Genomic DNA, 144,179 nt, shown 5'->3' with positions numbered 1-144,179 from the left:
TTCTTTTGATCAGGGAAATCAGAGTTGGTGGACGGTGACTAGGTTAAGAAAACAAATTCTCTTGTTGAGTGTCAAATGTGCGTGCATGTGTGTGAACTAAATTAATGTACATTCCCTCACTCAGCATGCTCACTCTTAACCTTAAGCTTGAAACCGACATATAGCCGAAGCCAATTAAAAGCCTGAAGAAAAGTACTCGTCTTTCAGCTCCATCATTTGCATGATTTGTTTTGACTGTTTTTATTGCAGACGTCCTTCCTGGCTCAGTTTTACTATTTATTTGGGTTTGAGACTAACACACGAGAGCTCCAGCGCGTGGGTTTTTAGGTACTGGCCCTGAATCAAATAAAACACACCATGCCTCACCCTGCGCTTGATGAAAAAGATGAATCCAAATAGTGGGACTCAGGTGGCAACCTCCGGACAAAGTCAACATAGCGATGCCCAGGCTCATATAGTTTGGCATTTTCACACAGACTCTGGTGGTTGACTGGAAGTGATACAACCTGGGCCTGCTGGAGCTGGAACCAATTCACTGTGACCTTGAACAAACAATGTCATTCTGCCATCAGGTGCTGATCATATCGTATTCGACGGACTACAATTATGTTGAAAACATAACTGACACATCAAGATAAACATAATTTAATAAAGAAACATTTGGACATACAGCTTTAAGGGTGAGGTCACATTGGAAGACCATCTTTCGGAGCTGAGTGATGATGTCACTCTTTGTCTTGGCCAGATCGACTCTTTTCTCCACAACATCAATTTGACAAGCTTCACAGTGTGCCCTCGCCTCCTCAGCCTGCAACAAATGACAGAATTTGGATTCTCAATTCAGAAGAAAAAAAATGATGATAATAGTGTTTTTCATATGTTAGTGACAGAATCAGCTTATGAACCAAACTGGGAGCCTGATCGTGCTACAAGTGTTGCAGTACCTTCTGAAAGGCCTCCTCTTCCAACCTGCGCCGCTTTTCTAGCTGTTTTGCTGCTGTTGCTCCTGCGACACCTCCGATCTGCTCCCCCTCCAGCCGGCTGGTGGATACCTTGGCCTTTTCATACTCCTCTTGACGCTGATCCTGCAGCATCCGGGCCTTTTTCAGAGCGCTGTCCGCCTCATGCTTGTAATGCAAAGAACATTTAGTTTAACAAGAAATGAACAATACAAAATTTAAATTGCACCTAAATATGTGTGTTTAATGGCAGCATATAGTTTCAGCAATTTCAAAAGGGATTTATTGAACAAACCTCCATTGTAAATTACTAGACATTGTAGAGGAATTACCATTTTCTTTTGCTCTCTCTGCCACTGCTCCTTCATCTCTTTTCGTAGTTTGTCCAGCTCATTTTTTCGAGTCATCAGAGGCTAAATCAAAACGGCAACATACACTATGTTAGTACTGTTGTGTCCATTATTGACCTAAATCCGAGATGCAACAGATTTTGTGGAATTACCTGCATGAATTTGTTGCTCTGGAGCACTGCTGTGGTGTTAAGTACAAGCTTGCTGTAGTCAATGTCATTTTTGAAAGCAGCCATATAGATGTCACGAAAAGGCATGAATTCCTTGATCAGGAAGAACAGACAAGTTGGGTTAGGTAAAACAAAAGTGTCTCTATATAAGCTGCAAATTTCTTCTCAAAACTTAAATCACCTGTTGACTTGCAAGGATCTTTGCAGATTCAGCCATTTTGTTGTAGGTCTTTGCCAACTCAATATCTGTAAATACATCCAATGCACTATATAGTTACATTATGTGATAATATATAGATTACTATGCCCGTTCTTTTGGCTTAATTGTAAAATTAAACAGGTCTGTAAAATTTGCAGTGAGTAAGAGGAATTTTACTTTCAATAAAGTCAAGCAAGCAATGTCCTTGAGTCATTCATCATCAAATAAACCATTAGCCACAGAGGATGTGTTAAATCAAGTTTGTGTGTTCGCTTGATAACACATGCATGTAACTTTACAGAGGGCCCTGTGTCACCATGCTGACTGGAAGAATGACTAAGTATGACAGTGAAACCATTCATTAACCACAAAGCCGAACATAAGTTCACACGCTGCATTCTCAGCCTTGAACATGGGCATTTGGGTGCAGCTCAAGTGAGGTATCAGGGGTTAAAAAATGTTTTTTAAAAATCCCAAGAAATTTACCTCAAATTGCTCTTACCTCAAATTGCTCCAGATAAAAAAAAAAGTCTAACCGGCATATGCTGTCTGGATATGATTTACTCCCAGTAGAAAACAAAGGTTATTTCCTTTCTTTTCGAGGAAAAAAAAATTGTGCATTGTGCCATGGTTGAACAATGCCAATGTAGATCATACCAATTTGTATACCTTCATAGTGAACCATCTGCATATGTCTAAATTGTGTTATTAAGATTATGTCCATTATGTATGGGGAATTTGAGGAAAATGTACCTAGAGTATATTGAAAGTTTCTTGTTTCGGTCACACCCCAGCGTCAAATGATAAACCATAACCTCCTTGGCGAAGCTTTCTAAAAATATATTTTTTGAACTTTAACTCTAAACGAATGTTGCATTTTAAGACCTACAATTTGCATAATAAGCACAAAGAAATAAAGATAAAGACATCATAAAGATAGGTACCCTAACATGACGACCTTCAAATGTTTATGAGGCAGCTATGTATAGTGCCCATCATGCTACTCAACTACCACACAACAGAGGATTTGGGGTTCTCTAGAGCTGTGGTAACATAAACCACTCATAATAACTCGTCCAAACCACATACTTCCTTGACTCACCCATATTAAGACGTTTCTCCACCCACCCAAGCACTTCTTTGGTGTATTTCGACCAGGCCTTGGCGTAGCGCAGTGCTGACTCCACCCCGTTCTCCTGCTGCAGCAGCGTCCTATCCACCTCTTCGACCCGAAATGGTGGTCCTGTGACAATCACAGGAACTGCACGAGGGAGGTTGTAAAAGATGGACTTATGCATGACTGACAAGGCTCCTCTCAACACTTCTGGGCATTCCATGTGTTTGGCAATATATGTGACTATGAGCCTACTGGCCTCGTGGACGCTGACCTTGAATGAGAGGCATACAGGCTAATACCATTTGGAGATAATTACAGCTAACTGAGTGATGCATGGATTAATAAGTAGTCATCCATAACTCCAAAGCTGCTACAATTAGTATCCACAGAGACACATATCAAGAGCAAACTACAATAAGCAAGAATTATTCTGCCCAATAAGTATGCTTTTTCCCCATGCCAATAAACCTGCAAAAAATACTTTCTCCCCCCCACTTGTTATAGTGCAAAAACCAAAATACATACTCTTAAAAGAGAGCCGTCTTACCTGGCAGATCATCTTTCTCAGAGCCCGATCCTCCAGATTCCACCGGCAGGTTGTCAGAAGACTGAAACCATAATGAAACAATGTTTTACACCAAACAACTTGCAATAAGTCAGCACAGTGGCCAACAGTAGAAAGAAAGGAGAATTGGAAATGAATTACCTTGATTTTTACATTAATTGCTCATAAAATGTGATATGATCTTCTTCAAAAAGTCAAAAGAAACTGCTATTACTAGAACCACACAAACAATTAAATGAGGTGATGTTTTTACTGCGGCACGGTGGAGGACTGGTTAAAGCGTCTGCCTCACAGTTCTGAGGACTGGGGTTCAATCCTCGGCCCAGCCTGTGTGGAGTTTGCATGTTCTCCCCGTGCCTGCGTGGGTTTTCTCCAGGTACTCCGGTTTCCTCCCACATCCCAAAAACATGCATGGTAGGTTAATTGACAACTCTAAATTGCCCGTAGGTGTGAATGTGAGTGCGAATGGTTGTTTGTTTGTATGTGCCCTGCGATTGGCTGGCAACCAGTTCAGGGTGTAACCCGCCTCCTGCCAGATGATAGCTGGGATAGGCTCCAGCATGCCCCTAGTGAGCAGAAGCGGCTCAGAAAATGGAAGGATGGATGGAACTTGCAATAAGAAAATATGCACAACAGGGTTGCAAGAATATATTATATGTTTTATACCAAACAACTAGTTTTTTTTTTGTCCCATTTGGCTAATAGGTGAAGCAGAAAGGAGGATCTGTATCCCTTTTATGCCGGAACAGTTTTACTGTGTCACAGTGGACTTTTTCAGCTGCCACTGTGGTTTCTTCGTATTCTGATGGATATTTATTGAGAATGTTTTTAATGTTTTTAAAGGGGAGAGACAGAAAAAAAGGAGAGAGCGTGAAAAGGTAACTAAATAATATGGGAAAAGAAGTCAACAAAAGACAAAAGCACTAGCTGTAAACAAGATCAGGAAATTAATTACCATATTTGCACGACCATAAGGCGCACTAAAAAGTCTTACATTTTCTCCAAAATGGACGCGGTGCCTTATAATGTGGCGCGCCTTGTGTGTGCACCGAGTTCCAAAATCTGTAAATGTTGTTGGGTGACTTTGATGAGCGCTTCGCTTGACTGACTGGGAGCATTTCCTGCCGACACGCTGCTTATATAGAGGAAAGGCGGACGTGACTGAGGACAGCATGCGGACGTTAAAGGGGGAAGGGTGCACGTGAAAGAGGACGCTAAAGGCATGCCCGCAGTAGGTATATAGTGCCGGTATGTGCATTGTGCATAACAACATTGGTTTGGCTAAGGATCCCCGAAAACGGCACCTACGAAGAGACACGCTTACGAAGCACAGTTTAAACTGCAAGCTTTCAGTTACACGGCGGAACATAGGAATCGAGCAGCCGCAAGAGAATGCGAGCGCCGTGGAAGCGATGGAAGACAGATGGCGAACACAGCTTCACTAAGACTAGGAGGCAGCCCCGGGCGAGATACGCCACCATATGTGAATGGATTGTGGATGCCTGGGCTAAGGTATCTGCTTTGACTGTTGTCCGAGCTTTCGTGAAAGCCGGCATCATTGCTGAACAGCCCCCCGGCAACGAGACTGACTCAGAGAATGACGAGAGGGAACCTGGCATGTTTGATAGAGACTGTGGCCAGCTGTTCATTTGGGATACAGAAGATGAGGACATTGATGGATTTGTGGATGAGGATTGATCAAAAAAATAACGTGAGTACATTGTTAAATACTTCAATAAAGTACAACCGAACTCACTGTTTACATTGTTAAATACTTCAATAAAGTACAACCGAACTCAGTTTTGCTCCCGCTGCCTTTTTAAAAACATTGTTTTAGTGTGCATGCATGCTACCGTATGTTTTAAGCTAGCGTATGTTTTACCATGCCTGCGCCCAATAATACGGTGCGCCTTATGTATGTGTTAAATACAGAAATAGACCCCGTAACTGAGACTGTGCCTTTTAATACAGTGCGTGCCTTATAGTCGTGAAAATACGGTACATCATTATATAGGACCACTTACCCTGCTTCTCTTAGTTAGGGGGAGCCCTAACACCGATCCATTGTCTACATCTCCCATAAGGAAATCAGACACTCTGAGAAAAAAAATGTTAAGTCATAAAATGAGAATGCTTTTTGATGCAGAAAAGCCCAAAAGAGTTTATAATGTGGAATCATGATCATGATACCTACACATAGCCAACGGTGAATGCCAATTTGTCAATTGCAGAGTAGCTGTCGCTGAAAAGACTCTGCTTGTTCTCTTCGTTCACCTCCTCAAAATTCACTCCTGTCAAATTGAGATAAGGTGAGACTAAATCAAGTTTACTATCACAAACGTTATTTCAGAATACTGGAGACTTTCTGCACAGGTTCTGCTGATATGGTTCAATCTCCTGGCATGAGTCATCACCATTGTATGCATAATATACTGGACATTATGTTGTATGAGAATGCCTCAAATCACAGAACTCTGGTAACATAAATCTAATTGTCAAGTCCATCAGAAGCATCCAAAACAACTTTGTATGTTAACTTTAAAAGGATAAGCAAAGACTTCAACTGTATACAAATGGGCTGTAATCTGGAAATCCAGTAGTTTCCTGCTGCAAGTCAAAACATGGTGATGACTGAAGACAGAATAGGGGAAAAACACCAATGTAAAAATGGTTGTAATCAGTCTTCACAATAACCTTCCTGTCCTGACTCTGCAGAGAGAAAATAAACTAGATGCTCAGAAAGCAAGCCCAATAAATCAGTGATGTAACTGACTGTTCTATCGCCTGCTGGAGGAAACTCCGTCTTTCCTTCTGTTGGAACAATAGAGATTTCTCGAGTTCAAAACTCAAACTTACCGATTTCTGAAATAAAGACTACATTTATTTTCTGGTTTATCCAATTACCTATTTTGAAAGCAGAATGATGGTAGTAGCGTGACCCAAAAAAAGCAATCACTTAACTTACTAATGGAATAGTTTCTGAAACCTGTAAAGAAGAAAGCTTCAGACACCATGACATCCACACTTCGCTCCCAAATTCTAAGACACTTCCTCAGTACGGTATTTCACACAACGGTTTTGTATCAGAGAGAGTTGTGAAAGACAACTGTGCTCCAAAAAGCTGTAAATACTCACATGTATTTTTCCCCTCAACCTTGGTCCTCTCCTATTCAATAGGCTGGCCTATCTTGATAAATCACGATTACTGAATTCGATGGCTTATACATTCTTCCAATGTTGGTCTGGTTATATTATCCTCAGTCAAGCAAAATTGAGTGTTTAAAAAAAAAATCCAAAAGGAAAGAAGGTTTGGTCTGACTTGATGAGGCCTACCATTCTCTTGGAATGAACAATGATCTCTGGGGTCCTGGGAACGACGAGCCGTCACCATTGAAAACACGCAACACAGTTATGCTCTTACATCTCCTCTGCTTCTGTCCAACCCCTAACCCCTCAACAGGACATCCTGAGCCTTGCTGGAATACAATGCCACTGCTTGCACAGGCCCCAACCGGTCGTCCAAATGCGGAAGTTACATCACTGAAAAAAAATTGTATTGTTTCACTGGAAAAGCACAACACTCTCACACAGCTCAGGCAAATCCAGGTATCTGGGTAATATTTTATCATAAACACGAATGAGAAGCAACAAAAGGATGCCTAGTTGTTGCTGTACCAGGTACCACAAAACAACTCTGAACAAATAACCTGCCAAAGGGTTGGACTGTACCCGAAGTTTTTTTTTTTATTTTTTTTAAATGTAATGTAAATCGAAATTACAAAATAATGAGGATTGGTGTCCATACTTTGTTATTTTTAGGTAACATTTAATTTCATCTCAGAGCGAAGTAAACTATTCTGGCCTCCTAGTGGCAGATTATGTAACAGGCACATAAAATCCAGGATCACATCAAATATGCCCTCTAATGGTTATTCAAAATAGGCAGGTGAAATATACATAAATGTAGCTAAACATTTTGTCTCATTATTTTGTAGGCAGTATATAATGTATTCTTCAGTTAATTAAGTACATAATTATACTGTATATGAAAATATAAAAACAAAAAAATATAGCACACCGTAAAAAAATATGTACACGAGCTCCCTGTTAAACTGAAGGCAAAACCAGCCATCCCCTCCTGATTTCTGTTACAGCTTCAGTAGAATGCCCTTAAATACCCAAATTGATTGAAGGGCAGTTGAAGAATGTTTTCCTTGTTTCAATTAGAGCATTGGTAAAATGCTTCTCTAATAACATTCATTAACAGCTGCCACTGTAACATATCTTTACAGTTGTCCTATAACAGGTTTAATTCAACGCTAATTCAAATGCATTCATACTTAGACCCCCTTCAAGCTCTGTTCAGTGTGCCGTGTTACCATTTTTGGTGGATATTTTCCAAAAGCAATGTTATTGCATGCAGGTCCTTTGTGCATCTCTTTACAATGCAAATTTAATGTTGTATTTTCGGGGTATTCCAGTGTGTTGGCCAAGTTAAAAATTAAGATCAGCTTGCCAGATCATATCTGAGAGAATAAAGGAGGGAATAAACTGATGCATTTAAAGCACAAGGTTCTTGTGCTTGTAAGATGATGCAATCAAAGCACAAGTTTAACTTTTTAAGAGCTTTAATGATGCAATAACTGAAACTGGTGGAGGAATGATGAGGTTGGCGCTACCAGGTAAAAGAGCTAGAGAAGGCTGACAGATAAAGTAAAGGAAGACCTGACATCTGTTGGTGTGAGGTGTAGATGGATGATGACGTGCTGTGGTGATCCCCAACGCAATAAGCCAAAAGGAAAAGAAAAAGATGAAGTCATAACTGATTGGACTATATGTTGACTTCCGGTTGGCGTGACAACTTTGCAAACGTGTTTAAACTCAAAGCAGAGTTGACGCTCAACATAGTGGCACCAAATTGTTGGCTGGAGTAGCTACAGAATCTCCTTATCTTTGAAAAGTAAAAACATTTGATGCCATTTCGAACTTGAAAAGTACCAGCTTTGTACTATTGTATATACACCTGTTATACAAAACTTAACGATAGGTTACTTCTCAGTTAGACGGCATCCTAGTAGCTCGTAACATACAGCGGAAACCCTTATTCCTTCTGACCTTTCCACCGGAAATACTTAAAGCGTTGCAGTGTATGAGGTCCATTTAGACTATTAAAACCCCTAAAAAAAAGGGAAGGCCATTGTACACGTAAACTGTAAAGGAAGAATGGGTAGATAAGATAAAGCAAGACAAAAACAGAAAAGGAGTGAACCCATTGCTGGCTTGTGTCATGTGGATTTGGGGATATAAAAAGATACCTCACCTTTCACTGTGGTGATGACAGTTCCAGCTGAACTCAGGATATCAACTGAGTTGAGGCTCTGGTGTTTGCTGATGACAGTCGTCAGGACTGCCAGCATCTCCCCGAGACGTTCGTGGACTGCCTTGTGGAGGCAGGCTTGGTTCTCTGTAAAGTCACAAAGTTTGAGATTTCAAGAAGCTTTATGGTGTTTATGCAGAATGCTAAAAGCAATTGAAAGACAACCTGTTTTGACCCCTGAGTAAAACCTTCAACCGGGATTTTTTATAGGGTTGACAGTAATATTGACCGTATACTACCAAAGAAGGGGGTCACTCGCTCCAAGTCCACATGTGCCCTATGGCACCAAAATGACAGCAAATTGTTGTGTTGCTTGGCTAAAGCCTTGATAAAAACATTTCTAAACCAGGAAGCATTACAAGACAGTAATGATTGGGATTGCCCCTCAAAGGTTGATCAAGAGCCCAGAGAAACAAATCTCACAACTTAAAATCGAATGGTACCCCTGTACTGGCAACAGGATCACTACATAAAATTCCGGCTTTGCTGGTCAAAAGGGTGGTCATGGCAGCAATGTCAGACGACTACCATCCATTCACAGCAGTTGCAGTCAACACTAAAGCAGTCAATGGTCTGTCTAGGCAACAAGACCATAAAGCAAGGATGGCAGTGGGATTGCACTGCGCTCAGTAACCTACATAGAGAACTCGCACCTGAAAGCCAAGTGCATAAACAACCATGGCCTATTGTGACCTTACTACAATTAGAAGTTTGCAAGTCTGTTAATCAGAAGCCCCTTCTTAAACAGAAGTGATGAGGTAAGAAACCTAAAAACACAGCTTGTGATAAGGGTGGGAATTGATGTTCTGCCATGAAGTCTGTGTAAAAGAGACAGCTTACAACTCTATACTGTACTGTTGCATAGTCTACAAACCTGATTTCCCAATGCCAGCACACTCTCTACAATATATTAAAAAAAATTGTTTGCGTTTACTACAGACTAAAGAAATATGCTTGTCTTGATATTTCTTTGAAACCACAGAACCCTACAACAGCGGTATTACACAACTAAGGCTGAGTTGCTTACAGTCCATTTTTCTGCACCCCGCTACCCTCCAACAAAACCACATCCCACTGACAGCCAAAGCCACATTTGCACTGATGATCACCCCAGGATTAGCTACTCATGGAGAAGGGGATCAGAAAGACTTTAGCTGTCACCCATTTTTCCTTTTATTCATTAGCTCTCTTTTGGAGTTGGACAAATAGTGCAACCAGCGGGGCTAATACAGATGGGTCTGCGTGGACATATTGACAATGCTTGTTGTGGTGATCCAGAATATCCAGCTAACTAAACAGTATGTGACAAGTTCCCATCGGATGGAAAACCAGGTTTACAGGGGGAAAAACATCAGTTGAAACAAAAAAAAAACATAAAGACATGGTGCTCCAGCACCAAACAAGTAAGCATTAAATACAAAACTCAAAGAACCTGTAAAGTGAATTCAGAGAATTTTTTTTCTAAATGCATTATACATGTTTGAAGATAATTGCTGTGTGAGAGGGTTAGGGTTAGGCATCAGCATCAGTCACACCTTCCCTATTACATGCGAACTGAGTGCCTTCGTTTGCACTAGTGGTTATTCAGCACCATTGCGAGCTAGCTATAATACTTGGCCTATTCCTACCGCGGCAGTGTGCAGTTAGCTAGCTAGCTATGATCACATCCCGAAAACGCATCTTCCCGGACGCACAGAACACATTCCGTGTCATTATTTAAATTCCCTTGTTGAGCAAGGCGTGGTTTCAGCACATTCAGTGGACACGCTCACATCATTCAAGTGTGGAAACAACACTCAAATTTTCACCATTTTGAAGGCTCTTTTTATCTACTTTGCAATTTTTGTAATCATTCAAATTTGGCAGGGCTGTTAATATTCTTCTCTGTGGCATGTCAAATCATTTACAAGAGAGTTTTATTTCAATTTTATAGAGACTTGAACTGTTGTTGACAAACTCCAATGTTATATGTGCCACTTATTGTCTTACTACAGCAAAATATGAAAAGAGACAACATAATGCTGCTGATGTTACTTATTATTTATTAGGTCAAAGTGTACCACACTACAATTACTATAGTTAGCTCTTACTATCTTGAGACAGTTAATGCCATGAAGGGCACGCTCTTGTAAAGTAATTGATCAAGAGCTTATTCTTTCACACACTACCTAAAGTAATGGTTTCATGAAAAAAATGAAAAAAAAACAGTACAACATAAATCAGAAATGAATGTGACAGTTAAATAAGGTATACATTCCAAGAACCACTGTTAACATACACAGAAACGATAACAACAATTAACCTCACAATAAGGATGTTAATTATTGTAAAAAAATAAAATAAAAAATCCACATTGCATTGTGGGAATCACGTCAGGGATGCTTGTTTTTGGCTAGCATTAGCAGCTAGCTTGTAAACGATCATGCAAATAGTTATGGCAGGGCGGCCGTGCGCTTTCTGGGCTTCCTGTTCATTGCAGTCTGGTTTAGTCAATGTAGCGTTCTCAAGAATCAGTCTTATTTCTTTTTTTATTCACTTAATTAACTGAGCAATCAGCACACAGCTAACATCGATTTGACATGAGAACTACATTCTTGATTCTTCTTTGTGTCCTTTTCTTCACCTCTTTTTGATGTAATATTTTTATTTTGTTGTTAAAATGACTCGAAAGCACTCGAAACTCAAGGTGTATGACTTCCAACTTGACTCGGGACTTGTCTGTCTCAACTTGAGACTTGACTCGGGACTTGTCTGTCTCGACTTGAGACTTGACTCGGGACTTGTCTGTCTCGACTTGTGACTTGACTCGGGACTTGTCTGTCTCGACTTGAGACTTGATTCGGGACTTGTCTGTCTCGACTTGAGACTTGATTCGGGACTTGCCTGTCTCGACTTGGGACTTGACTCGGGACTTGCCTGTCTCGACTTGGGACTTTACTCGAGACATGAGGGCAAAGACTTGAGACCTACTTGTGACTTGCAAAGCAATGACTTAGTCCCACCTCTGTTACAAAACATGAGAAAAATGACAAGTACTGCTTGCCACCAATGATTTGAGCTGGCCAAAAGCTTCGCCACAGGACATTCAGACTCCATAGGAATCATCTTCATCACATGTCATGCACAGCTCCTTCAACTGGTAGATTTTAATGATAAAAGCTTCTTTCCTTTTTGTTTTAACTGCCGAACTACCATAAGAAACAAAAAGTTATCTGGTGTGTACTCCTGGCTATTGCGTGTCAGTCTTCTATTAGTGGTGTTTTTTTGTTTGTTTGTTTGTTTTTAAATGGGTAACAGACCAATTTGGAATTTTGTAGGAACACACTATAGTGTCTCCAGGTCAGAGCGCTTTATTAGACCACCTGTGCTAAAGAGACAATCCTGCTACATGAAGTGCTTTAAAATTGACTGTTTCATTTCAGTGACATCAAATTTTACCATTTTGAAAGGAAAAGAGGAATTTCAAATTGATTTCCCGTTTTAAAACCCAAATTGGAACAGGCTCATTAGGCTTCTTTGAGATGCCAGAAATTAATCAAGCATGACAAATCCACTACAAGAACTACTTGTATTTTTCCCAAGGAATGCAAGTAAATAAGAGTCATGTAACATGTTAATCGTGAAATTGTTATGTGCTTTACTATTTGTATACCGTTTTTTTTTGGAAAACAGTCATGTTTTAAAAATTCATTTTGGATCAAATCACAGAAACTTGGAAAAAAAATACTTGGACAAAAAAACTATATTAATTTAGGGCAGCTGTAGCATAAACATTACATTTGGTGGTGGTCTAATAATTGTATTTGTGTTTGCGTGTGTGTGCATACATGTGTGGACGCACGTGTGCAGGGTCAAAGTTTCCAACAAGCTGCTTCAATCCCGCAGAAGTTATCCTTTTAATGGTTAAAAAAAAAAAATTGAATAAATAAAAATAGCTCAAATCATCCTGGCACAACCTTTATAGCCCATTCATTGTCTGAGAAACTGAATGCCCAATACAGGTGGCATAAAGAGGTTTATTATGGACTTCCCTAAACCATAAATGTCCAAAAGATAGAGGAGAGTTTCCTTTAAAAAGGTCCCGTAGGCTGCACTCTTCAATGGTAGATGTATGGCCTATTGGACCATCCTAAATTGAGACTAATTAGCAAGACATCATGGGTGCACAGCAAGGCATCCGATCAAGTAAATATTATTTAACCTCATAACTGCTTTTCAGCAAGAAACACAAAGCAAAGATAAAAAAAAAATTCCTACCAGCAAGGGTCTTTTGAAGGCATATCTGACAAATACAAATTTCAATTCAGCAGCTTTACTCTTGTTTTAAAGAGAGGATGTTAAGTTTAAAGAGAGGTTCTGGGAAGAGTTTTCTGTCCACAGTCCACAGGGAAAACCAGAGTTTGAAGTACAGACTTGTTCGAGAGCAGAAAAATTCACTATTGTCCCTGGGGCCACTAACAAACAGTGGGACAGGTCACCTCATGGGCTTGACCACATAAAACATTTATGGAACAATAAATTGCAACAGCAGCCTTTCACTTTTCACAGGAAAGGAGGATTGGAGTGTGTGTGTGCCTGCGTGCGTGCCTGCCTTTGTCCATGTATGATGATTTTTGGTGGGAGGATGGCAAGGCATGATAGGGGAGGAGCGATTACGGGAGGGGGAAAACGAACGGAAAAGGGGGTTGTGTGTTATTTGGGGTCGGTCTCTTCCTATGGGATTTGTCCCAACTTTACCCCTGCACAGAACATCCCCGCTTCAGCAGGGGTTATAAGAGAAGGAGTGAGACACATTCCAGGGCATAATAAGGCCTGGTGAATGAAAGCTATGGAGGGATCAGACCTTGATCCTGATGAGAAGGAGGCCGCGGATCAGGAGCTCGTCGCAGGCTGCCAGAAATGCATTGCCAGTCTTTTACTTCATTAGCGTCATGGAAACCCAACATTCCAGCCTCTTGTTTGGTAGTGGGGATGGGAGTTGCAGCGAGGGGCAGGGTGGGAGCCATAATGAAAACATTGTCCGATAATTCACCATCAAAATGACACCATAATAATAAAACATTCCAAAATATCTCTGGAGCCAGCTTTCTTCAAAATGTTGAAGTCAGGAATTATATACAATGGTTGTATATTCAGTTACTGATTTCTGTTGAAATGTTTACTCTGTAATACTGGTGAGCATAAAACATGGAATGATAACAGTTGACAAGCATCCCCCAAACCCTCATAATTTACACCCCTAATCCCAAGAATCCAGCAGTATCTTTATGTCACTGGTATCACTAGAAATTGTTTGCAGTTGATCTGACTGTATACCTCTAGGTATTCTCTGTATTTTCTCATGCATTCCATGCAACTGCATGTAAGTGTATAAGTGTAATTAGAATGTAGTTCCTCACCACATTGTTACTAATTACCATTAATTACTTCTTTGTATCAATGACATGACCCAATAGTGCCTGACACAATATGACTTGGCAAAATTCCACTCATTGCGACCCTCGCTATGCTCAATTATCCATTGCAAATCACAAGAGCAATGTATTCTTTATGCTACAAAACATCTGAGAGAGGGCAGGGGTGCTCATTGCCACAGAGTGTGAAATCACTCAACATGTCACAACTAGGCCTTCAAAGGTCCGACGGAGGCGGGCCATGGTCAGGGGGGCTCATAACAACTAATTACAGCGCTCAGCATGATTATACCGAACCGATTTGTTAGAAAATATTGAGTTTTCATTCAATATTTGTACATACAACACACCTTGTTCAAGCCAATGAAAGACAAGCAAATCTACATTTGAAAAATGATTTGCTTCAGGAAGACATTATTTTGCGATTTGGCTGCATCAAAACTAAATTCTAAATTATCCATGCAAATAATGAAGACTGTCCTTGCTAAATATGTAATATTTGCACAAGAATGTATTTCAAAGTGGCTCCACTTAACCTTTAACGCATGGATAGGGTCACTGCAATGGTTGCCAATGTATCGGTCACTGTAACCAGACTGCTCAATCTCTGTCTGCAAGTACACTACGGCAAATTACATGCACTCAGTAAAAGGCACAGGGACTCGGAGTTCTGTGCTCATGCTGATGCATACCATCTTGTTTCACCTTTTTTTCCCTCATGACCGCAAGTACAAAGAGTTATGTTTTGAAAAAAATACAAAAAGGCACTCCAGGCTAGATACACAGCACTTTCTAACTACATGGGCGCTTTTATGTTCATATTTAGCTATTCCCGTGTTCAAACTTGTTAGCTTTTAGCGCAGGAAACATGAATAAAGTTAATAGCAAAAAGCAACAAACAAAAAAAAACAAGCGCTAAAAGTATTTTTTTTTGGGACAAAGACAAAGCAAGATGTAACACATTGAATGCATAATGCTTACTCCACTAAAAAAAGACCTGGAGAGCCATTGATAAATATCACATAACCAAAGAGAGACCAGATACATAGTGTTCATGTCCCAAGATCTTATTCATGTTTATCCTTCTTTCTTTGCATCTTCAGTATTAACATATCAATGAGATACTTGGTGTGGAGTGAATAATTTGTTTTCCTCCCATTTGTCTCAGTGAGGAAAGACAGATATCTCTTAGATATCACCCATATCCCCACCTCCACCACCAACTGTTGATGCAAAGCTCTGAAAGCTGGCATTCCAACTATGCTCTCGGCTTTCTTTAAGAAAAACACAGATCCCCCCACCGTGCAACCTCGATCTGGCAGCCTAACTGGTCAAGCGGTAGCGCTAAAAGCCGATGCTTGTTCCCCACAATGTGCATTGTACGCTAAGGGACATCAAGCGGGCCAGGAAGTGAAGACGGCCCCCTTTTAGTGCACCTGTCAATGGGCAGAACAAGGAGGTGAGGGGCCAAGTCTGAGAACAAGCGGAGGCTATTTGGCTTTACTGTCATCCTGATCTTGAGTGAATGGGCTTTGTGAACTTAAAAGTCTACCTTCAAACCGGAGTTACTCTCATGACTATGGTACTGAGGAATTTAATTGAGTAAAATCTGACTTGACAAAGAGAGAAAGTATGAAGGAAGACTATGTTGGTATTAGTTTTTACACGATGAGGATTTTTGGGGCCGATCACAGAGTTTAAAAAAACGATAACAGATCAGATCACACGATGGAGCAATGTGTCTATTTAAATGACTCATTTACTGTATATACTTGTGTACTTAATTGTGTAATTAATACTTAATTTACAATAAATGATGTATCTTTGTTCATCTATTTATGCCAGTGAGGCATAGTGACAAACCGAACAAATTAATGGTCTTCTATTAGATGGCAGGAATTAAATACAGTAATTAAAGCATCCACTTTTTGTGACATTGTATCCACGTTTTGTGCCATTTTTGTTTGCGAGTGTGCCGTGAGATTTTTCAATTGTAAAATATGTGCCTTGGCTCCATAAAGGTTGGAAATCACTGCTCTAGTCAGATCATGTATTCTAATCAGTCAGGTCAAACCAACATTACAACATGACAGAAATAATGGGTGCTAACTTACTGTAATTAAATTACTTTATCGTAATTAAATTACTTCACACACACCAAAGAGCATGGTTCGACAGAACGCCTGCATATTCGCTTACAACCGTTAGTGCTCGCACCAGCTTGCTAAGCTACATAATGTTTTGTTGCCTGCTTGCGAGCGGTACCGTATTAAAAGTATGTGAACACACCTCAAGCAAGCCTTAAACAAACGTCCTCTCCCGAGCACCGGTAACCACAAACACGTTTTTCCCCATTTTGTTCTTATAAACAAATGGCGCGATCCATTATTGTTGCCGTGGCCATGGTAACGAGTGTATCCGGTCACGTTTGAGTTGACAAGATGAAGAAGCACAGTGATTGTAAAAAACTGGATGCGGTGGTATGGGAATACAAGATTTTATTGCAGTAGTCTGATATAGCGCAATCGTGAAAGACCAAATTTGTCTTGTAGTCTGATCCGGGCATTATGTGTTGTCTGTCTCACACCGCCGACATGTTTTAAAAAAAAATAATTTTATTGGTGGTCAGATATTTACAGTACTATGTCAAAAGACATGCGACAACGCTAAAAATAAACTAGCTTTTGGATTCGAATATACTGTACACGACGGCGACGTGGAGTAAATGTCTTTTGCGGAGTCGTTCATCGGCGAATTATGACATTAAAGCCAATCAGCTGATAAGCATAAAATGCTAATTATCGTCCGATACCGATCAGACCCATCAGATCGGTGTAAAGTCTAGTTGGTATATGATATGTAGGCTGTAATTACATTATTTTAAGAATGTTATACAGTCCTAGGTCACGTTGAAAAATACAGAATGGCAAAGGTTATATGGCAAGTTGTTAATGTATATGTATGTAAAGTATTCAGCTATTTAAAGGCAACACCATAAATATATTGCACACTTTAAGGCCGCAAACGAGAAATTTCTGTCCATTACAAGCTAGTAATCACCATTTTGTTTGAGAAAGTTTGGTGAACAAGAATCAAGAATGATTTTGCAGGTATTGTTGCTTGTAGGCCGCATTGCTTGGCAAGTTTATTCACGCTTCAATAGACCCAATTTCCTCTGTTGCCTTTTTACAGTCCAGTGAGACCTAATTTGATTCTCACAAGACATTAGTTCCAGTTGGACCTGGCAATGCTTCTGTTTACCTGCACATCACACACAGGCTCTCTTCTTCCCACTAGGAACACCAACAAAGTTCCTGAATGAAAAGTACGGTAGCACATGACCGGCGGTTGTCCTTCCCTCCCCACTCTCAAGTTAACTGGCTTTTAACCTCATGTAAGCAGTGTGGAGCTGTCCTTGCAACATACAAACATGCCCGTGAACATGCAGTGGATACGGAAAGTATTCCGACCCCCTTAAATTTTTCACTCTTTATTATATTGCAGCCATTTATTAAAATAATTTAAGTTCATTTTGTTCTCATTAATGTACACACAGCACCCCATATTGACAGATAACGGAATTGTTGAATTTTTCGCAGATTTATTAAAAAAGAAAACCTGAAATATCACACAGCCATAAGTATTCAGACCCTTTGCTCAGTATTTAGTAGAAGCACCCTTTTGAGCTAATACAGCCATGGGTCTTGGGAATGATGCAACATTTTTTTCAGACCTGGATTTGGGGATCCTTTCCCATACTTCCTTGTAGATCAGCTCGAGTTCTCTCAGGTTGGATGGTGAACGTTGGTAGACAGCAATTTTCATGTCTTTCCAGAGATGCTCAATTGGGTTTAAGTCAGGGCTCTGGCTGGGCCATTCAAGAACAGTCACAGAGTTGTTCTGAAGCCACTCCTTTGTTATTTTAGCTGTGTGCTTAGGGTCATTGTCTTGTTGGAAGGTGACCCTTCGGCCCAGTCTGAGGTCCTGAGCACTCTGGAGAAGGTTTTCGTCCAGGATATCCCTGTATTTGGCCGCATTCATCTTTCCTTCGATTACAACCAGTCGTCCTGTCCCTGCAGCTGAAAAACACACCCACAGCATGATGTTGCCACCACCATGCTTCACTGTTGGGACTGTATTGGAAAGGTGATGAGCAGTGCCTGGTTTTCTCCCCACATACCGCTTAGAATTAAAACCAAAATGTTCTATCTTGGTCTTATATAGACAGGTGTGTGGCTTTCCTAATCAAGTCCAATCAGTATAATCAAACACAGCTGGACTCCAATGAAGGTGTAGAACCATCTCAAGGATGATCAGAAGAAATGGACAGCACCAGAGTTAAATATATGAGTGTCACAGCAAAGGGTCTTAATAGTTATGGCTGTGTGATATTTCAGTTTTTCTTTTTTAGTAAATCTGCAAAAATTTCACCAATTCCATTTTTTTCCTGTCAATATGGGGTGCTGTGTGTGCATTAATGAGGAAAAAAAATAACTTAAATTATTTTAGCAAATGGCGGCAATATAACAAAGTGAAAGATTTAAGGGGGTCTGAATACTTCCCGTACCCATTGTACATCTGGCAGGAAAAAAGGTAAATTATTTAGTTACTTATTTATATACAGTCGCAAGAAAGGATATGTGATTTGGAAATGAATTACCTTGATTTTACATTAATTGCTCATAAAATGTGATATGATCTTCTTCAAAATGTCAAAAGAAAAAGACAAACAGTCTATTAGTAGAACCATACAAACAATTATATGAGGTGATGTTTTTACTGGACACATTTACAGTGCAGTCTACCATTTCAACAAAGGATGGATGATAAAAAAAAAAAAAAGGACTTTGACCCAAAGTACAGAAGTAAATCAACAACTGATTGAGTTCATCCATTCGACTTCAATACAAGAAGGTACGCCTTCTCGAGTGGCCTAGTCAAAAGTCCTGACCTCAGCCCAATTAAGATGCTGTGGCATGATCTCAGGAGAGGGATTTACAAATCCCAAGAATATTGCTGAACTAAAACAGTTTTGTAAAGAGAAATGGCCCACAATTCCTCCTGACCATTGTGCAGGTCTGATTGGCAACTACAAGAAACATCTGGTTGAGGTCATGCCTGCCAAAGGAGGATCAACAGTTATTAAAATCTAATGGTTCAAAGTTTTTCCACCCTTCACTATGTTTACATGTTGTGTTCTATAAAAACATGGTAACATTGTGTTGTTATTATTAGTTTCAGAAAACGGTCTATTGTTGTGATTTAGACGAAGAGCAGATCACCTTTATGATCAATTTATCCAGAAATCCAGCTAAGTCCAAATGGTTCAAATCTTTTTTCTTGCACCTTTATTTATAATGACAGTGGGTATTCATGTACTTAACTGCAGATATCACCAGGTATCTAATAGGAAGTAGTCATTAATTCAACATATTATTCTATATCGTACTACAGCGTTTGTCGCACTCGTCTTCGCTTTGTCATCATAATTGTGGACCCTACTCGGTTGTGTCCGTCCCTTGGTTTTGTTTCTGTCAAACTCCTCGCTAACTTTTTTTTTTTGTCAGCAAGCACCAGATCACTTTTGTTTATTCTAATCTCTAATACCTTTCAGGTGAGTGTTGAAATGTTAAGCAGCTTTTGCTCCAGAATTGCAGCATAAAGCAACACCCTGTTTGAGCTTCACCATAACCTTTCGATTTACAGATCCCATGTCTCAATTAAAAGCTGTGTGTTGTGGTATTAGTCATACTAAATGTATTGATAGCCACCTAGCAGTACAACCATTTATTTCATGAGGTTAACAAACAACCATTCACACTGATGCACATATTTATTTTAAGTCTTCAATAAACCCATCGTGCGTGGCTTTGGAATGTGGGCGCAAGCCAGAGACAATTTTGAAGATTTTGTTACGCTTGAGTGGAGATAACAGTCTGTTGCACGGTATTTTTGGAAAGTCAGAGAAGGATATGAATTGTATTTTGTCTTGTCATGTCAGCTGTGTGTCCAGCAAAGTCGACTACTGATTCAGCGTCTCTGGCTCTGAATACACATTGCATTTTATTGCTCTCTGTTACACATGAAAGGCTGTTGATTGGTAACAATGAAAATAAAGACAGCAAACTGAGTCAGAGTGCGACACTTTACATAGCATTTCAATATTTATCCATCAATTTCCTACACCGCTTTTATTCATCAGGGTCGCGTTTGAGCTGGACCCTATACCAGTTGATTTTGGGCGACAGGTAGGATACACCTTGGGCTGGTCACCAGTCAGTTGCAGACACTCACATTGACACTCATGGGCAATTTAGAGTCTTCAATTTACCTATAATGAATGCTTTTGTTAATATGGGCGCAAGCCAGATTACCCGGTGAAAAAAAACAAGCGTAAGTGAATTTGCCAACTCACCAAAACCTTGATCAATGATTAATCTATTTAGAGAATTAAATACTTCAGTTGGATGTTTGTGCCATGTCAGAGGTCAAAGTCACAGATACTGGTGTTTTATTTAAGGCTAAATGGTCTGAGCTATTTCTTATCCAAAATACAACTTAAACTAATGAGACTTAACTCATTCACTGCCAGCCTTCCTAGTTAACATGGATATTTAACTTCTAAAGCCGTCAATGGCAGTGAATGTTAATAGCACAAGTTAGCTGTAACATTACCTGCAGTCTAACCAGACCACTGAACGAGGATGTAGATTCTCACATAACAGTAAAACTAAACAGTCAATATAATTTTGTCAACGGCAACTAATTACATAAAACTCGAAGACTTGTATTGATAAAATTATTTTGAAAATATAAATTAAATGTAAATTAGGCTGCATTAAAAAAAAATCCATAACCGTCAAAGTTGTTTAGATCAAAATTGCTGCACTGTCACTCATTGTTGAAAATGCTCATTGCTGAATAAATGCGACTGTGGCTAATTCCAGTTGACTTTAATCCAAAGCAGGGACAGAAGCCACAAATTTAAGGGCTACTTAAGATTATTCCAAAGGATAAAACTGCCGCCTGTGTTTAAAAATGTCAATACCAGCAGGACAACGGGTATTCTGTTCACACTTCCACATGGTTAAATATGCCATTCCTATAACAGTATAAGAGCCTAAAATACTCTTTTGGAGTAACTTTGTGAGTCAAGTGATGGCTCTTTTACATAAATGTGGTGTAAAATAAATTACAATCTTATAAATACAAACTACAGCATACTCCAAAGTCCAAGCCACTGTATGTACACATTAAAACAGTGCATAAAGATAAAGCATATTGAGATGTAAAGGATTCAACTTTAAATATGAAGTTTAAAAACCTGTACAGCCCTTTAGCAGAGCTCTTTATTCGTCAAGTCTCAAGTGCGGGAATCCTGGATTGTATTGAAATGTGTGGCAAACTAACTGCTTGAGGGAAGAAAAAAAGAAAAAAAAGAAAAAAAAGTGTCCATAACTATAAATCTTTCTCAGGGGGGAAGGAAAGAGACACACAGAGAGGATGTTCCCTCGGGTTCCAAACTGAAAACGGCTTACAAATCAGTGCCAGTTAAAAAGTTAGCATGTTTTTGCCACCTGTGTACAACGTGCCATCATTGTGCACATTGTGCATTGCCTGATGATTGAGTTTAAGCCTGTGGTACTTCGTACATTGTGACAGGTTTCCTTTTAAAAAGACAAAAGGGATAAGAGGACTGCCAGACGTCACAAAACATTGATCCCTAACTTTAATCCCTAAAAAGATCAAATTCTAGCGTAGCATTAGATAAAGTTAAAACAAGAGCAGTGCATTTAAACAAGGAGCAAATCAATTAAGGTAATGTAATAAATCCTTTTAGGCAGCTTAGTTAGCAAGATAAGTACACACTATGATTAAATCGAGAAGATATTCCTCGAGTGTCCAAGAGCATCTAAGTATCTTGATTGTTAAGAGATCATTTTTTTCCACATTGGAAAGAACATTTTGGATGATTTACACTGGCTTTAAATACAAGCGTGGTAGAAGAACCATAAAAGGATTTTTTTTTTTTTTTTTTTTAAGGAATGAAGCAGCTTGCAATACTTTACGGCCAATCCCAGAAAACCCAGTGGGATAGACTGTCTAAACAGAGGAGAGTTAGAGCCTTTAAAGAAAGACTGAAATGGTGAGTGAAAAGTCCAAGTAGGGCTAATTTTACATCCAAATCACTGGAATCGTTTTTAGGCTTTCGCTGAGCACCCACACCAGAGTTTACCAGAAACCTGAACTGTCATTGCAGAACACTTTCAAAAATAACAACAAGTTACAAACTAAATAAGACTAAGCACAAAAAGTAAAACTACTGGTAAGTTATTATTCACTGTGTAGCTGTGCTGTGTGTCCGTGTTCATTACGTGGCACCGGCAGTAAGATATTCACACAGATAATTATTAACGAAAGATTCCTCATGACTCAGACCAAATGGTTCAGCTGACATAGTGAATGGGGGCATATGAGTCATACACATACACTGACAAATGAAGCTTTGAAAAATGATGACGGTATGTGACGAAAGGTTCATTTTATTCATTTTTAAAGGAACACTCATCTGTCCTGTATAGAGTGTCAAGTTTATCACAGTATTCGAAAGTTGCTGTGTCATTGACAGGATTCCTCTGGAGCGGAACAATTAACCTCACCCAGTCTTGCTCAAAATGAATGTACTGCATTGAAATGTCTTACAATACAAATAAAGGTTAGAGTACAACGCATTAAAAGAGGATTTTCGTGACAATTAAGGTTCAGCTTTGGGACTATAACTGGTGACAGGATTGGGTGACTGTAAAGATGAAACAAGTACAGCCCAGTTTTACGTCAGATCAACAAGGGTAGAAATAAACCTACAGGAATCATTTCTCGAGAGCACAATTATCTATAATCCCAATACAGATAGTCTGAGATTTTTTTAGTTGGTAAAAAGGAGAGAAAACTGTATTTGAGAACGCCCTGAAACGCTCCTCAACCTTCCATTGACAAAGCTGGCTGGTTCAGTTTTTATGCTTATGCGCATGACACGCAAAATTGGCCATTATTCTGGTTGGCAGGGCCCGGAGGTGCAAACACAGAAGGCACACCTGTCTTACTAAAAAGCAGCAGCCTTGTAGACACACACCCTGACTCCCACAACAAATCCCTCAATCTGCACCGGATTAAAATAATAATAATAAAATAATAAAATAAAAAGCATCTCCTTTTGGTTGAGTGACATCCTCCTAGGACCAAATGTTTGCTACTCTTATATGATTGAGTGCTTCAGAGTGCCTACTCACCATCAAATACAAAATGGCCAGATAGACCACCCCCACAGCTCATATGGTCTCATGATGTCCTCTGTGACCTGTGAGGACCAACCTCGAAATAATAATCCACTCCAATTACTAACATGTCCTGCACAAGTGTCCAGTGGACTAGGTCACAACCTTACAAAAGAATGTAAATATCTGCAACACAGGGACAACATGGTGTGCAGACAGTGGACAAGTCTGCGACACTGACCTGACACCAATTAATAAACAACTTTTCAAAACAGAATTCAGTCATGTGCGTCATTGGCTGTGGCCACATGCTCCCCCATGCAATAATAACCATCTAAGGATGCACTACTAGTCTAAATAAACTTAAAATGTCTTATTTGGAGGACTTGGCTGAGGAAACCCCATGGGGATCATTCTCACAGGCCACAGCTATTCTGGACTTGGGAAAGTATCAATTTGCGCAAAACACTGCCGATTTACAGGAGTGTGCGAGTGTGGGGATGCCACCAGGGACAATGGGTGTCACGCTCACATCATTGACTGTGAATTCAGCTGCAAAGGGGACCCAGACTAAAAGCTGAATATTGCTTTGCACTGTGTGGTAAACAGAGGAGGAAGGGAAGGAGTGAGCTTTTTTTTTTTTCCCGGTCACTTTCAGTGGGTGACCGCAGCAATGAAAGGTTTGAACTTTAGTAATGCAGCAAGTGGACAATATGGCCATAAATTAAAGAGGGACTTAAATCACTTCCAATCACAGTACACATCAGTGGCTCCCAACAATCTGATGGCCATGTCTGTTAAGTATCCATACTAAAGCTAAACAATGACACCTTGAAGATGTCTATCACAGGTCCTACTACAATGAGAACCAAATGAAAAGTTGTTCCTTGATGGCTGGACGTAAAATAAGATAGCTGCACCATATGCTCTTTTCGATGGGGTTACGAACCCCTACAACGCTAACATTGTCAATTAAATGTGTTGTTAATAGGTATGGACATTCAACATTCAACACCAGTGTTGTACTGAGATGCCATTGGAGAGATCTGCTTGGATGGAGCTTATCGTACAGGAGCTGACTTTATGATGGCCTTCTTTAGAAAGCAAACCTGTTCACACTGAATCAACAGTGGCTCTGCTGGTTGCAGCCAAGTAGTGCACACCATCTTGCCTCAGTTGCTTTAAGACAGGATTAACCCACAACTACTTATTTCAATCAATTTACCATTAATGGAATTTTTAACAATCAATCTACAGATTGAATATTATGCTAGTACCAAGTCAACAATCAGTCTCTTAACTTTTTTTTCCAAGGCATTTGAAATGTGGTTGAGGCACAACGGACTTTTTAAATAGTGGAGGGTTATGTTTTCAACGTGCAAATCTGAATCAGGCTCCCAAATCTGTCTTTTCCTGCATTTAGCCAAAACAAGCACTAAATGGTACTCAGTCACATGTTTGCATCTATTATAAGTGACCACATCCGCATAACTGAGCCCATGTGTATGGAACATGTTTCCTTTTAAAACCAGGGCATTTCAATTTGAAGTTGGAAAGATGAATCCACTTCATTTCATCAATACAGTATATAGAAAATTATTTCAAGTGGGAGTTCAGAGAGCTAACAGCACGGAAGCTGCAAGCTGACATGCTGCTGCCCTGCTCTCAAGAGACATTATGGCATGCTCGTTATGTACGAGAGCGAGAATGCACAACATGTTGTGTACGTACCGTATGCACTTGCAATAGCAGTAAAATAGAAATACTACATTTTTATATGCTGGGAAAAAATTACCGGGCTAATCATTAAGTGTACAATTTTGCTAAATCGCACGATAGTGCTCTGTTATGTTACAGTATGTGCACCAAATTGACGGCGGGCGTTCTACTTCCCACATCCAGAGCACATCTAAACATCATTCCACCCCCCACCCCCCCACACACACACCATAGAGTAATTACATTTTTGAGCAAGCAACAATCATGAACCGGTTTCTTTGTGTTTAGCTATGAAGGTTAGTCACATTAGTCAACTAAATCAGATTTGTTACATAGCAACATGACTGTCTCTCAAACTTGAGACACATCTTTTGCTCGCAGTCTAGGCAGCGCATCAAAGCTCAAGATTCATTTTTTCCGCTTCATTTTTGCAGAGTTTAAATACCCTAGCAGTGTGCAACTACAATTCCTTAGATTCCTTAGGCTCCCCCATACAGTCGAGGGCTTTGCAAATTTGAGCATAATGCACTAACCCCACATATACTCACCAAGCACAATATTAGGTATCCATGCACAATCTTATAAGATCCAATGCAAAAGCTCTAGTATAAATATTAGCATAAGCAAGAAGAAAAAAAACTTATTTTGATGAATAACATCAGAGAGGTACTCCTATAACATGTTCATTACTGTGTTTGTTTCTTCTTCTTCTTCTTCTTCTTGTAGTGGCAGAGTATCATATCTTGAATATTCATATCAGCCTTATTTTGATACAAGAGGGGCAAAAGATTAGAGAAACAATAATAAAATGGTACGCTCTCTGACACTATCAATCATGCAACAGTATTAGGTGCAGGTGGAGGAATTGAAGGTCATATTTTTCTCTTCAAGTCACTATAGCATAACTAGAGAGTGTGACAGACGGACAAGGAAATGGCAATCCATTTGTAATGTGTCTTCCTTCACAAACCAGGACATACTGAAACTAATCCAAGCCCTACAGCATACGGCTCTTTAATTATAGCTCATTAGCTTGTGCCAGGGGTATCTAATGAAGTGACCACTGAGTCTAATTTAGGAACCAACGATAGGGAAGTATATTGCTTGACTGAATGTTTAGGTTTAAATTTAAGGTCATTTTGGATTAATTAAATGAAAGACCAAAACTTTTTTTCTTCCCCTGAAAAATGTATTAGGACAATTTGCACTTTATTCCCTATGCATTGTCTGCAGCACATTTCATTGTAGTCTTTAGCAGTGAGAGGGCAATAACCTCCAGGTACAAGAGAGATAAGGCTAGTTGAGTGGCCCCGCAGCCCAAGGCCACAACAGGACTGAAAGATACACAGGGTGTGTACATTAAAGAAAGAAACAGTGTGGTGGTTGGTTGACAACTATATTCAGTTAGAAAACCATTTATCTTCAAATCTATGGCCCACAAGTCTTCACCTAAATGGAATTTAAACAAAAATAAATAAGTATAGCGTTTAAGGATAGGGACTGAGCCATGCCGCAAAGTGCGTAAAACCACAAGTAATAGACCCCCTCCACAAAAAGGTTTATAATTGGCTATAGATGCCAAAAAATGGCAGTAAAATACTATTCTATTAGACAGGGCTATGGTCTGACTAAATGATGCTAACATAGTTCCTTGGCACCCAGATGCCACAAAAATGTGTCAAAAGCAATACTTTTGTATTAGACAGGACTTTGGCATGAACACAAAAACAGCAAATTGGTGAGTTTTTTCACAAAAAAATATATTAAAAAAATAAATTAAAAATCAGCGAATAGGCGAATTCAAAAATATACGTGGGTGAACACTATATGTACATTGTCAAATGAAGCGACGTACAGTGGAACCTCAGGTTACGAATTTAAATTGTTTCGTTCTCAAACCGAAATTTTCATAAACCAGGTTGTTCGTAAACCGAGGTTCCACTATACATGTTAAGCGGTTAAGATTTACTAAAAACAACAAATACAAAAAGAAAACACATTTCCTATAAATGTTATTTCCCAACATACCTGTGGAGACGAAAACCTCTTTGAACTGGAGCAACACATCAGCAAATTTGCGTACATCGCTGACCATCTGCATGATGTAGTTGGGGTCTAAGGCGAGGCTATCGAGGTTGGGAGAGTCCATTGGGCGGCCCTTGAAGACCTTGCCTGACTCAGAGGAGCCCAACGTGCTGGAGCTGGAGCTGGAGAATCGAGAGATGCCCAGAGGGACTTTGGTTCCTCCTGCGCCACCACCACCACCACTACTACTACTTCCGGATCCTCCGCCGCTACTCTGGCGCAGCATTGCAGCGAGCATGCTTTCTTGGCCCTGTGGTTCCACTCAGGGCTCAAACCTAACACAGGCCTGTAACAAGGATGAGGGGCGCTGCAAAGAGTCAACAAGATTACAAGATTATATGTATGACACATCCCCAGTTGAATGTTTGCAGGGAGAACTCTTTGTTTTTACAATATCCTTTCACTATAAAAACAAAACAAAAACAAAAACAAAGAACTTGCATGGTGTCAAATGTTTTTTTTTTTTTTTTTTAAATCAACAATATGAATGTCATCTGCAATAGTGTTGCTTATGAGTGATAAGAGTGTTGTTGTCACTAATGAACACAACTGAAAATCAATGCAGAATGGAGCTAATGGCTCACAAGCACGAGTGTACTGCATTGAGATTCAACGCAAAAGCTGTAACAATAATCCTACCAATCAAGGTTCTGATACTTTGCACGTTATGTAGCTATAAATAATGTTGAGAGACACTGTATCTATGTCCACACAGTATTATGCTTGTGAGGTGCTAGGACACATGCCTACTCATTATCAACATCACAACTTTTATGTTTGCTTTCTACCTGTTCGTCAGCAGAGTACTTTGAGGCTTCAATTCAATAATAACCACAATGCTGTACATGCCCTCTGACACTGCTAAACAAATCTGACAGTGCAAGACGTCTTTTAATATGACGTGTTAAGAGCTGCTGAAGTGTTAACAAATGACAACTGTACAAAGTACACCGCTTGTAAACAAAGCTAAGTCAAATGTGTAAACGTTGTGATTTCTTGCTTCTGTCCGTGTACTGGTGGTCTAACTTTCACATTTGTGATGAACGATTAGAAGTGAGCTAGAGTTCCAGTGAACAGCATTTTAATTAGTGTTCTTTTAGACCATAGGTGTCAAACTCAAGGCCCGGGGGCCAGATGCGGCCCACCACATTATTTTATGTGGCCTGCGAAAGCAAATCATACTCGTCAACTTCCGTGATTTTTGCTAAATTCCAAATTGTCATAATAATAAACAATTAACTTGAGATATTGCATTTTTCTGTTACCAAACCCTTCTTCTCCAGTAACTTAAACAATACTTGAACAAACTATTATCCTTGTCTTCTGATTTCAAAAGTAGTTATCCCTCAATTTGTTGTGTAATGGTAATAATATTATTTGGTGATTAAACATTTATATGGTTTCACTGTTCTAACGGCCATCTGAGGGAAATCATAACTACAATGCGGCCCAGGACAAAAATGAGTTGGACACCCCTGTTTTAGACCGTGAAGCTCACAACAAAGTTTTAGACAGTGCATTCTATGAATTAACTCAAGCAGTCGTGGAATTTGAATTTATTTTATGCAAATTACGTACGCACACAAAAGAAACGATAAATTAGGTCTACTTGCAAAAGAAAACTTTGTGTCTTCGGGTTTAGATACTAAGATTTATCATACATGCATGCATGCATACGAACCCGGTGCAGAATCCGGAAACATCTTATCCGATGAAGTTCCAGACGCTAAAAGACGACCCAAGCAGGCTTTGTGTTGAATGAGACCAAACACAATCCACAGGAAGCGGCTCTATTCGTATTTATCCCGATCGGTTCTTGGTCGAGTCAAACTGCGGCGACTTGCCTCTGCGTTTACTAGTGACGCACGCTTCGCCGTGTCCGCGTGGTACTGTGTTTTTGTGTGCGCGCGCTTCTCCTTTAACAACAGGTGTTACTTTTTTTTTTTTTTTTTTTATAACCTGTCAAGCTAGTCGGAAGACAGTTTCCGGTTCCGGTTACGAGTTTCACAATGAATCTCACCCTGTTGTCTGTATATGATTGAATTGGTTACCGTGAAATGCTTACTAGTACGTTTCGTCACTAACGTAAGGATAATCGCCGTCTAATAATAATAATAATAATAATAATAAACCACGATATTTGAGGGAATAATATGGTTTTATTGTGGGAGACTCGACTACTATAAACCTTACTCAAACCGATGTGACGAAAAGGGCTAACTGCAGAGTGCAGACATGGCGAAAAAATACGATGCAAAAGGAAAGGATACAGAGGTCGAAGCAATTTAGTACGTTCTGCCTGGACTGTGAATCTCATCTTTTATTATGAGGTCAGTTTGCAAATGAATTCTCCTGACACCCAATTTTGTATTGGCACTGCTCTTGAGAATTATTTCTACATTCTAGATACATTCAATTGATGGTTAAGACAAGTTTTTAAAAGTGATTTAAAAGCAGTAATGTATTTGAATTGACTGCCATCTGATGGTAAATGTAGGACAATGCAGTTAATTGGATTCCTGACGTCATCAAATAGGGACACTTCACAGGACTCAAACATTTTCCACAAAGTTAGTACCAACTCAAAAAATACTAATGATAATAAAAAAAAGCAGTGATTTTTATTCCTAAAAAGTATATTTCATAAGCCACTAACATTATGCGCAGATTGAACACTAAAATTGTGCTTAAATATAGAAAAAGAGAGAAAAAAAGTGTAATTAAATAAGGATTGAAATAAAATGTAGTGCACATAAATGTTAAATACAACATCAACTCAAACGTTTAAAAACAAGTGAGGATAAGCAGCTCAGAAAATGGATGGATGGATGGATGGACAATTCAAGTGTACCTAGGCAGTGATTCTTTTATGTACCACTAGAGAGAGCCCAAGTACGACTAATGGTAACCGTGCCACACTTAGAATCTGCCTTATACCATATTTAGTAATGTATTCATCATATGAATATAAATTATGAATATTATTTTTTCTAAAATAATAATAATAACGTGAGTACATTCAATGGCTGGTGATGTGTTTAGGTACATTTAGGCAGTTGTACTTCCTAACTTACATAACTTGTCTCTCAAATCAAAATTTGAATGTTTATGCCTAAGGAAAATTTGTGTTGGTAATTGTAAGTTGTAACGTGATATCTGTCTTTTTGCTTTAATGGGATAATTGGTTTTGGATAAGTTTTTGTCTTTTTTTTTTCCATACCAACTGCTCCGATGTCAATAGCTTGGTGTACAAGATGAACTAAAGGTTCCTGGTAATTTTGGTGTGAAAGGCCATATCGTCACCGGTGTAGACACAGGGATTCACTCACTTGACTTTATCTGAGCTGCTGTATCTGTTATCAGCAGATTGTAGGGTTTAACCTTTGACATTTATTCTGGAACCACTTCACGTCACCTTCACTGATGCTCAGACTTATCAAATGTGACTCATGGGTAAACAAAAATAAAAATAAAAACTCATATGCCACATGGTTAAGAAGAGGAACACAAAATTATGAGAGCTGTGGTTAGGAGACAAATAATGTATGTCACCATTTTGCCTTTGACTGTTGTCAAATTTTAATTAATTAACAGCCGCTGGCTAAATGTTTTTGCTCCATGTGTGGTTGTTAATTATACTATGTATACTGTATATGCTACCCTTGGGTCAAATTCTTCAGAACTTTAATTTTGACTATCATAGCTATGCAGATGACACACAGTTATTTATAGCAGTGTCTCCAAATGACTACAATTTAATTGAGGTGTTGTGTCACTGTCTAAAACAGATAAATAACTGGATGAGACAAAATTTTCTTAAATTAAACCACGACAAAACCAAGATAATTGTTTTTGGCAATAAAGAAAAGAGGATTGCTGTTAGTAAATACCTGGAGTCATTATCTTTAAAAACCAAAGACCAAGTCCGAAACCTTGGTGTTCTGATAGATTCCGGCCTGACTTTCAACAGTCATATCAAATCAATTACTAAAACTGCCTTTTACCATCTGAAGAACATATCCAGAGTGGAGGCTTGCATGTGTCAAGCAGACCAGGAGAAGCTCATCCATGCTTTTATCTCAAGTAGACTTGACTATTGTAACGGTCTTCTGACTTGACTCCCCAAAAAGAGCATTAAACAGCTGCAGCTCATTCAGAATGCTACAACTCGGGATCTGACCATAACAAAGAGGTCAGAGCATATTACTCCAATTCTAAAGTCTTTACACTGGCTCCCAGTCAGCTTTAGAATAGATTTTAAAATTCTCCTACTGGTCTATAAATCACTAAATGGTTTAGGTCCTGAATACATGAATGAAATGCTAATGGAATATAAACCCAGTAGGGCTCTGAAATCGACAGACTTAGGTCAAATAGTGGAGCACACTGTCCAAAGCAAACATGGTGAAGCAGCATTTAGCTATTATGCTGCACACAAATGCAATAAGTTGCCAACAGAAGTGACGTCAGCCTCAAAGTGTGAATGTTTTTAAATCCAGGTTAAAAACTCTTCTTTTTACTCATGCTTTTTAGAGTATTTCCATTATTTTATTTTATTTCTTGCACTGTACGCTGTTTTAATTGTACTTTTATTATTTTTTCTTCTCTGTTTGAAATGTTTATAACCCGTTTTTTTTGTTTTTTAATAAATTTGCTTTGCTTTGCTTACAAGCACTAACAATTCAGACTTCCCCCTTTTTTTTGCCATTAACATCAGATTTGTTTTGCAGGTAGAACTTAGCCAGTTTGAAAAGTTTAGCATTTGAACTGTTTCAAAAAATTTGCAACATTGATTGGAGTATTGATTGAATCAAGTGCTCTGGACTGAGAAGCCCTCTATTGCTCAGTTTCAACTTGTGGGTGCAAGTTCAGCAAAACTGCACAAAACAGGGTGTTCTTGAGGGATGAGTCAGCCAACACTTGCAAAGGAAGTTATTTTCCATGTTGGAATTTTTTTTTTTAGACCGTAAAATAAAATGCCTGTATAATGTAGATTTGCAATTGCAGAAAGTATACTGTGTATTAAATACATCAGAAATGCCACATTTCACATTTTTTAACCCATTCATGAGAACCAAGTACAAAGATTTTGATTATTATTAAGATTATCTTGGCCTTTTATAAAACTGTCTGCAATTATTCCAAATTTGACTCGAGACTACCTTTAATATTCAGAATATGAAAGAATGCCCTGTAATTGGCTGCCAACCAGTCCAGGGTGTATTCTGCCTCATGTCCAAAGTCAACTGGAATAGGCTTCAGCACACCCGTGATCCTCATCAGGATAAGTCTTATAGAAGATGGATGTGTGAATATGAAAGAATAAAGTAAAGCCAATTCACATTTTGAAAGTGAATTTGTCACCCTTCACAAAACTATCCAAATCTAGTAATTGTAAAGCAATTAAAACTACATATTTCTTTGAATACTTGAGTTTAATGAAAATCAAAGAATTGCTCATCTGACAGGATGTACAATACACAAGTTGGGTATCACATGATGATGCTATTAATATTCCACAGGAATTAAAATGAGGAAGTCCATGAAGAACTACATGTGTCATGATTCGAGAGTACACACATACTAGAAGAAAATACAGACAATCAGGCATAAACATATAAAGATATGACACACTACTATGAAAGGCTTTGAAATTCAAACTTACTAAATGATAGCAACAATTCACACACATAAGATATAAATCTGCCTCATCCAACTACTGTCCTGCAGTGCTGTGAGTCACATAGGCCAACTCCATCTTGAAGGATTCACTAATTAGTCATTGTGAGTCTTGTCATCAGTAAGCGGTTTCCCCTGTAGCAGTCCATTGCTCTACAAAAACTAGTGGTCCGCAACAGTGAAGCCGGACAATTAAAGAACATTTCTTGGATATTATTAGCTGGCCCAAACCAAAGGTCAACCACAAAAATGTTGGAAATGTTAGCCATATTCTGAAGCTGGGGGCCCTGTCACCAGCGGGCAGTGGCCAGACAAGGCTCCCAGGCCGAGGTATAAGGAGCCATTTCTCTTCAGGGGGCTAGAGACTTCAGCATACAGTGAAGAGTCTGTATGGAAAACATGACAAATATATACAGGATACAGTTCATTTGCATAGAAATTGACCAAATGAAAAATCATTCAATGGTTCTTGGTACCAGTTGCTATTTACAGTCTTTGCCCATTAGAGTCAAGTGATACAACTCAGTTGCAGAATACCTTGTGCAGGGTCATCTTGCTGGTTCTGCTGGTGCAGCATGGCGTGGTTAGCCTCCTCCAGAGCTGAGTCGAGACTCCAGCACCTGGGCTGGTCCTCTTTTGGCGGGTTGATGGCCTCATCCTTCAGCAGCTCCGATGCTGAGCTCCTAAGTGTGGGGTTCTTCTCGAGAGCTCGTTCCAGAAAAGACCGCATGGCCAGGCTGCATTTTTCTGCTATGTCCTCCAGGGGGGGCGCTTGCTTGTGGATCTAGGGGAGGAACACATGGAAAGACACTCAAGGTCTTGTAATAATCACAAAAAAAACATCCGAGAAGCATTGACCCAGATTTTGTTTTCTGAGTGATTTTGTGAATGAAAACTTGTTAAAACCGTTGAAAAGCAAGGTAATATAATATGTGGGCACTTCACTGAATCACACTGCTTCCTTATTCTCTGTCAACTGTTTCAAGAGGAAGTGGGTAACTGAGTCACATTCAAAGGATCTGATAATCTTCTTTGAAACCGGCCATGAGGAATGGAAAACAGATGTTGACTCATATATCACATATGGCGACATGAAGCTATTCCTTGCATGTCTTTAAAAAAATACGTACAATATAAAGGTAGGATGGGTAGGCAGTGCGTGGATATCTTCTCACCCAGGGTGGGTTTCCAGTCTGCATGTGAATGATGGTGGTACCCAGGCTGTAGATATCTGTTTTGGTATCATGTCCACGACACAAAACCAGCTCTGGACTCATGTACATCTGTACAAAAAAAAACAAAAAAAAACAAACAAAAAAGTGCCATTATTTAAAGATTACTTTTGAACTGTACTTGGTTACAATTAAAAGCTACTGTGTTGAAAATGTAATAGTAGTGTGACTAATTCAAGAGTACTACAGTAGAACTAATTACATTTGATTACATTTTGATTACTTATATTAATTTTGAATAAATGCATCAACAGGATCCTTGGAATTTTCAAAAAAAAAAGTGTATTAAAACCAGACATCATTATTTTGGAATTAACCTCATATTTGTTCTTTCAACTAATAAATTGTTAACAAAACATGATGAAATGAAAATACATAATGAAAAATGCCACCATGTTGACCTAATGACAAATATGCACAATTTATACAATATCACTTCAAATGACAAACCAGATAAGTGAGTGTTCCATAAAAAGTCCAAAATCATAAAGATGAAACTGTTCAAAAGTCAATGTTCTTTTATGTGTTCAAAAGTGCAGCTAAGAGTCTAACCTTTTCTAAATCTTGGAAAAACTAATAGCTAGCACCGCACCACACGGTGGCGCTTAGAGGTCATATTTGGAAAAATATGTATTGTTTGAGACTAGAGCAGAATGGCACATGACCAGAGAGAGCCAATCACAAGTGTTGGCTTTAGAAGGAGGACTTGATATGAAAAAAATTATTTGCTTTTGCAGCTATTTGCTTAAAATTGTAATCATGGACATTTCCAAAAGCAACTGAAGTCTTGAAACTACACATTTTCTCCCAGTAAAATAATAGATTACAATTACATAGATATTTCAATCAAATTAGATAATCTCATTACCTGTAATTAGTTACTCCCCAACACTGGTTAAAGCACAACAGAACAAGAAACATGCTGCAGAAGAACATGAAAGAAAAAAAAGCTGTGTTTTGTCTTTACATCTAAACTACAAACAGGAAAACAAAGTGCTTACAGAGCATAATGAGAGAGTATTTTCCTCTGGCCACAGATGAGTGAACCTTTAGACCCACACAGGTTGCGTCAAAGTAATCGTGTGTGGAAAGTAAACACACTAGTAGAGCTTCTCTCTCTGTTGGAAATTCCAGCCTGCTGTGTAATTCTAGCTTGAGCAGAAAAGAGTGTCTTCAAGTATTCTCTCATATTATTTCTATTGGGAGCCTGCCTTTGGACTTTCCACCACCAAGCAAGGTGCATGGAGCACAGGACCTTTACATGCCACACGTGGGTCAAGAGACAACAGAATGTGTTGTAAACTCAGACTACTCACAGGACTGCATCAACCCTCCAGCTTGTTCTCTTACCTCTGTTCCTCTCAGGTCTCTTGGAATAAAGAGGTCTTCTGTCATTTGCACGGTCAGCCCAAAGTCCACCAGGACAGCCTTGTCTGACATCAGGACAATGTTACTAGCTAAAGAGAAAAAATATTATAAATGCACATGAAACGGGTCGTCAAGGGGAGCAGTACTAATACATCTTGCAGTGTCGTCCTTATTTATGTAGTGTTATTGGTTAACTTCCAGCATGTCTGTGCTGAATCATCACAAGGATAAACAAAAAATCCAGGTTTAACCAGCCACTGAATGGGATGCGAATAACACTAAATGTTGTTTTAGAAAAGCTCTCATTAAAAAAAAAATAACTATCCTTCCTTGCCATTAATTAAGAGTACAAAAATCCTGCATGATTCTCCCCTTTAATTTTTTAACTAACATTTTAGCATTCCTAATTGCCACATGTAAAAATAATAATGAAAAATAACCACTGTTAATGTTTCAATTTAAATGTTGGGAATTCTAGAGAATCAACACTTTTTGGGCGAAGAGGCTGACAAGGGTCACTTGAGAATGCTTTGATCGCAGCTTTTGTGCTTCAGGTAATGCAGCGACATAACTTCAAACCTCTGCAGGATTCAACATATTGAAAAAAGCCAGTGTTCTTGTAATAAACTGTCAAATTATGTCAGTCTGACCTGACTGCCTTTAGAGCACTTGATTAAGAAGCATTTCTCAATTCAACAGTGGGGAAATAAAACTGTCAATAATTTTTTCAACATTCGGAACTTACATAGTCATCTGAAGAATTCTTCACAAACAGTTATGTCCTATTCCATCACTTCCTTAACCATTATCCATCTCTTAAACTGTCAGTGGGTCAGTCATTTTTGCTCTTACGTTTGATGTCGTGATGGATGACGTTGTGTGAGTGCAGGTACTCCAGGGCCCGAAGAATATGCTTGGTCACCCAGATAATCTCAAACTCCCTCATTGGCCCGCAGCTGTCTATCTTCTCCAGGACTGAGCCGCCCTCGCCCGCCTCCATGAAGAGATGCACATTCTGTTCCCACAGCAAAGCCCCAAAGAGTTTGGCGATGTTCTCGTGGGAGAAGCGAGCCTGGAACTCTACTTCGGCCCCTCTAAAATTCTCCATGGGAATCTGTGAAAAATAATATGTTGATAACCTTCTATAAATTAGGAATAATTAAATTTTTGTCTTAAGAATCATCACCATCAATACAAATATTCACTTTGAATTATCAGCAAAGAACACTGCAACACTTATTAATAGTTGTCTTTGTGTATATATATTTTTATTTTTTGTGTTTGTACACTAGTTGCAACCCCATTTATCCATCCATTTTCTGAGCCGCTTCTCCTGACTAGGGTCGCGGGCGTGCTGGAGCCTATCCCAGCTGTCATCGGGCAGGAGACGGGGTACACCCTGAACTGGTTGCCAGCCAATCGCAGGGCACATAGAAACAAACAACCATTCGCACTCACAGTCATGCCTACGGGCAATTTAGAGTCACCAATTAATGCATGTTTTTGGGATGTGGGAGGAAACCGGAGTGCCCGGAGAAAACCCACGCAGGCACGGGGAGAACATGCAAACTCCACACAGGCGGGGACGGGGATTGAACCCCGCACCTCAGAACTGTGAGGCTGACGCTCTAACCAGTCGGCCACTGTGCCACCCCCATTTAAAACAATCTATGTATTTATGATTGAGTGAGCTTCTTTTTGGTCATCAACAAGGTAAACAGTTAGGATAAGCAAAATTAATTTTTTCAACCATCTACTCTATGTATTACAGTGGACCCCCGCTACATACTGTACATTATGTATTTTAGTCGCTTTTTGGGTCCCAGCATATTGAGTTTGAGGACACGGTTTGTGCACAAGTGCCATTGTTGCAGATAAAACTGTGTTGCAACAAATTGCATCCATATACTGTACATGGACCACCACAAATGATCCAAAAAGCCATTTTGCTTGTACTCATATACCTTCTTGACTGCATGTCAGTCAAATTATGTGGTCGTAGCACTGTATTTAGCATCTAATTACAAGCATGGAAGATCCAGTCTTTAATGACTGTCAATGAGATGTTACAAATAAATCAAAATACAGATTTATGGTGTGTAATACTAAATTACAATATAAAGCATGAGGCTTATTATTGTGTTTATTACGTAGCAGGCTCGTCAATAGATCATGGTAAAATGATACAGTATTTTCAAAGACTGTCAGCTCATGACCGGGAAATCAGTGGGAAAATATAAACCAGTGCCAGTAAGCTGTCGCCATTGTATTGACTGTGTGTGTACACTACACCGAGTCAACAGCTTTATCTGACTAGGAATGCCCAGGTAGTAAATATGGTCCTTGTCAGACGATTGAATATACACATATGGATGCATGTGACGACTAGAACAAGAGTAATAACTATTTTTGTCCTGTGCCACAAAAGCGCAGAGCAGTTGTGTAATTATGACCATTGTTTCCATTAGTGCACTTTCCATTGCTCATTTTGCAATATTGCCATTTTGTGTAAGAGCTCTGTTCCTCATGTTGACACTACTTTTCATTTGAGGGGAAAAAAATCACATCACATGAACTATTTCCCAGAAAGACTTACCAGTTTACAAGCCATTCTCTTCCGGGTTGTGATGTCCTGGGCTAAGTGAACTTTCCCAAAGGAGCCCTTAGGTACGAGGTCAGAGCCACGATTCTTGTAGGTCAGTTGCCAGGGAAACAGGAGCACATCCTTGTTGATCTTATAGCGGCCATTCTTTACAACCATATCTTTCTGCAAATAATGTCAGAGCAAATGAATTTTGAGATGCAATTTTTAGTCTACTCAATTTAACACAATGGGAGCTATATATATATATATATATATATATATATATATATATATATATATATATATATATATATATATATATGCGCCGGAATATACTCACTTTATTTAGCAGGACTCCCATCTCCTCAGGCAGGTGCTGCAAGGCCGTTGCTTGCATGTTGGAGAGCAGATTGACAAAGGAGAGGAGGTCTGTTACTGTCCCGTGCTGGACACTTCCAGCCTCATTAGTGTAGCCCTCCTGCTGAGTCCCAAACTTTCCAATGTCTTCATTCCCATCCATTGCAACAGGGGACAGACTTTCCCCTTCGGATGACAAGCTCCCTTCCCGTTCTTCTTCTTCCTCAAACTGAAAGAGTGTCTCTGCAGCGTTGATGATGTCCTCAATATTCATATGCGCTAAGAGCAGTTCTATGTGGTTATCATAGTTGTACTCCATTTTGTTGGTGTGGATTTGTCCCACTCACTGTAACATTAAACAGCAGTCTGTATCAAATACTGTAGATCAGTTCATAACAAAAGTAATTTTATTTCATTCACTTAAGTGTTAATGTGAATGGTTGTTTGTCTATTACAATTCCCTAAAAAATCACCAAAATGTAAAAGAAACATGAATAAACTGCAATGTTTGGTAATCAGTGTTGGGGAGTAACTAATTATATAATTTAATTACAAAATGTATGTAATTGCAATCCATGTATTCCTGGGAGAAAAATGTGTTATTAAATTACAATAGCGTTTGGAAATCACAATGATTACAAATAATGTTAATTACTTATGAAAAATAGTCATAAAAGCTCATATTTCTTTTTCATGTCCCTTCCGCTTTCTAAAGCTGAGGCTTGTGATTGGCTCTCTCTGGTCCTGTGCCATTCTACTTAGTCTCAAACATGACATATTTTTCCAAATATGACCTTCGAAGGACAAACTTGCGCAATCTATTAATTTCTCTGAGATTTTGAAAAGGTTAGACTCATGTACTTGAACATGGACCTTTGAACAGTTTCATCTTTATAATTTGGGAATTTTTATATCAGTTTATCAGTTTATTTTTGAAAGGGGACAATGCAATTTCATAAAACACATGAAGTACACATGGTTAAAAAAGCCAGAATTAGCCAGAAGGCTAGTTTTCATCTGTAGTCCCCTGGCCATGATGTAAAAAAGCAGTAAAATACATCTACAAGACAATATAATACAGGATACATAATCAAACTCTACTATTAAGAGAGAATAAAACCATAATTTTTTTGATCATAACAAAAAAACAACATAACATACTTTTAGTGTTGGCAGCTATAGGTGTTAACTAGCCACATTTTCAGTTTTTTTGTGAAGGCCTTGTATGTTGTAAGCAGTTTAACCTCCTCAGGTACTGAGTTCCACTCACCAGCGCTCCTCACTGACCAGGCTGACTTACTGAAAGTGCTCCTGCGCAGAGGAATGAGACAGTCACCTCTGACAGAGCCTCGAGTGACACGCTCAGAGCTGTTTCATTGGCTGATGAACTCAGCCAGAGGAGCTGGGGCCAAATCATGCAGTACTTTATAAATCATATTTAAATCTGCAAATATGTGAAGACTGTCCCAGTTTAAAAGACTGTATATTTTTTTAAATTGCACAGTGATGATAGTGCCTTGGTTTTTTATCCATCACTTTAATTACTTGTTTGTACAAAACTTCCAATGTTTTTTTTGCATTCTGACCAGCCTGGGACCAACTGGTTATGCAATAGTTAAAGTGACTAAGTATCATTGAATGCAGGTAAATTTTTGCAGCTTCAGTTGACATTTCATTCCGAATTGCACGAAAATTTGCGAGGTTTAATTTTATATTTTTACACAATTTGTCAATATGGGCTTTAAAGGAAAGCTGTGAATCTATTATTAACCCAAGATATTTGTATTGGCTGACAATTTGCATTTTTTCTCCATTAACAAGTATGTCGGGGTCAGGTGATACTCTCTTTGTTTTAGTGAAATACATGCCTACAGTTTTAGAAACCTTTAGCTGTAGACAGCACTCCTGCAACCAAGTTGTGACACAGGACATTGTATTAGTGAGTTTAGCAGCAACAGTATCTTTGGAGCGACCATGAACAAAGAAAACTGTGTCGTCTGCATACATTACGCACTCTGCTTCAGAGCAAACAGTGGGCAAATCGTTGATATAAAGACTAAATAAAAGGGGGCCTAATATTGATCCCTGAGGGACTCCAGAGGTTAGCCTAAGAGACTCTGATCTGCAGTTGTTAACTATGGACCATTCACTTATCTGGGTTGTCATATGAAGCGATATTCTCTAAATTGTGCAAATTTTTCATTAGGTCAACATGGTAAGGTACCAATCAATTCATCAAACTTTATTTATATAGTACTTTTCATACATACAATGCGACCCAAAGTATTTTACATTAATTCAAATCAAACCCCCACGATTTGTCTACAGTGGATTTCCACATGCTGAGTACACATATAATGCAACAAACACGTTTTTAATTATGTATTTACATTTCATCATGTTTTGTTATCAGTTTATTATTTGTGTAAAGAACAAAAATAATTATCAATGGTTTTAATCCACTTTTTTAGAGGAAACATCCAAGGGTCCTGTTGATGGATTAATTTAAAATTAAAAACGTAATCAAAATGTAATCAGTTGGAATTAGTTATATTACTTAGAGAAAGTAATTGAAATAGCTAAAATGCTACTCAAATACTGTAATCTTCCCAACACTTATTAATACATCACAGCATCAGAGCATACTATTCACCTCGACAGTAGTCAGGAAGCAGTTGCAAAAACTAGTTGACATTTTTTTGTGACAGGCTGACAGCAGAAATAAAAATAAACATGTAATTACTGGAACTTTCTACTGCACTGCAAATCCTGTCACATTGCTCATAAGAAAAACCCAAAAAATAAATAAAATAACAGCAGGTTTCTGAACATGACGTCAAGATTACTCGTCAGAAAAAAACATGAATTTGTAGCACTTGCTGAGAGCATTTTATTATTACGTTAAATGATACACACAATAAAAATAAATGAATAAATGAGAGAATGACTTTACCGTTGGTATCAAAAGCGACTTCTCTCCATATGCGAATCATTGGCGTACCTCAGAGACTGGCTGTCTGCTGACTATCTGCTGCTTTTAGGAGGAACTACACAGTGGAAATGTATCATTGCGCATGTGTTTCTGCCTTTAACGTCGACCACGCGACCTTGGGTAACCCTTCGTGGGTTTCGGTTTCGCTGTTTTTTTTCCGGAGCCTTGTGAAATCAGTTAATGCGGTTCCCAGGCGGCTAGAGAAACTGGCGGCTAATGCTGGTGCCGATACCGAATTTTAAATAAAACTCCATGCAATACAATTTCTTCTCATCTTCATTTCTTGTAAGCATTATAGTTCAGAAATAAATTGCAAGTACTTAAAAAGAGAGTTACTTTTCAATCACCCGGTAATTAAAAACACATCACGTTTCGTGTACCGAAGAAAAAGTTATTTTAACCAGTCAATGTCAGTAAAATAGTCGATGTAATTACAAAATTGTAAGGAGTAGGAAGGTGCATTTCGGCATCTCTCGCTTGCCGTAGTAAGGCGGAAGCAGCGCATGCGCATGCGTCCTACTTCAGCAACAATGGCGTCCTCCATTGCGGCGCACAGGTTACATATGAGTGGACGAAGCAACCTCGCAAAATGTCTCCAAAAGGTGCACAACTTTTGTCACAGAAGAGTTGGAACTACTGCTGTTCCAGTCCGTGCCGACGTACCAAGAAAGGACGAAAACAGTCAGTAAAGTTAACGTTCCATCAAGCTGATAAGTGAGCTTTGTCTAAATGCTGGGTTTGATATGCTTTTAGCACAGCGCTCATGTTATATAGTGAGAGTGTGGTACTGTCATAGATGAGTCGTACCTGAAGGATTATATATATTTTGTGTTAATTAATCCTGTCTTTACGTTATAAGGTCACTACTTCAAGTCGTCGAACATGTATCTTTATGTTTGTAACCATGTACACTGGTATCTAGTGGCATACATACTCGAAATGTGAGCAACAACAAGAAGAGTGGAGAGATTCATCCTAACAGCAAACGTGGGAATGTATTCTGGCACAAAGCAGTCAATTAATTATTGTTCTTCTTCTCGGCAGGTGAAAAGGATGGACGTCTGTCTTTTTACGCTGTCCAAGCCCATAGACAAGAACAGGCGGAAAGATCCGTTCTCATCAACTGCCACCCCAAAACCAATGAGAGAAACATCCCCAAATTGTTATCATTACATGGTGAAATTAAAAAGTACTTTATTTATGAAAGCTATGTAAGTAAAAATCCTTAATGCTACATATGCTTGCTAACTGAGGTCCAAGTTTGAGTGTGTTTTGATTCTTTTCCAGGGCACGTATGCAGTGGTGGAGTTTTCTTCGCAAGACAGTGTTTCCTCGTTACTCGAGGAGGCCACTGTCCCAAGTAACAACCATGAATCTATGGTTCCTTATAAATCAAGATTACTTACACTAAGAGGTCTGACAGAAGTGACCAACCAGCAGTCCAGTAAACAGAGCCACCCACAAACCACCATTCCCATTAATGAGCTTATTCAGAGACTTTCTCAAGATGAGAGTGTAAGTAAATGTCCATTTGTGTGATTCTGTTTGTAATACATTTCTGAAACCTGAATAAAAACAAAATGTGTTTACTATGGTACACATCTGCCTTTCCCCTCAGATAGACCAACAAATAATCTCCTTGACCGAAGCCTACCAGCTAACTGAGGAGAACAGCCGACTGCGTTTCCTTGTCTGCTCTCTGCTCAAAGACATCGCCGCTGCTTACTTCCCAGAATGCGCCATTAAACCGTTTGGATCAACAGTGAATGGCTTTGGAAAGCTGGGTTGCGATTTGGACATGTTTCTGGACCTAGATGACGTCAGTGGAAGGAATTTAAAGACGGTAATGACAAATAGTGCACTGATCACCATGCACTCATAATAATAGCTGATATTACCTAAACTGTGTTGGTTTAAGGATATCATGTACATTTTGTTTTTGCAGATACAGTAGTAATTTATCACTTCTTAAAATAGTGGACTTTTTATTTACTGAGTTATTTTATGAGGGAATGGAATGCAAATGCACACAATACAAGCCACAAACCTGATTAGTTTGTCAGTCATCTTGCTTTAATCTGAAATTTATGTAGTCTAAAGTGATTGGCTGGCGACCAGTCCAGTAACAATAAAAAACTGGGTTAATGTGGTTGCACAACTGTGCACATACCATTTAAAGACCCTGTGATTAACCTCCTAACTAAGGTGCGTGCAACCAAATGATTTTTTTCTTTTTCTTTTTTACATTCCTCTAAAATATTTCTTTTTTTTATATTGAGTTGCACAGTTTATAGGTCACAATGGTGGTAATCTTTTGAAAGGATTTATCTTAGTCTAATTTGAGTGAATCTAAATCACAAAACCCTGGCATTTGAACAGGGGGTCTGTAGATATACTTTATAATACATTACAAAAGACTAAATGTTGCAACTAATTTATTTATTTTTTTGCTTGTACACAACAAGCCGGTGCCAAGTTATGATTAGAAAAAACAAAGACACAATGTAGCTCCTTCTGACCTTCTCTGTACTTTTCCATCAACATCCTCAAGGCAAATAATGCATCTGTGGTACTCTTTTCTAGGCATGAAACCATAATGTTGCTCGCAAATACTCACTTCTGTCCTGAGTCTAGCCTCCACTACTCTTTCCCATAACTTAATTGTGTGGCTCAACAACTTTATTTCTTTATAGCTCCCACAGCTCTGCACATCACACTTGTTCTTAAAAATGGGCACCAGCACAATTTTCCACCATTCCTCAGGCATCTTCTCACCTGCTAGAATTCTATTGAACAAGCTGGTCAAAAACTCCACAGCCACCTCTCCCTAGATGCTTCCATACCTCCACAGGAATGTCATCAGGACCAACTGCCTATCCATTTTTCATCCTCTTTAATGCCTTTCTAACTTCCCCCTTACTAATCATTGCCACTTCCTGGTCCACCACACTTGCCTCTTCTACTCTCCTTTCTCTCATTTTCTTCATTCATCAACTCCTCGACGTATTCTTTCCATCTATCTAGCACACCACTGGCACCAGTCAACATATTTCCATCTCTATCCTTAATCACCCTAACCTGCTGCACATCCTTCCCATCTCTAGCCGTCTGTCTGGCCAACCTGTATAGAGCCATTTCTCCTTCTTTAGTGTCCAACCTGCCATACATGTCATCATATGCCTCTTGTTTGGCCTTTGCCCAATGTCGCATCTCAATGTATTCCTCTCCTCGGTTCTCTAATAATTTAAACCCTGCCCCTAAACGTCTAGCCTTACTGCCTTTCCACCTGGTGTCCTGGACACACAATATATCAACCTTTCTCCTAATCATCATGTCAACCAACTCCTGAGATTTTCCTGTCATAGTCCATTCAAACATTCAAAGTCCCCACATTCAGTTCTAGGCTCTGTGCTTTCCTCTACTCTTTCTGTCAAAGAACCCGCTTTCCACCTCTTCTTCGACTTCGACCCACAGTAGCTGAATTTCAGGGTGGCGGATGTTAGAAGAAGAAGAATTTTTAGGAGAATCACCTTTTATTGTCATGAACATGCATGCATGCACACGAAATTTGTTCTCTGCGTTTTACCCATCACAGTGAACACATACACATGTTAGTGGAACACACTGGAGCAGGGGGCAGTTGAAGCGCCCGGGCAGCATTTCAGGGTATCAGTGTCTTGCTCAAGGACACCACAGCCATGAGTCCGGGGGATGTTGGCGGATGATCCAGTCGGGGTCTTGAACCTATGTCCCTCACGGTGGCAGGCGATCATCTTAACCATTGGGCCACGACCGATCCGGTATGGAATTCTTTGGATGAACGCTCATATTTGGCAAAGTTTTAAGCCGGATCCCCTTCCTGACGCAACCCTCTGCATTTATCCGGGCTTGGGACCGGCCTACAGTTTGCACTGGCTTTTGTCCCCCATAGGGCTGCATTTTGACTTTAATTTAAATGAATGCGGTCAATACAGGTTCAAATCCCTGCTGACGACCTCACTGATATTAGCAAACGCCCATGTATTATTCTTCAAAACTGATCAGATGTCTCTTTCATTGTGTAGCCAAAATCTGGTTTGACCTTGGAGTACCAGATGAAGCAGGCCACTTCAGAGCGCGCTGCCACGCAGAGCATCCTGTCTGTCATTGGCGAATGTATCGACCAGTTTGGACCCGGCTGTGTTGGTGTGCAGAAGATCCTGAATGCCCGATGCCCCCTGGTCCGTTTTGCCCATCAGCCATCTGGTTTTCAGTGTGACCTCACCGCCAACAATAGGTATTCACCCTCTTCCGTACATTTCTAGACGAAGCCTTCACAATCATAGTATCAGGTCTCGAAATCTCAACGTGCGTCCCTGCTTGTGATCATCTAACCACGATTGGTGTTGTAAAAACCCCAATCAAAAACAAGTTAGAGGCAGTGGGGGTTCAGTCCAGTATTTGCGTAACTGAAACTGCGCTTGTGTTTATCTTTCCGTTTAATTGTAAGATTGTTGACATCCCACTCTTAACGTGACACATTTAACATGCCCTCATAAACAACATCACATAAGCTAATACAGAGAAAACCACTGTGTAGTTTCTAAGGAAATAGTTGCAGGGTGCCTGTTGTGGGTGGATTCGAGGGGCGAGGGGGACTTTCCTTGACTCTTGCTCAGAGATCTTTTGACTATTACAATTTCCTGTCTTTGCTGTGGTGTCTATGTGTGTGTAAGTGTGTTTCTTAACAGGAAGAAATAAATGGTAGACAACTACAGCACATTAAGTTACAGTGACAAAGGAAATACTGCTCTCTAGTAGTGATTTAGGATGCCAGTTTCAGTGACCTTTGAGTAATATATTTTTTTAAAGGCACCAAGCCAGGGACTGTACATTTAAAAAAACAAAATGCAGACTTTATTATATTTTATATTGTTTTTTTTAGGGCAACTTGCTATTTGTGTTTTTTTTCTTTTTTACTTGACACAATTTGGTAATATTTACATTTTTACACTACACTCTTTTTAAAAATGTATAAATTTATTATAGTGAGGATAAGCGGTACAGAAAATGGATGGATACTATTACTGTATAGTTGGGTAAAATTTGGGAGAGGCATGATAATTTATTATGGACACTTTATGGTACAGGTAATCCTATAAAAAGGTTCATACCCTAGCTAAATGCTCAATGCAATGCAAAATTTTTATTTTTATAATTTTTTTATTTGTTGAATTGGTATATTTTGGCTGTAAAACACAGGAAGACTGTTAGACATTGTTTTGGATAGACATATTTCATTTTTACTAAATGTACTGGAAACAATATTCTGCATTATTCTAAAGGATGCTGATAACCTCTTGCATCAACTATAGGAGAACATTTGGTATGCCTGTATTTTTGAGGAAGGGTATGAATATAGATTCACTTGAAGTCAAAATGTGGCCAGGGTATGAATAATTCTTGGATTAACGGAATATTTTAACATATATAATGTTGGTTGTACAGGCAGCACGGCGGTGGGGTAGTTGTTAGCACATCTGCCTCACAGTCAAGTGGTTGAATCTCACCTCGGGCCTTCCTGTGCGGAGTTTGCATTTTCTCCCCGTGCTTGCATAGGATTTTGGGGGTGGTACTGTGGCTTCCTCGCACATTTCAAAGAACATGCACGTTAGATTGATTGAAGACAAAATTTTCTATCGTGGTGGTTTATATGTGCCCTGCAATAAACTGGTGACCATTCCTGGATGTAATGTTGGCTGTACATACGTAACACATTTTACTGTTTATTTAATGGCCATTATTGCAGGATGTGTTAACCTTACAGACATTGGAGAGTTTGCAGTGAGTGTTTGGATCAAATCATCAAACAACAGTAATACTAGCGCTCAGTTACCCTGTTGTCCACAGGGTGGCGATGAAGAGTTCAGAGCTTCTTTACCTTTATGGCCAACTGGACCCTCGGGTGCGTCACCTGGTGTTCACCGTGCGCTGTTGGGCCCGAGCACACGGAGTAACCAGCAGCATCCCTGGGGCCTGGATCACCAACTTCTCTGTCACCGTCATGGTGCTGTTCTTCCTGCAGGGGAGAAGCCCATCTATCATCCCCACCCTGGACCACCTACGTGACCTCGCAGGTACGACACAGCAACAACTGTAATTTAAATGAGTGTTAGTCTGCATTATTATTATTATTAGCTCTGCCAAGGAGGTTCTTTTTTTCAGTAATTTGGCTTTGCCTGGCCAACTGAGATTTGTTTTGGGGCATTCTTCCATTTGAGGATCGACACATTGATCATGACAAATAATCAAACATTTTTTTTGTTTTTTTGTTACAAAATATGAGTTGTGATTAACAGGCTATCAGTCCAGGGTGTACCATGTCTCGTTCCTAAACTCCACAAGACTCCATCCTATCTATCTCTGACCTGAATTTTGCGATGTTTGTATGCGGTCAGAGCTTTAATGTTATAACAGTTTAATGTAGATCTCTTCTAGATTAGGCATACGGCAGCAATTTATATTAAAAGGATAATTTGGTTGGTATATAACCTTAATAACTCAAGTGAGAAGTTACGTCCAGATCTTTTTTTTTTTTTTTCTCATTCCAAGGCGACAGAATATAAACAGGTCTGCCTCCGCTATGGTTTTGACAAATGCTTGGTCCTTGGGAGAGGTCTGACATCTTTAATTGTTGATTAACATTGACATTTATTGTCTAAAACTGACAAAATACTATTGTCAAAAATTTTAGCCAAGTCATTTTCCAGAAGGTGATGCCTTTTAACTGCTTGTCTTAGCATCACTTTCCTAGAACAAAAATTGTCCCCGTGTGATTTAATGATCATTTTTCAGTTAGTTGACTAAATGAATAATTGGAGAACTGTATGTCCTTAAGACAAACCGGTTTAGTCATTTGGTACTCCAAGGTCAAACCAGATTATCTCCTTAAATCCGCTTGTCGCCAATGTCTAGATCACAATGACTTTTAACATTGATACAATGACTTTTTCTGCGTTTACGACCTGATTACCGATAAAAAGAAAAAGTGAATTTCCAAAAATGACTTTGCTTTAAAATTTCTAAAATGCCTTGTGTTGAAAAAGACTCAAAGGCTGAAACACATTTTTACCAGACATCATGTTCAGAATAATAAATGCGTAGACAACAAAGAACTTGTCTGGACTGTCAATTCCAGATGCATCAGCTCAGCAGTTATTCACACTGAGATGAAGAGGGCATTCACCCAATGCATCTCCTCTTGCTCTTTGCATTTAAAAAAAAATGATTATATCTTCAGGTACCCTCACTTGCTTTTGCCAATAACTGAATAATAAATCTGTCTTATTTCACACACTTTACATAAGTTGTTTTGTTAAAAAAAACACAACTTGTGAATGCACAATTCCTCCTTTTAGTAAATGAGCACTAACTTGAGCGTGCTCTAGAGTATACACCATCAAGACAGGCAATTAGCTGTTTTTCTATTTTGCACAATATGTAATGCACTGTAATAAATTAAAGGGTTAAGTTAGGCAAACTTGTAAATTGGTGGACAGTCTGAAAAGAGTTTGTCTCTCCACTTTACAATAAAGGTAAAATACAGTGTTCCCTCACTATATTGGGGTTCATCTATTGCAGATTCAGTGCATTGCGGATGTTCATATAATAATCATAATTCAACATATCGCGGGATTTTGAGTGTATGCTGTATTTTTTTGTGGTAAAATAAATGCTTAAACTGTAAAAAAATACAACAACAACCTTAAAACACATATTACAAGGAATAAAATGTACATAGTGTACAGTAATACCATGCATTACTGTATGTTTAAATAAAAAATGCAACTTAATATCATTTGTTTTTTCCATGAGTTAAAAATGTAACCGTAATATAGTACCAAGCAGAATACAATATATGTAAGCATAAAGGTTAATTTCCTTTATCTACGTCCCCACAGCGAAAACAAAGCAAATCAAAACTTTATTGTTGACCGCATCTTGATATTTCCGTGCATATATTTAGCTATATGGCTAAGTGCCACCACGGCAGACTGCAGCAAGTGAACTAATCCTTCTTATTATTTCTCTCACTGTCACCTTGGCTGCTTGATAATTGCCCTCCAAAAGCAATCAGACCAAACCTGACCACTATCCCCCACTGTCGCAACCACCACCACCACCACCACCTTCTTCGCTGCCTTTACCCCGTTTAGCAGAGGTGCTATCACACAGAGTGCTTACAGGACAATAAAAGGCCCATCACTCTGGTAAGGTCAATGACCCAGCCTCTTTTGGATACACTTGCATGAACACAAAGAGACGCGGCATCAGCCTCATCATGATGAAGGTGACTGCTAACAAGGCCATCACCGGGCAGTCCAGAAAGGATGTGATCCATACCCTCTCATATTTTTTTCCACCACTTTGCTTTGTGGCACTCCTTTTCCTCGTGAACATCAACGCCATTTGTCTGTGTCTTATTTATAACTGTCATAGATGTTTAAAGACCGCCATTTACCTTGTGTCCCCGCTTTCATCTCGCAAGGTCCCGCGGACAAGAGCGTGATCGAGGGGAATGACTGTACATTTGTCAGCGACTTCGACAGGATCCAGTTCCGGAGCAACACAGAAACACTCGGTGAGAGCGTGAGCACAAAGACCAGATTGCAGGGATGCTGTTGAGTACAGATGTTTTCCCTTATGCATCCCGATGCTAATGTGACTTTTCTTTTCTTTGTCTCAGAGAAACTGCTTTGTGAATTCTTTGAGTTCTACGCCACCTTTGCGTTCAGTAAGAAGTCCATAAATATCAGAAAGGTATGCATGACTGCTGTGACCATGTCTTGACAAAAAAAACTAGTAATCTATTTGCAGCTTAAAACTAGTCTTTGTGACACTGTTCAATGTACATGCATCCCTTTAATTGAGCATCATTATTTCTATTCATATATTAATTTTCTGTCCTGCTTGTCCTCATTAGGGTCACAGGTGAGCTCTTGCCTATGCCAACTGACTTTAGGGGCGAGAGACAGAGTACACCCTTGGCTGGTTTCTTGCCAATTGTAGGGCACAATTGTAGACTCCTTCTCACTTGCATTCACATCTCTAGAGAATTTAGTCTTCATTTAACGTAAGATGCATTATTTTGGAATATTGGAAGAAGCCCGAGTACTCGGAGAATAGCCGCGCAAGCACACGGAGAACTTGAAAATTCAATACAGGAGGATGTCACAGTGCTGGCAGTGTCATTATTTATGTGTAAACAATTATAATAAGCTTCTTAGCCCAAGTAGAGGCTTGGTGCTCTCTGCTGAGTATGTAAACACTCGGGCCACTAAATGCCAAAATAAATAATCATGTAATATAATCAGATAATTCGGAGTATCTGTCGTGCAAAAATAACAGGATGAAGATCGCTACCCACATTTATAAGTTATATAAAATATAAGTTCATTAAGAGTAGTATCAGATAGGTTGCTTTTGCAACAGTTTAGCATCTACCTCAACCCAGAAATCTTCACTCGGCATCCCTTTGTTCCATCCCCGGTGCTGAGCTCTATCAAGTAGATCTGTTGATAGTAAAGGCAGCCCGCTTGCATGGAGGCTGTCAGCCCACGCAGATGACAGCTGCCCTTGTCTTGTCTGATTGATGCTGGTCCTGTGAGATCTGATGCCCTTGAGCTGAGATCAAATTTAGGAACTCCATCAGGCAGCAAAGCATTATTTACCTCTACCAAGGAGGTTGTGTTTTTACTGGCATTGATGTATCGCCCCGTCTGTCAACGAGGTTACACTATGTCAACTGCTGCCTTTTTGGAGTATCGTAAAATGCAAATGGTAAACAAGCCAGTGTTGTCACCAATGTTAATTCATACCCAACAACAACAAAAATAATACAAATACCAGGTAAGAATTCTCCTGGGCAGTACAAAATCATAATGACTCTGTAGTCTCGGGACACAGTTCACTAATGCGACGTGTTTTGAAAACTATTATTTGAAGGGCTAAACAACAACAATAATGGCGGAGAATCAGGGTATCTTGTTCACTGCATGTGGCTTTTTAAAATGACATTAAAGAGGAGATTGAAAACAGCAAGAATTCATCAGCGTTGAAATTGTGGCGCATAACACTACAGGCACAACAACAAGGTAAGCTAATGACAGATGTGTTCATTTCTGTCATTTCTAGCCATGTATCCTGAAAAGTTTACTCTTTTTTATTTTTTTAAATGTAAAAAAATATATATATATGTTTTTTTAAATAACAAACTCAGCAAGTGGTTTATGTCACCTGTATGGTCAGCATGCTAGAAACACCCGTACCCATTTTTTAAAAGTGGAAAAGCATGACTAGCTGATCTGAATAGTTTCGGTGCAGTGGAAAATGCGCTTAAAACGGCATCAAAAACTGTCACTGAACCTTAAGCCATTAAAAAAAAACTTGTGTTGCCGGCTTTGCAGATCATATCTATGCAACACCTTTTTTGAATAATGATGGTGCTTTCTGTGATTAAATCCAAAAACTATGTGAATCTGTTTCCAAATGACATTATATAAAAATTGATCACCACTAGTATGTTTTCCTGCTCTGGCTCATTTATCTGTTTGCCCGTTATGTCCCCTCCCACAGATGTGTTTCATGCTGGCTGTGCAATATACTGCACAAGACACAGGGGCTTTACTTGAGCTTGGTGTTATAATGAATTGATGATATAGGTGAAGATAGACTCGGTAGTGCAATATATGAGACTGTTATCAAGTTCGACACAACTGAGGAAGTTTTGCAGGTAGAAGGTGGCCATGTTCTGAGCCTGTAGGCTTTTGCTGTTGGAACAGCTTTAAATCAGCTTTACTGTGCCACAATTTTCTGGTTGGCTCCACTCCTTTGACAAATGGCTTCACCTGTCTTGACGTCCCCCTAACCCCATATTGATGATCAGTTTGATGGGCGATACTTATAAACGAGAGCCTCACCCCACGTTTGAATTGGTTTCTAATGTATGCTGTGCAAATGTCATATTTCCTTTCGGAAGTCAAAGTGTCCTCCTAGGCCATATCCATATTTATTTATCCCTTTTGCCAGCCTGAGGAGAGTTGTTCCAGTCAGCCCCTATGTGCCCCAGATACTGGTGTAAGGAGGCAGAAAGCATGACCAACAAGACAGATGATGGTACATGCAGCACTGATCACCAACATATTTTAACCCGTCAGCCTTCCCTCCCTCCCTGTCTCCAGGGCAAAGAGCAGAACAAGCCAGAGACGTCCCCACTGCACATCCAGAACCCGTTTGAAACAACCCTGAATGTCAGCAAGAACGTCAATGGCACACAACTAGAACGATTTGTGGCTTTGTGTCAGGAGAGTGCTTGGCTGCTCCAGCAGAGCGACACCATTGCACCTAAAGGGGGCCGCACCCCCACACCTTGGGGACTAGCGACCCTCCTACTGCCTACTCAGGTTGCGGGGGTCAAAAGTCGAAAGAAGAGGAAAAGGGAGCCTGCTAGTGAGCGGATCAAGAGCTTGCTAGAATCCCTGAAAAATAAAAACCAGCCAAAGAGCTAAAGACTCTTGACATCCCTGGAAACGACCTTCATTTTATTGGAATTATTTTGACCCAAGGACACTTCTCAGCCACAATAATGGGGGAGAAAAAACAACAACCTTTTAATAGGATGTAGTTCTTTACATGAGCACTGGATGGTGGTACTGAGACTTCTATGTCCATACAGATGTCTGGAACCATGAGCAAGGCAAGAAATTGTGAAGTACTGCTCTGTAAACTTTATTAAAGGACATCTACTATACTGTAAAAACTCATACTATGTACTGTATGTATTTCAAAATCAGTGTTCACTTGCTTTGCAACTTTGTCAAATGATCACAATGCAAATGTTTTAATTTTAATAAATCTTTATGGACTACAAATGTGAATAATTATGAAATGGAATACAGTAATTTGTCAAAATTACTATATAGGTTCATGCATGAACATGAAAGCCTCTTTTCTAAGGTCTAAGAACTGATAGCTGGTAAAATACAACAAAGCTCAACTGGAGCAGGCTAGCACATTTGTTCATAAAACTGGACGACATTGTGTTTATTAAAAAAAAAAAAAGTATTGTACAACACCCGTTACGCGTGCATTTCCTGGTCGTTAGTCCCAAACACGTTCAGGTACATCTGGACTACTACATATGGAATACATTCATGGTGGTAGAGTGATGAGTAGAGCGTCCTTCCAAGCAGTTCATCTGAGTGACGGTTCCATCCCCTGCCATCACATTATCTCAATATTTTTTTTTTCTTTCAATAACTCTACTGCAGTTGTTGTGCTGCTGTAAATTAAAGTGCTGTACCATTTGTTTGCAATAAGAATCGGTGAGAAACCTGTAAATGTAACACTTAAATATAGTGCATCTTACAGATGGTTCTAAAGCTAAAAATCCCATTTAATTATTGCATCCTTTGTGCCATGGAAAAAGCACATAGTTTTAATGTTGGCAGGCTTTTATGGCTTTTGGATTTCTTTAAATAGGCATAATGATTGAAAAAACTCATGGCAGCAGTAGCTGAAAATGTTATATTTGAATTGAGAATTATGTAACAGCAAATGACCTAATGCAGTGACATAATGATGCTAGCAAATGTTTTCTTCACATTTTTGGGTTGCATCAGTCAGTGCTCTGCTGATGTCACTACAATGGATAGACTAGAATCTCTTTCGTGGGGAAATATATATACATATTTTTTTGCAATACAACAATTAGAAATGCTTGAAGTGTGACTAACCGAAAGTTGATAGGGGAAAATGAAATTCCAGACTGGTATATTAATGTCCATTTTGTGTTGCATAACCTTAGAATATGAGATAGTGGAAAGAAAAAACGCCTGAGGGTCCAGGGATGCATCCTGTGAGTGTTTGAGGCCCATGGCACGGTGTTGTGCATGCAGCCAACAGCTGTTTTTCCACTTATTGCTGTACAAGGTCAGAGGGTGATGGGATAGACTTTTAACAACCCCCTATACCACCCGTGCAGCCTTTGCCATACAGCACAACAGGGCCACAGCACAGATGGCAGACAGTGTCCCTCGGGTGGAGCTAGCCCATTCGTGCCACCCTCCCTCCAGCTTTGAACTTGACTCACTGTTGCTATACCTCCATTTTTCTTTTCTGCACAAGAAGGCTGCCTTGCTATCTATCTCCGTCATCTCTTTCCTCTCTGAATATTCTTTGATGTCTGCAGAGTTTGTTTACGATATTTCCATGAGTGACTTTCTGACTGATGGGCCAAGCACTGGTAGAGTAGTAGAGCAATTATGAAATGTTGCGGTTAGTGAGGCATTGCATGTGGAAAATCAACACCTCGGGAGAATCTGATGAAATGACACTGCTGGGTGACGTGGGGTTCATTTGAAGGGGGCTCCATGTCAACTCTGAATCTTCTGCAATTGCTGCTTTAGAAAATGCTTTCTAAAGTTGTGGTTGACTCTGACATGCAACCCCAATGTATTTCACCTCAAAATTCAAGCACGCCTAAAGGCAGAGGTGTCAACAATTTGTGAAGTGTGTGGGGGGGCACAGTGCTCAGGGGATACTTCCAACAAACAGGACAATACCCCAATGCCCCCATGGTTCCGCCGCCTCTGCCTTAAGGTTGAACACTTTGGAAACCAATCACACTTAAGCCTCAACGTCACAAAAAGTTTTTCTTCAAGATATTATTTGTCGACAGGAGTGTTTGGGCCCCTTGCCAGACAGCCGCTCTGAATCATCCTCCCTATTCATATTTGCTTGTAAATATGGTGAGAATGCAATTTGTTTTTGTTTTTCATGTTTAACTCTAACTTTAACTCTACAGTGGGTACGGAAAGTTTTCAGACCCCCTTAAATTTTTCACTCTTTGTTATATTGCAGCCATTTGTTAAAATCATTTGTTTGTTTTTTTCCTCATTAATGTACACACAGCACCCCATATTGATGGAAAAAAAACGTTATTGTTGATTTAAAAGAAAAACTGAAATATCACACAGCCATAAGTATTCAGACAGGCAGTGTGATATTTGCTGTGACACTCATATTTAACTCGGGTAAAGAAGAACCCAAAGATCACTGGCTGAGCTCCAGAGATGCAGTCAGGAGATGGGAGAAAGTTTTAGAAAGTCAACCATCACTGCAGCCCTCCACCAGTCGGGGCTTTATGCCAGAGTGGCCCGACGGAAGCCTCTCCTCAGTGCAAGACACATGAAAGCCCGCATGGATTTTGCTAAAAAAAACACCTGAAGGACTCCAAGATGGTGAGAAATAAGATTCTCTGGTCAGATGAGAATCAAGATTGAAATTGTTGCCCTTAATTGTAAGTGGCATGTGTGGAGAAAAGTAGGCACTGCTCATCACCTGTCCAATACAGTCCAAACAGTGAAGCATCGTGGTGGCAGCATCGTTCTGTGGGGGTGTTTTTCAGCTGCAGGGACAAGGAGACTGGTTGCAATCGAAGAAAAGATGAATGCGGCCAAGTACAGGGATATCCTGAGCGAAATCCTTCTCCAGAGTGCTCAGGACCTCAGACTGGGCCGAAGGTTCACCTTCAAAAAAGACAATGACCCTAAGCACACAGATAAAATAAGGAAGGAGTGGCTTCAGAACAACTCCGTGACTGTTTTTGAATGGCTCAGCCAGAGCCCTGACTTAAACCCAATTGAGCATCTCTGGAAAGACCTGAAAATGGCTGCCCACCAATGTTTACCATCCAACCTGACAGAACTGCAGAGGATCTGCAAGGAGGAATGGCAGATGATCCCCAAATCCAGGTGTGAAAAACGTGTTGCATCATTCCCAAAAAGACTCATGGCTGTATTAGCTCAAAAGGGTGCTTCAACTATCCATCCATCCATCCATTCATTTTCTGAGCTGCTTATCCTCACAAGGGTTGCGGGAGTGCTGGAGCCAATCCCAGCTATCATCGGGCAGGGGGCGGGGTACACCCTGAACTGGTTGCCACCCAATCGCAGGGGTGCTTCAACTAAATACTGAGCAAAGGGTCTTAATACTTATGGCTGTGTGATATTTCAGTTTTTCTTTTTTAATAAATCTGCAAAGATTTCAACAATTCTGTTTTTTCCCTGTTAATATGGGGTGCTGTGTGTACATTAATGTGGAAAAAAATTATTTAAATTATTTTAGCAATTGCCTGCAATATAACTGCTACTGTGTTGGTGGTCCTAATCCTTTTTCAAAACCTAAGAGAATGCAAAAAGGTGGTTTGGGTTTTTAAAAATAGGATTAAAAAAAAAAAAAAGAGACCTTGGCATGCATTTTAGGCTGACCATTACCTGTTTTAGCAGTTTGTTAGTGTTCGTGGCAGTAATGGAGAACGCAATGTTTGTTTGATGTGGAGACCTTATCGACAGGCAGTTTCATAACTTGTTTTATCAAGACATTTGATCACCCTCCCTTCCCACCACTCCTTCCCTTTACCTCCACTGACTCCACATAGCCGCGGAGAAATAATCTTTAAAGCATTTCCCCTTGCAGTTCCACTAATTGTCCAAGCAAGATGGTGAGAGGTCCTTACACTAGCTTTCTTTGTCGGAGCCTGTTGGGGACCCAGACTCTTAGATCCCAAGTCTTCCATGCACAAATCAACAACGCTGTTGCATTGATATGTTCTGGCTGAAAGTGTAGTATGTTCTTGAAAGTTTGATCATGACCCGAGTCTGAAAACCCGACATCTCGCCAGGAGATATTGCCATGAAGCAATGGTTGCTGCTTAATTGAAATGCATTGGAATTTACTGTTCCCTCTAATATTGTTTGAGTGCCGGATGTATATGGGTCATTTTCATATAATTTAATCCATAATGATAAAGGCATTTGTAAAAAAATAAAATTAAAATTTTGCATTTTTTTTATGCTGCCTTGTTTATGGGTAAATGTCTCCCATGCTGAAACAGCTGCACTTGAAGTCCTATTTTCAAAAGTTATTGATGATTTAAAATTTTAAGCATTCATAGTAAAGGCAATCCTAATGACAGAGCAGATAATATTGGCCCACACAAAAACACTGCATTACGTTAAAGATACACAGCTCCATAAAAATCGTGAGTTGCACACAAACTCTGCAGATATAAGTGCATAAATGATCTTAACTACTCATTAAACCCAGTACAGTCTTGTTTTTATAGAATCAGTAAAACATGCAATACTCCTGACACTTTCACAGATACAAACACATCTTAGAAATAACTATTTATTTTTCTGATTGTTATTGTGTGAATACAAAATGCCTGCCTCATCCTGGCACTCCTGCTCACAGATCCCGCTGGTGTATTGAAACAACATAATGAGGCTCTCTCCAGTGGCATTAATAAAGAAAAGTAATAACATAAATATAATTTTAAAAAAATAGTTTCGAAATTGAACAATTCGGACTTCGACCATCTTCCCAGAACGGATTGTGTTTGAATTTATATGCTCCACTGTTTCCAAAAGGCTGTCTAACTCTGGGTCCTGCTGGAATCGGTGCATTGCTTCTGACTAATATTTCATTATTAATACACAAATGAAGTCATATTTAATAATGTATCAGCCAGAGGGATCAAACCAGTACTTTCCCCTTAATGTTATAAATCTAGCCAATGTTACATGTAGAAAAGGCTCATTTGAATTGCAGACAAGACCATGTCAAATGTTTTACCGCTAACATACTGTTTCCCAATATTATTTTGTCAGGTGGGGAATAATGAACTTATTGTTACAAATGCAATTGTTTGCTATGACAAATCTATCAACCATATAAAAATTATGACTTCTGTCTCAGCCTATATAATTTGACAAAACAGCAAATGTGTGTGTAATCTTGTTAAAAGACAAGCAGAAATAGTGCTAGTAGAAACATTAACACATGGACTGGCACTTAGTGGAGCGCAGACTCACAATCCTAATGTGGAACAGCACCAAGTTGCAAACCTTCCAAATACCCACCTTTTGTGTTTTGTTATTTAGATTCCTGCATTCACAGAGAAAATCATGTCAAAATAATGTCCTGTACAGTAATAACAAAACTTTCCTGGATACTTACATTTATTGGGGCCTTCCTTGACGACCCCACAAAGTTAATGAAAATGGGTTAGTGTTAATACTGACCAGGAACAACATTATGACCACTTGCAAAATATAATGAGATACGAAACAAGAGTTCTATCAAACAGTAAGCCTAACTGTACCGTGTTGCCTAATACTATAAGAAATTGCTGTATAGTTTGTGTTGCATACCACAAAGACAACCAGATCACACACGTCCAGATATACAAGGAGAGATGGTTAGAGTGAAATGGGTGCTTAAACAGTGCTCCACCTCTTGAGTTGGGGGCATGGAGTCAGTGCCTTGCTCAGGGATACCTCGACAGTAGTCAGGAAGCAGACTAGCATATCTCCAACAACTGTCTGCAGTAGGACTGAACACAGACCCCCCCCGCTTCTAAAATCCAAGTCCTTACAGATGAGCTTCTGCTGCCCCAATTATATATATTATGCTTACCTGAATTATTTACACAAATGAGTCAAAATATTAGGAACATCTTTCCTTACGATATAGTCGAGGTCAACACAACTAAAAACTACATCCACAATAATAACCTCTGACCTTGTCTATCAAAAGTCAACATTAGCTCCGTAAATGCAGATTATTTGATACAGCTCTTATCTTATGTATCTTGATGTAGTGCAAGTGGTCATAATGTTGTGGCTAGTTGGTGTACTGTATGTGTGCACTGGGGGTGGGGTCTCTAAACATCCCCCATTCCTTCCCTCATCCTTATGAGCCAGATTTCTAGTCCCTTCCCTATAAGAGCCTAATCTACACTCAGCAGTATTCATAGTTATCAGCTGAGTGAGAGCCCACATGTCATCCCCAACCTTGGCTCGCTTCACTGGACAGACCTAGCGGAGGAGATGCGCACTTGTGTCGCCATGCATATTCCCAACCACAAGCTTAGTTCGTATTCACGCTCCTCTCTGAAAGGAGGGTTTCTTTGGAGTTTCATGCTTTTAAGGTCATTAAATAAGAAACAGTACCGACTTCACATTGCCCAAAGAAGCTTGCAGTATGGGGTTCCTGTTCTGTGAGTTCCATATTTAATGTTTTTGGGGAGTATATCCATACTTCCAACATAGCTGCTAATTGTAGAATATAGACCCAATTAAGATGTACCTACCTGACTGGCAGTTTTAGGAGATGGTGGAAGTTTGTGAACAAAAGTTTTTTTTAAATTAAATTTTAACGAGACTAGAATAGCACTCAATAGTGTGCAGAGTGCCACAAAAGTTGAACTAGTGCTAAAAGCAAGCCATAATTCTGTTTGTTTCATTGACCGCATTGTGGCCAGTAGCAGTTTTTGCAATCAGAAACGTGTACCCTGCCAAGAACAAGACAGTAGAGGAAACTCACCCATACACAAACACAAAAGATTGGGATTTCTCTCCTGCTAATAACCAGTTAACATACAAACTTGTACAGAATGTCTGAGATGACGGCACCATGCCATCTTTGATTTCGGGGTGGGTTGTGATAGAAGCTTCCTTTGTGACTAAAAGGGCAAAAGAGGAGAAAACAAATTCTGAATTTACAGAGAATTTTGGAAATGTAGCTTTTGCACAAGTCTGCTAACTATGAACAAACAAACTAACAAATGGCTGTAGGTTAATGTAAGTACCATTACCCTATAAGAACTTTCCAGCACCTTCTTTTCTGTTTGAGTTCTTTTTGGCTCCCATCCATTCACACATAATGACTTTCATTCCCGGAAATCATTCAGATACCATTCAAAGGGCTCTGTTTTTATAATCACAAACTATGGGCTCCTCGTTTTTCCATTATTTTTCCAATCAAAGCCAAAGTAATTCATTCTCCTCTGACTGTAAAAGATTGTTTTCCTTCTGAGAGATTGCTCACGCAATATAGACTGTGACCTCCACACGATTCCCATTTCTGGAAAACACCCCACCCTCCACTCCTCCACACACAATTAATTTCAGATGTCACTTGTAGGTGGTGAGTGAATTTAAAAAATACTGGAGGTTTTTGTCCTCCACACTGTTTTCCACCAAGTATAAATTGGAGATCTGTGCATAGGAGGGACCCACTAAAGTGAAATGAGACCCACTCCCCGTTTTGTACTCCGCATCCAGCTGCAGACGTGCGGTAGACAAGGAACAATGAGGGAATGCTCAACCCAAGTATGCTTTCTCACTGACTTTATCACACCCAAGTGTCTTGAGGCGTGTTTATTTTTGTAGATCAGAAATTAAATTACAGAGATTTGGATATATGTGGTAGTATCAAACATTTTTTTTTTTTTTTTTTTTCTGTTCTCCCCCTGAGTTCCTGGAACATTTTATGTTTCAACAAAAAAGTCCAGACGTTGGTGGGCTGACTTGAGGGCAATTTGGATGTGAGGGCGGGATCCAAGAGGCAGCTCTGTGGCAGCAGCTCATCTCTCCAAGCGGCTCTGCTGTCACACACTGTCGATAGGATGTTCGGTCGCACCCCACTATATCGCATGGATTCACCCAAATACGGGAGCTTCGCCAGAGGGGAGTCAGACTTTTGTTCAAAGAAAGCTCAGAAATAGGCCAAAAGCACTGTAGTGTTTGTCTGTCATTGCAGTGACAGTGGGAATGCCTGCTATCACAGTAAAATAAGCCTACTAGTCCTTTTTATCTCTACAGCTAAAATTGGCAGTGCTGATCTCATAGCCCCTCTTGCACCCTGACACAAAATGTCTACACCAAGATGCAGGACAAATATAGACTCCAATCTAAGAATGGAGATGACGTGTCAACCCAATTTCCTTAAAAATCTGAAAATACAGATAGCCGGCTTGGTTCAACTTCTAACCTTAAACAGTTAATGATCTCCAGATCGGAACAACAAGATTTAGGTTAGTTGTGTGAGAATGAGAGAGAGGGAACAAATCTAAACTCATCCTCCAGAGTGTTGTCCTATTTTTTTTGGCACATTTCTATTCATCTCTTCTTTCGCCTCCACCTCTGATTTCCTCAAATTCAAGCAGAGATGATGATTAACCTCATCACCACCATTTTGGACCTTTCCTCGTTGGGTCCAATTAAAATGGTCCTGGTTCTTCTTGTGTAATAAAACCCCAGTAAAAACAGCAACATCGGCTTTCTGTGCAGGTTCATATTGTGGTTAATGAAGCTGAGATCAACTTGCAAAGCGGAACATCATCTTATTAGAGGAGCTGGAATGTGGCAAGGCCCATTGGATCAGAGGCTTGCAGCTCATTAGTGAGCATAAATTGCTACCCACTGACATGGGAGTGTGACTGGTGGATTGGGCGATACAAAAGGTGGCTTACTGCAGATTTATTGACCCAACTTATTTTTCTTTCACTGTGCTTTATGTATTCTTTACTTCGTCCCAAGGAATGTGAAGATAAGGCACACATAATCATCGAGTCGGACTGACTGTCAAAAATCTGTGAAGACGGAAATAATTATTTCCATTATTAAAAGTGCTTTCATGCAGCGTTTTTATGGGTCTCTTGCATTTTAAATCTTTCTAATGGCATATGCTTTTTTTTTTTTTAATCCCAAAGAACATTAGTGACGTTTTTGAGTGTTGGCTCATCTTCAGTAACCCAGATCAGTGTTGAGGAAGTAAGAGTTGAGCCTACCATTAGGAGTTCTACACATATTTTTAGGTCATAGGATACTACAAATTGCATCTCAAGGCTTACACAAAGCCTGGACATGTTATCAGGAGAGGTCTATTGGTGGACACCTTTACATGCAAAACTTTAAATATTAGATTTTTATTTCATGTTTTTCACCTTTCTGTATGTGGTTTGAGTTGTAATTTTAGACCATCACTTTTAAACATTTGCCTTTACAGTGGGAACAGTGGAGAAAATTGGGAATAAAAATGATGGAGACAAGCATGTTTTTAGGCAGTAAGTACAGTGTGTGTGCGTGCGTGTGTGTGTGTGTGTGTGTGTGTGTTGGGGGCGGTTCCTCCGGGTAGTCCGGCTTCCTGCCTCATTCCCAAAACATGTATGTTAGAGTAATACAAGACTAGTCAAAATTGTCTATAGGTGTGAGTATGAGTGGTTGTTTTTCTCCACCAGTACACCAATCTAGAGTGTACCGAAAGTTGGCAGCGATAGGCTCCAGCTCACCTGCAACCCAACTGAGTACAAGTGGTACAAAAACTGGATGTCTGGAGGATGTTTATTTTTGTGGCCATATTGTGGCCAGCGGCAGTTGCAATAGGCAGAGCGCCCTTTCACAAGAACAAGGCAGTAGATGGCAATGAATAAATGAAGTCAAAAAGATATTTTTCTAGCCTGGTGCAACAAAAATATTGGCAATACACAGTGTATGTGATAGTAGTAATTTGTGATACAACTGGACATACTGTTAATTTTTTGTTTTTAATTATTATTATTCTGGGGCAGTTGGAATGCTTTGCTTATGCCCCAAACAACAAAAAGAGAAACATTTCTGTAACAAAAGTGTAAACATAATGTTGACAACGTAATGTTTCTCTGATTGTTAGTTTGAAGGTTCATGGAGAATGACTCTACCAAGTGTATACTCCAGTGACGGCTTTAAAGGTTCTATCGTGACTCCACATATGGTGAAAATATCAATGTCGGAAATTTGTTGCCATGGGGTTTTGTCTGACATTTGTGACACCCCTCCACAAACTTCAGTTGGAAATCGGTTTTATAATTCTGCCAACTAACAAGACAACAAACTGTGATCAAAATAATACCTCTTGCCCTCATGTTTTTGCACTGGGCAGAGGAATAAACAACTTACATAGCAAATATACAGTATGCGAAGACCTCCTAATCCATTTTCTCGTTGATGCGTTAAGCTAAAAGTGCCTAGAAAGGTTCATTCTTTTTCTCTGCCGTGCATCAGGAGGAAATGACTATTGTACAAAAAGCTATTTTGCTCTCCAGTCACTTTTTTTTCCATTTGAAAAATGGCTTAATGAGATAAAAAATGAAAAACTGTTAAAAAGTAACCGTGTGGATAAGTGTTTCTCAAACTCTAATATTACATTGTTCTATGGCCCATTACGTTTCGCTGCACGGCACTTTGCACTTTAGTATCAGACGTGCTGAGGTCAGTTTATGTTTGATGGGTAAAGAATAAAGCCGTCTTAATAGAATGTGCATTAATAAAGTACTAATAGAATTCATTTTTTTCTTTTATTATGCACTCAATAGCCCATAACGCTAGTATGTTTCTGTCTGGTGGATACAAATGGCCCAAATAGTCAACCTCCCAATGCTGCATTCCATTTACTGTATCCTCTGGCTCTAATAAATATGAGTCACCTAAATACTCCAAAATATAATCTCCAGAACATCTCCTACACTCAGATTCCACTCATGCCTTTGGAAAATGTATTAGAGCAGCCTGGTTTTGAGTGGAAGATTATTCCTTGGCTACACATCACAAGTAGGAAACTGGAAATCCAAGATAAAACAGCCTGTCGTTAATCATTTGTGCAACTTCATCACTAGAGTGTTAGACTTTGCTGCCAATATAGTTAATTTTCTATACACTTAGGGATTCCTTTGGTGTTCAACAACTGATCTGGTTGTTAAAATGAATATGACCGATGGAATAATAAAATAATGCATTTGTAATACAGTATTATGAGAAAAATGTTAACATTTCATTTTATGTGAATTAAGTTGTAACATTACAAGAATTATGTCATAATATTATAAGGAACAAAATGTTCTTGTACAGGAATACATTTGTAATATGGCAAAAAATTAGGGCAAGAATTTTTTTAAAAGAATTAAGTTGCAATATAACAAGGAAATATACTCATTCTTATGTAATTTTTACGAGATAATAATTGTAATACAGTAAAAAATACATCCCAGATACATCTGCAATAGTTGAAAATCCGCAACATAAAGAGACCATATATTTAGTTTTACCCCCCACACACACACACACACACACACTTTAAATACATTTCAACTTATGAAAACACACTTAAACCTTGTATAAGACACTTTTTAAGTGCATTGTAAATGTATTTCAACGCACACAATAAATCACCGCACAAAATGAATAGAAAATATTACACCTGTTTTATTGTTGTGTATATGGGGTGGCCTGTGACGTTGGTAAGTCTGCATGTGGGTGTCCAGGTGGCTCTCCTTTCCCACATACGAGGGCATTAAAGTAAAAAAAAAAGATTGCCAAAAAAAAACGCTGTATAGCGGAGGGGTGAATGATGAACCGGTAGGTAGTGTGGGGACACTATTCCAAGATTAAAATCATATTGCGAGGACATAATAAAGTAAGATTGAATTTACAAGAATAAAGTCACAATATTAGGGGTAAATCATTTTATTTCAATTATTCTTTTTTTAATTGTATGATAAAATTCAAATTTTAGAAGAATAAAGTCATAATTCTTATCACATCTGCCACTCAAACCTTTGTGAAGATGAATGACAGTATCTCTTTAACCTCATTCATTGTCACTTTTTCAAGCTCATGCTCCAAGATCATGCAATGAATCAACCTGCTACACACTTATGTGCTCAGTGTAATTTCATTAAAACCCTTTTAAATTGACGTAAAGCCACCACACTTTCATTTCACTTCACGCTGCTGCTGCTTTTCTTTGATAGTAGCAATCAATTTGGAGTCACCCTCGCATACACCCCCTCGAGCAAAGTCAATAGGTCACACCAAGAAAGGTTATGACGGTCAAGCTCCCTGAGGCTTCCGTGTCAAGCAAGCGTATTAACCAGCATATTATTGTGCATTTCAGTCCTTGGCTCTCTGTGCCGTTTAGAGTTTGCGTGTCTAATGTCTTCTAGCCTTGTAACCTCTTCCATGAATGGGTATCCCATCAGCAGACTGAAACAAAAATGACTGCTCTTATTTAGAAATGAGTGGTTGCATATTTTGCCGATGACAGTGTTTGGTTCTTTTGCAAGCACCAATGGATGCAAGGAGATTGGGAAAAAATGGATAATGCGCCGAGAAAAAGTAGAAGATGAGACTGAAGTGCTAAGGAGATTGAGCGGCCTAAGTGAGATGGGTCTTTACTCTAAAGGGATTCATTATGGTAACACGATAGTTCTGTCTGGGATGATGGAGCAGAGAGGCCATGTGGTCGAAGGCTGCAAGCAGCATAAAGTTGTAGCCTTCTTCCTGGACAGAGGCCACTCGCCACAAATATCCTGCGCCGAATACTATGGAACAAGAGCTGTCTTGTGGCTCTGCAAAAGGCCCAAACGTTCATGCATGTGTCAAGTTTGTAAGCGTTCAGCTGATGTGGAGGCAGATAGGCAGCTTGGAAAAAAGTACTCATAGCATAGAGAAAATCGAATACTTTTAGAGAAACCTATTTACTTATTCCAACACTGATAGCGGTCTGCTTACCACATAAAGTAAACATCTATGGAATTTTGTGTTTGTGTAGAAAGATTCATCTCATTTTGCAACTACATTGTTGAGTCAGTAGCAGGGCGTGGCTTCCTCTGCAGTGTTCAGAGGCATTCATGAAGGGAACACAAATGTGCCTCCACACTCCCAACAGCAGGTTTCAATTCTCTACCGACTCACAGCATGTGAATATGGTCAAGTTTGTTTTCTTTTGATTAAGTAGGCATTTGAGGCATGTGCAACCAGACTTGAGCCTCGACAATGCCTTTATTTACCTTGTCCTCTAAAGAATGGAGGGAAGGTGGAGGAAGATGAGGTGTGAGAGGAACTGGAAAAGAGGGGGAAGCAGTATAATAGACTGTTTCTATCTGGGACTCCTGTCCTATATTCCCATTCATACCTTCCACTTCTTCTCTCCCTATCAGAGCATTGGCATGAGATTCCACACATGCCTTCAATTTTAAAAAGAAGTGAACTTATCTTACTTCAGAGGAATTTTTCCACTCTTGCCCCTTGAGGCAAAAAGATGTTGGCGGTATTATGGGCTTGAAAAAGCAGGCAGTTAGCTGTCTTGAAGAAAGCAAATGTGATGCCCACCTTTGTTTTTCTGGCCTGTGTGGGAGATAATGATGGTACTGTGACAGTAACGGAAAAGCCCTACAAACAATGAGGATGGATTGAAGATTAGTTTAATAATCCAAAACCTAAATGATCCCTGATCATTATCTCCAGTTCCACTGACCACATCTCACTATTTTACACAATGTTTCCCCAGTAGCCTCCTCGTGATGAATTGACTTTCCAGCCCCATTGGAATCAGAACTTCTGTTACAATTTTAAAGCAATGGACATATTTTCCCCCCCACACAAAACAACTTGTCACCCATCCCACTGACCCTCTTCTCTGGTATCTGTGAAAGAGCACAGATTTTCCAGTCAGATCAGCGCCTCTCTGTTTTAACCGCTCTGTATGGTCTAAATCCTTGGTTTGGTGTCTGCTGCTTTTGTCAAGCTCCTGAAGAAAGATCTGGGTTATAAAAAGAACATCAATGTAGTAGGCCTTTGAAGTTTCTGCAAGAAATGGCGCAGAAGAGCTGGGAAACAGTAGGGTCCCTTCAACGTGAAATAGTAATTATGTTAGCACTTTAATATGTTGGAAACTGGGAACATGCGATGCAGCCTCCTATTCTCAGTGCTCCAGTAGCAAGAAAAGACGCTCCCATTCTCTGGAATAATAACCACATAGATGTTCAAAAAAAAAAAAAAAAAAAAAGGCTTTATTACAAAGGCCTCTCTCGCTCGCAAAATCTGAGAGAAAACCTCATTTTGAAGCACTAATTGATATAGAATCGAATGAAAGGCTCTTCTTTTTCAGTTAATGACATCCAGCCATCTGCACAATTAAATAGATAATTCACTTTGTGCAAATAAGTGTACAGCCAAACTTCCAAAGTCGAATGCCCCAAAAGTTGGATTTGGGATTTGTTCTGTTAAAAAAAATAAAAATAAAATAAAAAACATGCCTCAAGAGCCAAATAAAACTTGGACCTCAAACCATAACCACGCATACCATCAGCAAATCTTACAGACATCATCTTATTGAGCATCTACAGGATTAATGTCAAAAACTTTGTTTCTGGAACGTATTGATTCACTTTACATTATTTACTATTGGAAAAATAGTTTCAAAATTAGAGCAGACTGTGTTTCACTTTGGTGGCTCCACTGCAGTTTGAAAACCACATCACAACGTCACACCCGCATCACAATCCAAGAAAAACTCCTATAAAGGCAATCAATTGCATCTGGAGATGGGGTTCACTTACACTCTGGAATATATTGTAATACTTAAGAAAGGAAAGGGTATCCTCTGGGTTCAATAACTGCTAGGCAGTCTGTTCTTTTTATGGTTGTGCTGCATAGGACTTTGCCGCAGTGAGCTATTAGCAGTAAGCAATGGGAGTGGGACTTAGAGCCCCCTATGCAGCAGTTTCAGTTACATGAAACCTTCTCCTTGCTGTCTGGCCAACTCGTGCGCTCCACCCTGTACTGTAAATGAAAACATGGGAGTGTGAAGGAGGCAAGAAAATAAACTTTTTTTTTGCTCCGAACCCCCACACCTCCCTAACTTTGGAGATAACTCACTGCATCATCAAGAGAAAGAGAGAGAGTGTGGGAGATACACAGTGAGATAGTGGTGACAAAAGGAGGGAATAGACAATAAAGGCCAAGATTAGAAGGGTAACATGCAGGCAGACAGAGTCGAATAATTGAGCCAAGACTAAAGGGAGTATTTTTGTGGGGTTGTGTGAGCAACCAGGCAGGTTGGTGTGGTTGTCCTCTCCCTGAACTCAACAGACTCAAGGAGATGACACTGCCTTCTGCCTCTTAGCAGTCAATATCAATAACCACATTGGAGGTCACTGGAGGATGAACTGTTGGAGGAGGATGTTTTTGTAGGATGGATGACATTTACACTTCCTTTTTTTTTTTTTTTTTTTTTGCTTCATATGTCAAGTCAGGAATGGGTTGGTCGCTAATATTGTTAATATACCACATGGTCATACATTTTGAGACACTACTCTTTGTCAATGAATTAAATATAATGAAGTGATTATAAACTTAAAATAAAACAGCTATAAAATAAGTGCTTTACATGGCAGACACTCCTATCTAAACATGATTTTTTTTGCACTTATCTGGTTTGCACGGACGGTGCAGACCAGTCAAAGGTGTCGGAATCGAATTTGGGAGTACCCGGAGAAAACCTGCACAAGCACGAGGAGAACATTCAAACTGGAAGGCCAGAGCAGAGATACATATCCAAAATTATCAAACGTTTTTTTTTTTTTTACTTTCGAGGTTCCTTTGCTACAGTGAATATGATGAGTTATTGAGGCATAGCAGATCTGTCAAGAGGATTCAAAATGTAAATATTGAATGTTTCACACAAAGCTTGCAATAAGCAAAATCGGAAAAGCAGTCTGAATGAACTTGCTGAGTCATGCCACACAAGTCAAGGTACAAAATCTGACAAGAGTGACCCAGAATGAACCTTGCTGGCGTAGCTCTGACCAGGCTCGTTGAGCGTCTGTTGATGGTGCTGAGTCAGTGGACATGTAGGTATGTTTGTGCATGGGCATATAGCAATGGGTTGCAATTTGTTTCTGTATGTACTGATTGGCAATGAGAGGTCCAAGCTAGAGGTCTTTTCGGATTACTTTGGAGGAATTTACAGATATTTTACCTTCATGTTTAAAGGGAAATGTTCAAAATGTTGCAATTATCTCCAGACAACCTTTTTGTTTGTTTTTCTAAAGTACGTTACTGCGTAATCACATAAGTCAGTGACCCTGATTCTCTTGAGTCTGTCCCCCTTCTCTTTTCACCCCTGAGGCCTGACGATCGTCTGAGTGCTGACCCAGGAAAGTGACCGCCCAAGTGCTCTTCGATTAACCTCTGACCCATACCTTTACTATTTGACCTCCACGCATCCCCCGCAGTGACACAGCCTCATCCAGATGACCAACTGTCTGGGAGCACGTCCGACAAACTGACACTCGCGGGAAGCACTATATTTTTTTTTATTGTGTATGCACAAGCCGTTTCCTTTAAGGCTTGACTCTTGTCTGTTCGTCCCACAGCAATTTATCTGTATAATTTCCTCCCCTCTTCTGGGACAGAAATCCCGTTTCATTTCATAACCAAGCAGAGCGGCTATTGAATCACATAGATGATTGATTCCCTCACCCCCAAAAAAAGAAGTAAAAAAAATCAAAAATAAATAAGGAGCAGTGACAGGCTCTTTGTTGTGGTCCAGAGACTACTACGCTGTATCCAGAAATGATTCATCATATGCAGATGAAAACTGTTTGGCGGTGTCTTTCAAAAAGGGATTTGGTTGTGTCACCCAAAATAATAATAATGAAATCTAATTCAACATTCTCTCAGGCAAGCTTGCCTTGTCAAAGCAGCAGCCGGATCGTTAGCTTATTTTCTCGGGCTCCCCCTACAGATGGAAAGTGCAATTTAAAGCCACTGTGAGGACAAATTAGTAAACAATGGTAAACATTCATTCATATTCCGTACTGCTTATCCTCACTAGGGTCGCGGGCGTGCTGGAGTGGAGCCAGCTAACTGCGGGCAGGAGGCGGGGTACACCGTGAACTGGTCGCCAGCCAATCGCAGGGCACATATAAACAACCATTCGCACTCACATTCACACCTACGGGCAATTTAGAGTCGTCAATTAATCTCCCATGAATGTTTTGGAGATTTGGGAGGAAAGTGGAGTACCCGGAGAAAACCCACGCAGCCACGGGGAGAACATGCAAACTCCACACAGGAGAGGCCGGATTTGAACCCGGGTGTGAGGCGGATGTGCTAACCAGTTGTCACCGTGCTGCCAATGGTAAACATCCATCCATTTTCAACACTGCTTTTCCTGGGTAGGGTCACGGGGCGCTGGAACCTATCCCAGCTGACTTCGTGCGAAAGGCGGACTACACCCTGAACTGGTCGGCAGTCAGTCTCAGGGCACATATAGACACGGACAACCATTCACACTCACATTCACACCGTCACTGAGTGGGAGCTGCACCCATGCTCCCCGCACCAAAGTCAGGCGAGTGTATCACTACACCATCAGTGACCCTCCAATGGTAAACAGAAATTTGTTAATTCAGCATAGACACAAAAGTTAATGTAGCGGACAATCTATTTTCACAAAGCCAATTAAACTTTCTTTTATAAATTTCGTATTCATTTTATTCCGGTAGTGAATATCAAAAATAATTAGCTGTTGACATCTGATCAGTTTCAGTGGTCAAACATTCATCCTCATAAAGCTTCCAAAGATTGTAAAGGTAATGACTTAAGGTTGTTGTTGTTTTTTTGTTTGTTATTTGAGGTTATTTGTCAGCTAAGGTATACAAGAAGCTGTTGTTTTTATGGTAAAAACATAACAAATAACATTCATTTTCTGTGATAACTTCTCTTTGGTTCATCATTGTTAATACTCTTGTAAAAGAGTTCCCAGGTCAGAGAAAACACTTTGTCTCATTTTGCTTTTTTAAAGTTCTGAGTTCTTGACTTTTGAAACTTTCAAGGTTCAGTTATTCTACGTCCTAAACAATCTCTGAAACCATCAGCGTTATTACATCATAAAATAAACCGTTTAATAATTTTAGTGTGCAGCATAGTTTATAGAAATGCTGTGCACTAATTGTGCTACTTTACAATAGTCTTTTTGGGTGAGTTGCTGTCACTGTAGTGTTTTGGGATATGTTTACTTACCATTAGCCTTTGTGAAACTGGAAAACCTTTTCCTTCTGGTGTTTTCCACATTCTAAAATGCTGTCAAAACAACCTCTGTTCCCATGGACCCACAAAATCAACTGAAAAATCTGTCATATTTATTCTAGGCCAATAGTTGGAAATTGGTGTCATTTGGTGCCTTTCAACAAAAAGCACCATGAATCTTTAGTTTTCTGTCCCTGCAGTATGTCTCGTTTGCTGCCTTAGGTCACTGGAACATTGTACAAATCAGGCCAACATTTTGAAAAGCAACTAACGTAATGGAACTATGTACAGTGGTTGTCCTCCGGGTGATACTTTACCCTTTGCCAGCATTTACAGTATGTGTGTTCAGAATTTGACGTCTAAAAGCATGCTACTCTGCGATAGATTTGTGGCATAGTAAATGTATAGTTTGAGTGCCAAAAAAGGCAGAAACAACTCTGTGGTCTGCCACTGCTTGGTTTTCGACATACTTGTCCATGCCTACACTGAACACTTTTGTTTACACTGACAAACAACGATGGCACTTTTGAGAACCATTTTCAAATGTTTGAGGTTTCATTGTCCAAAAGCACTATTCTCATGCAAGAAAATAGCCAAAACAAAAATGTCTTTATCAGTCCACACACAAATAGTGCTGTTTTGATGTCTTGTACTCATGTTTCACTATCAGGTCTGTATTGGAATGCAATCACAAGGACACGTTATCTTTTTTCCCATGCTGCTATCTCCAGGAATGTAGTTAGACACTGGCCTGGTTTCCACTTCGATGCATGGGTGTGTCTCCCACAAGCAACGCTGTCCTGGTCGAGCAAAGACAGTGTAAGAAACACAGTTTGCCTGCTAAATTACGAGGTGACACTGACGCCTGCATGTCAGACTGCATTCACTGAATGTGTGAGGATGAGAGAGCAAACACACAACCTTGAAGGGAGGGAATGTTGCAATTTTACTTATAAAACAATAGGACATTGTACAGTAATGCCCAGTAAATAGGTGCATTTTTTAATGATTGATTATTAATTGTTAATAATTTTATAACCACAGTATGCCTAACTACTTTGAAATGAACAGAATAAAATTTGTTGTTGTTTCTGTTCAGGTGTTTCCTGTGTTGTGTGCCCATCGGAATCCAAATTAGAATCCGCTTTATTGGCCAAATATATTCAAACACACAAAGTATTTGTCTCTGGTAGCCTCGTGTACAACAGTGGAAAAAAATAAAAATAATCCACTATAGCAAAATATACATTTAAGACATAAACACCAATATTAAAAATTCAAACAGTCATTAAGCAATATAAGGTGTCCAGTAGTGTGGTCAGCAGCAAGACGCAAGTGATGCAGCGTCATTAATTAGTATAGTGAGGTGATCATCAACCATGTGTAGATGCAGAGTCATTAAAAGCAATATTAGGTGTTCAGTAGTGCGGTAATACTGATCAACAACAACTGTGCAAATGATGCAGCGTAATGGAGCTACAACGATGACTACAGTAATAATGACACTACAGGGATGTGCAAATTTTCAAAGTGTCATTATGAAATATGAGTCAACTGTTTAAAAAGTTAATGGCAAGGGAGAAGAAGCAATGGAAATGTCTCCTGGGTTTAGTGTGCATTGTCTTAGTAGTTTCACCTGGTCTTGTCAGGTCTCTCCTGCCTCTTAGACTCCTGGATTTCCCTTTTTTTGATCATAGTCGTTAGATGTTGTCAGTATTTTGTAGTTCTGTTAGGCGTCATATGATTTATGGTTTATAAATTCACCTTTTTTTTTGTTAATTTGTCTGTATTTTTTTTCCTGCCTGAACTTGGAGTACTTTTATATTTAAGTAATCAGAAGCAGATGACGTGCAACACTTTTATTTCCAAACAAATTAACTAGTTCATTGTGTGCCGTTCATAACCTTACAAACCAAGTTGTATGTCGTAAACCGAGGACCTTTACTATCATTTAATGCACACAACGCTATACAAATCCCAGAATGCACTGCAAAAGCTGGTGCCTTGTCGTGTAGTTGCACCTCTGTTTGAAGTACAGTTTGGTTTCAGCTCAGTGTAGCTCATTTGAATGAAGTTATGGAAGTGGGAATTTCGTCACATAAGTTGCTGAGAATGAAGGTCTGAAATACAATAACACATTTATTAAAAAAATAAATAAATCACAAAATCTAAATGCAAAGGCTAGTTTGCTGCAAAGTAGTTTGCATGCCAAGTGCCCTTGATCCATATATACACCTGATTACTGTGGCCTTTAAGTGTGTAAATGTGTTTGCCTTAATTTGGAATGTTTGTGTTTGTTTATGTTTATTTATTTAACCTTTATTTATCTAGCTAAGGCAATTTAGAACAGATGCTTATTTGCAATACTGACCTGGCAGCAGACAGCAAAAAACAAACAAACAAAAAAGCAAAAGTTAGAACTTGTAATTAGTAAGTATAATAGAATTAGCATTTCCAGACAACCAGACAACAAATGTAGGTAATTTGTACTGTAATAATGTTTTGTTGTTTTTGTTGCCCAAGCGCTCATATTGGCACTACATTAGAAAACGCTAATGATTACAGCATCCGAGAAGCAATAAATCCTGAACACTATGGAGCACTAACTAGAAACACTTGGATCAATATTGTCTCAAAGTTGTCTTTGCAGATATCACTGATGTTGATATGGATGGAAAGTGAATTTCCATTAGGCAAAGAGCGGGTGAATAGGCGGAGACAAACCCACCACTAAACAAGCCCTATAACAGGCCTCGCTATGTTGGTGGTCCTGCCTCCCTCTGATTTTATGGCTGGTGCGTTCTTTCTTCGACAAGTAAAGTTCATCTTTAATTTGAGCAAGGACCCACTTCCAATGATGGTAAGTGTGTGAAGCATACATCACCTCCCACAGTTGATGCAGAGCCAGTTGCCAATGATTGATTTGCTTTGTGGTAGCAGAGTTTGTTGGGGTAATAGGAGCATAACTACTTCAAAAACATGTAATGAGAATCAGAATTTTACTATTATGATAGTATGTGTTCCCCTTGGCTTTAACTTTAACTCTTTTCACACTGTCCATCAAAGCTTTTCCAGTGTCACTGGACTGTGTGAAAGGGACCAGCACAGAATGGAAGGGATAACGATGCCCAGTGAACGGTGGCTGTGTTAAAGCAAAAACTGAAAAACCATGGTAAAGGTCTACATTTGCCTCAAGTCCTAAAAGACTATGACTCTCCGGCCACATCATTCCCGTGATTCCTGTCCGTGATTCCTGTTTCTAATCTGCAGCTGGACTGCATATTACTGCTGTTTAAAGAGGAAGAAGGGAGGCTGCTTGCTTGCTGGGTTCGTCGCTGGCTTCAGATCACAGAGCCGAGCAAAACAGATCATGCCAGGCATCTGCCCTGCACTTTACTGAAGCTCCTTTCATACTGTCAACCTAGGAAAAACATTTTTAACATAGCTGGGGGTCATGTAAGATATATGGACACGCATTGGGAAACCTACGGGAAATGAAATGAAAGAAAATATAGCGTTGATCTACCCTTTGCAGCTATAACAGCTTTCACTTTCCTGGGAGTGTTGGTCAAGATTTTGCACCTTGTCGGTCTTCAAGAAGATTTGCAAGGTCTGGATCTCTGAACTGGCAAGTCAAGTTTGTCCATACCAGACTCATTGCATAAAGGTTCTGATCTGAAGTCAAGTGTTAAACAGTGCACAGAGGTCATCTTTATTACATTCGTAACGGCTCGCTCATCGACACATTTCATTTACTCGGGTAATTAATTTAACACTTTGTGGGTAGGCAGGTCCTCCAGAGACCTTACTTGTTCTATAGAAGCAACTAAAAAGTCACATTACCATCATCATAGGTCATCATTTTAACGTTGACCAGTCTAAGGTTACGTAGCTCTTGCACACATAGCAAACAGCCCTGGTTGCTGTCAGTGTTAAAACTTCTTTGAAGATAAAAATAGTATTTGATGTTCTTCTCGCCATGTGGCTGTTTATTACAAGAAGGTTCATGGCATTTGTAGCATTATACCATACAGTTCACTTGTGTAGGGTGGAGCTAAACACACTACTATCTGTTGACTGGTTCTGTCACCTCCGTGCTAAAATGAAATGGGAATAAAAAACAAGGCACAGATGAATACAGAATACAATGATTTGCAGATCATGTTCAACCTATATTTAATTGAATACACTACAAAGACATGATATTTAATGTTCAAACTGATAAGCTTTATTGTTTTTAGCAAATAATCATTAATTTGGAATTTTTTGGCTGCAACACGTTCCAAAAAAGATGGGACAGGTGGCAAAAAAGTTCTGGGGACTGGGGTTCAAATCCCGGCCCCGCCTCTGTGGAGTTTGCATGTTCTCCCCCGTGCCTGCGTGGGTTTTCCCTGGGCACTCCGGCTTCCTCCCACATCCCAAAGACATGCGTGGTAGGTTGATTGAAGACTGAATTGCCCGTAGATGTGAATGTGAGCGCGAATGGTTGTTTGTTTCTAGGTGCCCTGCGATTGGCTGGCGACCGGTTCAGGGTGTACCCTGCCTCCTGCCCGAAGATAGCTGGGTTATGCTCCAGCAGCCCGCGACCCTAGTGAGGAGAAGCGGTAAAGGAAATGGATGGATGGATGGAGATGAGTGCCTCCCGTTTCTGCTAACAACACTCCAACCTTGTGGACTGAATGTTCACATGCTGCCTATTACAGTCAACCTACCGGCACTTGCAAGTGTAATTGAAATAGTCAAAGATATTGATGCAATGTTACTTATACATTGGATAACCTCTGGGTCAAGAATCTCCATGTAATATCCCAGAACAGGTTTAATGTTTCTCTATGAACTTATACATTGACCACACTGTCTGAACCTGTAGAAGTTGAAAAAGTGAAGAGTTCAATTCGAGATTGGAGCTTTGGAAGTCCAGGACAACTCAATCTGTATTCTACAGCCCAAGTCTTGATGCTTGGAAAACTCTGGAATAATGATTCAATGCGGATGCACCATGCTTGACCTACCGCGTCGATGGACTCACTCTGAACTGGCCCATTGCTGATAAGGCTAATAAATGTCGTGTGAATGTGAAGCTGCTTCTTTGGGGGTCTTCTTAAGCTGTTGATTATAAGCAGACATAATGGGCTGGAGTTTTCTGTACAATAGAGCAGACAGATTTAGACCTGGAGCTACCTGCTGGGCATGTCACGCTGTTTACATGTGCCAGAGAGGAGCAGTCAGCCAGATGCATGAATTATGAATCGGACACAGATGACTCCCTCCCAAGCTGTGGCCCGCGGAGTGCAGTGAGGAAGCAGAAATAATGAGGCAGTCGCGACCCTTGGGAGCTGTCGACTGAACCTTTAACTTCATCCTTAAGCCGCTGTGCACCTCCGCCGTTGCGAAACGGAGAGGTTTGACCCCACTCGGGATCAACGTGCTGAAAAACAACACACGCTTTTAGGCCTCCAATCTCCCTCTTAAAAATTGCATGCACAAGAGCTTGGCAAAAAATAACACTGTGTCATATTTCTGTCGCCCAAAGAGATTGACCGTTCAATTGAGCTTGAAAACACTGGGTGGCTTTGTTTTGATACACTCCCGCCACACATCCCCTCACTCAACTCCTTGCATGCTTCACCGCCACGTGTCTCCTAGTCAATTTCTTGTTCTATTTAGCACTCTTCTATTTTGGCTGAGTTTCTTGCAAACTTCAGCATTGCAGCGTGCCAAGGATGTCAGAGCGTTAGCGCTCGCAGCTGGACACCCAGGTACGGCACTTTTTGAAAGTGCAGCAAGCATTATGTAACCTTATCAGAGGTTTTTCCTGTCGTTGGCTCTGGCTCATACCCCACAGAAAAAATCCATTAAAATAAAGTAACAAATGTGATTTCTGTCTTGTTCCCGACTCAGTGTTCTTCGCTTGGGGAGTGTGTATGGAGCAGTGTGATATAGAAATGTTAGGCTGGCACTATAATTAGCTGTTTGAAGGGCCCTGTTTGAAAACCTCGAGCGGCTGCTGTGAATCCTTGGCTTGTAGGAATTAGGAGAGTTCCTTATCCCTTAGTAGCATGCCGAGCGAAGGAGGGGAACCTGCTGAGGAACCCCTGCCACATAACAGTGTGTGCGTGTGCTTTGTGTGTGTGGATCATCCATCTCTCATGCCTGTTGGCTTCCACTGAGCACATCACACTGCCGACGTGTGATGGATGCCATTACACGTTTGCGTGCATGCTGACGTGTGTAAGTGATTTCAGCTCTATAACATGCATGGAAGAATAATTCGTTACTTTTGCATATGCGCCATCTGTAGAAAGCAACTGACACGAAAAGGCTGCAGGTTTCACTTCAGTAAACCCTCAGCTCATATGGAATTCCACTTCAATTTTGACTTTATAGAGCATTCTGCAATCCTGTGGTTTTCCGACGAATGAGTGTTGCTTGTTGTGTTGTTTTAACACAACCAGAGCTCTGCTTTCGGTTGGAATAATAAGCAGAGGCCCAGTGTAAAACAGATTTTTTCAGAGAAAGTAAAAGCTTGAAAGCCAGGGCTTTATCCGCACTGCAGACTGTCCGTGGCTCCAGATGTGTGTTATCTCATCCCATGTCAGAAGCCCAGCAGATCATCATCATGTTATGCAGTGGGAGGAGGTTAAACTCAGGGGTGATTGGGAAAAAGAGATGCGTGGTACAGGGCAGTGCTGCTTGCGTCATCCTCTTAAGAAAGTCTCTTGGACACATTTCTACTCACACAAAACCTCTCCTAAATGTAAAGAAAAACTACAATAGATTAGAGATTGGAATACATTGTTTGCCTCTGCAAAGTACGAAAGTTCTTCACGAGCAGGATAATGTAAAACCAACACAACCGATTTCCATGAAACATTAAGACAAAGAGGATAAGTTTGATAATAACCATACAGTGTGAAAACTAACTTACTGCCTCCTAGCAAAAGCAATGAAAGTCTGTCGTGGCTGCCGAATGCGTAAGTTAACAACCTAAAAATTCTATAGGCCATAACTGATTGACACAAAACTTTGTGGAGCGTAACAAAGGTGGAGATTATAGGAATTTATTTTTACTTTTCACCATTTTTAGTCATTGGATTTTAGATAGAAGACTCTAAATTGTCCATAGGTGTAAATGTGACTGTGAACGGTTGTTACTCCATTCTAGGGGCCGACGGATGACTTGTCCGGCTGACTTAATCGGCTGATATCAGCCCTTTTCGGAAAAAAAAATCCCATTTTTTTTTTTCCAGATTTTTCTGATCTGATTTTTGACACATTACTAATATTGTCAAACATTTATTGAGCGGCAGTATGCACCTCCCCATGCTTACATCGACTCTGAAGCTGGGCCCAACGGGAGAGCTTGATTCGACTCTGCTGGGACAACAAACATGCTCTAAAGCTGCCAGGCGTCCACATTTCATCCATAGAAAGCCTTGACATGGTAAATCCTGTATACCGAAGAGACCCTGAGAAAATCTTTGCAAGACTAGAATATCAAGAGGAAGAAAAAAAATTGCCAAAACCACATGCTGCACTACATTTCGGGCAGACGGGACTGCCACAAACTTGGTGTAAACTAAACCAAATGAGGACAAGAGGCATAGAAAACCAATGGATGGTGGATAGACAATGACTGCAATTTGAAATATTGCAATTATCAAATATGTCTGTTTTGTACTAATTACTTTGTATTTGCTTTTGTTTAAAATCCCCCAAAATTCTCATTGGAACAGTATGGTTAGGTCAGCATGTTAGCCATAGCATGTGTGCGTTGCATTCTGAGCATAGGATGGAAACTGGGTCAGAGTTAATATGTTTAGGAGCAAATCACATGACCTTTTTTTTAAAGTTAAAGTATAGACAGATGTACAATAATGTATTATTGTATAATTATCTCAATTTCATTGTGCAGATTCTCAAATACCTTAAAAATAATATAGGCAGGAGCATGTCATGAAGTTTGTAAACAAACAAAGGAACCCAGAAATGATAACTATAAAAATGAATGGAGGTTTTCCTTGAGCATTAAAACCACATTTGCAGAATCAGTTGTGTTGCCATAAGAACACTATATCAACCATTTTTACAAGAGAAACAGTGTCTGATCGCTTATTCACCCCTCTCTGCGGTATAGCATTTACCACTTGAAGCTAAAAAAAAAAAAATGCACATCTTCACTGTCAGACGGTTAATTAGGTTAGCAGGGGTGTAATTGCACATTACTGCAAACGTATAAACTTCTTGCACATTGCAAATAGTGGGCTGTCTACGCAGGAAAAAAAGAGAGCCTGTGTTTTCCCTCTGGCGTGATTCCATCCTCCTTCCCTCCTTATGCCTCTCTGTGGCTGTCTGCTGCACTCCACTCCGGTCCCATGAGAAATCTGGGACAGACTATACTGTTTGAGCCAAGTGTATGCGTGTGTGTTTTGTGTGTAACTGAAATTCTATGTTTTGCCATATCACAACCCAGTCATATTGGGAGTAGGAAGGAGGAGCACAAGTACGACGCTGAGACGGCATTAGACGCACACATATGATACACTCATTGAAGATTGGAAAGCTTTTACAAAAAAGGTCCATCTGGATGTGCATTGGCAGAGATCTATTATCCAAATATGTGACAAAATTAGTCAAACATATTTTGTTAAGGACGACCACTCTGCGCTGCCTTTATTTCCTGAACCGGTTCTAGATACTTCCTAGGAAATGGATCGCGACCTTGCTATTAACCTCCTGACATTTCCACTGTAAAAGCACGAAAGATGACAGCCATCGGTCATGCAGCTTTCGACATGACTGGCCTGAGCAGGCCAGACGTGGACAATTCAAATTAGCAGCAGTGTCTGCATGAAAGCACTGATGCGTTTGACTCATATGCCAAACTGAGAGAATATTTCACCCATGGCCACTTGGTGCACGAGCTTCCCGAAGCATCCATATCTTATTCTGATAATGGAAGCCATACTTTTGCATACAGAGGGACTTGTGACAGGGTGTGCATCACCAGCCTCATTTAAAAGTCTTGGAAGATCAGAGGTTAAAGCAATGATGTACAGTATCGTGTTGTTCCTTCAAGCCAACAAACACTAATTGTTTGTCATCCAAGAGTCTGGAATGCATGAAATGCTATCGTAATGTTTTCAAACATAGACTATGGTATTTCCTCAAATATACTCCGCTCCATTGTACTTGTAATACAGTAGATGCCGTACCCCAATTAATCACCTGGTGTGTCATCCACTTGAGCAACTAAGTGCCCCTCAAAAAAATAACACTAGGTAGCTGTAATTACCATCATAGCTGTGTTCCTGACAACTTGGAAGTTGGAAAGTCCCCACCTCAGACTTGGAAAAGTGTAATGGAGCATCACTGGAAGTCAATGTTGCTTGAGAACCAGGATGACTCCTCCCACCATCACCCCCTCAAAAAATAAACACAGTATATACAATTCAGGGTGCTTCCCCTCCAAAAATGGTTTCACTGTGAATACCTGAATTCATGATGAATGTCTTATGCAAACTAAATTAAATAGGCTTACGTAGATGAATCAAATATTTATCCAAATTCAAACAACATGAATTTCCTAACTGATTTAACAAAAATTCACAGTTGTTCAATATGTGCACCTGTGGCACCACACATATTTTTCCTTTTGCCTTTAGCTTTGTTTGTGTGTGTGTGTGTGTGTGTGTGTGTGTAACGTCTAAATCTGCTTTCAAGTTGGTGTATTTCCATTTAATATCCTCAAATACTCGATGCACACTTGTTTGACTGTTTGAGAATGTTCTAAAACACAAAATGTCTTTTCAAAGCTATTGAATGTCATTCGTCATCCTGGGAAAAAAAGGGAAAAGTAATACATTAAACTTCTTACACATCACATTGGTTTGACATCATTTGGGGAAGAATTGGCTACAGGTTATTCACTTTGAAATTATGTGATTTTTTTAAACACCATGGTATATACTAAAATGTATATTCTTCTTTATTGTAGATGTATCTTATTTATATCTCCCATTTCTGACAGCTTATTTGGTAATAATGAGAATGATAGTGAAGCGAGACAGGCATATTTTTCATTTCCTCTTCACTGAAACAGTGTGATGTTGGACCGAGCAGGAAATGTCCTACTTCCCAGCTGCCTGGAATGCAGCATATGACAACTGGTACCACCTTGTGTAATGTTAGACCTCTTTACCAGAAAATAGACGGCCATGAGAACAGACATGGTATCTGTAAAGCTCAAGTTTTGGTTTATATTTCAAGAGAAAGTGTTGCTGAAAGCAGTATTTGGCGATATATACTGTATATAAACCCATTGGCACTCACTACTCTCTTCATGAGTAAACAACGCCTCAGCCACTTTATCAGGAAAGGAAGTAATTTGGAAATAATTTGTTAGAAGTTAAAATAAATCCAGTGACTTGGCATTCTCAGGCTGAAAAAACGGAAATTGTTTAATTTACCAATTAGAATAAAGAGAGAGTATCTTTACAATTGTTCCTCTCCTTCCAGTTATGGTAGCATTTTTAAACAAACGGGCTAAACCTGAATTAATGGAATCTTAGCAAAGCAACGAGGGGGAGCTGATGGGTTCCACAGCCAGATGGCTCACTCTTTTGCAGCCCTCTGCTAAATATCCAAGATTCACTGACACAAGCAATAAAACAAGAAGGGTTGTAGGGATTCAAAGTGCTTCCTCAGCACACTGGAGTCCCTCTTTTCCCGAGCGTCATTCAATTTAGAGAGCTTCTGGGTAGACTTTACACATGAAAATAAATCTTGTTAAAATGTAGCTATTGATGATGGTGCCGCCCACTTGTCATTTTCGGATAGCGGAACTCCACAAAAAGTAACAACTGTCTAACTGCACTGGTAGTAGAACGGTTATACGCAAGAGTCTTTCCAGAATGAAAAGTACCGTATTTTCACAACCATAAGGCGCACCGTATTAAAAGGCGCAGTCTAGTTACGGGGTCTATTTCTGTATTGAACACATACATAAGGTGCACCGTATTATTGGGTGCAGGCATGGTAAAACATACGCTAGCTTAAAACATACAGTAGCATGCATGCTAGCGTATGTTTTTAAAAAGGCAGCGGGAGCAAAACTGAGTTTGGTTGTACTTTATTGAAGTATTTAACAATTTAACAATTTTTTGATCAATCCTCATCCACAAATCCATCAAAGTCCTCATGTTCTGTATCCAAAATGAACAGCTGGGGAAGTTCTCAATCAAACAGGCCAGGTTCGAGTCAGTCTCGTTGCCGTGCGAAAGCTTGAACAACAGTGCAAGCAGACACGTTAGCCCAAGCATCCACAATCCATTCACAAATTGTGGCGTAACTCGCCCGGCGCTGCCTCCTAGTCTTAGAAAAGCTGTGTTCGCCATCTGTCATTCATCGCTCCCACGTCACTCGCAACTTCACTTTGAATGCCCTGTTTACACCGATGTCCAGCGGTTGGAGTTCATTAATCCATTGCTCGAGTTGGTCTTCCAACTTGGGCCACGTCGCCTTGTTTCCGCGTTTTGGTTTTCTTTTTTTTCCGCGGAAACTCAGCTTCGTCTTCTTGACTTGGCGAAGCTCGTTTTCCTGCTTCCTCCACTTGCGAACCATGGATTCATTGATCTTGAACTCTCTCGCGGCTGCTCGATTCCCATGTTCCTCCGCGTAACTGATTGCTTGCAGTTTAAACTGTGCTTCGTAAGCGTGTCTCTTCGTAGGTGCCGTTTTCGACTGCGGTCAAGCCAGCCGCCCCTAATTTTGTTCATACTAGGCATTACGGTAATAGGTCGCCAACTCGCGGCGAAAGCCACCTTCAAAATAGAAGCTTCCCAATAATACGGACGGTTAAGGAATGCAACCAGCAAAGTTAATTTGAATATTGAGATACATTAAAAAATGTAGGTTATTTGATATCTTGGGAAAAATAAATGGTAAACGGACTGCACTTATATAGTACTTTAGCTACATCATCACAGTGCCCAAAGCGCTTTACAAAACCTCACATTCACACACACATTCATAAACAAATGGGCGGCTGCTTCCATGCGAGGCGCTGCCAGGCGCACTGGGAGCAAATTAGGGTTCAGTGTCTTGCCCAAGGACACTTCGAAATTATTATTATTACCGTAATGCCTAGTATGAACAAAATTAGGGGCGGCTGGCTTGATTGCTACTTTACGAGTGGAGGATGGCTTGACCGCAGTCATTTTCGGGGGTCCTTACCCAAACCTATGTTGTTTTGCACAAAGCACATACCGGCGCTGTATACCTACTGGGGGTGTGCCTTTAGCATCCTCCTTCACGCGCACCCTTTAACGGCCACATGCTGTCCTCAGCCACGTCCGCTTTTCCTCTGTATAAGCAGCGTGTCGGCAGAAAATGCTCCCAGTCAGTCAAGCGGAGCGCTCATCACACAACATCATTTATAGATTTGTGCACACATAAGGCGCGCCGCATTATAAGCCGCCCCGTCCATTTTGGAGAAAATTTAAGACTTTTAAGTGCGCCTTAAGGTCATGAAAATACGGTACACAGTGAGGACCAGTTTCTCTTAACATACTAAAACACATTCAATGTGTTGATCACATTGATGATCACATGCAATATTTACACAAATCAATTATAAGAGCTATCTCAAAGATTCGGCCTCAGCAAAGATGATAATACTCAATTACATTTAACACTAAGGTTTGAAATTCTCTGAGGTCAAACACAATCAGTTTGAGGATGAGGACCTTCGGCGAATAATGCATCCCGGAGGATACTGTATATTGAGAGGGATGGGAGCGCTAAAATGAAGTAAAGTGAAGTGAGAGATTACAGTTTCAGTGTTTCGGCCACAGTTTCGGTTGTTGGATACTTCAATCTTGCTACTCTGTCTCATCTACTAACAGCTTCACACAACATGAGCAACACGAGGGAATAAAACTCTGCACCTCCTGTAAGCTAAATGCAAATGTAAAGGGAGCGCTTGTATACTTTAATTAGAAAATATTTTAATTAGTTATAATTATATTATTCTTTTAACTATTGCCTTTTTTATTTTATTTACAGAGCTTTGTTACAGTTGTGTTTTTTGTTAAAGTGCTATCAAAATAAAGTTGAGTTGCGTTGTTGCGTTTCCAAACTGTTTGAGCATTTATTCAATATCCTTCATATCCAGTTTAAGGTCGAACTAGTAGTCCAAAAGTGACGCTGGTAATGGGGAAAAAAAAAGAGGTAAGAAATAAGACAGAGTTATTCTACTAGAGCGCCATAGTCGTTCTGTTTGTGCAGTGAAATGTCTTACGAATGAGGACTGAGTGCGTACTAGTACCTTAAACTGGATGTCAAGAATATAAAAAAAAAAATGCTCAAAGGGCTCTCCATACACTTGCTGTCCTTCTCACATTACTTTTCTTTATGTTCTCTTGAAATGTGAATCACTAAGCCAATTAAAAAGTGATAGATATGAGTGTAAGTAATTGTTAATCTGTGCATACTGAATTTAGGTCTTGCGGTGTATGCGCAATTGTGGTTTGACAAAGTTTGTGTGGCTTTAAAAAAATTCCAAATTATATGACCTCAGGGGTTCAATTGCACCTAAATACTATGATCACTGATGCTAATTACTAGTCATGTCTATCAACAAAACTTTGAGCAGGCACTTATGAATGTTAGCAACAGATATCAGGTGGGGGTACATCTCTCTTTTGTAAAATATGTTCATTTTTACACTACTTTTGCTGACATAATAGCTTCACGGAAGCTGTTTTTATTGTCAACATTGGGTTGAGGGAGGCTTCACGGGGGCCCATGGCTCACTTGTTTGCCCTGTGGCTCCAAGCAAAATAATCCCACCCTGGTGGGAGAATATTTGTTTGAAACAGGTAGATCGTATCAAAAGGAGGTGTAATTTCCCAAAAGCACTGGCACTTTTCACAATGTGAGCCGTTGTCTTGAATCCAGATATAAGCGGATCAAAGTGAATCTCAGCGTCAACATCAGGCAGCTGTTCACACCATCAGTTCAGAGGTGAAGGGGCTTTACATGTTTCTCATGTGTTGAGCCTGGCCTCTATGCCTCCTTCCCCACTGATCTCTTACCTTACAACAATAACCATGGTCCATGGCAGAACAAAAATGTAAAAAACCTCAGATCTCCTGAGCAGATGCCTCTGGGTGGTGTACTACCAGGGTGGCTTGAACCTCAGCGCATCAAGCCCTTTCCACATCTGTGCTGAATTATGGTAGGCACTTTGCAACGTCAAAGCCCAGCTGTTTAAGGATTGGCTTTGTTGACGTCGAGCTGGTTTGATTTTTTTCCCTAGAAACAGACCTTAAGATTACATTTGAGAAGGTGCTTCACTTCCATGGGAGAGCACATATTGCCTTGAATAGGGTTCTTTCATAGTTCGTGCAGTTGCTGTGGGATCGCACCTTTAAAAAAAAACAAAAGCTTTCCGCAGGAAGAAACTGAGTACATAAGATAACCAATGTTGGGATATGATGTTGTATCCTCACTTCTCTTCAGAGTATCTTGAAAAAGTAATCGCCTGTGTGAATGTTTTTTTTTCCAATGATCTCACTCATAATGTTAAAGAGTTGCGCAAAAGAAGTTAATGTTCATGCTTACCAAACAAAATGTTACCACAGGTTCCTGATGCTGATTCAGTCATTTTAGTTGAGGTGGTAATGATGGTGACAGCTAGAACCACTTCTGTTTGTCAAATTCTGGTGCAATTGTTTGAGTTCAGGGCTGCTCCTGTGGTTCTGCAAGAATAGATAGAGGATGCAGTGACCACTTTATACTCCTAAAATAATTCTAATTATAGGTTCGCAGATGGAGTCTGATGGGAAATGGACAGTTTTGGCTTATGCAGCACACAGATGTGTGGTTATTATAGGCCAGCCAAGTTTAGCACATTCTTTCTGGATGAAAAAAAAAAAAAACATTTTGCGAAAAAGGAGAGTCACACTGAAGGATGTTGTTTCAATTTCCTTGGAGTGGAGATGGAAGTGGTTTCAGAACCCCTGACCCACGCCAAGCTTATTAAGCAGGCTGCACTTATAAGGAGGCTGCACTTGATACATAAAGATTGTCGCAATTACTGCATTCCCAAGCCCATGACTTCATGATCTGTTTAAAGCAATTACACCATGCCTCTTTTCACCTGCAATGAACATGAAATATTAGACTTTCTTTAATAGGAATTGAAACTAACCTTTTACGCATACTAAATTTTGTCTTTTTACTAAGAAATATGTAGACAGTAAAAGCTTTAATGGGGCATTCAGTGATACACTGATTATTTAGTGATTAACTTCAGAAAATTATAGTAGGCCAAGTACATCAAGGCTTTTTGTCACTTTAGTCACTTTATTTTTAAGTGTAATCAACAGGTTCATTTTAATGTTGTCCCTTTATAATGTAGTTTACTTTCCTTATATTTAGGCTGACTCAGTGGTGGTGTAATAGTTCACTCACCTAACTTCCACTTAGGGAGCATGGGTTCACGTCCTACTCAGTGACAATATGAGGGTAAATCGTTGTCTTTGTGTGCCCTGGTATAGTCATGGTCTGTGTTTTTGTTTAGATTATATTTAGTTTTGTCTTCTTTTCCTGTGTCCCATGTTCATGTCAAGTCTTGGTCGTTAGGTTTTCGTTTCCACTGAATCTCGTTAATGCTGTTCCTTGTATCTACCAATCAGCTCCCTCCAGCCAAACCCACTTCCTCCAATTGTGCTGGGTCCATGGATGTGGAGAAGTGTACTACTTACTGTACTTGAATGCATCAAACCAATCAAATATAAGGTGTTAAGCAGGCCCAAGCACATGCAAATTCTGGTTAGTTACCACATAATATTCCTTTCTTATACAGAGGGTCCTCGTTTTATGACTGAGTTCCATTTCTACGGTGGTGACATCACCCGAATTTGTACGCACGTCTAAATGTGCCGGAGTCTACCACTAATCTACGCGAACATCGCATTAAAGTCTTAATTACATTGTATTTTGGGTGAAAGTAGCAAATCGTTTGGGTTAGGTTTTAGGGGGGTTAAGACACTAAATCTTGGCTCTTACCACATACAACCAAATCATTTTGGGGGTGCTTAACAACATTTTAGGGGGCTTCAGCCCCCTAAAATAGGCCTAGCGATGGCACTGTGAAAAACACATCTAGGGCATAAATGTACAACAAATGAAATAAGTACGGCAGTAACTGAGTGCACCTTCTTGTGGCGCATGACAACGCATTTTTGATACACTGTTTTCTGGTTAAGCTTAAAATGTCATGTTGGGACCGTTTGAAACCCACAACCCAAAGAAAAGTTAGGTTTTTTGGGGGGTTTTTTTGCTCACAAGTTTCAGAGCTATTCTCTAATTTTTCGAGTTGCATTCAAACCTGAAACAATTAAAATGTAGGAATGTTTAGAAATCCCAGGCTGAAATTGTAGTTTTTGCTTAATTGGAATTGATGACTTTCATACAGAGTGAATTAAAGGAAGTGTGGGACGCATTGTCCAATTGCAGTGACCTACGCTGGGCATGGCTGCTCAGCAAGCTAAGGAATGCTCAACCGCAAAACCACATTTGGCAAGTCGAGTGGTGACATCACTGTCTCCGCACCACATTGCGCTGCTTTGAGTTCCTAATGCATGGCCCTATGGGAAACGGGCATGTCCAAGCCCACAGCAATAGCAAAGCAGTTCCAACAGTGGGCGTAAGGAGAATAGAAGTGGTGACCCTCTGTGACACTGAGCAGGTGCTGTTGAGTCTAAGGCCAAATACTATAAAACAAAAGTTCCAATGTTCCTCACGGAGCCTCATTGGTGCTTGTCAGTCTTCTCTTTCTTTCCCCATATGCTTATTGTCTTATCATGTGCTGAACTCTATTAAATGCTTTGTTCTGTGTACAACCAGCACATTCTCGACTTAATGTGCTCATCTATTACCAAACATATGATATGCTTGTCAACAGTTTATTAATGTAAACATGCTGTAATTGAGCAAACTGGACAGAACATTCTACAGCGTAGACCGATTTGAAAGGGTAATACACTGCAATCATTTATAACTTGCAGGACTGAGTTGACAGCACCTAGCAGCTTCCTTTGCTATCAGGGGAATGCTCTTATATATAACATCTGTGTCAATATTATGGAGGTCTAGGGTCTTGGTCTTTTCAAGAGCTGGATAGGGAGTACGAGTGTCAGCTTTGAAGGCACAGAGCCAGGAGTGTAAAAGCGGGGTTTGGCCTTTCTTCAATGAGCATACCAAAACAACATATAGACATGATATTTATTAAACTACTGCAGATAATTATGGAATAAATCTATCCATCCATTTTCTATAGCACTTGTCCTCATTAGGATCGCAGGTGTGCTGGAGCGAGAGGTGGGGTACAACCCAAACTAGTTGCTAACCAATCGCGTGGCATACTGCATATACAGTAGACAAACAACCATTCACACTTATGGACAGTTTAGAGACTTCCATTGATCTAACATGCATGTTTTTGGAACGTGTGAGAAAGCAGGAGTACCCTTAGAAACACCACGCAAGCACAAGGAGAACCTGCAAACGCCAAACCAGGGAGCCTGAGCCGAGGTTTGAACAATGCCACCTCTCGACTGTGAGGCAAATGGGCAGATATGCTAACATCCATACCACTGTGCTGAGGAAAGAAATCATGCTTCACAAATTAAGGATATCAGTGAACAGAATATTACAAAGTAAGTGTTGAATTGATTTTTAATGTGGAATAAATTATACTGACAAGGACACGGCCACATCAACAATAAGTAAACAGCAGAAAGGGTCTGGGAGAGGAACTTGTGAATTCTTAAAAGATGTCACAGATGATTAATTCTGTTATGTAATACATATTGCATGCAAACATACACTCAGCGGCCACAATGTTGGGTACATCATCAAATTCCGATGAGATCCATTATAAATGTTGCTTCAAAACAAAACATATTTGCACAAAGGCAATAATACTTCTGTTTGAATGATATTAACAATGTTTTTGCAATTGTTGATGTCATTTGCATTGCATCATGCACAGAAGCGTTTCTAATATGTACCCTCCAGCAAGTGTAGCTAATAGTGTCTGGCGAGTGGATGTTTATTCGAGTTGAGCTATATCTGATCAATCTTAGTGGTGTGCGGTCAGGACCTGCAAGCCCTTCTTATCTCGCCTGAACACGATCAGAAGCACTGACCTACATTCACCAGCAAAATTCAAATATTTGTTCCATGACGTTGTATTAATTTATTCCCAACCATCTATTCTTTTCATTTCATATCATTTCTTTTGGCTGCACTGCTTCCAGTATGTATGTGGAGGATATATATTTTTTTGTTCTGTTAGATTTCCGCCTCTATGTGCCGCCACGTCAATCTAATCTACCCAGGGCCTTCAGAATCAATAGTGCTGGCCGACGTAACTTCCACTACAGTAGCAGTGGGACTCTTTTTTGTTTAACCAATCAGATTTGAAATTAGTAATCACAATGACATTGGCTGGTTAGAGCAAAATGTCTTAACAGCCAGCTTCAACAAGAAAACGCATCACATTAATACATCTTATATTCAGCAACTATAGTGAGTATAGGAAGTGACTTTTCGCTGTCAGGGCTCACCATGTGCCCTGACTGGGAATCAAGTCTGCACTGGCTGCGTAAAAGGCAGCAGCATGGACCAGTGCCAGTGCATCGGTTTTAAGTTTGGTTTTAAGTTTTCATCAAGTTATTGATTCTAAACTGCTCGGACGATGTATGTGGCACAGGTGCATGCTGTTATAGCGCTCCCACCTAAAAAGTTTTTTAGTTGCCCATAGATGCCACAAATTAGCGGAAATGCACTTTTTTTTCCCTATTAGACAAGGCTATGGCCTGGCAAAATAAAGCTCCGCCTCATCCCCTCAGTAGTTGCTTCGCCAAGTATTTTTTGCCAAAGCACTATTTTTATATTAGACACGGCTTTGACCTGAGAACATAAAACAGTGAATCTGTGAGTTTTCCCACAAATAAGGGATGATTCGTTCCCTCCCAAAAAAATCAGCTAATCGGTTGAGCTTCACTGTATTGATCATTTCTGTAATTGCAACGTGATAGTCCACTAAACAACAAAATGCGCTGCCTCCCACTGCTTTAATCTTCGTAAATGCTCAATTTTTTAAAATGTATTTATTTATTTTTTTTAAAATCCAGATAGTATTCGAGTGCGCAGCTGTACCTTTCGATTGGCTACAGCAGTTTCATGGTGAAGGATGTGTGGATGTTAATTATTCATTAACCGCTGCTGGTCTCCAAAGATCTCCCAGACGCGCTGCGAATCGATCTTTATACGACAGTAGTTGAGGGGGGAAAAATAAATAAAAATTTCAGCATAGCTAGATGAGGTGAAAGGCTGAGTTTCCGGCCATTGACGTGAACACTGAGCGTCGCCGCATCCAGCTGCCTGCCCACCGGAGCGGAGGCGGGATGCTTCCCTCGGTGCTGTTCTCGGTTGATTCGTCGTGAGGGAGGGGGGGGGGGGCTGTTCCTTCACCCTCCGCGCATCCGTACTCTCTCAGTCCGTCCGGAGCAGCGGCAGGGATGAGAGCCAACGCGACGACACGCTCCTCAGGTAAATAATAATAATAATAAAAAGTGCCTTTCGTTGCGTAACGTGGTTTAGTTGTTGTTTTGTGCGCGTAACGATTGGCCGTGTGTGAGAGAGAGAGAAGCCGTCGGAGGCTGCGTGGCATCCGCGCGCCAGTCAGCATTTCCAGCGGTGCCTTCAACTTCAACGCGGCCGCCTCCGCGCTCTCCTGGCCGGCTTCGTCTGCGTCTCGGTTCAGTTTGTGGGTCACCGAGCTTGTCACTACGCGGCGAATGTGCACGACCTCTGCCTATATCGATCGGATTTAGAACTTGAGGAGTGACGGCCGGCGTGTTTTTCTTTTCTTTTTTTTTCATTTTTCTCATTTATTTTCATTTTAAATTTGTTTTTGAAGGGGACGCGCTCTTTTCCTATCAGCTGAAGGTTAAAGATTGCTGATGGAGGTAGCCAGGCTAACGTTAGCTCATCTTCGTGTTCGTGAGGCCAAACTCCATCCAAATTTACCCATTTTCACTGTCCTAGCACCCCGATATTATTAGACAACGAAGCGAATGAAGGTATTTCACGAAATTCATGTCACACAGTATTGCGATTTCAGTCTTAGAAATGTATTGCATCCCCAAAAAGATATTGCTTATGAACCTGTAGAAGTTGTACAATTGCATAAGTGACATTTCACCACAGTGGGTGTGCGAAATGAGAGTTAAAACAACAACAAAAACCTGCGCCATCAATATTTACAATGTACTTCACGGTTCAAATGCATTTCAGCCAGACAGCAATGAAAGTCAAACTAGAAGGGAGTCTCGCGTGCGCACGTTTAAGTGTTATCGCAGCAAGAGGCGCCTGTCAGTTAATTTCATAACATGATGATTCATGTGAAGCTGCCAGTCCGACCCAGGAGCACCAAATGCATGAAATGGAGCTTGGCTGATGACAAATGGCTGCTTTGATGCACGCGTGTTGTCACTTTGTCTCACCTGCCACCATGCTGGCATCGATGACCTTCCCTCTAATGCAGCCTGCAAAGTGAGGCCATACTAAAGCTATTGCTTAAATTAAAATGGAATTTATGTGTGGTTCCATTTGACAGCGAGTTTGTGTAAGGCGTGACACACACAGTATGATTTTTCAAATCTTCAAATCAGGCATTTAACAGTTTTGGTGTGCTCCGATGATCACAACCGAGAACACCACACACACAAAGATTCTCACGTGATCTAACAAAAATGAAGAACAAACTTTACCGAATATGTTGCGCCGCGGCGCCAATATTTCCCGATTGTTTCCGAAGGGAATGGAGGCTTGGAGTGCTGTAGAATGATGATGTTGTCAAAAAAGACTTGATTTGGAAAATGCTTGTTACCGTCATGGGAACATACTTTTATACCAAAAAACAACATTGGGTAGCACATTTGTTTACACATTTACAGCCACTTTCTTGTTCTTCTTTATTAGCTACATTCCGTTCCACGCCACAATTCATGGAGTCATGATTTGGGAGTAGTCTGCTTTCCCCACACACATGGAGATTTATGGTCGTAAATATCGAACATGTTTAATATTTAAGATTGTTGGTCCTGACCCGTTTTGGACCATAGTACCGGGACAAATCCACTCTTAACACGCCTCAGACCACAGAATGAACCTAACGATGTGGCGTTTGTCGTCTTTGGTCGGGCAAAACCGCAACAGAAACAGCCTGTCTCTTGTCTCTCTCAGACTGGTCATCCGTGGCCTCGGGTCTGATTATTATTTTCAGTAGTGTTGTTTATATAGTATTTACGGTATTGCCCTGGAGCGATGTCTGTTGGTTTGTTGACCTTTCATAGCTCAGTGAGTGCGTATTAAAAGCTAGTTAGTAAATGTCAGCAAACGTTTTCCGAGACTGGCTAAAAGAGGGGAAGAAATCATAAGTATGGTTGTGTAGGCATATGTATTGGTCTTTCACACATCCCTGATATTTGGCTGGCATGTGAAGGGCCTGCTGGAAGTCCTCAGGGCGTGAGGTGTGGCGAGTTAGGGGAGGGGGCGTATTAAGAAGGAAGCAGCTCATTAATTCCTTCCAGCAGTGGAGGAAAGGTTTGCTCAGCGTATTTGGAGGGGCCCTTCACAGCTCCAAAATGAGTCCAACCTTTATGAGTGGGCCAAACCTAAGCCAGCGATAAGTGAACGTCATGCTTTTTTGCAAGGCATTGTGGTATCCCTGAGCTTTCCCTTCCCTCAGATTATTACTTTTCCTTGGTTCATTGAGCATGTTCTGACAGAGTATTCCCCCCCCCCTCACACACACACTCACTTTGTCTGTCTTCAGCATTATTACAAGGCCAAGTGCACAAAGAATATTAGTCTGGCCATTGGCTGGCTGAAACCGTAGCCTTTTTGAAAGTCATCGGATGTTTGCCTAGCTACAGGGATCCCCTCGGAGCTCCTGTCTGATGTCACATGTGATGTCAGAGTGGCGGTGACGCAGGCAGGCAGGACGAGGCTCATGGATGAAGCCGAGCAGAAACATGTGAAAGCGACTGACATCTGCCAGTGTGCTTGCTGAGAGTGAGAAGAGAGAGCCGTGGCATGAAATGTGAAACGTTTGGTGTGTATATTGTTTTATTCTGATTGGATGCTGGCCATATGTCTGGTCCATCTGCTTGCTCTCCGCTTCCTTAGCGTCAATTTATTGCAATGTGGCAATCAAGCTCTGGTGAGATAACCCTCATTATTTGTTTTCACTTGTTTACATCACAGTTTTCCACAGCCCTGCCTCATGAGTGTGTGAGAATCCTTTCATCCCACCTGTTATCTGGTTCACATTTAAATTTATGCACCGAGCTCCTAATGCAGTGCTGTCTGTTAGACTGCTTCAGTAGCATGCATTGGAATCTCTAGAACATGAACACCCTTAAGGTTGTATAATTTAAAGAAAAATACAAGTCGAACCATGACCTTATGTGAGACATTAGGAAATCTTGCCAGATTCAGCCGTGTGTTTTGCTTTTTCAGTATTCTTGTATTGGTAATGGCAAAGAAGGTATGATTGGTTGGTAGAGATAGACAGCCTGACAGACAGAAAGATATACATAGTACATAGTGACCGTCGAATCAGACATAGAACTTAGAGTGGACAGTAGTCACGTGTTATCCTTTTGCCCACTTGACACCTAAAGTCTGGTTTGGCTAGTTATAGTGTGCTGAAAAACCCTCAAGTGTGGTGCACCTCACCTTGATGTTTGCCACCTTGCACAACATACAAAAATGCTACAACTAGAAATATGCACGGACACATGCACACATGGCTTGTCCTATAATTCAAAATCACAAATGACCAGAACAACTAGTAATAATCCAGTATAAACGTCCAAGCATGCTTTTTCAGACACAGGTAGAAATAAATAATAAATAACTAGAAATATTCTTTTAAAAAGTCTACATCCCGCTCGGTCATACATGGGCACATGCGTATTTGTGTTATGATTTCATGTTATTGCTCCTCTGGCCAATTATTAATGATAACAGTCACTTGCACAATAGACATAAATGTAATGTAGCGTTGTATAATGAATAAATGTTTAAAGAGGCAGGGCAGCGGGGGACAGGAGATGGAAGGGGGGATTGTGCCGCTTTGTGGCAATGTAGCCACAAGGAATAGACATAATCATCGATTAAACATTTAATTGCTTGTGAAGAATTTAGTTGATTGTTGATTAATCACGATCTTGAAACAATTGAGGCAAAATGGGGTGGACTGTTTAGCTGCCACCGGCAGAGGCACTGAACATTCAGAGAGATATTCTTCCAGCCATCCATTTTCCATACCCATCCATCCATTTTCTGAGCCGCTTCTCCTCACTAGGGTTGCGGGCGTGCTGGAGCCTATCCCAGCTATCATCGGGCAGGAGGCGGGGTACACCCTGAACTGGTTGCCAGCCAATCGCAGGGCACATACAAACAAACAACGATTCGCACTCACAGTCACACTTACGGGCAATTTAGAGTCTCCAATCAGTGCATGTTTTTGGGATGTGGGAGGAAACCGGAGTGAAAACCCACGGAGGCACGGGGAGAACATACCCGTTATTACAAAATATATATTTAAAAAAATAACAATTCAGTTAATTTAATCTTAATTTTCCCAGTAGTCGATCAAGGAAATTTTATCAAATGCACATTCCTGATAGTAACATAAGAGGTACACATGTTTCTGTCCTGGATGCTTAGTACAATGTCGTAAAAGCAATAATAAGTTGACAACAGTAATGAAATCAGAATTGAGGTGAAATATGTGTACACGCAGGGATTTCTTTTTTGTTTTGTTTTTGTTTTTACATCAAGTTCTGTTCCGTATGCTCTGCATGGTACAATACATCCTTATGGACCGCGGTTTTTCTGTTTTGCACCCGGGCTACGTACTCGGGGCGAGTTTAAATGGCTTTTATGCGGTTGCTGGCTTCCCCCAAATTGTCCTAGTGATTGATGAATTTCCTGCACCTCAGTAATATTTGTTTGTTTTCCTCTTCCACTAACAAAACACAAAACCCTCTTTTAAATACTGGATAGGAGCTGTCAGGATGCGCAAACCCACGCATGCGACAAGTCGAGCTGTGGTCCTCCTAGCTTTCTCTAATACAAAAAAATACTTTTTTGAGAGTCCTGCATTCCTACAAATGATTCACAGCGGCATGGTGGGTGACTGCTTAGCGCATCTGCCTTCTGGGTAAAAGTTTGTTGGTTCGATTCTGTGCACTGGCCTTTCTGTTTGGAGTTTGCTTGGTCTCCCCAAACCTTTGTGGGTTTTCCCTGGGTACTCTGCTTTCTTTCCACATTCCGAAAACATGCATCAGAATCAGAATCATCTTTATTTGCCAAGTATGTCCAAAAAACACACAAGGAATATGTCTCCGGTAGTTGGAGCCGCTCTAGTACGACAACAGATAGTCAATTGAGAGAGAACACTTTTGAGACATAAAGAGATTGACAAAAAAAAAACAGTCACTGAGCAATAAAGGGTTGCTAGTTGTCTGGTAATGCCGGTAAAAAAAAATTTTGGACAATTGTGCAAAAGATGCAGAGTCCTCTAGCACTGTTCAAATGTTTGAATGAGTGTGAATGTATGTTAGGTTAAATGAATACTCCAAATTGTCCTTAGGTGTAAATGGTTGTTTGTTTGTAGTGCTCTGTGATTGGCTGGCTACCAGTCCATGGTTTACCTCGCCTCTCCTCCAAAGTCAGCTGGAATAGGCTTTACCACAACCACTACCCTAATGAGGATAATTGGCATTGAAAATAGGACTCACGTCATTTAGCGAAATCATCGGTATGTCTTTAGTGATCTTGTGAAGAATGGAATCATTTTGCATGGAGATAGACGGACCGGAAGAACCCTAGCTGGATTAGCCCTTAAAAGTGGTAGTTTGTGGCATAAACTCCATTCGCCTTCGAAGTGCAGCTCACGGATGCGGTAAAACATCCACTTGCACTTTTTAAGAAAACTGTTGCATTCATATCCTGATACAAGACTTGCTGGACGCATGACAGTCGAGCAACTCAAAGGTAACACCAGCGAAACATTATATGTCTATTGAGAATGATTTTGAACACTCTTACTGTGCCAAATAAAATAAACAAAATAATCCTTGCTCTGGTAGTATTTGTTACAAAAGATTTGCAGCTTTTTTACATGGTCAAAGATCTGTCGTTTGGTAACTTAAAAACTCTCAACCCTCGTTACGTTGTGCCTGCCTTGCACATTTCCGCAAAGTTTTATTTCCCAACCTCTGTACTTAAATTTAACAGTTGGATTAAGCGTGGGTCAATTGGTCATTCCTGCACTGTGGTTGCAGTCATGACCAACCGCTTCATGCTTAATCCAACTGTTGCACAAGTAATGTTTCTTTTTTTTCTTTACATCTGTGTACATTTAAATTTGTTGTACAATTGCTATACTGTATTGTTACATCTCTACAAATAGTCAAGGAATGAGAGGCAGTTTATCATTTGAACAAGTTGCAATTAAATAATGGTTAACTTGTTCTCTTTATGCACAAAACACATCACGAAAATGTACTGAACCGTTGCTCAAAAATTGAGGACGGACCATAATGTGGATTACCTGTACTGTCCCAGCCCTCGGCATTAAATGATACACAGGTTTGTTGTTTATAATGGTTTTATGACTGCTAAAGAGTTGAAGAAATCCGTCGACCAGTGTTCCGGAACGAACTGTGTTTGACCTTTAACGTTTCAATGTATTTTCATTTTGCATTGAATTTATCAAGCAAGGTTATTGGTTGTTCACCTTATGCTCGATAATATTGGGCAAGAGGCGTGCAGAGACATCTGATTAGCAAAAGGCCATAGCATGCTAACCCTTTGGTCAGGCTGCTTCTGGCTGCAAAACCATGCCACTGTCATCTCCAGCAAGCCCCAGACCTTGACAGATACTAATTAGGACACGGCATGGATTGGGAATAGCTAAGTGCAGGTGAAGCCCACTGTGTAGCAGAACAGTGTGTCCGTGGATTAGCGTGCCTAATGACCTTGCCTTTATCTTCATCCCCCCTCTCGCATTTTAATATGCTGGCTGCAGTAGCCTACGAATGCTTAGCCCTGAACATCCCTTTACATGAGTGCATTCAGCTGAAAATCTCATGACGTCCGATGGCTGATGAGGTCAGCAATGTAAAATTAATTCATTGATATGTTAGAAGTTGTTGCACAGCTTTGCACTTGGGTGTTGTGATACATTAATCCTGGAGAACAGTTATTTGGCTGGACCAAGTACGAAAAAAATCAGGACCAGACCATAATGTTGTACACTGTGATGTATTGGTGGAATTAAAACAATAAAATAGTCTCCCGCCTTTAATTTTGCTGCCAACAGATTCCGACTAAAATAAGTTCTGAACTGAAGCAACAAGGGGGAATATTTTAGCAGCCCACGTATGAGCGAGGGAAAAACAACTGGTTGTCATGGGACATGATTAACAAAATAATTAAAGTGGTATGTCTTTTGGCCAGCCGTTCTACATGCGCTAATTGACTTACAATGTGCAGGGCAATGAAGGCCAACATGCATGGGAAAGCACATTGGGTTACAATGTGGTGATGAGCTTTGTTATGTGGTGCTGTTGTTATTGCTCATCATCGTGTGACTGCTCAGAGAACCAAGCATTCACACTATATTCTGTATACTAAACTCTTAACAGACAGCATATAACATTGGTGTTTCTCAACTGATTCAAACTCAACCCTAGAAAAAGGTGTGCTTCGAGACTGGTGAGCTCTTCTATTTATCAATCTAACATGTAACTTTTAGATATTTTGTGAAATGAGAGCAGGATAACATAGCAGTGGAATAAGATCATCACACTTACTAAAGCCATGTTTTCACCAAGTAGTGTAGTTCAGTTCAGCAAGATAAAGTACTGATCCTTAAAGGTCCCCTGCCATCAATTTTTATTTTTATGTTTTTTTTTTTTTTTTTTCAATAATCTTTGTCCTTTTATTGGGTTTGCATCATAATATGCGTTGAAAATGCTCAGAAAACTATTCTAGTTGGTGTTTTTTGCCCGGCAGTTGAAACAGACAGATTTCTCATTAATAGTCAACATATAAATAAGCTTTGTTCTGATTGGATTGCTGATCTTTAATTTAAATATGGAAATCTGCTTCGCTCTGATTGCCTGTTGGCGATATCCCCAGCTGTGCATAATGTTGCAGTTTTAGAATTAAAATGTCTGTCATTTTTGATGAACACTTATGTATCTTTAAAATTAAACATATATTAATGTTGGTCATGATAGTGGTACCTGAAGTATTTTTTTAGGTGGTACTTTAGTGTAAAAAGTTTGAGCACCACCGTTTGAGCTAGGTGAATAGGTTGACTCACCAATAAATCAAAGAAGACACGTGATGTGGGGCAGTGCTGCATGCTGACATTATCTGTAACTCAATAAGCAACACATAAAGCAAAAATGTCTGGTCGTAATCATTAAAAAGTCGTCAACAGTTTTTTAATATTTGAAGACAAATCAATGGACATTAACGCAAACGAAACCTACCTGTTGTAGTCGGGACCCCAATTAAATAGTGCCAAATCGTGGGACAATACGACTATGATATGGTGCAGAAAAATTCACACAATATCGAACTGGAGCAAATCATACTTCCTGGTGGAAATGTGGCATAGAGTACTTTATTATTTGCACCCTTTCATCTCTAATCAAACCAAGTTTGTTTCCGATCCCTTGATTGTTTTGGTTCAGATGGGAAAACAATAATCTAAATCGGATGTGGACCCTCTTTCTTTTTTTCACTGTGTAAGGGAATATATTTTCCCGGCAAGTCCCAATGTCCCCTTAAAGTGCACTAGTCTTGTATCTTGATCGATTCTCCAGATGATTATTAAAAATATATTAACTTGTTTGTAATGATTACAGTAAACCCTTGCATATTTGCGGTTCGCTGTTCACAATTTCAGCTAGTCGTGTCGTTTCCTGAGGAAACTGTCCTCCGCTATCGAGTACAAAACTCACAATCTTCCTGTTTACAGTTTTGAGATACAGTACATGGTTGGTTGTGGTGCATTTTGGTTTGCTTATATTTTTTTATTGTGCGAAAATAAAACAGGGGAAACTTAACAAACCTATCAACAGTTTTGGACCAGAGAAAACCAAGTATAGATTTGAACGCATACCAATTTGCCAATGTCATTTGTTTAGTTGCCAGACCTACACTGCTCACAGGGCCATATTTATATGCTTCGTGAGGATTGCTAGTATGTGAGTCCTCAGTTAATTTGACAGTGTTTTGTAGCATCATCATGCCGTATCTGAGGAAACTGCATTGTTTATTTGGTGGATTCATTTAAGACAGCATTTTTCGTTACTGTAACAGGTTTATTAAGAGAAGTGTAACTCCTGACCCAGTGGGGTTTTTGTAATGGATGGCGGGTACTCGCTAGATATGTCAGTGCTTAATGTTGCTGAGTTAGTGTGCACCTGAAGTGGAAGTCAGCATTTGTAAAATAAGGTCTGAAGTTTGCTTGCTTGTTTATCCACTAGGCATCTGTCAAAAACATGCCTCTGACATGCTTTCAGTGGACAAACAGAGGCCCGCAGAGAGGCTGATTGGAAACATTTGGGACACAGTCGGTGCACCTCCATCCCCACAGCGGCGCACTTCCTCTGGAAGCGAAGGGCACTTCAATGAACACGGTGTTGTCACAAAGATAAACAATCTGCAGATCTTTGCTGTTTGCTGAATGTAATGGGCTTTCGTCCCATAGTAGGGTCTGTGTGTGCACAGTCCAAACAGATGCAGAACCAGAGACCGGCCAAGTACACACCCAGCTCGGGACTCTCTTTTTAGATCCAAGGAGACTGGGAACAATGTGGAGAGGTGCGGCTCTAGTGGAATATTTTTAGTAAACAAAATGATTGTCTTTTTGGTTCGGTGTTTTAGCCTTTGTATGCTTACATTCCTTTCTGTTTGGGTGTTTTGTGCCATTTCATCACAGCTGTGTCCCCTTCAGGGCAACATAAATCACTTTTACTCAATTTGTTTTGACCATAGAGCAGAGAGTTCTTTGCTATGTTCGTGGCCGATCATAACTGCTTACTAATCATTTCTGGCAACCCTTTTTATGTAAGTGTAGCGCCTGTGACGCGGTCAATTTAACAGTGCTCTATCCAGTATTGTGTGCCACCCTTGCTCTATCTCATCTTAGTTCGACCATAAATACAGTAAGGAGGTGACACCAAACTGTCAACCTGCAAGCCGTCACGCTCCTCCAGCCAGCCATGTGTGCACCTTCATGTCACAGCCAAAATGTTTGCAATTGTTTTTTAATAAACCAACACTGGCCTTGATATTCGTTGATATGACCTCAAAAGCATAAGAATTTTATCTTTGACTGCTTAGCGAGTAAAAATGAGGCGGCTGATGAGAAGAGAACACGTGGGGGCGGTGCGAGGGTCGTCTGTGGGGAAATGCCAGCCCTCATGTGGTTCTGTTTATTTTTAGCTCGCTTCGCATAGAACTGTACGTTATCCATATCAACTATTTCATTAATTTCTCCTTTCTGAGAGAACGCCTTCAACAAAAATACAGCAGATCTGCACTTTTGTTTTTTTCCAGTTTCCATATTCAAGCAACCACAATGCCATCCCTTTTCCACACAAGAGGGTATTGTCACGGAACACAATGTTTTTGTGTAGTGGGGGGATGAACGCCGACTATTGTTGCATAGCGTTCCTTCAATCCAAGGTTTTACTTGACATAAAATGAGTAATTCCATTGCGTAACAGCATTAGCAGTATTTAAATGCAGCTTGTCATGGGAAAGGAGCAGTAAGGGCGGGGACTGTATGAAGGCAGATCATTTTACAGGAGGAAATCCTCACTTTACCCGATGATGGAGATAATCCTCATTTACTGATGTCACCAAGAGCAATTGCCCCAGATTAGGGATTAAGTTGGATCAGACGGCATACGGATGTTCACTTAAAACAGGTTTATATGCACATGGAATATTATCACAAGGTAAGGTGGATTATCATATTACATATTATCATATTAATGAGTTTGGCCCTTGACCGAAATCTAAATTAATTAAGGAGGAAAGAACACTGATAAGAATCACACTGATTTCTGAAATATTCATACACAGCCTAAGGTATTGTGAAAGTGTGCATACATATTTCTGTTAAAAGTCCCAGTCTGTATATTTACAACCTCAAGCAATAGCCTAATTCTCACAAACTGCCAGAAATGGAGGTTGACATGCTTCTAATGATCTTATTTACATAATAAATGTGCTCTTAACATTGAAAATGAAGGACACAGTTTTAGCGAGTGTTACATTGAACTAATGCTGAAGTTCAGAAACATACAGTATGTTGTCAACAGAGTGACGCATGCAGATAGTGATTGCTTCTGATTGTTCTGGCATTTTTCTTCTGTGAACCATGATTTTCAAACAGAAAAAGGGTTGGGCCAAATGAATAATCCAAATAAAATGATTTGTGTCATTGTCTTGACATTGTTCACTTCAGAATACCCAGCAAACTTCCAGTTTGACTCTCCTTGAAGAGATTACGTAAATGGAAAAAGTGAAACTTAACTAAAGTATTAACTGGGTAAGAGCCAAGAGTCAATCCGCCAAAGCTAACAGGTTTAAGTTTTAAATGAAGAAGATAATCTTATTAAGGAGCCATACATACAAAGAGCAGCATTTCACGGTCTTGGATCCTGTTAATCACCTCGTAGTAGGCTCTGCTAAGGTTCAGGTACAAGGAACAGAAAAGGAACAAGGACATACAGTTAGGGGAGTGATGCTGCCCCCTGAGTCTAGGCTGTTTATTGTTTTTTCATTTCTGTGGGAATATCGTGGCAAACAAATGCTAAAATGCAAAACAAATGCCAATCTGTTTCAGATGAATACATTTTTGGCCAGGCAGCCATCTGTTCGTCAAACCAAAAATGAGTTATTTGGCCCTACCATTCGACGATCAAAGTGCGATTGGTTTTTAGACTCTCTGAACAGATTTGATTTCTGTTCCTGAATGACATTTCTAATTACGGAAAGTCCACATTTTTGGCACTCAGCATCTGACCTGTTGGGGCAGCGTGTATGACTTCATCATTAGCAGATGCACCCTGGCTATCATCAGCACAGTCTTCATTGGGCCTTGATAGTCAAGTCAGATATTCTGGACAGAAATTAGATTTTGTATGAATGCTATTGTGCAATCCAAAATATCATAATTACTGTCTACTTGTTTTCATCACGCTTAAAAGCAGCACCGTCACTCAACAGATTTGAAGTCTGTACATCTGGTACTGGCGAGCTATTCCTTTTTGTAGCGGGAACACCAAAATACTTTTTTTTACTTTTTTTGCAAGATGATCAGAGCCAAGATAATGAATAATGAAATACAGTACAATACATTTTTATTATCAAATTAAAAACAATGTAAGTGCTCTTGGATATGGGTCAAAAGGTTATACATACGGACAAAAATCTTTGAATTGCAATTTTAACATTTGGTTTGATTTATTATTATTATTTTATTATTTAACAGCTAAATGGCTATTACCCAAACTTACAATTACAGTGATATGACATAATTGTCTTTTCACTATCAGTTTTGATCACACTTGAATGTTTTTTTCATGTTAAATAGCTTACAAAAGGGAAAGAAAATCTTTTTATTAGTCATAATGTTTTACTTTAACTAGATCTGTTGACTTTGTATGTACACAGGGATGTTGCTTTTTCTTTTTTAAGGTGTTTTTCATCTCAAGCGCAAAATGAAATTATGTTCGTCTGGGCAATAGCATTGCGATCTTTGTTTCCACAGTATCTGCATCAACAGTATGTTCACTGTCGTTAAGCTTTTCATTCTGCCGTGATGAAATTTGCTTGCTTGATGATTACTTTAGTACTGCCTTACATTCAAAGCTGCTGGTTCTTCTACCTCGCTACTTGCATGCTAAATCAGTCATATATACAATGGATTAAAAAACAAACAAAAAAACAAAATTAACACACCCCGGTTTTAATGCCAAGGGGAAAAAAAACAACACTTGAAATCTCCTAAACGCATGTGGGATAATGTGTTAAATTCCACTGAAACCATGGTTGAACTCTTTGGCCCTAATTATAAAAGGTATTTTTGGTGCAAACACAACACCTTAGTGAAGCATGTCTGATTTGCTTCAGGAGTTATATACAGTTACAACTGAAGGTCGTGTTACCACAAAACCTAAAAATATTTCATGAAAAGTCTACTCGAACAGCGGAAATTTATTTGGGGTTAATCAGCGGCACTTTAAATGGTGAAAGTTGTCTGCTGATTCCCTCCCATTTAACGAGTTTGAATATGATTGGTTAATTCTGAACGCAGCCACATTCCCAGTAATAAGAGGGTGTACACACTCGTGGAACCAATTATATCAGTTGTTTGATTCTATTTTTTAATTGCACAGGTTATAGGTCACATTAATGGTGGAAAAAGGTGTGAAATTATCCATCTTGGTTTGATTTTATATATCCCCAAAACCTAGCATTTGAACAGTGGTGTTGTGTGTTGCCTTTTTTATATCCACTCTATGCTGCAAACGTCTTTTTCTTCGAGTGGTTGAAAATTACCAGCATGAATAAATATAAACAAGTGGCAACCTCCCCCCAAAAATCACAGAGGGAACGCCTGGAGAGGGCATTGAAATTACGTGAGTCTCCTGGAAAAATCGGGTAGTTTGGCAAATGTGACTGTGCTGCTCACATATTTGCATGGTATCTTGGGATCGCTGTGAAGTTTTCACCAGCGTTACAGTCCTCAGTTAATTCAGTGTTTAGTTTTAAAATATGCTGCTTATCCAGTCAGATGAAGGAAATACTTTTGAGATGCAAAATAGACCCCAAGAATGTGGATGAGGATGTAAGCAGAAAGGAATACGATCCCTCGTTTGTCATTGTGATGTACAGCAGCACTAGTTTCATCCGTGACATTTAGCACCCTGCAGTTTGCTGGCGATGGTGTTCATTTAAAGGGTATTTGTTGACTTCTTTGTCCACCAGAGTTCTGGACGTAGACAATTTTGGTGCCAATGTTCCCTCAGTAAGATGGATAAGAGAAGGGAGGGGAAGGCTCATGAGAAGCTGTAAACTTGGACCTTTGACAAAACCTAGTGGGGATAAAGGTTTTACCATCACCTTTTCTCTCGCCACTTTCACACTTGCAGTTCACCTTGCAATTTTTCATCTTTGGAGCTACTGTCAGAGCCATATCAGGGGTGGGATGACACCCGTGTGTGATGGAATCCAACAATGCTGGACTGGATTTCTATGTTTTAACATCCGACATTCACTTCTCCTGCCCTTTTATATTGGAAGCAATTGTTGTTGTCCAACAAGTCTTTTATGTGCAGCAATAGACGCTGGCTCTGACGTCAACACACATCTACATTATCTGATTGGTTGCTGTGTCAAACGGCACACAGTTGTGGCAACATTCCAATTTGATGTTGTTTTTTTTAAAAGGCAAATATAGATAAATTCTTGGTCTTGTGTTACAGTTCTGACATGTCAATTTCACATGATCCTTGTAAGATGTCTCTTTTATCTATTGAAGTCATCTCCCTCTTTCCTTTGTACTCAGCGATGGCTTCGCCTGCACAGTTGTGCCGGTGATCCTGCCGCCGCACACAGGGAAGAAGCAGAGACGCCGGCCTGACAACCGACCTACCTTGTTCTCCCAAAAACAGTGGAAAAAGACAGAGAGGGGGGTAAAGAGGAAACACACCAGCATAAACAAATGCGAACATGTACAGCGTGGAGGACCTCCTCATTTCTCATGGATATAAGCTACCTAAGCATACTACCGCCTCCACCGCCCCGACCCCAACCCCTGCATCTACATCGCGCCAGGCGCCCTCTTCCTCACCTCCATCTTACAATAAACACCACGAGAGTTTGGGGAGCAGGCCCAGTAGCAGGATAGTGAACGGCTATGAAGGAGGCTCGAGAGTGGCATACGGAAACAACTGTGCAAGCAGGCACCCTCAAGCATACGTGGCTGGAACTGGCTGCCCCAACAACAACGTCGAACCCAGGGACAGAAGCCAGTCAAGGCAGGGGGGAGAAATCCACGGCCAAATTGAAACTCCTTCCTTTGGAGAGTCGCTGACCTCAGACAGTGGGTAAGATCAATTGTGTGTTGTGACATTCAGTACTGTCATTTGCTGAAGAATTGTACCGCCTATTGTCCCAATTATCATTGACCTTAACATTGATCGAATAATGACAAAGCGTTATTTGTTCCGGTGCTTTGATGAAACAGATCTATGACATTAAATAACCACATTTGCACCACATTTTGAATGGCACCATCTCTCATGAACAACATCGCTCCTTTGCTATTTGCTTTCTCCTTGTGTGTCCTTCCTCCATTTGACCTTTTTCTACGACCCAATATTTTTCACAACCCAATATTCATTATGAAGAGGTGAGAGAGACAATGTGTGCTGGAATCCTAATAGGCCACATTGGACCTTATAGTCATAATCAAAACAGCTCAGGGGCAAGCCTGTGTGCCCCATTTAAGCATGCCAAGTATTACACACACAGATGTCATTTTTACTGAGCCTTCCACATATGGCCAACTGTCTTTCACAGAAACTCCAGAATTATACTGAATGATAGACTAGGCACCCCATCAACAACACAGCATGTATATAGGGTTTAATAAATAATGTATATGGTGAATGAGCTATATTTAGCTTAGTCTGGTGTTATGCAATTGAGGCCCTATTGGGTAGGCACAGTTAGATTTTAGGTTTGTTTGTAGATTGTATTGATAGAACTACAGATAATGCTTGGTTGGAACTGAACTTTTTTTTTTTCTTTTAACAGGGCTGTTTTGTTTGCCTGTTTGCACTAGCTAATGTGCTGTAACTGAAACAAAGTCAATACAGCTGTTCCAATGTCCAAACAATGAGATTTGGTAAATGTTTTTTTCTTTCCTTTTGTTTTTTTTTTATTAATCCTGTTTTTCCAGACAGCAAAAAATAAATTAAAAAAATAAAATCACATCTTTAAAGTAAGTAGCTGTTTTGATTCGCTGGTTTTAATTTTTCTTTGAGAGAACTAATCCGCATATTCATATTACTGCTTTGGCCAGTGGGATCCTGGGAGTCAATGTATGGGATGCAATTACAGCCTGGTTGCTCTTTCTCTCTTTCTGCTTATCCAAATCACTTTTTTTTCCTGACAGCTTCAGTTTGGATTTGAAATGGCCTCTCTTTGCGTTCCTAATAGATAGTGACACAATTAGACAAATGATTAAAACTCACATTAAATGTGATACCCACTTATTTAGCAGATTGGCATGGATCTCGCCTCCTTTCCCACAGCAAACATCTCTGACCAGTGACAATCATAGATTGAAATGTCAAGAGCGTTCAGTGACCACAGCCTTGGGGCGTGTGCACATGTACATGCATCTTTTTTATGATGTTCGTCTGCCAGTCATTTTGAAAACAGCTCAAATTAAACTGCATAGAGTCATCACTACACCTTGTGTGTCATCTCACAGTAGCAGTTGCTGTTATTATTATTATTATTAGTTTTTTATTAAGGTGTTGAAATATGTAATCTGTTATGAGGGAAAGGCCAATGTTGGTGAGTGTAAATGCCCTTATTGTGTATACAGGTATGTTTAACATGGTCTTTACATCATCCAAATGACTTTTCTCATGGCCATCTGTCTCCATCTAGTGGAAGTTGGATCCAACTTTTATCATAAATCGGCTACGTTCTGTATTAACGTTTTCCAGATTTTTTCAACACTGCTACAGTACTACTTTAATTGCTTTAAAATTTCAAATTGATCACAACCTTTCTCATTGTGTGTTGTATAAAAATATGTATTGTAGCTTTAAAAATACAATAGCCAAGTTTCAGAAGGTTTTACTCAAGATGTCCTCTAATGGGACATTTCCTTTTAGGTTCTGTGATGGCATCAGAGGTCAACAGTCCAAGGATGTGTCCTTCTGGAGGAGGAGAGGCCAGGACTTTACCGTGCTGCTGGATTATGCTGACCACAGAGAGTGCCATGCAGGGGGAAATGGGGAATGTAACAGACCAGAGGTACATCAACAAGCACGAGGTCAAGAATTGTCCACTGAAGAGCGTCAGAGAGTAGCCCAGGAGCGGCAACGCTGGGCAGCCCAGGTACAGGCTCGTGCTAAAGAGAGGGAGGCAGCTCTCAAACATTGGAGGATGGCCACTGAGAGGAAGTGCCAGAGCCTGGGGACAGAAGAGTGGCGTCCAGCTGTCAGCTTTAGTCGCCAGATGTCGCAGAGTGAGGGCGAACGTCGGGCGCAGGAGCAGCAGCGGCTCCATGCCAGGACACCAGAGGGAATGGTAGTCCACCCCAGGACCAAAGCCAAATCCCAGTCCATGCCCAGGATGCTGCGACCTGAGAGCCTGCAATATGTGAACATGGCGTCATGTGGTCAGGACTTGTACAGGCGGGTTAACGGCCACCCTATGTCACACCATGACCTTTACAGGGCACCCCGCTGGCCGGAGAATGGCCGGCCAGCAAGTGCCAACCCATTATCATTAACGCCAAAGCCCCGCTTCACTCGACCCCCCAGACCTCCCTCCTATGAAATGCACCAGCAGATCAGGGGAAGCTGTGAGGTGTTGTCTGGGAGAGACTCAGTTCTTTCCCATACCAGGGACAGGACTCCTCTTCCCATCACACGAACAGGTGATGCGCCACTAGACTATTTTGCACAGGATTCTGGACCTCCAGGATACATCCCTCCCCCATCATATAAGCGAGCCCCCGTGATTATAGGAGGGCGCCGGGGATATGGTGAGATTGCAGTTGATTACAGGTAATGTGTCCTATTTTTATGGGTAAAGATATTCTCAAAAGAAATGCAGTGTAACATTAGAGTAATATCGGATCATTTGTTGCTTGAATTCTATACTATAATGTTTGTCTATTTGTAAATTGATATTCTTTAGTTGTGCATTATGAATTACATTAGCTTTTGTTGTATGCAGGGGAAAACCTGAAATTAGTTTTCCGCGTCTTACATAATCCTGCTTTAAATTCCTCCGGAAAAAAAAGTCAAACCTTTCTCTTACTTTCGTTATGCAAATTCAGTGTTCCTTGAGGGGTCCCCTTCCGATCTATTTCTGGATCCAAAACAGTGCTGTCAGGTTAAATGACGGTCATAGTAGGAGAACCATGGCTCTGACTGAAATTGCGGAAACATCAATGTTTCTAGATAAATTGTCAAAAACACACCATAAGCCATGTGATTAAAGAGGATGGCTGAGCATATTATTCTGGACCCACTTCCACTATATTCTTAGACGCAGTAGACAGAGACAGCCTTCATTAAGTGATACAGCCCCAGCTCTATAAACATCTGCAGTTCCGTAGATCAATGTTAGGTTTACTGTGTTCAGTAGTGGAGCATCCATTTTACCTGTACAGTAGAATATTAACTCTACATGTTGCATGTTAGTTGCGTCCCGACTTAAATACATTTTTACAATATAAAAATAAATATTCAGATATAAATGTTAAATATAATCGTTGTTTATAATTGTGAATGATTTCCAAAAAGTGTTGTTACACAATGTGGGTACAATCCACGGGTGTTATTTTGCTTTTAGGTACAGAGGTGATGTGTACCAGCAGATACACGTGGCTCCAGATGGATCTCATTGGATCGCTCGACATCCAGCAGGTTCTTGGTCTGAATCATCCAGAGAGAGATGCATTGCAGGCCAGAAGCAGCTCCATCCTGTTTGTACTTTGCAAGACCATCCAGGCGGAGGGGTCCAGTATATCTCCTTCGATGACCCCCGCATACGGCACATTTCCTCAGCTCTTGGTGGTAATTCCCTGACAGACGCGGACAAGATACGTCACATCCGCAATGAGTTACCCAGCACCACCGTGTCGGAGCCAGCATCCGGCAACAGTGCCTTTATGCCCCCATCAAAGGGGCCTTTTTTCGCTGCCAAACTGGCTAGTGATGCTAATCAGACGTCTTCATGTGACTTTGACAATGACAATAAGAGGTGGCACAGCAATTTGCACAAAGCGACTGACGATAATTTCTCAGCAACTGACCAAAATTGCAACATATATTCCAAAAACCAACGTCCTCCTCCATCGCCATCTTCAGCCTTTCAGGCCCCAATAAGAAGAGCAGCGTCTCGCCAGGGGTCCAGCTTAGATCAGGTCTTCGCAGAAACCATCACACAAGTGAAGAAAATTGCCCCAGATTCAGGGTTGGAGAATAACAGAAATACTAAGAGAAGAGTGAGTGAGACCATCTTCTGCCTTGTGTCTGTTCCCCTTCACACACCGACTAACCTTAACAAAGATTTTTCAGCAGATCAGAACAACAATGACACAGCACGAAGTCTGACTGTGAACAATACAGAAACCTTTGCTGTAGGCCTCAAGGAGACCCATACCCTGCGAAGCAAGTCAGTCAATGAGATGCCCATCAGAGTCCACTACTCACATTTTCACACCACCAGCACTTCCTCCCTGAGGAATTACAAGAGGGCTCCTTTAAGGAAGGAGATCATAGATGCCTGGGCACTTCAAGCCAATGAGGACAAGGACACGTGTTATTCCGGGTCCTGGCCAGGAAACCAATACCGTAACCAGGAAACCCAGACTGGCTCACCCTTGACAGTGGTGAAAAGTCCAGAACCCCAAAGCCCACCCGGAAAACAAGAACCTGTCCACTCTGCCTCGGACACGACGACTGATAGCGGAGTAGGAACAGATAATGGTTCCTCTTACGGTTATCCCATGGCTGGCCAGAAAAACCTCCATCCCTCTAGTAACAGCGCCTTCTCCCGACTTTGCAACAGCCCAACACCGCAGCAATCATTGCAACCTTCTGAACAACACATATCCTCCCCATCCAAACAACCTGATCCAGGAGACCAGAACCCATCCTCTCCAAAGGGGAGCAACTCCAGTCCTCCAGAGTGTGCCGAACAAGTGGCCTTTGGTCAGTTTCTCCTCAAGCCAGTCAACCGACGACCATTTGATGCCATTGGTGAGCTGGAAACCATCAATAAAGAGATGGAAGACACAATCAGCAAGAGGCGTCATGTTGGTCTATCAATTGATGATTTAGATGGTATGAATAAAAGAAATTGCCACTATAAATCAGGAACACTTTTCACAACCGGCCTTGGGGCAGGCAGAGAAGCAATGAGTCTTCCACCCATACTCACAGAAAAACCTGCTATCAAAATAAGATCAAAATCCTTTCCTTCTGCCAATGATTTGGAATCCATGGGCCAACAACAGGCTTTTGCCGGGCCACAGACCAACATGACATTAACTGATAAAGTATGTGTAATCCCCACCCCAGGTGGGAGACCAGCTGTGTCCTCACTCCCTCAACACAGTCATTCTAACCTGCTTTATAGGCAGGATATTCCCGTCCCCCAGGAGTCAATGCTAAGGGATGTTGGGCTAACAGTCTACACAGAGACTCCTAGTGGTCACGGGGAGACAATGCAGCGCTCACTCCTGGTTTCTCATCACCTTGATCACGAGGACCTGCCAGTGCAGCGTTCAAATGAGATCAGCACAGGGCATGTAAAAAATGGTGGCAGACCAGAGAGCAGTTCTGATCGAGAGTTTCAAGATGAAGCAGAAAGTGAGACAATAGCTCAGTTAGACAAAATGCCACAAGGCGGGGGTGAGCTGAGTTTGAGCATTTGTGGAGGCGGGAGCGAAAACGGCAAATTGCCCAAGAGTAAAAGTTCCCCACTCGACACCCAGCTGACCAGGGAGGCTCCCTTTGTGTTCAAGGATGATGGTAATGAGAAATACAGTGACCCAGAGCCTCTGAAATACAACACAAATGAGTCAACAATAGCAGACGTGCATCTTGAGACCTTGCTTATTCACGAGAAAGCCAACGTATTACCTGCAGAGGACCTCAGTAGCCTGTATGAAGTTAAATGTGCAAAGGGAATACCAGAAAATGAATCAATTGAGCAGAGAGCTGCCAGAATTTTGGGCATTAGCGTTCCAATGCAGACCTTGGGAGTGTCAGATAAGAGTGATGATGCGGAATCTCCTGTAGCTGAGAAACCACATGTTCCAGGTGGAGACAAACAGAATGTGATCGAAGAGCCCGAGGAAGTCGAACAGGAATCCCTCATTTTACTGGGAACAGAGATGGAAGAAGTCAAAGTGTCGAAATTAGGGGAAGACCACAATGAAGGTGGTAGACAAAAGCACAGCAACAATCACAATGAGGGGGAACACGCAATGGTGCTGGACCTGCCTGAATTTCCACCATATACTCTTCCTCTATCCCTACCCATCACCCTCGATGAGAAGGTACCACTAAGGAAAGGAGAAAAGAAGGGCACCACACCACATCTTTCAAGCAAATTCATTGAATCCCTGCAAGAGAAACTAAGCTCTTCTGCTTCCGCATCTGCTTCATCTATGGGCAGGTCAACCACGGACAGACTAGCCCGACTCAAAGAGCTAGACTCAGTGTCTCGAATTAGACGCCTCAGCCTGAAAGGTTCCAATTCCAGTAAAGAGTCTAATTCTGAGGAGAGAGATGTAGGTAGACAGGAAAACTTCGTCACGGAAGAGCCAAAGGTTGAGGTTGAGGATAAACAAGAAGATGAAGAAAGCCTGAATGCACAGAATGGAAGGAGGGGAGAGGAGGATATGGATTCTCCAGTTGAGCATGAAAATGCATGTGAAACGCAGGGCAAGATAGAGTCCCTCAAAGATTGTCAACCTGGTGAAGACAATGACGATATATGCAAAGGAGATGGAAAATCAGAGGAGGTAGAACATAAAAATGTGGATATTACACTAAAAGCAATAAAGGAAGAAGGTAGAGAAGATGTTGAAGTGAAGACAGACGAGCCAGACGGAAAAGTGGAGCTTGGCGTTGAACACAACACAGACAAACATGAAGCAGCCGAAGTTAGAAGTGAAATGAAAAACGACGTTAAGATAGAAAAGTTGCCCAAAGCAAAGCGTCGTACGAAGCTCCAGAAACCTCCACTGCTTCCTAAACCACGAAGCGTTCCCAAAAGAGAAATAACCCTACCACTCAGTTTCAGCACTGAGTCCTTTGCGCCCTCAAATATGGAGCATGAGGAGATGCTAAATGTCTCAGGTGGGTGTTTTTTTTTTATTTATTTTTTTTATTCCAGTGTGGCCCCAATATTCCGTTGTAGAAAATCAGTTAGCTGTGTAAGTGCATAATGAATACAGCTGCTGAATGACTACAATAGTTCGGAACTTTTCAGCAATTGTTTGACAAATTTATGACCACAATTTAAAGTAACCGTACTGATTTCCTTTCAATTGCATTGTCTTGTCTTTTCTCAACAGACTCCTACGACCCCAGTCGAGTGGAGCGTGTGTAACCTCTGACTCCGCAGTTTACCACTGTGGAACTCTTTCTTCTTCAAGTTAACAACCTTTTTTTCCAAGAAAAAAAAAAAGGCTTTCTTCTTATCCCACGGCTTCCAGTATTGTTACATATCACCCCCGACAAATCTGACTTTCCTTTTCCTGGTGCTGCGGAAACATTTTTACAGCCAAATAAAAAGGTAGTGCCAATTCAAAGTCAGCTGGGATAGGCTGCAGCTCACTCATGACCTGAATGCAAACAAGCGGTCTTGAAAATGGGTGGATGGACAGTTCTCCAAGCGTTTTCAACCTGCTCACTCGAGCCCTTCCCCTCCAGCCACCCTTCAAATGTTTCTTTGCTACACCAAGTAAACTGCCTTCCTGTGAAATATTTTCGTTTTTTGCTTTCGTTACAGTGCATGTCATTATTTCCTTCGGCACTGGACCTTCTGGCGCAGTGTTGAATTATGAATGTAAAAGTGCTTCTGCTCTTCAAAACAAAAAGAAATGTAACAGGTAAATTAAAAAAGGCAACAGTATTGCATTACAATCAGTATTAACCTTCAACAAATGTAAATATGAGAAAAAAGTATAACATTTTATCCAGACTATAAAAATAAATTTAAGAAATGTATATTTTCTTATATATGTTCAGAAAATGACAGATTTTTTTTATGTGGTATTTGAGTGTTACACTAATAATGGAACCCTCTTTTCTTTATTCTTTTACCTGTATGATAGCGAATGTACTCAGCGTCTGGGTTGCAATGAGAAACACTGTGGTCTTTGAATAGTTTCACTCAAGAGCAATATAATTGTATGTTTTTATTGGTAGGTTTTTGGGATATATTTGAAGTAGTACTGTATGTCTCCATTTCAAGAAAGTGATCTCATTTAAATGTCCACGTTAAAGCTTTACATTTTGGTACAATTGTGTGATTTTGCTGTTTTGAGGTTATTGGCGTTGAGAACCAATAATCTGCTCCAATTCAGAAAGATTTTATCTTGAGTGTGATTTGTGAAACAGCCCGCTTCACTTTCAGCATCAGCATTAGCAAATGCCACATACTGTAGATCAGAAGTGACTGATTTGAGTGCTACTTTGCCAACCACTATAAAACCCATTAAAAATATTGTATATGCATTTTTGGGCAGTAACAGAGGTCTATATTTAACTGCCGTTGTCTATCTGTGATTTCAGAAGTGCTTTTCTGCAGGAAATGATAAATATCATACAGGTATGTTGAATGAAAGGTGTGCCTTGTACACACTGTTTCTCAAGCATAATCATTTAAATGTATTTATTTATTTTTTTTACTCTTGTGAAAATGGTGAACGTGTTGGAAAATATAGTAATAATGAATTGTCCAATACTTGTTATTCTGAATGAAAGTTATAGCTAAAGTTAGAGGGGGGAAAAGAAGCTAAATATACTTGGGGGGAGTCCCAAAGTTATGAAAATAAAGTCCTAATTTTACACACTTAAAAAAAATAACTGTGATAAATTATATCACATTACAACTTGTTTTTTGTTTTTGTTTTTTTACTTTCAAAATTCTCATATCACAAGCTAAGTTGCAAAATTAGAAGAAAAACATTTCAAGAATCATGTACTGGCAGTCATTTTAACAAGAAATATGTATAAAATTGCTATTTCTTTCTTTCTTTATTTTGACTTAAGACCTAATTCATAGTTTTTATTTTTTTGGTTTATTTGGGTTCAACCTAATATTCCTTCGTATATTCTTAATTATAATATACAGGACATTGTAAACATGTTAAATTATTTTATGTTCAATATTGTATCAGTACTTATTTGACAGGTTTTGAGCAGAACTGACTTTGCTTTCGGGATAGCAATACAAAAGACATTTGGGAATATACCAAACCAAACTTTATACTATGCATTGGACATCAACATTTACTGGGTTTAATACCAAAATTCAAAGCTGCAACTACTGGTTTCCTCGTGTCTGGCCTATGCCAGGTTTTATTTTATTTTTTTCTTCTTTTGTCAGTAAGATAATTATGATCCATGATGTTGTTGGTCCGGTTGTAGATGTATGGGAAAGTGGCTTTGGCTGGAGTAATCGATGGTAGCTCAATCCGAGGTTTGTTTTATCCCTGTTTTTGGCTCAGTACCTGTCCCACCTTGTTCAAGGTCATGCTCGTTAGTCTTTTGTACTGCAAGTTATTTGTAACATATAGACTGATTCGTGCACATCTTGCTTTGATATTTTCTATTTTCATACAGACGATATATGGATAGATTCTTTTTTATGTGCGGCATCTTTAGTTGTGTGCGTGTGTGTGTGTGTGTGTGTGTGTGTGTGTGTGTGTGTGCATGATATGCGTAGCAAGTCACGGAGAAGTGTATTTGCATATACTTGCATTTGGTACGGTATATAGTCAAACCGATAAACAACTGTTATATTTCAAATAATGTATATTTTAGTTTCAAAAGGTATTCTACATATTTAAAGCAGAACATGGTATTTTTAGATTGTGAAAAAGGAACTAATTATAAAAGGCACAATGTTTGTCTACATTGAAATAGATCATTTAGAATGATCATAGAGACAAGTGTGTGCTATTGTACAGTAATACAGACTTCATAAATAAAAGCCTTTGCATGAAAAATGTTGACTTGTGTGTTTCTCATTTGCTTTGATGATGGGAGACGGTCAACACTTGCATCAGTAAGAAAGTTTAGCTTTGGCCACACATAATACAATACACATTACTAGCTATATACGAGCTGTCCCACCAGATGGCAGTTTTGTTGTTGTTTTTTCAATTTTATACAGAGCAGTGACTCAGTGATCTTTTCAAAAGAATTGATCTCGTCCTCAGTTTATGAATTGATTAGTGTGTGTTAATTGGTGTTTTGCTGTTCAAACAGCCTAGTGGGTGTGGGTGGAGTATGACATTTTTGTTGCCCACTGGCCTATGGGTCAGTTATGATTGAGTCCTCTGAACTTTGCCTCGCAACAAATGATGCGTTGGAACCAGGAAAGAATCCGAACATTTTTGTTGTTCTACAGGGTGATTGAAAAGTAACTCCCTATTTTAAAATACTTATGTTGTCATATTTTTCCTTGTTTTTTTTAATTTTTTTTAAATTATTTTTTAATTTTTTTATTATTTTTTTTATTTTTATTTTTGTATGTTCAATGATGCGGCACGGTGGCCGACTGGTTAGAGCGTCAGTCTCACAGTTCTGAGGTGCGGGGTTCAATCCCCGTCCCCGCCTGTGTGGAGTTTGCATGTTCTCCCCGTGCCTGCGTGGGTTTTCTCCGGGCACTCCGGTTTCCTCCCACATCCCAAAAACATGCATTAATTGGAGACTCTAAATTGCCCGTAGTCATGACTGTGAGTGCGAATGGATGTTTGTTTCTATGTGCCCTGCGATTGGCTGGCAACCAGTTCAGGGTGTACCCCGCCTCCTGCCCGATGATAGCTGGGATAGGCTCCAGCACGCCCGCGACCCTAGTGAGGAGAAGCGGCTCAGAAAATGGATGGATGTTCAATGATTAAAGGAGCAAGTCTATTCTACCAAACCAACGACTTTGGAAGAACTTGAAGGGTGAATACGGGATGTTATGTCTGCTGAAGTGACACTTTCATCCAGCAGATAGCGCTATAGCACAGTGATTGCAAAGCAAACAAGCGACACTGGAATGTTTTGAGCGGCTGTATGCCTTTGCGCATTTGTTTCATTCAAGGCATTTTGTCAGTTATGTACATTAGTCTGATATTTGTGTTTATTTTGTTTACGGCCATTGGACGAGCTCGATGAGTACGAGCAAGGCATTAAAAAAAAACTGTAACTTTGAAGGGTCTCTTCTCCCTAAATCTAGAAGCTGCACCTGCAAATATTTCTTTTTTGGGGTGGGTTTGCAGGTAGAGCAAATTACTCATTATCCTGCCTGTGTCACGATTCAGATGAGCCGTCATACATATTTTTAAGTAGTCTTATGCATACTTGGCTCTATTTAGTGTCCATAACCTTGAAAGCTTTGATGCAGTGTGAATATGAATTTCCCCTGTGGGGAACTTTACAGGATTATTTTAGTTTAATATTCATTCTTGCTCTAGAAGTAAAGTTGATTCGAATTGTACCACTTTATTCATGCACATGCAGCATATTTTTGATGTAAAAATCTTACTTCTCTGGCCCCAATTTTATGTTGCCTACCACAGCAAAAATGACGCATAAGGAAATAATATAAAAAATATATATTCCGTGATGAATTACCGGTGCAATCAGATTATTGCAGATCCAAGGACAGAGATCATAGGGGCTCAAAAGTGGCATCCTCGCCTACAGTAGTAGAGTAGTAAACTTGAACTACAGTTTGGGACAATTGAACCAATATTGAGATATCCATCCATCCATCCACCCATCCATTTCCGTCTTATTTAGTTCGGACAAACAGAATAAATCTGCGATTTGGCTCCCTCTAGTGGTAATTTGACGACAAGCTCCAGATCCCACGTACTAACCGTGAAAAAACCACAACGGGACAACCGTTCACTATAATTTCTCAGAAATCACTGTAATTTTACTCTGTACCATTATTATTATTATTATTATTATTTCAAAACAAACTCAAACTCATCAACAAATAAATGTCGTCCATATCAATGCACAACGCATTAAGACAATGCTGTGGCAAATAATGTCCTGGCATCACCAATCAGACACTTGTGAGATCATCTGTTTGCAGTATTTCATTCTTTCTTGGCAGTTTATGTTGCTACTTGTCGCTGTTTCAAACCCAAAAACATGCTGGTAGGTTAATTGAAGACTCCAAATTGCCCGTAAGTGTGAATGTGAGTGCGAATAGTTGTTTGTTTGTATGTGCCCTGCGATTGGCTGGCAACCAATTCAGGGTGTGCCCCGCCTCCTGTCCGATGATGGCTGGGATAGGCTCCGGCACGCCCGCGACCCTAGTGAGGAGAAGCGGCTCAGAAAATGGATGGATGGATGGATGATAATCCGTTATATTACTGTTGATAAAACACAACACTGACACACGCCATAAACAAAAAGTCCTTTTTGATTTATAGCCTCCACAGTTTGTCATCATCACCATAGAAAATGAGCCTTTAGCCCCGTATTGACCTTTGACCTCACATCAATGTGGTGCCTTTTCGATCTTGTCACACAGGGTGTGTTCACATGACACGGGGGACCAGAAACATATTGATCCCACGCTGTTTTGAAGGTAACCCTGCTGCTGACAATGCAGCCCTCCTCCTCCCAACTGTGCCTCTTGGTCTCTCTATCCACCTTCCTGCCATCCTCTGTTCCCTGCATGAGGGCCACACAAACCATTTCTCCTCTAAGGACACCACCCGAGCATGACTTCAAAGGCTGGTTGGGGGTCTGGGTGTGCCAGCGGGGTAACTCAAATCTTGCTTCGGCCATTTTCCTTTGAACCGTTCTTCTTTAAATATCGGATTTTTTAAATCTTGAATTGGTGAAGAGATGCTTGAAAAGATGAATCCAAGAATGATAGTCATAGGCTAAATATTCCAAACACAGTTTGGAAAATACTTTTTTCAGATATACATTCCTAATCTAAATTTGTTCCTTTGAATCCAGAGGAAATATGAAACATGTTAAATTTGATTTCATGAAGTAATTTTGTATGAACATTAAATTTTGAGCCGACCTTTGACCTTAAAGCTCCTGAACCTGCATACGGATGAATAAATATTAGATTTGAAAATGAGATGATATCCATCCTTCTATTTTCTGTACCGCTTCTCCTCACTAGGGTCGCGGGCGTGCTGGAGCCTATCCCAGCTATCCTTGGGCGAGAGGCGGGGTACACCCTGAACCGGTCGCCAGCCAATCACAGGGCACATAGAAACAAACAATCATTCACACTCACATTGACACCTACGGGCAATTTTAGTCTTAAATCAACCTACCATGCATGTTTTGCTGTGGGGGGAAACCGGAGTACCCGGAGAAAACTTCACACAGGCGGGGCTGGATTTGAACCCGGGTCCTCAGAATTGTGAGGCAGATATGCTAAACAGTCGTTCACCGTGACGCCAAAATTAGATCATATTTTAATTATATTTTTTAACTTCTGTTTTTATTTAGGAGGGATATTTTTAAAAAACAGGCAGCACAGTAGAGAGTAGTTAACACATCTGCCTCACAGTTCATTCCAAAAACATGCATGTTAGGTTGATTGCAGACTCTAAATTGTATGAATGTTTTTGTTTTGTTTTTTTGTCTATGACATGCCATGCAATTTGCTGGCAACCAGACTAGGGTGTAACCCGTGTCTCTGCCAAAGTCTGTTGGCATAGGAGCTCTAGCTCACCCGTGACCTTAATGAGGATAAGCGGTATGGAAGATGAATAAATAAGTGATCCAAAATCAATATTATTGGCAGAAATAGAAGGCAAAAATATGGAAATTTGCTGAGTGCCCAGTAGAGGCTTGGGCCAGCTCTCGATAGCTGAACAAGAAAACTTGAAGTTTAAACAGATGAATCTAAACCACATATGTCATGGAGTTAATCTTGGATGGGATCCCAGTTTTCTTATATTGACTTTTCTAGAGTGTCTTTGGTGACTGTTTGCATTTGCACGTGTGTGATGCTAATCGTTGCTCTTGTCTGTCCGGCGTGTTTGCTTGGTGCTGCGGCACCGCCGCCACCGTTTCACGCTCACCTTTACTAGACACACAAGACTGTTTGGAATGCGTGTGGGAGAGGACAGTCCTGAGCAAACAGACTCTTCTTCCACTGTCATCCTTGTTTACTCACTATTGTTCAAGGCTTCTGTGTGGCGATGAGAAACAAAGGATTTATGTGTGTGGTGACAACAACAAGTGTTTGGGCTAAGTTGGCGCCAATGGGTTTGTTCATCTAATCAGTTGGCGCCCCGAGACTTTGCATTAGCTTTGTGCTTCTGCATGAAGGGACACATTTTTTGTTTTGTTTTTTAACTCAAAACAGTCAAAACTGTTCATTTTGGCTGATTGTTTATAATGCATAGTCAACAGCATTTTTTAGCCTGAAAAAGCAAGCATTTAAAAACAGTTCTAAAAGTGGGCATTTTTGAAAATGACACCGTATCGTTTCCATCCAAACAAGGGCTGTTAAACGGTTTCCCTCAAGGGGGCCATTATGAATGTATCCAATACAATAATCAATAAAATAATACACAATTACTTCTGCATTCTCTTGTTACAAAACATGTTTTAAAAAAAAATAATAATATGAAATCTGAAGTGGGTGGGTGGGGCTGGGCGAGTCATTTAACACACCCCACACCCCATAATAATCTTTTAGTGACATCATTTACATCTGTCAGTGCTGGCTTTAAACAGAAGGGGGAGAAATTCTGAAATTCGCCCCAATTGTTGGGAATGCTGGGGAATGCTGGGAAACGCTGGTGTCGAACTGCCAAATGCCCCAAAAGGTGAACTGAGGGCATCAACATTGGTTTAAATATTGCAGCATATGATATCATATGCTCTAACCAAACCAAACCAAACATTAGAATTTTTATTGCGTTAAAGTCAGTTGCTACTGCGTACCCAAAAATATATATTTTTCCACTTGAATATTTGATTCTGCCAGACTGTTCATGTCTGTGTGTTCTCTCATACATTTCAATTGAAATATTTAAGCAAAAAGTTAACTTCAAACATAAGGACATATTACGAATAAAGTTTTGTGGCTTTGTTCTCTTTAAAAACATCATGAGGTTATCCGAAAGCACCACAAGGCTCGAATGTTTTTAATGAAGTCGACCTTTTCTGTCCTTCCCTTCTTCCCATTTCCTATGCAGCATCTGATATTGTTGATCTTGTTTTTCTTTCGTACTTCCTGAAAAATGAATAATAGTTCTGTCACGTCATGGAGTGTGGGCTTCTGGGTTGTCTCCTTCCTGTTGCCTGCCTTATCTCGCGCACAGTCTGGCCTACTGTGGTGTCAAGCCTCGGCTCGCTCCCCCTCTGCGGAGTCAGACAGATAGACACACAGACGGAGTGGGGGGCGCTTTAACTTAGGCGCCTGACACTTTCTTCATAGTGCACCTCCCAAAGAGTTGAGCAAAGACAGGAAGCTCCTAGGAGCTCCTTCCTTCCCCAGACTGGGACACACAGGAAGCATTTTGCATGAAGGCTGTTGGTTTTTCGATGCTCAGCGGTAAGGAGGGATGCTGGGAAGTCTCCGGGGGCGTTTAGGGAGGGGGGTTAGTTACTTGAGGCCTCGCCATGAGGTCCTTGTTTTTTTTCCCGGTGGCCATTACTGTGACAGTTTACAATTACAGACAGACTAGATTTACTTAAGGATTGATGTTGTTCTTGCAGCTGAAAAATATAAACAGCACCATACCGTTATAGATTAATGCTGCCTACTGGGGTTGGAGGACTTTCTCAACACAGGCAGAACATTTGTTATTATTGAAAAATATACTGTAGCATTCCCTGAAGGCTTTGAAGACCAGGACGGTGCTAGCAACACTGACTTTGACTTTAGCCTCTTTTATTTTGACATACCTTCCCCCCAAAGGTTTGCATTACCAGGAGCCAAGCATGAAATATGAAATATGAGCAGACATTAATTTTGAATTGTTTCCGGTCTTTCCTGCATAACTGCTCAACCTTCCTTCTTTCTGGCCAACTCACGGTTGCATTAAGGTTTGTATGGTAGCGTGGTGAATGGAGAAAGGCCTCATGTGTGTTCTTACTGCTCTTGTAGTGTGTGGTTTATTCGAGATGACAAACACACTACACCACAGACATGCTGATATCTCCACTAACAAACGAGTCCCCCAAACACGCCATAGTATCTCGACTAACCTGGAGAGGGAGCATTCTTCTAAGTGGTAAAAGAACCACTAGTAAAGAAACCCTAACATGTCATTTGACCAAGGCAGAGCAATTGCGAAAACAAGGTTAAATGGCTTGAATAATGATTTTAGCCTTCTAGGCTCTACTGGCATAGTTTGCCTACGTCAAGTGCCAGTCGAAAAGAAGCTGTTACGTGAGGTAAATTGCTTCGAATGGAGACGGAGGTGCTGGCTGTAATTTAGCTTTCAACAGCTAAGTTGATTCCAAAAAAGACATGGTGGAAAATCAGACATACCAGTAGTTAACATGATAATTAAAGGGGCTGGCTAATGAATTACATTTTCTGTTGTTTGGATTAATGACACAGACAAGCTCTTTTCACAATAAAATGAATAGCACGATGCAGTCTACTAACAGGCTAGCCATTATGGTTTGGTAAATTACTGAAAAACAACCCAAACAAAATTGCACAAACAATACCTGTGAGAAAATGCCTTCCAAAAACTCAATGATGGAGGTGTGGTTCCCTTTCTGTCCTTTAAGAAGTAACTAATACGTCTTCGGGCAGTCTTGCGATCTTCTCTGCAAAACTATTCACGATTTATCTGCTAGAATCATTTAGCTTTAGATAGTGCCAGTTACAAATTAGCTAATGTTCCATTTCACGTCACAATCACAAAATCCATGGCTGGGCCAAACACGATGTTGACCACACACACATGAATTTGACCACCCAAAGATTTGCAATGGTAAATATTGAACAGATTTACACCGGCACAGTGGACGACTGCTTAGCACATGTGCCTCACAGTTTTGAGGACCGGGGTTCAAATCCCGGCCCCGTCTGTGTGGAGTTTGCATGTTCTCCCCGTGCCTGTGTGGGTTTTCTACGGGCACTCCGGTTTCCTCCCACATTCCAAAAACATGCGTGGTAGGTTGAAGACTCTAAATTGCCTGTAGGTGTGAATGTGAGTGCGAATGGTTCTTTGTTTGTATGTGCCCTGCGATTGGCTGGCGACCGGAATTTGTGTACCGTATTTCCTCAATGAGCCTACGCCTTATCCACTTGAGCAAATGAATTTGTGATCTACATTCATAAATTAAAATTGCTGTTGCCCCGAGTACAGAAGGAAAATATTTATAAACAAACATGATAAGTGTTGAGATATTACTAGAGCATATTTTAGTACCAAGATGCATTAAAAAAATCCTCCTCAATTTATATAGGAGAACGGGCTTTGTGGGCTTCGAGCTGTGAAACCAGTTTTAGCAAAATGCTTAATTGTTTTTCCATTGGCCTTTTCTACAAATGTGGCTCATTTGTTTTTCAATTGTTGGTTCACACACAAAATTGGATACATATTCATCTTTTGAGGAAACCTTTACAGGTGTTTAACTACAATGAAGTGGCTGAATGTTATAAATTGAGCCTACAGAAGTAAGCCCCCCCCCCCCCCCCCCATTATTTATCACCCCCCTCCTCCCAAAACTCCCCCCCTGACGCCACATAGACACCTCAAAGCAAACGTTCAGCTAACACTGTGGCACATTCACCCCTCTTGTCTTTTGTACAAGGGTTGTGACCTTCCCTGACAATGCTGCTCCCTGCCTTTTATTTAAAGTACGAGGAGGGTCACAAGGCTTAGACAGAGGAGGCTGTCTTCTTTCCACGCTGTTTGCAGACATAAATGCACATTCACATTTGACAACACACAGGACTATTTGTCTTATCTGTTTATGCAAACAGCTGGCATCTGTGCATGGCTAAGCATGGTCCCCGTGCAACATTTTCTGTGTTTTCGTAAGAAAAAAAAAAGCCAGCTGATGAAGTCATCATGTTCCATTTCTGTTTTAATATGCAGTGCCTTAGCTGGTTTAAGACCTGTTGAATATACAGCATATACATATTTCAAGATGTGCACCACGTTGCGCACTTTACGAATATAGAGCCCATGATGTTGAACTTGGCTTGGTTATATATCCATTAATCAAAGTTTACTTTTTTTTAAAAATTAATCTTATTGGTCTTTACACATTTACTGTATATAAGTGAGTGTTAAGGTACTAAGCACCTCTACCACACGTTATTCACCTCACATGCTGAGCGCCAGAGCCAACACAGCATAATACTGTATGTACAGCTCCCCCGCTTCCACTCATGACATCGTTCACAGTGCTCATTGAGCTATTGTGATATCAGCCAAGAAGTCCCCAGTTTGTGGGAAAACAAAGATTTAATGTGTGTGGTCACAGATGGAAACCACTGCCTTGTTTTTTCAGTCAATCCCAATAACACAAGCGACTCTGTTATATTAAAGGCTTGTCTGTCTTCCTCCGAAAGGAAGTTGGGAGACAGAGAGGCAGGGGATGTAGAAAGGGAAGTTTGTTGGGTATACATAGGAGCATGTCAAGAAACCCCCTTGTGAGGAGTGTGAGTGGTTTGTGGGGAATACTAAAGACAAGGAACAGGAACTCTTCTGGTTTAAGCCATTGTGGTATTTTTGGATGACTCACTTCCATATCAGATCTTCCTTTGGTGTTTTGAGGAAAGTTAATGTGGATTATTTTAAATTACAAAAATCCCACTAAGCAGAGTCCAAGCAAAACATTATTTGTTAACCTCAACTCCTGTTTCCTTACATTTAGAGATACCACATTTCTAATGCTAAGGTTTTGAGGGACTTAAATCTCTTCATAATTAAATATTTCAAACATTTGTGGGGCTTAATAGTTTTTCAGCTCACTTTCTCATGTTTAAGAAGTCTTATAGGTAAGTCCCTGCGCATTCACTATCTCACTATAATGTCTGTTCAAGTGATTGAAATGACTGTGTTCATGTATGACAGCAATAGAACTGCATATTTTTTAATCACAAAAAGAGTTTCTTGAGCAGCCACCAGGATGATGATGATGATGATGAGGTCTATAAAACATGCAAGAAATTTATTTTTCTCATTAGTTTGATTAGATTTTAATCAATGAAAATAAGTCGGGTGACGTCTGGATAACAATGCTACCTTTTGGTGTATAAAACCCCTAAAGGACACATACAGAGTAAATAATATTGGTCCAAGGACAGACCCATGTGTAACACCATGACTGACCTTCAAAACTACTGATGTAATATTTATTCAGATCATTCCAATTTAAAACATGTTAAAGGCAGTTCCTTTAATATGAATTATATTTTCAAGTCTCAGTAACAGATGATTCCATTATTGACAAGTCTTAGATGGATGTGCTCTAGAAGCGCTCAAAATCATGAAGTAATATTTACATATGGTAAAAATATCGGATAGAGTTGAACAGTATTAGCATAGTAGTGTATTTGTGTGTATTTTAGAGTGTCACAGGCAGACAGAGAGGTCCTATGACAGTAAAAGCTAAATAAATATGTACTGCATATCTTGTAGCGCTAAGGAAAAATAGAGTGCTTTGGGTCTATAATACATGCAGTCAAATAAAGAACAGCAGCTTTTCAAAACTTACCAACAATCTATCCACAGTACAAACACTTCATCCACCTAAAACTGAGTGTTTTTAAAAATACACTTAGTGTTTGTGGGAAAGAGGCACATGGGGCCGAATACAAAACTGGCCAGACCTGAGAGGTGACCAGGTTTGTTTCCGCACAACTGGAAATTCAGTCATTGAACAACAACAAAAAACATGCATGCAAAGAGCGAAGGGTTGCAGGTAGGAAATTTACATGATACAAATAAGGATGTTTAAAGAACGATTACCAGTATGTGTTTTTCCTGCTGAATTTGTGTCTACTGCTTTTACGTTCGGTGTATTATTATAATTAATTCCCATCGAAGGAAGTGTTCCACAAATTGTGCTTTTACTAAGATAATGCTCAGTATTAATGTGTATGTAACATGTTTATTATTTTAATTGCTATTTGCAGTGTTGTTGAACTGCCTCCCTTTATACTGACAGAGGTGTTTCCAATACTTTTCTGTAGATAAGTGGGGTGAGCAAACATCAATTACAACAAGGCAGATTTTTAATTTAAAAAAAAAATATATTTTTTTAGCTCCTTTATTGGATATCTTTCTGTTAGGTCCAGTACATGTACGTACTTGAATAAATGTGCAGTTATTATACATATACGTATGATGGCTACAGTATGTGCTGAATGCATTATGGTAAAAATGTGTCTGATTTAGATTGAAATCATGTTAAGTCATTGCACCATCACCCCATGTCCAAATATAACTTAAAGGGGACATACATTGTTATTAAAAAAAAAAAACACTTTATTGTTTGTATACAAATAATACTGGTCTTTGGAGTGCCCACCCATCCATCAGGTGTGGAATGAAAGAAGCACATTTTAAAAATATTTTGTTATCTGCCTTTTTGTACAAATGATCTGTGAGTAAGCCATTTAGAATTTTACTGAATTGAGAAGTCACAATTTCGCTAATTTATATAATAACCGTCCCATGGCTTGTCAACTAGGCTGGAGGGTGAAGAGCCGCCATTTTCGAGCAATGGACTACACATAAAAACGATTATGCCAAGGTTAAAAGGTAAGCAGAAATGCAGTTTTAGCGCAGATGAACATTAGCTAATGGTGTTACCAGCATTAGCCGCTGTAAGATACTTGAATGTTCAACTAAATTATTGATGTAGCAGTAGGCGGTATTTGTGTCTGCCGATACACAGGGCCGCACACTAATTGACAGTATAATTCGACAGTTTTGCACAAGCGAGATTCATTTGTAGTCTAAATGCACTGAGGGGAATTCTCTTGCTATGGAGGGAGTCTCAGAGTCTCCAGAAGTCTCCAATAACACCATAAATGTTGCTAGAATACCTTCTAATCACTTTTTGGATAAAATAGTCACTATTGAGGTCGAAAATTCATTAAATGGAGCAAAGAAAAAGTTGCTTATTTGGGAAAACTGATACGAACCAAGTGTAACAACTTTTCACTGACAAGTCGATATGTGTGCTGCAATTCTTTATCCTTTGAGTATTTTGACAGACAAAAATTGAATGAATAAACATTAAAAGTACAAACAAATATATAAATTACAATATATATCATTTTTCCCAATATTTTAAATGATTAACTGAGCTATAGTTACACTTTTCTATGAACATATTTGATTCATCCCACCAACATGACTTACAGTCTACCGTGGGATTTTGGGGACACACAAACACAAACGGTATCATGGCCCTGAGTGATGGCGTCAGCTGGGCTTGTCTCAGCAACATGATGGGGGTCTCCTCCATTTCTTTCTCAACTTTCCCAAGTCTTTTAATAAGTTCTTTGTCTGGGTGTCAGGAGGAGATGGCCCCCTGAGGCCAGGTCAGGTTCTCAATCAATGCATGAAGAAATATTCCTACTTCGTATTTGCTTATTGGACCATTAAACTCTTTACACTTCCAAGGTTTTTATTGTGATGCTGTGTTTTGGCTCCAATGGAAAATACCTCTATGCAGTACACTATGTGGACACGTTCATACTCACTCTCACTCTCTCTTGCCTGTAGCTCCAGGGAGTCGTTGTTTTATTCGCAGTAAAGCATTAGTCAATTTAGAAGGTCAGTGACCGTTCAAATTCCTATGCATGTGATTAAACACCAGGAACTTTGAATTGACAATTAGTCTGATTACATGTAGGCCAATTTAACAAAAATAACAATGGTCAGTTTTAATTTACAATGTCAGAGTCATTCAGAAAAATAATAAGTGTTATATTTATTTATTTATATATTTTTTGGGACGCTGCAGTTTAACGGCAGTGGAAATTATAACCACAATAATAATTGTTAAGTTAAAACGCAAAATCTTACCGAGTAAATGTATCTTTTTTCTAGTGAAAACATCTTATTGTACTTATTTGAAGACAGTTTTTACTTTTTTTCCCTAAATTTTCAGCAAAACAAAAGGACTTGCTTCAAGATAATTTTTTTAATTATAGTTTTTATTTTAAGAATTTTATCAAGTCAATTAACATGGGTTCGACTGGCCGATTTTTTTCATTTATTTTAGGGACAAAACGTCTTTTCCAAAAATTCTCCAGTGGAACTAATCAGAATTGACCTGATAATATTCTTAAAATAAGATCTTGTAGATGTCTTTTTGTTCACTAGGTAAGAGTTTGCATTTTTGCAGTATGACAGGTTCAGTCAAAACTGAGCATTATTGATCTTTGTCATGACAGAAGGCTTTGCAATTCTGCTGATGTACCTAATGAAGTGTCAGGAGAATGTATGTCACAGGATAGGACTTGTCATGATGTGGTTAATGGTTGCCATTATTTCTGGCGGCACCCAAAAGGCAGCATGTTAAAGGCGATAAGTGATAATTCCCTGGACCTGGGGCCAGTTTAATTAAGAATGCTGTTAAAGGAGGAAGTCACACTGAGGTGGAAAATTGGATTTTTTACATTGAAAAAAAAAATGCAGGGTGTTCTAAAATGCCAAGGATCAGGCCGTAAAGCACAGCAGGAGTTTAAGAGAAGTTACTTTCCCTTACGTGCATGCACACATCAAAATCATCTCACGCTTTTGTAGGTATTACCAAACACTTTTCCCCGACTGCAGCATTTCTCCACAAAGAGAACCTTGTTTGAGTCAGGTTTTCTCACTTAATTAGAACAACCCCCTCCTCTAATGTGATCAAACACTTTTGTACGCCCTCTTAATGTGATCAAACACTTTTGTACACCCTCTTAATCTAAGTAGTCACTCAAATAATATTTAATATGGGCCATCAGCGTAAAACTAATATGCCAACATCAGCCTCCCTCGCTGCTTGCACTTTAAAACAACATACACGGAGTCGTTGTGGAATGCGTCCATATCTCCCTGATAAATCCCGGCTGTTGATTTACCGCCTTGCATCTTGTGTAAAAATGTTCGTTCAACATGGAATGTCTCTCAGCATTTACCGAGGTCGTATGTGACCAATATTGAATATGGAATAAAAAAATGAATACAGTCCTTGTTAGTTGAGGAGGCAGAGAAAAAGAGGCAAAACTGTCCAATAATGTTGGTGTTGTGTTGGCTCGAGCCTGCCTCCCTTTTGCCATGTGAGGCTTTATCTTCTTCTCACATCAGGAAAAGTCTGCTCATGGTTATGTCTGCTGACCTCTAGGTGCTTGAGCTTGTGGAAAAAGCTTTTAACAGAACAAGTTTGAACTGTGCACACATAAATTCATCCTGGGTTTAAATCTGCGAGTGTATTTTCAGAGGAGCCAGCTTTATCCCTTTGAAACTTTACTAATGGTGTCGTATAAGGATCTTGCAGGAGTCTTTTCCCAGCAATCACAATGTGTTTTTTGTATGATCAAAATAAACACCCAAGTGTGAAGAAAGAAGCAAAATATCTGTTTTGCCCCAAAAACAAACCTGACATTCATGATATCCGCCCTTCTGAACTTGTTGGGAGTAACTCAATCTGCATTCAAAGTCTAGCTTGCATAGGCCTTACTCAATCTCTCAAAGGTGCCTGACTCCCCCTGCCCCCCAAAAATGACACATGCTCCAAGCAGCACTGTCATCCCCTTGTCCAAGTCCTTTAAAATCCTCTGCCATCCTTTCATGTGAAGAAAGTGCCCATTGTGTGTGCAGTTTGTTGACAAAGAGGCCTGTCGGTGTGCCCGGAGTCGGAGTCTTGGAAACGAGAACTTCACTGTTTGGTTCAAGGATTCAGGTTTAATGTTCACCTTTTTTTTTATCTGTCAGATGTTTCCAATGATATACAGTTTATAACATTTTGGGACAAACCTATTATACATAAATATCCCTCTCCGAGATTCTAGAGATAGGAAATAGTCATCAGGGCCATTAAAATCTCAAACAACAGTTTCCAAAAATAAAAAGAAAATGCATTTTTTCATTTAAATGTATTTCGGCAAGGATTTTTCAACCAAACAGTAATGGTTGTGCACAGCATCGTAGAGGGTTTTTTTGTCACACCTCGACAGCAAAGTGTACATTTATTACATTGCTACTGTAACTAGCAGATTGTATTTTCAGTTGTTTTTGCAGGTCGTTGTGAACAGGGATGATTTTGATGAAATGTTCAAAACCACATGGAAATAAAATTATCCACCTTTTACTCGGTTTGTAAACATAGCCTGAGTCGCAGGGGGCAAAGCATTGTGTTTTACAAAATTCTTGTATGACTTTTATTCAGCTCCTTATCAAAATTTTAAGGGTTCATCATCATCATCCTCATGAGATGTGGTTTGATGATGACGATAGCATCCATCCATCCATTTTCTGATCCGCTTCTCCTCACTAGGGTCGCGGGCGTGCTGGAGCCTATCCCAGCTATCATCGGGCAGGAGGCGGGGTACACCCTGAACTGGTTGCCAGCCAATCGCAGGGCACATACAAACAAACAACCATTTGCACTCACAGTCACACCTATGGGCAATTTAGAGTCTCCAATTAATGCATGTTTTTGGGATGTGGGAGGAAACCGGAGTGCCCGGAGAAAACCCACGCAAGCACGGGGAGAACATGCAAACTCCACAGAGACGGGGCCGGGGACCGAACCCCGCACCTCAGAACTGTGAGGCTGACGCTCTAACCAGTCGGCCACCGTGCCGCCGATGACGATAGCAGTCACCCAGAAATGCACTAACCACATAGCATCAAAGAAGAGTGTACTGTATACTGTAATTGCTACTATGTCATACTCCATAGCAGCATCAGTATTTGCAAACCATCTTTGGACTGATCTGTATTTCACCTGTGATGCCATCTTTCCCTCCCCACCCCTACTCCATTTCCCCCCTGGTGGTCTTTTCAGGATGAGTGTCTTTGAAGCTGAGCCCCTCTCAAAGGGCGCCCAACTCAGCCTGAGTGACAGAACCGGCCTGCCTGGCAGACTTCAAATAGACAGGTCGCCCAGATCTGACAGTGATTCAAGCACCTCCCCCTAACCCCCTGTTTCTGTACCTCTTAACCCAACCGTCCACATAAACTTGAACTATCCTTTGAGCTTGTAATTAAAACCACACTGGCTGCAACACAGTTGAGTTGTTTGGGCTACAGACGTGCTGCTGGGGCCAAAGGCCAGGGTGGGTTTGTACCCATTTTTGTGGGAAAAGAATGGCCCCATGATGAAATAGTGAGGCTCCAACTACCGGAGACAAATTCCATTTTAACATACTTGGCCAATAAAGATGATTCTTTACATTTTGTCAACATTGTTGTACAATCTTAACTGTCAAAAGTGTGTACAAATGTTAATCACAACAATTGGGCTTAAGTTGATTGAAAAATGACCAAGTTGTAGTACGCCTCATAGATCTTACTTTGTAACACTCCTCCTTGTCATACAACTCTAAAAGTGAATCACTATGGAATGTGAAAAAAAAATAAAAGGGTCATCTCAGGATTGATGGACAAACTAAATTATATCATAACAAAAAACCTTTTCTGACATATGAGTAACAGGGTTGAGTTAAGTGACATTACAAGTGCATGTTTCTGTATTTGCTGCCTGGATTCTTTGAAATTTCATGCTGAAAAGATGTCCTCCAATTCTTGAATGACACAAAACCACCAACATTAGCTTTGATAACTTGACCATCCAAGGGTGCCTTACTTCATTGAAATTGAGTCTGCCGAGTTCATTTATCTTCTGGTGAACAGCAGTGTTCTCATCAAATTCTTCTTCTCTTATTAGTCCTTGCTGAGGCTCTCCTTATTTTGTATTATCACAAAAAAATCTCCAAGCGGTTAAAAAGGAAACTACATGCTCAGGGTTAATCCCTACGTACTCGGAAGTCTGGAAAGTAAGTCATACATGCACAACTCTTGGTCGCATTTCGAATAGATGACTACAAGCGCGCCGGCACGGTGGGCGACTGGTTAGAGCGTCTCCCTCACAGTTCTGAGGAGTGGGGTTCAAATCCCGGCCCCGCCTCTGTGGTTGCATGTTCTCCCCGTGCCTGTGTGGGTTTTCTCCGGGCACTCCGGTTTCCTCCCACATCCCAAAAACATGCATGGTAGGTTAATTGAAGACTCTAAATTGCCCGTAGGTGTGAATGTGAGTGCGAATGGTTGTTTGTTTATGTGTGCCCTGCGATTGGTTGGCAACCAGTTCAGGATGTAACCCACCTCAACAAGATAGCTGGGATAGGCTCCCGCACGCCCGCCACCCTTGTGAGGATAAGCAGCTCAGAAAATGGATGGATGGGATGGACTACAAGCGCTTTGAACTTGAGTGGTATAAGGCTGTGACTCACTTTGGTCTTTAAAACAAAGAGGTTTCAGTAAGGACAGTCATGGCACCAATTGACTCATCCTCTAATTGAAGCTTTTAGGCTCGCTTTATGAGGAGTTTTAAAGGGATTCAATATTGCGGCATGCGTCCCATGTCACTAAGTAAACGCAACCAAACTGCCTTTGGCTCTTTGTTTGACTTGTTTCAGCCACGACATTTATTCACTTGGTGTTCTTTTTCATTGGGGCTTTTAGCTCCATTAGTCTCTTACGTTTGCCCTTTATATGTCTAGGAGTGTTTATCTATGACTGGGGCGCATGGAGGGAAGGGCTTGGAGAAAGGAGGGGAAATGAAACACAGCGTGCCAGAACTAGTCACTCAGCAGTCGATTAGTGGCAAGCCATCCTGTCTAAAATGTCAAAGAAAGCCTCTTGGCTGTGACACACTCATCCCGATCTTCTCCAGTCTCTATGAACACTGGTTGGTTACGTTGACTAGTCCTCTAATTGCTAATTCGCTAATGGATGTGAAGTGAATGTCTCTGTGTCTATGGGAGCCGCTGGGGGAAGCGTTGAGGGGTGGAGGTCACATTGTGGAGACCTCCCTCGGGGGAATTTTTGCTCCGTCTGAGCACTTTACAGGATTATTTAGGCTAACTTTCATCTCCATTGCTGCTTTAGGAGTTTGCTGAGTGCTCTGACCTTCTGATCTCTGCCTCTGTTCCCTTGCTGTTCGGAGGGAAAATTCCAAGTGTAGTGTGTCCCGACCACAGTCTAATAAGTATCATCCCGGTTAAGCTCACCGCCAGTTTTGGCCCACAGCAAAGAGACTGGGTGTCATTACAGGACTAAGAACCCACAAGGTCAAGTTTGCACAATAGTTTTTTTTCCGTTTTTTTGTTTTTTTTTCCACAGAGGTTAAGAGAAGCTGATGTGCCAGTGCAGGGTTTCTCTCCGTGGGGTGCCATGGTTAAAGATGACATACAGTCTTGGCTATAAATACAGTACACTGGAAGCACTCATTGTGCCTGCACAGCAACTCTGGACACCTGATTATTAATGTGCAGTGTTGGGATGATTACTTTGGAAATGTAGTTGGTTACAATTACAAGTTATCCTGTTGAAAATGTAACAGTAGGATAACTATTTCATTTACATTCTAGAATTAATATAACTAAGTATATTAGATTACTTTTAATTTTGAATTCAAGACTTTGGATGTTTCTTCTAAGAAAAGTTGATTAAAACCGTAGATTGTTATTTTGGAATATTTCTTGGATGTATGTGGAAAACATGATGACAAATGTGCACAATTTTGCACTTCATATGATGAACCAGAACGGTGAATGTTTCATAAAAAAGTCCAACATTTTAATAATTAAATTGTTCAAAAGCAAATGTTTATTTATGTGTTCAAATGTGTAACTATGAGTCAAACCTTTTCAAAATCTCAAACTAATAGATCACACCACAAGGTGGTGTTTTGAGGTCATATTTGGAAAATTATGTCATGTTTGAGACGACTACAGAATGGCACATGACTAGAGAGAGCCAATCACAAGCGTCGCTTTTAGAAGGAGGAAGAGATATGAAAAAAAATCTGAGCTTTCATGGCTATTTTTCAAATGTAACTCAAATTGTAATCATAGAAAATTTCCAAAAACGACTGTAATTTAATAACACATTTTCACCCAGTAATGTAATGGATTACAATTACATACATTTTGTAATAAAATTACATAATGTCGTTATATATAATTAGTTACTCCCCAACACTGCTAATCTGTGTGTGGTAGTATTGCTTAAAAAGCAGGCCTCTGTGAGGCACTCCTATGGAATACAGTCGCTTGGTGCAGGGCCACTCTGTAATTGCTGTACACAGCTCTTATGATTATGTTAACTTCCTGGAGTGTCCTCTCATTTGCACTCAAATTCTTTACTGGGGTGTTGAGTCAAGTCTTGAAATCATCATGCTTTCTCACATTCTAATAATACTACCCTTACCTTAATATAATCTTCTTTGGCTCATGTTTCACCCTTAACCATAGCTTGAAGTTTTTATACAATCTAATTAACTAATACAAATGATATTCCAAAACATAGATTTGCTTGTCTTGTGGCAAAGTTAGAGTCAGGCTTGTCTCTGTTGCCAGGATACAAATGCGAACCCCCCTCCATACTTCCCCCGTGGGCCTTAGTGTTCACTGCCCAGTCCGTGGCTGAGAGAAAGAGGAAGGGGAGGTAGAACACGAGGGCTGATCAAAGTTTAGCCAGTGCCCCACTGTTCTCCAAATAAATCCCCCCTCTGCTGAGCTCTCAGTGCCAGCCTTGTTTCAATAAGTCTCCCTTATTGTGCGCACAGTCAGAGGTCTTTGAGCCCCGCCGTCCACTGTGAGCTTCGCAGAGGATTACATGTCTAAATATACGCTGTGAGAACCTTTGTGTATGCATGTGTGTGTGTGTGTGTGTTTGTACATGTGTGAGAAGCATTTAGTGATTCTGTTAAATTAAGCAGAGTCGAATAGGATCAGTATGTGTAAAGGGCCCACCTCACACGGGCGGCTCTTGCATTAGTGGGAATTTAGCAGCCACGCCACTGTGCACCTACTGTGCATGGATTCAATTAGAATGACTTCTATGAACAACAGTGTTACAATGTAAGAGAACCCTCTTTACCCTAACTAAATTGTGATTGTCTATGACCTCTCAAGCCAAATGATGCCAATGCATCCTCCAACATGGAAGAATGTTTTTTTGACTCTCCAAACTTATGTATTCCTACTTCTGTTGGGGGTTTTAAAAAAAATTTGTCAAACAAGGTGTCCCTCTATAAGTTTGAAAACATGACACACATAACTCCAGCTGCGACATTCATCAAAACAGCAGCTAAGACTAGCAATGGGACTGTACTCGGCATACTCATGTAAAAAAAATCTGATAAAAATAAATCAAAGATTAGTCTTGTCAAAATGTAATTTATTATCTTTTTTCTAGCGGCGGCATGGTGAGCAACTGGTTAGCACATCTGCCTCACAGTTCTGAGGACTGGGGTTCAAATCCCGGCCCCGCCTGTGTGGAGTTTGCATGTTCATGTGCTGCCGACCAGTTCAGGGTGTACACTGCCTCTCGCCCAAAGATAGCTGGGATAGGCTCCAGCACGCCCGTGACCTTAGTGACCTTATAAGCAGTACAGAAAATGAATCTTTGGCTAGCATTGTGTGACACGTTTGGGGAAGGCCCTTTTTTTCCAGCTCAATGCACAAAGCAAGGTCAATAAAGGCATGCCTGGATGAGTTTGCTGTTAAAGCAGTTGAGAGCCCTGATCTGAATCCTATTTAAGGACTTATGTGATGGCAATTCCATTACAACATGCTGGCAATTTTTTGACTTGAGTTCGTTGTCACATTTCTGTGGGGCCAATTATGTATTACTCGTGCACTCACTGTAGTTGTCTCGCCATGCTGCACTATTTGCATATACTGGCCACTCATGCCAGAGTAGCATCTGATCCATTTGCACACTGATTGAGGAGTATCTGTAACATTTGCACAACCAACATTGTCCCAGATTATCGCACTACTCGTCACTTTAAACCGCATACACTCCTTGAAGTCTCAGCGCCCTTTCCACAATGGTCATTGCACCGGACTATTGCAATATTAGTCATTCGAACTGCTCTAAGTGCTAGAGGACTCTGCATCTTTTTACACAATTGTCAAAAAAAAAAAAAACGGCATTACCAGATAACTAGCAACCCTTTACTCCTCAGTGACTGTTTTTTTTTTTTTTGTCAATGTCTTTCTGTCTCCAATGTGTTCTGTAAATTGACTGTCTGTTGTCGTACTAGAGAGGCTCCAACTACCGGAGACAAATTCCTTGTGTGTTTTTTGGACATACAAATAATTCTGATTCTGATTCTGATTCTGATTCTGATTCTGATTCTGATTCTGATTCTGACTACTCTCATCTACCGAGCAGTCCAGGCAAGCCAATACTTTTGACCATGACCAATGAATCTGCCTTCTGATTTCTTATTGTCAGCATAATTCCATAATTTGGCAAACGGGGTATTTGTTATATGAACATTTTTTCTTATTTTTCTTCTCTAATGTGTAAGGTCTTTTTCGCACTGCAGATAAATCTGATTTGTTACTCAAATCAAATCCTGAAGCTATTTGTTGGTGATCTTATCCGATTTGTTACGTGCTCCGCACTGGCCTATCTGAATGGCTTGTCATGGTAATAGGATCATTACGAATGTGCAAGCAGTAAAAAAAACACATTATGAATACAACATCTGACAAAATATTCTTACCACTGTGCAAACTTGTGCGTTGTTCGTGGTTTTTGTTGACATCACCGCATGCCTTGATGGTTGGAAAAAAGGGATTGACTTCTAGAGTTTCTTAACAACCAGACCACTATGAAGAAATGGCTCCACCCAAAAAGGTGCTTTGGGTTCTTAATGTCAAGCCTGATAGAAGCCAAAGCCTCCAATGAGTAATTTCATAAATATAGCAGCAGGTGGGACTTGTTGGACATGCCTACTCCCTCCTTTACAATTGGTGGGTAATGTTCCTGACCTCCTCACCTCACTGGGGGCCTCGGCAGCTGGGGTGCCTCAACCCCTGCAACCCATACCGTTGACTCCCTTGAGTGTGTACTGTGTGTGTGAATATGCTTTTATGTCTATCTGTGTATATACATTGCCACATGGTCACCTGAGTTTCCTTGGTCCCAGGCCATCTTTCAGCTGTGCCATACACACACGCACAGTCTTGTGTGCAGTGCCGACAGTGCAGCTGCCTCCCATTCACAAGAAAACTCTTTGGTGGCAGCTCTGTGCTAATATTTCCCATCTACTACTGGGAACAAATCAGCCTTGTGCAAGTTATCCAGAAACGCTTTGTGGCAACACATTGTCGGTCATTGCTGTGCCACCCCCGTAAAGTGGATAAGTCACAGTACCACTTCATATAAACATGTCAGGAGAAAGGGTGGAGGTGGGGTGAAGAGATGCAGGGTCACTTAGCTGGGTGTGCGCAGAGCCCTATCAAGATCAGGAAAATGGGGCCAGAGACACACACCTGCTTTTAGGAGATTTGGGGAAGGTGACGTGTCCCTAAGCATCAGAAGAAGACCTGAGGTATGACTTTATGTAGTTGTTAGTTTGTGTGGTCTGACGATGACATAGTGTTGATGCTTACGGTTTACTAGTTTTTAGTAGGACAGAGAACCCTCACTCTGTGTGTGGCTCCACAATAAAGGCCATTCACTGTCATCAACAGTTAACCTTGGCAGACATCTGCGCTTCATGCATTCAGTAAGTGTTTAATAACTGACTTGACATTCTTCCTTTCAGAGCTTGCACTGAGCTTTTCCAATTATTGCACTTATCTCTGTGGCTATGTTGAATAGTTCATTTAAAAAAAGAAAAAAAAAGAAAAACGTGTAATTATGTGTGTGATTTCTGTTTTCTCCTGCCAACAAGGACTTTGGACAGACAAGGGCTGTTTTCATCTCACATAGTCCATAAGAGATGACCATCCAGCCAAATGTGGGTTTGGCTGAGAACTATTCCTCTTGGTTTACTTTTCACTCACTTTGTGACGTTGGATTAAAAATGGAAAACCCTACTATTGCCCAAAGTCATCTCCAAATCCAAGAGCCTGTATGTAATGAGCTCTCAAAATAATGTAGTCGTGCTGCCAGTTTCAGAAACTTGCAATAACATAGACATATTAATGATTTGATACTGCTGGTCCATTAGTTTCTGATTTGAAAAGTTGCAAATACATTTACAATATGTGTTAACCTTGCCTCCTTATTTTAAAACCACATACTGTAGTCAAACATTGAGTTCTTGGATCATTGAGGGACCTCTTCAGGTAGCCAGGGGAGTTGATATATAAAATAACAAGTAACTTTACTATTAACACTGAAAGCAAACAAAAGAAAGCGGCATAATATATTTGGTTAGCTTCTTTTAATATGTTCATGCAAGTAAAGAAATGTGTCTGCCACAAACAATCATTTCAGATCTGTATTGAATAAAGAAAAGCCATTTGCAGTAACAACTTTGATGCTTCATGTTAACATTTTCTTTATTTATTTATATACGGTATAAAAACGCATTTCCTATGCTGAGGGATTCCTGACACAGACATGTTGTCATTGGAGTGTTAAAGCAGCGATTTGTCATTGACATAGGCCAATGTTAGCCGTTTCTCGTGCCCCTCTTCACCTCGGGTCCCAAGGCAATGGCTTGGGTTGCCTGCCCTGTTGCGGCATCTCTGGGGGTAGTAGTACATGTTTTAAATAATATAACATACAAGTATGCCACTTCATATTCTATTCCCTGTCAATAAAATAAAAAGGTTCAGCCAATCACATTTATTAACATCCAGCAGAGGAACATCATCGTAAATTTGAGCTTGTATTTCTTGACATGTAAAACGTTACAAACCACTAATCAGTTATTCTTTATTTTTTTTATACCACATTTTTAATATTCATGACTTTATTTGACAGCTTGTGTACCACTACATTTGACATCCGATGCTGAGCAGATAGCAAAGTAGCTTGAACACAGCCTGCCAGATGTCTGGCTTATTTAATTGGTTAGGTGGAAAAGAAGAAAAGAAAAAAGAAAACATAGCTGCTTTAAGAGCAAATCATTCCCATTACAATGCTTCTTACTCGAGAAGCAAACTGAATATCAAACTTGGAAAATATGTGTTCCACTGTTGTCTCACAGCTACAATACTTTTTGTTCTGCCTGTGTTTGATCTGGCATCCTTCCTGTCATAGACAAATAATAAAAAACATCGACCCTAGTGAGGATAAGAACACGTGCAGCCAGCATTGTTAAAGTTCCTGTTTATATGGCGTGGTTTATAGTCTTCCACAGTTTAGATTAAGGAGACAAGTCCACTTTGTTGTAAATATCTCACCATCATGTGACAGTGTCTAAATGTACCCTGCGGTTGACTGCCAACCAGTCCAACGCAAACCCTCCCCCCGCCCCCCCCTCAAAGTGATTCACAACAAGTCAGGCAAGTAAAACATTGACTCATTTTTCTTTAGTTTTACGTAAATACTATGTGTCCCATCATACATGCAGTTAAAATCTCCAACCTGTTGGGGTCAGCCATGACTCGAAGCTGCGCCTCTCAGCCAGTAAGAGACAAAAGGGAATTCCTCAACCTCCTTATCGGTTTTGTACACCTTTGGATTTGACAGGCTAGACGTCTCACTGGCTGACTGCTGTTGTTCATAACAGATATTGTAAGGACGGTATAAAAAAGGCTTGTAATTGCATCTGTAATTACACTTTGAAGTGTCAATCATGCGTTACGTAAAATGAATTACTTTATTACGGCAAAATTCTCTCATGCTTCCTGTTCTAGACTCAAAGTCTGATCGATCAAAGGCAGCCAATCCTCACGCTGTGTCTGCCAGGGGGTGTATCGAGGAAGTGATGACCTCTCACCCCTAACTGACTGCAGGTCTGAGACAGGAAAGGGTCAGCGGGTCGCAACAGAGGCTCTTTCACACCTCACACTGCTGCACCACGGACGGGGGGTGGGTGGTGCTCTCCCGCCTGCGAGCCTCCGGTAGCCAAACAGCCCTCACATGAGAAAGCAGACAACAGTCGGCGCGATGATATCAAAGAAGGTATCATGTTTGTCTGGAGTCTAGACGGTGAAGTATGTGCCTCGGAGAACTCAGCCTTCCTTGTTATCTAACGGGGCTAATGGGCTTTATGGATGCTGTATTGCCAAAACATGCGGTGTATATCAAACTACTTTTTGAAACAACTTTTGGGGCACAAACTCCATCTTACATTTGTGCATTTCCAATTGCTTCAGATCCTACTTATGCTACACAGTTCATTCTGATGCACTGACCAAACTTGCTGGAGTCTATCCCAGCTAGCCAAGAGGCAGGGTACGTCACGGACTTTTACACAATTTCTCTCTCTATTATGCAGTATTTGAATAGGAATTTGGGAATCCTTCACATGACAACAAGGTCGGTGATCTAAAGCGTCACAATGAGATACTAATCACACTTTGTCATCGGTCCAGGGTCTGCTTTCCTTTATGTACTACAGTATCAAAGCGACACAGTGGAGGATATTACAAGAACATAGCTTTGAACCGTTGACGGCGTGTTTTGTGTGGAGCTCGTCGGCAGACCTTTTATCTGGTTCAGAAGCTGGGATTCACTGCGGCTTGAGTAATAACATGATTACCAATAATAACCCCCTGAGACAATTGGAGGGAGGGCAGGAAACCCTCAAACAAGAGGTGCGTGTCACTTATAGGTTAGAGTTTTATATTTACACTCTTGACACTTCATTACTATTGGTAGAATTGAATGAAAATCTAATGTACTCCTCTAATTCAGCTTAAAAAAAACATAACTGAAATATTACAATCATTCGAACTTAACCTTGTAAGTTATTCATTTATCATTTTTCATGAATGGAAAGAGCAAAGACAAAAGGAATGTGTGTGTGCTTCCACAAGGGTTTTCAGCAGAGGACATGAGGAAGCAATAAGAGCAGAAATCCAAAGCAAACACTGTCGTTGTGTGTGTCGCCTCTTTATTTGGACACACACATTGCAGGCAGCAGATAACTCACACACAGTCCATGACTGCACTTGTGTTCCATACTTGTTTACTGCAGCGCTAGGAAAGAAAAAGAGATCTCATTTCCTTGACCACACGCCACAAGAAATGTGGGTAAATATCTATCATAAGAGCCCTTTAGTCTTGTGGCCCCAGAGTCTTAATAGAGTAGATGCTGGAGGCCCCCCCTTTACAATCAACAGGCTGAGGCCCAGGGCTCAAATTATAATCAGCTTCAGTTTACACTTGTGTTTGTTGTGGGCCGATTAGGCTGTCCTAAGTCAGACAATGCGGTTGTACTTTCCTGCAGCGAGCGGCCTGCATCCTGTGGCTGAGCGCTGCCAAAAAAAACCTCAAATAACATCGGAGCGAGGAGGAGATGTGGCTTCTGTGGGTCTTGCTGAAGAGCAGGCCTCAACCTGGCAGCGTGTTTGTCAGCACAGACAAGCAGATAGGGCCTTTACTTCCTTGGAAACCACCGCCACACACATGTGCTTTTCTTAAAGCCTTATTTTCCTCGTTTTCTTGTGCTTCCACCCAATGAGTTGCTGTAATTATGCTCACTGATTGTGGTTAATTTAAAGATTTTAAGTAAGAAGAGAAAAAAGACAGGAAGGAGGACCGTCACTTATCTCTGTGCAACTTGGCACTGACTCAAGTCTGCTGATTCCATCTGATGTGACGCACATGAGCACACAATATTTATCAAAATATTTGTCGTTTTGGCATTCTTCCTTTCCTGTCTTTGTCCGCCGATCAAATGCTCCAACTGCACCACCATGATCCCCCGCTCGAGTACATTCCATGCTCTTCTTCATTTCTACGAGAATCACAAGCCTGCATAAAATGAACAGTAACAAAATCAATTATCAGCATATCCCGCACCCTGATGTCTGTGAAGCAAAGCTGAAAACTGAACAAGGAATGTCTAACCGAGGCACGGAACATGATCACATGCCCGGTGTATCTCGAGTATGTGTTGTGCGCCCATCTGACACTATTCAGCAAGACGCTGATTCTTCCTACAAACACAAAAGGATTAGTCAAAGCTTCTTGAATTCCTGCAGGATTAAAACATGCGCTGGTATTTCAGTTGTGCTGTATACTGGGGAGACAACTTAATCTACTGGTTAGGTAATGGGAACATTGTAGGAGGCCTCATCAGACATGAAAATTTCATGGCTGGAGTATTAATTTAACCATGTTTTAATTATGCTTGTGTTATCGTGTGGTTGCACTGCAACATTGAGAGCGGTGTTTCTAATATTTTGGCTTTATTATTCATGATCAGGGGGAAAAACAGTCTTCTTGGTGTTGGCTCTTATCCCGGGGTCTGTGGTGACTGGGTGTGGACATTTGTCACGTTACACTGGGTCTTTGCCACTGTTGATCAGACACACATGAATACCATTTGGGGCCTTGTTTTTCTCATATATATATATATATATATATATATATATATATATATATATATATATAAATTATATATATATATATATATATATATATATATATATATATATATATATATATATATATATATATATAAATAAAAGATATATATATCTTATAAAACTTCACATTGTGCATAGGCAGGCAACTCAGGATCACCACGTTTAGGTGAGGCCATGTTCAGGCCGCGTTACTGTAATGTCAGCAAGGTAGTTTTGCAAACTTATAGATTTCTGACATGGACATTTAAACGCTCTGGTTAGAACAGATTTCCTCCAGCGAATTGCATGCACAGAAAAAAAAGTCTGTCTATACAATAACAAACATTGAAAATGGATACAGTGCTGTGGGTGCTTTATTGATTTGATTTATTAACTGCAAGTTTAGGAAAAAGCAAATCTTTCTGTTTTGCTGGACAAAGAGTCACTGTGAGAACCCAGAATAATGAAGCTCTCTCTGCAGACACCTTTTTGATTGAATTAGATAAAATAAATGTCTCAGTTATCCACCTCTCAAACTCCATTCCTAAAAAAAAAACAAAAAAAAACTGCAGACTGCTTACTTCATTGGTTTTATTGATGAAGTTGCCTGATCTATAGCTCAGTGTTTGTGTGTGAGTAGCAGCACATACATATTCCATCTACCTATGGGAGATCATCATTAAAATTCGAAAAGCTCAATCTTATATAATGAGTTCAGATGACGTGCGTTTTCTGTAGGTCCCTCTGTTATACACTGTTATAAATATTCGATTTAAAAGTGTGATACATTTACATAATCTCTGATCAACTGAGTTACTTAAACCATCCCCATTGTCTTTCTCTGTGTAAAAAAAATAAAATAAGGATTCAGCACGTTTCAATACAAACCAGAATATATATAATTATCATTGCTTATTACGCAACCCATCTGTCCCACTGTGGGGACAAATTCTGTCAGAAAATGAAATAAATTGCAGAGCAGTGGTCAAAAAATGAATAATCTTTATCAAGGCTGTTGCTTTTTTCTTCCTCACGGCGCCAACTCACTTTCTTGTCTTTCCATGCGCACATGCTGCGTCAGCGCTCACAGCAATACATAGCCCATGCACTCTCTATGGTTAGAAGGTTATGTACTATTCCATATCGTCACCTACCCAAATTAATGGCCCCAGTCATTTTTTTCTTTGCTTTCAGAAAACACAAAACAACTGAACCAAGTACAAAATATATTATATTCATTAACAATTTCATTTCAGGGGTAGAATTGCATGATCTAGTCAACTGAAGATGTAGGCAATTTTACCAGAGGTTGCCAGCATTATGAGGAGATGATTCGGGCAAACCTTTAACAAAACAAGACACATACAACTACCTAAAAACTTTTTATATTATGTTTTCTTTTTTTTTTTAAATTAGGTATTACATGACAGCAGTGACATAGACAATACCTTTCTCCACCATGACCATATAAGATGATGTTTTAGGATTTTTCCCGATTTTATTTATTTAATGAGTGTACAGTAAATGCAGTAAAGAGAATGATTGATTAAAACAAGAATGCTTCAAAAATCATACGTAGTTTTGAAAAATACATATTGCTGCCATCAGGCAGAATCCTTGTATGTCCAAAACCATCTCTTTTCAGGAAACCAAAAGACAGCATGTTTGTTGAGACATTAAAATTTCATCGCCAAAGAGAGTAAGCCATTTTCAACACTTTAGAATGATCAATTATTCATAAAAATAACAAACCCCATGGGAACTAACCAAGAGTATAAATTTGTGAAAAAATATGAAACTGACTAAATTGGGACATACTCTAGAAGGTTTCCACTCAATGGTGACAATACGCAGAATTCAAGCAGAAGGCGCATACTATTGGCAGAGGTGGGTATCGTAGCCCAATATTGTACTCAAGTAAGAGTACTGTTACTTTAGAATAATATGACAAGTAAAAGTAAAATGCAGTCTTCCAAATATCTACCTGAGTAAGAATAAGAAAGTAATCAGTGAAAAAAATGCTCAAGTAATGAGTAGCTTGTGAGTAACTTCTGATGTAAAAAAAAACAACTGAGAATGAACGTCAATAAAATACAAAAAGAATATTACTATATGGGAGACTCCACACATTTAAATTTTTAATTGCCCCAAAACCAACAACACATGCATTGGGCCCTACAGAAACATTATTTTTATTTATTCACTCAAATGACCGAAAGAAGAAGCTGTTTGCTGACCAGAGAGAGAGAGAGAGAGAAACATCTGCAACTTACCGCAAGGTGTTTTCTCAAGTTAGAAGTGGGCTGAAATGTTCCTTGTTTGGGCAGTCATAAT

The 144,179-nt window shown here is 40.2% G+C and overlaps 4 protein-coding genes and 1 long non-coding RNA gene across 12 annotated transcripts in view; 2 read left to right on the top strand and 3 right to left on the bottom strand.

The window, feature by feature from the left end:
* arhgap29a (Rho GTPase activating protein 29a) overlaps window positions 1–29,140 on the bottom strand; it is a 38,111-nt gene extending 8,971 nt beyond the window's left edge. For 4 of the 6 annotated variants that reach the window (XM_061758931.1, XM_061758934.1, XM_061758935.1 and 1 more), the window contains exons 1-13: window positions 28,912–29,140; window positions 27,174–27,537; window positions 8,681–8,824; window positions 5,555–5,651; window positions 5,385–5,457; window positions 3,343–3,403; window positions 2,781–2,939; window positions 1,661–1,725; window positions 1,462–1,572; window positions 1,292–1,372; window positions 945–1,127; window positions 671–808; window positions 367–542 (exon numbers count right to left, since the gene is read on the bottom strand). In XM_061758931.1, the coding sequence (XP_061614915.1) occupies window positions 367–542; window positions 671–808; window positions 945–1,127; window positions 1,292–1,372; window positions 1,462–1,572; window positions 1,661–1,725; window positions 2,781–2,939; window positions 3,343–3,403; window positions 5,385–5,457; window positions 5,555–5,651; window positions 8,681–8,824; window positions 27,174–27,468 (1,583 nt within the window). In that variant the 5' untranslated portion in view covers window positions 27,469–27,537; window positions 28,912–29,140. Of the gene's footprint in view, window positions 1–366; window positions 543–670; window positions 809–944; window positions 1,128–1,291; window positions 1,373–1,461; window positions 1,573–1,660; window positions 1,726–2,780; window positions 2,940–3,342; window positions 3,404–5,384; window positions 5,458–5,554; window positions 5,652–6,495; window positions 6,901–8,680; window positions 8,825–27,173; window positions 27,538–28,911 lie in introns of those variants that run through there. The other 2 variants (XM_061758933.1, XM_061758937.1) reach the window with 2 other exon arrangements.
* Window positions 29,141–32,646: 3,506 nt separating this feature from the next.
* map3k8 (mitogen-activated protein kinase kinase kinase 8) lies at window positions 32,647–41,835 on the bottom strand. Of its 2 annotated transcripts, none has more exons than XM_061758620.1 (8): window positions 41,404–41,835; window positions 38,434–38,796; window positions 38,106–38,276; window positions 36,362–36,623; window positions 35,492–35,598; window positions 34,085–34,192; window positions 33,447–33,693; window positions 32,647–33,295 (listed from the first exon to the last, which is right to left on the bottom strand). In XM_061758620.1, exons 2-8 carry the CDS (start codon window positions 38,767–38,769, stop codon window positions 33,171–33,173), a joined length of 1,356 nt encoding a protein of 451 aa, XP_061614604.1. In that variant the 5' UTR covers window positions 38,770–38,796; window positions 41,404–41,835; the 3' UTR covers window positions 32,647–33,170. The 2 variants fall into 2 exon arrangements, with proteins under 2 accessions (XP_061614604.1, XP_061614603.1); XM_061758619.1 differs by having other exon boundaries at window positions 34,040–34,192; window positions 41,404–41,824.
* A 90-nt stretch (window positions 41,836–41,925) lies between these two features.
* Window positions 41,926–53,351, top strand: mtpap (mitochondrial poly(A) polymerase). Its single transcript, XM_061758617.1, has 9 exons — window positions 41,926–42,123; window positions 42,487–42,653; window positions 42,730–42,957; window positions 43,061–43,285; window positions 45,507–45,718; window positions 47,332–47,558; window positions 49,970–50,062; window positions 50,168–50,241; window positions 52,662–53,351. Exons 1-9 carry the CDS (start codon window positions 41,946–41,948, stop codon window positions 52,986–52,988), a joined length of 1,731 nt encoding a protein of 576 aa, XP_061614601.1. The 5' UTR covers window positions 41,926–41,945; the 3' UTR covers window positions 52,989–53,351.
* Window positions 53,352–75,561: 22,210 nt separating this feature from the next.
* On the bottom strand, window positions 75,562–102,064 carry LOC133470330 (uncharacterized). Its single transcript, XR_009785960.1, has 5 exons — window positions 102,001–102,064; window positions 85,806–85,942; window positions 76,362–76,608; window positions 76,193–76,286; window positions 75,562–75,768 (listed from the first exon to the last, which is right to left on the bottom strand). It is a non-coding gene; the product is annotated as an uncharacterized LOC133470330 (long non-coding RNA).
* jcada (junctional cadherin 5 associated a) lies at window positions 90,686–115,380 on the top strand. Of its 2 annotated transcripts, XR_009785959.1 has the most exons (6): window positions 90,686–90,806; window positions 104,941–105,481; window positions 107,288–108,187; window positions 108,981–112,501; window positions 112,720–113,256; window positions 113,942–115,380. XR_009785959.1 is itself a non-coding variant. In XM_061758582.1 (5 exons), exons 2-5 carry the CDS (start codon window positions 105,105–105,107, stop codon window positions 112,752–112,754), a joined length of 4,833 nt encoding a protein of 1,610 aa, XP_061614566.1. In that variant the 5' UTR covers window positions 90,686–90,806; window positions 104,941–105,104; the 3' UTR covers window positions 112,755–115,380. The 2 variants fall into 2 exon arrangements, 1 of the variants encoding a protein (XP_061614566.1); XM_061758582.1 differs by having other exon boundaries at window positions 112,720–115,380.
* The last annotated feature ends 28,799 nt before the right edge of the window (window positions 115,381–144,179 follow it).

The sequence above is a fragment of the Phyllopteryx taeniolatus genome, chromosome 20 (genome assembly GCF_024500385.1).
Source record: "Phyllopteryx taeniolatus isolate TA_2022b chromosome 20, UOR_Ptae_1.2, whole genome shotgun sequence".
NCBI classification, from domain to species: Eukaryota; Metazoa; Chordata; class Actinopteri; order Syngnathiformes; family Syngnathidae; genus Phyllopteryx; species Phyllopteryx taeniolatus.
The sequence above is the reverse complement of the archived record's forward strand: the minus strand, read 5'-3'. Positions and strand labels throughout refer to the sequence as shown.

Coding starts and splice junctions, on each gene's coding strand:
- map3k8 (XM_061758619.1), bottom strand. CDS start 38,769: ATGGAGTACAACTATGATAACCACATAGAACTGCTCTTAGCGCATATG. Junction 38,277..38,433: donor TGGGAGTCCTGCTAAATAAA/GTGAGTATATTC, acceptor CATTATTTGCAG/AAAGATATGGTTGTAAAGAA. Junction 34,193..35,491: donor GAGACCTGAGAGGAACAGAG/GTAAGAGAACAA, acceptor TTTTTTGTACAG/ATGTACATGAGTCCAGAGCT.
- mtpap (XM_061758617.1), top strand. CDS start 41,946: ATGCGCATGCGTCCTACTTCAGCAACAATGGCGTCCTCCATTGCGGCG. Junction 42,124..42,486: donor ACCAAGAAAGGACGAAAACA/GTCAGTAAAGTT, acceptor TCTTCTCGGCAG/GTGAAAAGGATGGACGTCTG. Junction 45,719..47,331: donor GACCTCACCGCCAACAATAG/GTATTCACCCTC, acceptor TGTTGTCCACAG/GGTGGCGATGAAGAGTTCAG.
- jcada (XM_061758582.1), top strand. CDS start 105,105: ATGTACAGCGTGGAGGACCTCCTCATTTCTCATGGATATAAGCTACCT. Junction 108,188..108,980: donor GAGATTGCAGTTGATTACAG/GTAATGTGTCCT, acceptor TTTTGCTTTTAG/GTACAGAGGTGATGTGTACC. Junction 112,502..112,719: donor GGAGATGCTAAATGTCTCAG/GTGGGTGTTTTT, acceptor TTTTCTCAACAG/ACTCCTACGACCCCAGTCGA.